Genomic DNA, 141917 nt, shown 5'->3' on the forward strand with positions numbered 1-141917 from the left:
TGAGCACCAGTTCTAGGGTGAATATAAATGCCTCTTTCATGACAGAGATCAGAAAAGAATAGCCAGACCGCTTCAAGCTGGTAGAAGGGCAATCAAAGTAAATGAGTTAAAGCAGCAGAAGGCCACAATGAGAAGGACGGCTAAAACGGGAAAAAACAAAACTGGGCAAGTAGTGTCCAATTTTGGCCAAAAAAGTTCCCTGGTCTGCTGGTCAGAATTTGGCATAAACATGAAAGCATGTATCCATCCTGCCTTATATCAATAGCTCAGCCGGTGGTGGTGCTGTAACGATGTGGCAGATATTTTCTTTGTAGCTCATAGTACCAATTAAGGATTGCTGAAACACCACCACAGCCTACCTATTGCTGCTGACCATGTCCATCTCTTTATGACCGCCATGTACTCATCTTCTGATGGCTGTTTCCAGCACGTCACAAAACCCATATCATCTTAAACTGATTTCTTTAAGGTGGCCTTAAAGTCACCAGATCTCAATCTCACAGAGTACCTTTTGGGAGACTTGCATCGTGATGTCCAGCCAACAACTCTACAGCAACTTTGTGATGCTATCATGCCAATATCGACCAAAAATCTCTCAGGAATGTTTCCTGTTGAATCTATGCCACGAAGAATTAAGGCATCTCTTAAATGAGACTAGCAAAGCGTAACTAATAAAGTGGCAGTGGGTGTATATTCTATAGAGACATGAGGTATTGTTATGGGCGTAATTATGGGTTTTTCTACAGTTGGGTCATAGGAAAAGTAGGATTTACATATATTTGAACAGAGCACAAGCACTGACACAGTTGGATGGATTTAAAGAATTTTCTTTCAGTAACTTGATATCCTGGCAGATAGAAAAAAAAACCAATAACATTCCAGAGCTATTACTCAGTTGATGCAAAGCGTGCGCTTCGCTCTTTCGGAGAAAGCACTGAGCTCTCACGAGAGCGGCGTGCACCTTATTGATTTTGAGGTCAAAATCGATACATTTCATCGTCTTGAGTGGATTAACTTCAACTTTTAATTGGATTTCTACTTTCTACAATGAAAGCTTATTTGAAAATCAATACGCCAATCAATACCTCCATGTTCAGAAAGTTCAGCTGTGGTGCTGGAAATGGAGGAACGTAGCAGACACCTGCTACTGGAGAGGCGCGCACATGAGTCAGTGAGGTCTAACAAATCTAATTAGCATGCATTTGCTACTGATCTGCACAAATAACTTCTTTCTTCATCAGACAGCAATTAGACAGGAAGTAAGAATTGTCATTTTAGGTCTCAAAAAGATGTTAAGTTTGCTTTGTGTCCACTTTTGTAGATAAAAAGACCCAAGAGACCCCAACAGGTAAGGAAGCATGTTGGAACCAGCAATCGAAGCAAAGTATATCTAATGATGGGGGTGATTCTGCTCATTATGCCATTTCAGATACGAGGCCCATATGGATAGAATTATGAAAATGATCGTGTGCCTCATAATTAGCGTTCCAGTAATAAATTTCGGTGTTCCTTAGCGTTGACTTAATCCGAGTTTAGCCTGGGCAACATAGCAGCAGAACACGCCAAGCCACTAACTCTAATCCTAGACAGGTAAACAGCCTTATATGATAACTGTTCCAAGCACAGTTTATTTTTATGAAGCATGTGGCTAATTATTTCTTTTGTTCAGCCAGATGTCATAGACCATGAGACTAGCAGGTGGTCCCATATCTAATTAGTCCAGCTGACCAACTAGTAGCAGAGATTAGGAGCACATTTGACCCTGGCTGCTGCAGACTGGTCCGCTTAAATTAACATCCCAAAGCCCAAACTCACCAATTAAATTTAAGGCTTACTGAAACCAATGCGGCATTCTTGCGATAGTGCCGTTTATATGAAATGTAAAATACCTCTTGGCTTGACTTTTTAGTTTCTGTTGCAGTTTTCACATCATTAAAACACACAGGATGCTTCTTTTATTTTGAAATCTATTCCAAAATACCATAAAAAGTTTATATGAAGATCCAAGCACACTCAGGAAGCTGGACATATCTGAAAATCCTGGTGGGTGCTTTCTTAGAATTGGGATGATTATAATAGGTGAGCAAAATAAAGCGTATTGAGAAAATATTGCAAACAAGTATGCATGCTCAATTTCTTTAAAACCCAAATGTCATTAAGAATAAAAAAAAAAGACACATGCACACACAGAGTCTCGATCTCATCTTTTAAATCCATCCACGATGACTAGTTGTTGGAGCTGTAGACAGCTGAAGGTCAAAACCATGATGGCTGTGTGTGTGTGTGTGGTTCAGAGTATGCTAAAAGCATGTAACCATTTTGGACGGCACACACAGATTATGTTCACGGATCGTGCACACATTAGGCACGCTTCACTGAGACTTAAGAACTTTTCAGAACAATGACCGTTTGGCTGGAAACAATCGCTCGTATGGTAATTGTACACAGAGACGCAAACAGCAATTAAAGCAGCCAGGCAGCCTGACTTTAGTGTCGCAGTTGTAGGACACTCACTGAAAAACTGTGAAATAATGTCAAAAAAACATTTATGCTCCTGTTTAAAGTGGATGTCAGTGTGCGCACGGCAGGGACCGTGCTGCTCTACTGTTCATTCAGACACCGAGATCCATTAAATTCAAGTAAAACTACATGCTCAGCAACTTAGTGGGATTAGTTTTGTGATGTTTTGTTGCTGGTCTACAAGTTTTAATATTATACAGACTGAGGTCTAAAGCAGATTTTTTTTATTTTATCCAAAACTCACAATAAACTCAATACATACAATATAATAACGGTTGCATATTCACTGGATTCACCATCTCATCATATTTCAGATGTCTATGAGTTATTCTTAACTCATATTCTTAACACATTTTGTTTTGTTTTTGGGTCAAAGAGAAAAAAAAAAGGGAAAAAACAGAAGGAATATCCACTAATCACCTCATGATTCTACAAATATAAACCTCAAAGCTGGCTTCGGGGTTCAAAAATCAGCTTAACAAAAACGATCAGAGTTTAACTTTATTCGCATCAGCTCCATCTCGATCAGTGGCAACGTCAGAGTGCTGCTAACCCATTAATGCTGTTGACATTAGCCGCTTAGCAGTTATATATAATAATACTCAAAGGACATTTTTCATAGTAAAAGTTACAAATAGAATCCTGAGAAAATGTATTTTATTTGTAATGGAGCATTTGTACAGTATGGTGTAGTGTAATCAATCTGACTGTTTATTCTAACACTTTCTATGTGTAGTTATTGCTCTTTCACTTGCACTGGGAAGTTATTGCAATGAATGCTGAATCACATCCATGATGTGAATCTCCTATTTGACCACATCTCACAGGTGCTCCATTGGATTGAGATATGGTGGCAGGGGATGCCATCTCACTATGGTACTGGTAGTACTAACCAATATCCAGGTTGACTGTGGTGCTAAATCTTCAATTCCCATTTGGTATAAATGGGCCTAAAGTAAAGCAAGCAAATATCCCCTTCACCATTACACCAACAACAAGAGCCTGAATGGTTGATGGATCCATGCTGTCAGGCTGTTTATGTCAAATTTGCATTATAAATTGAGACTCGTCAGACCGAGCAACATTTTCCAATCTTCTGTTGTCCAATTGTGTTGTGGATTGTGGGCTCAGTTCCTGCACTAGCCCATCTGCTAAAAGGTTCAGAGATGGTCTTCTGCATACCATGGTTGGAACAAGCGGTTATTTCAGTTACTCCTGCCTTCCTATCAGCTTGAAGTAATCTGGCCTCTTTGATCTCTGGTAAACAAAAAAATAAAAACCTCCTTTCCATCTCTTACAAGCAACGTTTTCCTTTGATAAATGCCATTTAGCCATCATGTGCTACACTAACTTCTCAACTAACTTTAATTCTAAAAAAAAAAAAGAGGCTTCAGATGAAGCAAAGATGTAGGTGAAAAAGCACAAAAAAACAAATTACACAAATTTGTTCAGAATCAAATTTATTTGAATATGAATACCTATATACCTTTTATAATCACAATAGTACTTTTGTAACATAATAAATTGGCAACTTGTCATAGGCTTCCTAAACATAAAGAAACATATTTATGGAGTAACAAATTAACTTACAAAACATAACAGTTCCACTGTTTGAGGTCAGAATTAAACAAAATAAGGCCTGTAAACTCATTTCAAAAAACTGAAAATGAACAAGATGCATGGATTTAGAGATCTGGGGGTGCCAGATGGCAGCTGAGAGGGGAAAAAAGTAAACATATTAGAAATATTTAAACCTACAGCTTGCTGCAGGTTACGACTCAAAGTAATTCATTTCAGCTATTCCAGTATAATCAACATGAGCTGTAGAGGCCAACATATTGTTAATCGATTACTTAACTAACTATTAGCTGACAATAAACACACACCAGTGTGTGCTGCAGAGGTTTACTGAAATAAGGACAGATGTTCAAGTCGTGTAATTACTGGTTCACGAGTGATGACTGAAACCCATCCACTAGTTCATAAATTTCACACTACATGTCGGAATTTCACTAAAAGATGGCTTTACTGATACACAATGCTTATTGCTTCAAAAATGATAACGAAAAACAAAAAAGTGCCAATCATGCAAATGTATCTCCTCATTAAACCGACCCCAAAATAATAATAAAAACACACACAGACACCCAGGAACCTGAATATGCATTATAAAAAAATCACAGAGTCATCAATAATACACATTCATGCAAATGCAAACAACCTGAACACATCATAAATATGAAAAAAGACTTCCTTTCATAAGTACCACGATTGCAATAAAACGAGACTGTGTGCGAATGTGAAATTCAGTGCATAATATTGAACCGCTACCTTCAGAAATTTGGTGAAACATGCACTTACTGTATGCTTGATGACTATTGCAACATTTCCCCAGGTCTTTGGCTTGTAGACAGCCATACAACGATGATTATGGACTGTGACAGTAAATAACAATGAAATAAAGTAGACAGGCACTTACAACTACTTGGATATTGTACTATTTCCCAACACGTGACAAGCTTTGTTTACATACAGGTTTAGCTAAGAGATTGCCAAGTATTGAAGACAACCACGCAATGCTAGTACTATCATTACCTTAAGTATCTCATTAATGAAGTCAATAAAATCTCTAAACAGTTCCACGCACTTACAGTAAAACCACCATAAATAAGTTGCCAATGTCTTGTCAAGGGTTAACTAGCTGTAAGTCACCACAAGTAGGCTAATCTGCCAGTTTTGCTGACAGCATTAACAAAGTTTGCGTGTTCAGATCCATTTAAGACCTACAGCAGCAGCAGCAAAAATATGGTAAATATCAATTAGAAATTATATTGTCAACAGTCTAAATTTTTAAAAAAAATTGGTCAAGTTGTTTTTGCTAACAGATTGTACTGTACATACATTTTAGCTAAACAGACTGACTTAAAGGAAAAGGCAAACATTTGGGGGAAAATCATGGTGTAAACAAAACTGATATCACTTCTACATCCTTCAGGTACTATGAGGCTATAAGCAAGCCATGTAACTTAGTTAAACTAGCCAGTAGCTACCTAGTTTAGCTTAGCATTACGCTAAACTAGCCAGTAGCTACCTGGTTTAGCTTAGCGTTAAGCAAAACTAGCCAGTAGCTGTGATCTTAAAGCTACCTAGCTTTAAGACCATAAACTAAAATTAGCTTGTTAGCTTGGTGTTATCCAAGAAAATCTCACCAACTGCTAGGATTTATCTTACTGACTTAAAATATTTTTTTTTAAGTATTTAAAAAAATGTTAGTTGTTTATGTTTACACAGTTTACATCATGCTAAGCTAAGCTAACTAGCTGCCAGCTATAGTTTCACATTTGCAAACATAAGTGGGGCATGAGGTTAAACTAGGCATTTAAGAAAGGCAGCTTGATTTAAGTTATCTTTGAAGGCAGAACATGACACCTAAATGCCTTCTAAAACAAAGTAATACAATGTTGTAATCAAGTCATTACATTAATTGGCCAAGGAATGTTATATTCTTGATTATGCAGCAATCTGACCACAACATACAACATTGATTGTATAAGCTCGTTTCTAATGTGGATTTTTGCCATAGGAAAGTGGGAATTAACTGCTCTCCATAACACAGGTTCATACCAGGCTGCCTATTTGTTATAAAAAGGACTACAAATTGTCATTCAAATTATCAACTTTGTTCTGCTTCATTCTTCGTAAATTAATGGTTCACAGAGTACTTCTTCATAGAACAATCCCAAATTAAAAAAAAACAACAACAAACCCCAAATGATTTACAAATCCTCAAATTATAAACAGGAAAAAAACATCGCTGATAATAGACAGATCCCTTTACAAAAAATTATAAATAAACAAACACAATACAAAAAAATAAAAAAAGCTTCCAAACTAGAAGTAGCTGGAAAACATCAAACAAACACACAAATTAAGAGGACCGCTAAAAGAAACAAGGCACAAACTTCTTACAAAAAAACGCCAGTCTAATAGACACACTAAAATAACCGTTGTTCTGTCTGTAGATGATTAAAGGTCAGTAGTCAAGGCTCTTTATTAAAGTAACCTGAGAGGGGGGGTTCCTTTGCCAGCTGCTTTCAGATGAAAACCTCCATCCTTCTTTTGCAATTAGCCAGAAAAAGTGGTTTCCAAATGCTTAAAGTAGCAGTCACAGTGAGTTAAAAACACAACATTTCCCATTACTCCCAAAGGTGTTTCTTGACCCTGTTTTCTGCCAGTCTGGGCCTTGTAGAGAAAGGCAAAGGGAAAAAAACAAAAAAAACTTGGCATATCCACTGAAAAACCAAGACTGCTGCCCAGCTCTCGTAGCACAAAAGAGGATGGTGAAGGCGAGCAGATGGATTCTTAGGTGTGTATACAGTGTTTCATCAGGGCAGCTCCTACCATCTGTGCAGGTGGGAGCGCTACCGGCCTACACGTGTGAGCGGAACTGGTGGCTGGCGTTAAGTGGCTGTCTGCTTCGGAGTGGGATGAGCCAAAGGAGTTTCCAGCGAGTGCCACAAACTTCAGCTAGCGCCCACTGCCAGGATCTCTTTGCGCCATATCTGATAAGAAAAAACAGGTAATTGTTCAAGTAAAAATCCTTTTTGTACCAAACTGTCTGCCAAAAAGTGAACGAGGATCATAGATTGCATATAAAAGAAGGAGAGTGACACTGCAAAAAATAAAAAATGAAAAATCCCCCACTGATCTGTCACTCCCGTTTTGAAACCACAAGTTCCCTTCTGCTTCGCCTTTGGTATGCTATGTAAATGGCTGGTCTCTACACATACGATAGATTTATCTCCCAAAAGATCGGCCTATTCCTCTGACGCAGCTATTCCTGCTATAAGAAGAAACGGAACTTACGTTTCATTTGAAAAGTGAGCCATTTTCTCGATGGTGGTCATATCCTGTAAGACAAGAAAAATGCAACATGAGTGACTCATTTTAAAACATTTCAGATAACATCTTTTCACAGACCTGCCAAACTATTTAATAAATGAAATGTTTATTCATGTCAGCAGAGGTATGGCAGATGAACATGTTGCTGTTGTGGTTTATAGTAATATGAACGCACTCATGTGCACACTTTCTCCCCTGATTCTTTCCTATCGATCGCTGCATTACTGGCATTGATCGTTTTATTTCTGTACACCATGTCATGTTGTTTTGTCTGAAGCTGCTACATCATTTTTCTTCTTTTTTGTCTTCAACTTGCTTTCAAGAGGACATGCAAGCTGAATAACGCTGTGAATGACGCATTTACTGATCCTACAAACTGATATTCAACACTTAGCTTGGAAATATTAGCCGCATTTAATTAGTTAAAGACATAATCGCATCAAGACGATGGCAGCAGGAAATGGGTGGAGAACTTAAACTGTCAGCTGAAACGAGAAAATAAGTCTTTACTCAGTACTCACTGAGAGGATGCCAGTCATCTGTGTGTAAAACAAAGAAGACATGCCTCCAAACATGACCACGCCCATTAGCGCAGAGATTCGCAGCAGAGCCAGTTCGTGACGTGTAGTGAACTTTTCCTGAGTGAAAGAGAACAGTGCCCTTTGTTGTGAAAACCTCTTATCATCTTAAAGTTCCATTTGCTGATTTTCCCACTGTCAAATATGAATGTTTATAGTTTTCCATTAGTGTAGCTAAATCTCATAATAAACATGGCCAAAGTTTCAAATAATGAGGTCAGAGTATGAACATCAATCGCTGTAGAAGAAAAGTCATTTTTTATACTCTTGGCTCTCTGTGATGTAGGTGTGGGCAGATATCCCTATGTTTAAAGTTACTCAGCAGAGAATAAAATTATGAAGCTGGAAATGAGTAGAGGCCAACTTTTAAAAACAATCCCATGGACCTACCTGGTCTAGTCCTGTCAGAGGCTGGAAGTAATAGTACTGACAGAAGTCCAGCACCAGCGTGAATAAGCTGAGGACCTGAGCATAGAAACACAGCTGCAGGAAGAGCCAGTGGTTGTCCTCTCCCACACAGTTATTAATCCTGCAAAGGAAATAAAGTGCATTTAGCAAGTGATCACATATTTCTTTATCACAGCAGTGGACACACATGGCATGCTATGATATGTTCAGTCATTAAATAAGCTTTCAAATCTCAGTAATTGAATAAACAAGAATGGATGGGAGCATGAGAGTAGGTGTTCGTGTATGATTACCAGGGACAGTGATGGTCCATCCTGCGCACACAGTGGCCACAGCGACTGCAGTGGTGCGACCGTTTAGGTCTCATTAAGTTGCACTTATTGCACAACTCCCAGTGCTCTCTCTCTGAAACACAAAGACAACAAACACTATGTAACAATCATCGATCTGAAGAGAGTTGATACTGCTAGTCGGTACCGGAGTAACAGACAAACTGGACATATACAAACAAGCGGTAAGCAGTGAGAAAAGCATTTACCAGCATGAGGTATGTGTGGGTCCGCAGGAAGACGGCCTGGATCTGCTGTGGAAGCTCTGAACAGTGCTGCTAGGCAGAGTCCTGATGCTATGTAGTAACCTAAAGAAATACAGTGTGTTTTAATTCCACTGATGAGGTGTGATCGGGCACATTCATTTCCAATTTCCAAAGAAACTCATTTTCAGTTTTTCACGTGTCAACACAAAAGGTAAGGAAACTCACAAACAACAATGGCCCAAGGAATGTGTCCCTCATTGTAGTGTGGAAACAGAACCAGTTTGGGAACAAAAAAGGTGTTGTAGAGCCAGATCCCAAATACCACACTGATGCACAGCCAGCCCATAGGGTCCACCACGAAGTGCAATCGAAGCTTCATGGCTGCTGGGAATTCTGGGAAACCTACAGTGTACCAAACCCGAACACACACACAAACTTAAGACACTGACAAACATGTTTTGCAGTTCTTTAGTTTGCAGATACTTGAAATGATATGTTTCAGGCAAAATACCCATCAGTGAGACCTGCATTTTGCCCTGCACATTATAATAGATCTATAACTTAACTACAGAAGGATTAAGGATACCTTTATAAGATTTGTACGTACAAGGACATATCAGATACTGTGTGGAAATGGTCGTGGAATGTGTCTTAAACAAAGGCCTAACCTCTGTGTAATACAAAGCAGATGCTTATCAACCAGGCACTTGATACCCTGAGCAATCTACCCCCCAAACCTTACACTGAATCTTATTATCAGCATTATCTAGTACAGTAACACTGCTAGAACACAGTACGAACAGCCCTCGTAACCACGTAACCACTACCAGAGCCTCGTTATTTGTAAAGCCTCGCCTGCTCCATCATTCATACTGCTGACAACATTCACAATCGTGATGGGCTGGGCTCTAAAACCCTGACTGTGTTAGCTAACATCTACGGGCCAACGCTGCTCTTTACTTCAGTCGCGTAAAAATGAACCAACGCGTTTATTGTCAAATATACATCTCGTGAGCTAAAATGAAAAGACACTTACTTTTTTGTCAGCGAACGAATCAGTGAGACTACTTCCTCATCGCCTCTGTGGGACCTGTTTTGCTACCTGCAATGAAAAAAAATCACATTTCCGATCTAAAAAAATAAAACCGGAACAAGCATTATTTGCATTTTTGTCCTGGGAAGCATCGAAATTGTTAATAAAGTTATTCTATTTCATATTACATAAAACGAAATAATGGAAAACTAAAAACAAACCAAGATACCGAAAATGTTAAATTACTCATTAAGGCAATGATTTGATTAAAGAAAATCACAAGTCATTTGCTAGCGAGACTTACGCGTTTATTAAGCTGTTCTAAGTCTACATAAAAGCTTGGTATTAGCATTAAACTCTCGTTTGACGCGATAGATAAAGCGAATATGATTTTTTTTTTAAACAGTGGCACTTTTTACGTTTGAGCTGTTATTTTTACGTCAACATTCCTAGTTTCCTGCTCGGTCCGCGTAGTCGGCAGCTTGATATTGCTGATGTAGCAGGATGGTGGCGGCCTCGCTCTGCTGCCGCCCTCTGGTCAACTGTGGTCAATACATTTTGATAAAATATAATCGAAAATACAAACCTAAAATACAGTTGGAAAAACACTACTCTAATGTTAATGTTATAAACGTAAGACAATTTATATTCAACGCAAATAATTAAACATTAGTTTGAAAGGTGCGCCACTCCTAGTAATGACGTAATTCAACTTCCGCTAGCAATAGCGGCTGGTGTTTGTTGACAGCGACGCCGCATAGCTTAACAGTGCCACAGTAGTTTCATTGTGCTGTTGGAGCAAAAATGGCATCATTCAATTCGTACAAACTCAGGTGTTCAATCCCGGGCCACGAGATGGACGTCAGGGGACTCGCCGCTACTGTTTTTCCAGAGGGAGCGTTCGTGTCTGTGTCCAGAGACCGGACCGGAAGAGTCTGGGTACCAAACTCAAGGTAGCTAGCGCTAGCTTGCTGCTCAGAAACTGCTGCCTGGCTACGATTAATTTCAGGGTACAAGTCACTCTGCGCAAAGAGATTGACTTGTCCGGACAAGAAAAGTGTCAAGCCAAATCACGCCTTACTGAATATTTTACTATTTCTGATTTCATATGTATAAAAATGGTTAGTAGCTAAGTTAGCCAAAAAGCACAGTGCTAACGTTTGCTCAAATTAGCTTTGTCATTCATTCAGCTGCAACTGTTCTTTTACGAAACACGAAAGTGAAACAGATTCGGAGTGCTTATTTTTGTTAATTTGCCTATCCTTCTTACAGATTAGAGCCAAAGGGACCTAACTTCTTCCCTCAGTAATCATTGTTAACTTTCGTCTTGTTCTCCCTCTGACAGCTCAGACAAAGGCTTCACAGAGATGCACTCTATGTCTGGACACTCAAATTTTGTATCCTGTGTATGCATCATCGCACCCAGTGAAACATACCCTCGGGGACTTGTTGCTACAGGCGGGAACGATAATAATATTTGTGTTTTCTCACTGGATCGACCGCAGCCCCTCTTCACTCTCAAGGGTCACAAAAATACAGGTGAGTTGTGCTGTCCTCGCTGTTTGGATTTTTGTAGTAGTGAGGATTAACTGGTTGCTGTGTTACTCGTCACAGTGTTTCTGGTTCCTGGCTTTCTAACTTTAAACCTCCACAGTTTGCACTCTGTCGTCTGGGAAGTTTGGGACACTTTTGAGTGGTTCCTGGGACACTACAGCCAAAGTCTGGCTCAATGAGAAGTGCATGATGACCTTGCAGGTACGTGGTCCTCTACGCTTTTCAGCTTGCTTGGATGGTGATTAGTGTCTCCATTGTTTTGAAAAAATTGACAGAACATGTTTTGTGCTTGTTAATTTTGTTTCAGGGCCACACTGCAGCGGTGTGGGCAGTGGCTATTTTACCTGAACAAGGCCTTATGCTGTCGGGATCAGCAGATAAGACCATAAAGCTTTGGAAAGCAGGACGATGTGAGAAGACGTTTACAGGTGAGGATATGCAGGTGTATATTGGACATGGTTTTTTTTTTTTTGTTTGTTTTTTAATCTTTTTTTTTGGGGGGGGGGGGGGGGTGCGTGTGTATACAAAAAGTAGACTGGCTGATGAGTAGCATGATTGGTTGTCTGTCTTTGATTACGTGGTTAATAATATAAACCAACAGTATTGTAGGATATGGGACAAAGCCATAACTTTGTCAAAGTAAAAATTTAAATTGGTAGCTGCATATTTTTTAGGGTTAAGTTATGGTTAAAAAAATATTCCCTTCCATTATAGGTCATGAGGACTGTGTGAGAGACCTGGCGGTGATCAGCAACACTGAGTTCTTCTCGTGTAGCAATGACACAAGTATCAGAAGGTGGCTGGTGACAGGCGAATGCGTACAGGTCTACTACAGCCACACCAACTTCATCTACAGCTTAGCTGTCTTCCCCAATAGCCAAGGTTTGTTGATTGTATCAATATTTAAAAACAAGGGATAGAACTGAGAGACTTGAAACCAGCAGTCAGTGATGCTCTTCTGTGGTTTATTCAGCCGGCTTCCATTTTCATACTCTGAGATGGTACCTACTTCCTACACCCTGCCCTCACCCTTTTTTTTTTTTCTCTTAGATTTTATAAGCACAGGGGAGGACCGGAGTCTGAGGATATGGAGGCAAGGAGAGTGCTCTCAGACCATCCGCCTGCCTGCTCAGTCTGTGTGGTGCTGCTGTATTTTACCTAATGGTGACATAGTAGTCGGAGCCAGGTAATAGAGCTGCTTTTGGCATGTTAATATGCAGTCAGGTCATAGTGATTTCCTTGATCATGTTACACCATAAATATTTAAAAGCCCATTAAAGACAGTGTTCGCTGTCCTCATTCGTCGCATCTCTCCTGCATTCAAACAAATGTTGAATGAAGCAGTAAGTAGTTCTGTGGCTAAACCAGAAGCTTCTCCTCTGCCCACAGCGATGGCATTATCCGCGTGTTTACGGAAGCTGAGGACCGCATGGCTAGTGCAGAAGACCTGCAGGCCTTTGAGGATGAACTTTCCAAAGCCACTATTGACCCCAAGACCGGGGATCTTGGTGACATCAAACTGGAGGATCTTCCTGGAAGAGAACACCTGAACGAGCCTGGTAATGCAGCAGTCTGCTATTTATTTTGTCATATAAAACGGTGAAGCTGTTCTCTGTGCATCAGGGTGGTTTTGTTTACAACAGGGAATCGCGATGGACAGACACGGTTGATCAAAGATGGACAGAAGGTGGAGGCATATCAGTGGAGCGTCAGTGATGGCCGCTGGATGAAAATTGGAGACGTGGTCGGAGGCTCAAACCAACAGACCTCCAAGAGTGTCATGTATGAAGGAAAGGTGAGGCTACAAGCTCAGAGTTAGTAAGCGGGACGTCGCATATGAGCTGTCATTAATGTCCCCCCCCCCCCCCCCCCCTCCCCCCATCTGCGTGCAGGAGTATGATTACGTGTTCAGCATTGATGTGAATGAGGGAGGGCCATCCATGAAGCTGCCTTACAATGTGACAGACGACCCGTGGCTGACAGCGCACAACTTTCTGCAGAAGAATGACCTCAGCCCCATGTTCCTTGACCAGGTTGCCAATTTTATCATTGAGAACACCAAAGGGCACGTGGTGGGACCAGCCCAGCCCGCTGGTGGTGACCCCTTCACTGGTGAGGTCCAAAAGATGGATACTGCTGCTGGCTTCTTTGCTTTCTTTGCTGTACATTTAGATTAATTTCACTGGAACGATTAAGGGATCTTAGATTGAATGTATAATGTGTTTCGCCTCTTTATTTGACAGGAGGAGCTCGCTATATCCCTGGTTCTTCCAGTGATACTGCAGGATTTGGAGCTGATCCTTTTACAGGTATAGTTTGTTTACTCAGAGGTGTTCATAGTCTGAACTTGACCTGTAAGTGCAGTTTCACAGCTGTGTTTTTTCTTCACAGGCACTGGTCGCTACATCCCAGGATCAGGCCCAAACCCAGGTGCTCCTGTTGGTGTAGCGGATCCCTTCACAGGTAACTTGGTATCGAAAGGAGCAATTGGGACTTGTGAGATACAAATCCCAGTGGTACCTTTCTATGGAGTTATGAGGCCTTTCTCTCTCTCTCTCTCTCTTTTTTTTTTTTTTGCCTTTAACCAAATGGCTCCAGGACTGCACTAAATTATCGTTTTTTAAGTGTCCAAAACAGCAGTGTTTGTTGTTATAGTCACAGTAAAAATCTTTACTGGGAAAAAGATGGTGGAAGTCCTGAATGAAACTAGCTTTTCAACAAGCTCTAGCGTAAAGAAAAGGGAACTTTGCAGCTGCTCCCATCCACCACTGTTTATCTTACACAGTGAAAAGCTACAGAAGTTAAAATAAAAGTGTGTTTAAGCAGATTAGCTGTTAACTTAATCTGATGTGATGTTTAAATCAAGCAGCTTACTGAAGGCTGTCATCAGCCGTCCTGCTTTCTGTCACAGCAGCTAGCACGCGGCAATCTAAAGTGTACCATTATTTCAAGGCTTTAGTAACATTATTTTGTACATTTAGATTCATATAAAAAGGTTGGCCATTGAATGAATATTGGCATTAATTATTAACATTTACACTAGGGCTGCTCAATTAACGAATTTTAATCACGATTACGATCTGGGCTTTCAACGATCATTAAAAATGACTGACTGATTATTAGCCCCTCCCTCGTGCTTTACTCTCGCGCTGCTCCGTGTGGCAAATCCAGCGCACCACTCTGCATTTCGAACACGCATCACAAAAATTAAGAGGACCCAAGGGAAGCTCGGAAAGCTAAGCAGAAGTTATTTGGAGAGGAGAGTGACTGCCGTTGGTTGAAAAGAGAGGTAAAAAAAACTTCAGTGGTGTGGAAACATTGTGGGTTTGCGGAGTCAGACGTGGATCAAGTAGACATAGTGTGTAAACTTTGCTACAGTGTCATAGCTGCACCACAGAGCTACACTGCCAAGTTCACTAAACATAGATGTTTACATTTTTCATTTATTTTTTATATTGCAAACATTTGCACTGTTATCAGTATTTGCACACTATTTTATATTATTTTTTAAAGTCATTATTCAATACATTGTTATTGTTAACCCTTTAAATCCCTGTAGAACCATAACCGCGTAAGCTAGCGCAATAATTTGTTTTGCATATGAAACCAGAGGAGTTGTACTTACATCTTATGCCATCAGCTTGTCCTAGGTCACAGTTTCCTTCCACATATAACTTTGCAAAAATTGCATAAAAAGCGCTTGCAGGAACAAAAACATAATATTCCAGCTGTTCGTAACACTTCCCACAATGATAAAGATGTCAATGCGAACTATCGCATGTCCGCCATTTCCTGTCCGAAAGCGGAAGTGACGTCATTTTTGCGGAAAATGTAGTTTTTTACTTTTACCTTAAAAGCCTATACTGGTGTTTTTATAAGTCATGTTTGACTCTATACTTTTCTGAATAGTTTCTGGGATGCTTAGAACTCGAATTGCACTGCTGGAAATAGTTTATTTTGATGCACCTGCTGTTTTCTTTGCAAATTTGCATCATAGGATTGTTTTTTGTTTTTCCTGCAGTATATAAAAATTGCTATATCTCCAAAATAAATCTATGAAGACACTCAAAATAAATTTTCTGTGGTGGGAAACTATTTTTTTGCAACTTTTTTGTATTTAAAGTTTTGAGGGATAAACCTCTTAAATTTCCCCAAATAGAAATAAATAAATAAAAAAAAAAAAAAATATATATATAAAAACAAAAACGATTGTCAATTTTTTTTGTAGTTTATTGCACTTTTTTGCAATTGATGTAATTACTATGGACTTAATGCATACATATTATTAAAATATGGGCTACAACAGTTGTATTGATGTATAGCAACTTGAAATGCTCCCAAAAATGGCACTACAGCATGTAAAAAAAATAAATAAATAAATAAAAATATAAGCTCTGGCGGACTTGGTTCTATGGTAGGTCTTAAAGGGTTAAATAAATATCGTCAAATAATCGAGATCTCAATTTCAGTGAAAATAATCGTGATTATCATTTTTGCCATAATCGAGCAGCCCTAATTTACACCATCATAGCATTTATTTTCTGCAGTAGGAAACGTTGCATCAAAGCACAGAGCAGACCTCTGAGAATGCTGACATGCTCGCTTTTCTTCTTTGCAGCTGGCACATTCTTCTTTAAAGACTCACACACACTCATTCATTCACAAGCAATTTAAACACATACACGGGAACACACAGCATGCTTGCCTTATTCATGAGATGAGGCAATAGTGTCAAACTTTTTTTGTTTGCCTCCTGCTGATGTTAGAAAGTCTTCTAAGAAGTTAATGCTCTCTCTCTTTTTGCCTGAGTTTAGGTTGCATGTATAACTTATTAATAGTATACTTGTCATTGTTTTCGTTTTTTTTTTTTTTTTTTGCATTTAATATTATTTTTCCTTTCTGTCTCCCTGCTTTGCAGGAGGTGGTGCATACTCCTCAGCAGCCTTGAGACAAACAACCAACATCTACTTTCCTAAGACTGATGGTGTGACCTTTGAGCAAGCCAACAGCTCTCAGATCATTGGTAAGCATTTCAGTGTGATTTGTTAACTCTCGCTGAATAACTTGTGCTTTAAAGTGGGTGATATTTGGAGCCTTCATATATTTTAAGAATGTTTATTTTATTCTTGTCCATAACGTAGTGTAAGAAAATGTGTTTTCCACCTGTCCTTAACAGCTAAGTTGAAGGAGCTAAATGGAGGTGCCCCTCAGGAGCACAAGCTCTCTGAAGAAGTTCTGGAAAGCCTTGAGAGGCTTTTGTTGTCTGTGTGTGGACTCAACTCCTCTGAGCCTGCTCCGACCATCCAACAGATCAACCTGCTTTGGAAGGCTTCTCACTGGCCTGAAGGTAATAAAAAAGTATCCCATCCCAATTCATGTGTGTTTTAATGCTTTTTAGCTAATTTCTCTTCACTAATAAGACCCTCCCCAATCTTTCTTCATGTTTTGTAGATATTGTGTTTCCTGTCCTGGACATTATGAGGCTGGCAGTGCGCCACCCGCAGGTTAATGAGAGCCTTTGTGGAGAGGCAGAGGGTGTACAACTGTGCAACCACCTCCTGAACCTAATGAGGCCCGAGGGGCGTCCTGCCAACCAGATGCTGGCACTGCGGACTCTGTGTAATTGCTTCAGTGGCAGGCATGGCCGAGCCCTCCTCATGGCCCAGCGTGAAACGGTGCTATCACGTGCTGCTGACCTGGCCACCGTCTGCAATAAGAACATCCATATTGCCCTGGCCACTCTGGTGCTTAACTACGCTGGCTGTCTCCATCTCCAGCCTGACCTTGAGGCCAAGGCCCAGTGCCTATCTGTGGCCAGTAGAGCCCTGGAGACAGTACAAGACAAGGAGGCTGTATTTAGGCTGCTGGTAGCCTTGGGAACCACAGTGGCCTCAGATCAAACAGCCCAGGATCTGGCTCGCTCGTTGGGAGTCAGCTCTCAGATTTCCAAGTACTCATCAGTGTCTGATCCATCGAAGGTGGGAGAGTGTTGCCAGCTGCTTTTAAAAGAACTACAATGATATGAATGATTTAGACAAAAAAAGAGCACTTGTTTCTATTACTCTGTTCTACTTAACCAGTTCTGGTGGAGATCTAAATAATTGTATGTTCCACAATAAAAGAAGGACAAGTGAAAATTTGCCATACGCTGACTCTGTTTTTATTACTGCAACACCTCTCCAAAGCCTTTTGACTGATTTATTTTTTAAAGTATGTGGTTAACAGTGTATGACTGATTTACACTGTAGAAAACAGTTTGCTGTGTAAAGTTACATCTCGATTGATCCATTTTCTGCTTCTTATCTGAGTCTAAGCAGACATATCCAGGCCTCCCTGTCTGCGGTGTCTCAACTGACTCAAAAGCTGTGACAGATAATGTGACGTGACGTCATTGTGTCCAATAAAAGAGCAAAAGCATTTATTTGAAGCTAACAGGACTGAATAAAGTTACGCAACAAAAAGCCATGAAATGTCAATAGTGTTGTCACGTTTGCACTCAGGAGCACTTAAATATCTTATTTAAAAAACAACAAAAGTTTTTTATATCAGGAAACACTGATGACCCAACCACATCCAGTGGGTGCCTTGCAACACACACAAAAGACCTGCCAGTCCTGCAACCAAATACTTCAGCTTTTTCCAGGATAACATCAAGCTCTTCAAGCTGGAGAAATATGCTGGGTTTGCTGCAAGACCTCATCCTGTTTGAACAAGACAAACAGAACTAAGGGCAGAGTTAGGTGAAGCACTTGTGGATGTTATGATTGCTGGACTTTGACCTGTGTACAATCCTAATAACCCAAGCAACTATGGGTAAAATACGGGATTTCTAGTATACTTAAGCTATAAGCTGCTTTTTAGGTGGAAGACTTAGCTGGTAATATCACACGTGGTTTTCTAGAAACACTGTCTTCCCAGTGAAATCTAAACCAGTAATAGCTTAGGAAATTTTTAGAGCATAGTACAGCTGCTCTGGCCAAAGTCCAATAAAACTTTGTATCTGTCAGGGCTACGCCTTTATATGTCAAATTTACCTTCGACAAAAACTGCAAAAAATATAGTTACTTATAGTGAAAAATACAATAAGAAGAAGCACGTTAAAATAGTGAGGTTTTTTTGTTTTTTAAATTTCCAATGGGAATCCCGTGCGTCGCTACCTTCGCTAACCGGAAGTAATTTAAAACATCCGGGTAATCTTTAGAAAAATTGGCGGTTTGTGTCCTTGCGTTACCTTTTTTTGTTTTCCAGTTCTCAGTGGACTATGAAATGTGTGAAATGTATATTAACAAACGTCAACGTGGATTTAACGTCAGCGGCAGCCTCTCTTATAATGTAACTGTTTCCTGGCAGTGTTTGTTATTGTGAATGGGCCTTGTTGGCGTAAGTTAGCGAAGAGTAAACGTCGTTGCTAGCAGGGAGGCTAGCGGACTAGCGGTTTTCTGTTTGCCAGTCTGGAGCTTTGAATTCGCCTCCGGACACAATCACGGTGCTTCTTACTCCTCTGAATAATGGCCAATCCGGCACTATTGCAGAAGAAGAATGGACAGTATTTGTGGTTCTCTCTTCTTGGGCTGGGATTTCAACCGGACGTTGCAGTGTCGTCAATCGCTGGCAAAACCAATATTAATGCTAAACACATCATCATGGGGCCGTGAGTTTGCTTTTCATGTCTTTATGAATAATACTAGCTATTTCTTACTGTGCGAAATGTCGCTACTTTAACTTTGCCTTGAATGTACGTTGCCATTCACTCTCCCTGGAGCGTAAGCGTTTCCTGCTAAGTTTAGTTTTATGTCCCACAGGAACATGTTTGACAAACCCAACAAAGATGCTTTTTACATAGTGACCCATTTCCTGCTGGAGAAACTCAACCGGACACGGTTTCATGAGGCATATAGGTAAAGACAATTATAACCAGTCTTGTATGCTCAGATAGATGATTCATTGTCTTCGCCAGTATTTGTTTTTAATCTCTTCTCATTTATCCTTGGGTTTTCAGGCACTGCTGGCCTGTTTTAAACCCAAAAGCAGACGCCGAGTTCCGCAAAGTTACCTGCGCTTGGCTGCGAGAAATCATGGTGAGAATCAAAAGAATAAAAGAAATTGTACGAAAGTTTAAGACTGAATTAAACAGACAGGGCACTTCTTTAAGATTTGCATTGTGCTACATTTATGTTAATCGTTGCAGACGAATAAGGCGTTTATTCAAGTGCATCTCCTTGAAGCAAAGTACAGTGTTTTATTTCATTCATTGTTCCTGCATGATGGATGGGAATAAAACTCAAAGTAAAGAGCTATGAGATCCCTCTCTTATTCCCCCCTGATTTTAGAGTAAGCACAGGTATTTTCACTTGAGAAAAATGACTGTGTGTGTGTGTGAATAATATATCATTTGATTAGTATGTTGACCCATTTTCTTGAAGCTTTCATTACTCACTATGTTTGCTAGACACCTATTTTTGGCCAAATGGAGTTGCCTTGGTGTTTACAGACTCTGTGTGTGCTGTATGGATACGCAGATGTGCGGGATAGGGTCGCTTTTATTGATGTTGAAGATTCACATTAGCATTGTGAAGTCTACAAACTTCACACTGTGCTGTGCGAGAACAGTTGCAATTGGCACTTGCAGACACATCATTGGATGCTAATTCTGGGAGCGCTTGATTTGCTTTGCGTTCTATTGACAGAACATGCATTTTGAAAATTTCTAATGGGGAATTTCTTGAAAAGCCAAAGTTTTGTTCAAGATTACAATTTGATTAATTTTGTGGGTCGTATAGTAATCTATAATGAAACCTTTTTATTAGCAAAAACAGTTTGTATTTAGGTCGCTGACAGCCATCTGTTTTTTTTTGTTTTTTTTTGACGATGTGCAGGAAGAAACTGCAAATACTGGATCCAGAGTGGTGGCATCATTGTTTCTCTCGCCTGGAGGCCCCAAGTTTGTCAGCTTGATGCTTCATTTGGCCAAGCATGTCATGCTGCAGGAAATGAAGACCTTTGCTACAGGTAGGTCTTGTGTAGCCTCTCGAATCTACAATCCCTAAAGTTTAAAGTGACAGAATTAAACATGACTTCTGTTCTCCTATTAATCTCATCTGCCATGGACCTGGCTTGCAAAGATGCCAACCAAATGATGACGTGATCTTGAACATTATTATTGTCAGATGGCAGCTGGGTACCTGAGGCGGCGGCAATGCCGGCTTCGACGTCGAACTTGGCAATTAAGAGGTTCAATCTGGTCCGTGCCAGATTTTTGAAAACTGCAGTGGAACAGGATCGTTTTCTCCATGAATACCAGAGACGGGCCCAGTAAGTGCACTTTTGGTTTAAGCAGCTTTACAGAGTTGTAAAGTATTTTTTTTTTTTGAAATGTCACCAAACTAAGAAGTTTTAGCTTTTTACCAAAATAAAATAATCAGGACTTGTATATAATTAAGAAAGGAAAAAAATAATGTGTGACTTAATTTACTCAAGTCTATGGGTTTGTTTTTCAAATGCCAAAAAATATACATGCTGCCATTTTTATGCCCCGGTGGGTATTGAAGTGAAAGGGGTCGTGGAAGACCTAAAATATAACCTTTAACATAATGGTAGAGCAGTAAAATAAACACAATATGACAGAACAAAATGACTACATCAGGGAATAATTGCTCAGAACGGAGTACAGTTAAAATAGTAACAAGTTAAAGAGTTCAATTACTAAAACTTGCTGTGAAATACAATAAAGTGCTTACTAAGTAAATGCCTAACAAATAAATTCAGGTATTGTGGTATGAGGATTCCTGTATCAGGCTTCGTCGAAGCAGAACAGAAGATGTTAGAGAAGTACAAGGTATCAAGAAAAATGTAATAAATGTTTACTTAGTATAATGATATAAATGTACAGAAAATAAACTTCCTGTCACTTTAAATTATTTAAATTAGTATTAAATTGCAAATTGTACTAAACTAGTAAAGTCAAATAAATCTTAGTACTCCGTTTCACTGCTCTATCCAAGGATGTTTTGTCAAGGTTCAAGGTTCAAGGTTCTTTATTATTTGTCACATGCATAGTTATACAAGTATAACACACAGTGAAATGTAGCCTGACACGCTCCTCGACATGTGCAAAAATTTTTGCACATGTCCTTATTCTATTCACTGCAGTACTAAAATACAGCTGACATTTTTCCCACACTAATTTCCAAACCTAACGAGCTTGGAAAGAAAAGCAACTGGATTTCTTAAAGTTTCTTGAAGACGTTGCACCTTTCACCCAAGAAGCTTCTTCAGCTCTAAGAACAAATGTTGGAGAGTAACAAAGCAAAAAATAAACACAGTGAGTGGATTGAAAGAGGAGTGAAAGAAGCGATCTATCCCCATTGTAAACGACCATCTTTGAACAGAGGTGGTGGCTTACGACACCAATTGTCTGCCATCTATAATCCAGTTTTGGGATCTCTTCTCGGATGCCTTAACGCCCACTCACATCCTGGGTAATTTGATCTCAGTAAATCACATGATAGGGTGGGGCAAGGTCTCACAATGGGAAACCCGAAACTTTGGCTGATTGTGACCCACACCCGTTTTCACACCTTTGCTCATATGATTAGGCAGATGATCAATACTGGCATCAACAACCCTCTTAAGGACACTGTGACTCTCAGGTGCTCTTAGAACAGAAGAAGCTTCTGGGATGAGAAGTCTTCAAGAACCTTAAAGAAGTCCAGACGCTTTTCTTTCCAAGCTCCTTAGATTACCATGACCTGTAAGACTGAGAACCTTCACAGACAAACCTGTAAGACACAGCATTTTACTTTTAGTCTTTGTTCATTGTGTTATTTCTATTATTTTACTTGCTTCCTCTATTCTTATGTGGGTATAAATTTATGGCTGATGCTATGTATTTGTTTGTGCTTCACTTCCCTTCTGTGTGAAAGATATTTTGTAAACGACAGGCTCACTTCCGCCGAGTGTCTCAGTAACCTGTGAATGGAGGCACAGTACATCACTTCAAATGATGTGTTTCAACTCTGCTTCCTGAGCTCTGATATAGCAATGTATCCGCTGTGACTACAGCTTTGTTATGCTGAAGGTTTGAATGTAGAAATGGAAGTTAGCTTCTGCTACTTTAAAGTTGTTTTAAGTCTCTTTTTGTTTCTCTCTTGTGAAGACTTTTGGTGAAGTCTATGAGGGACATCAAAGCAGAAGGTGTCAAGTATGATGAGCTGCTTAAGTATGTATAATTTCTCTCTCAATATGCCAGATTTAATTTAAGACCCATTGAAGTAATGGAGCTGTGTCCTTTCAGGCGCTACAGCAATGATTGCACTCAGGAGAAAGGAACTTCTACAGCTGAGAAGCTCAAAAAAGTACGTAATGTTAACTTTTCAAAACGCTGGAGAGTCTTTGTACTATTTATTTAAGGAGCAACTGTGATGTGACAGTCTGTTTTCTAAATGCATTCATGTTATTTTCAGATGAGTAAAGACTCGTGTGCCGAGGTGTCTGTTTTTCTAAGTGCTCACAGATGTTCTCTGTTATCCTAAGGTGCGCTCCCTGTGGTCGGCCATTGATGGAATGTTGTCGGCCATCAAAGAGGAGCAAAGTGCTGTGGAGAGTGTCCTGAAAGGAGACGTAGATCAATACACCCTTGATGGGACTGATCAAGTTCTTAAAATTCCCCGCTGTCTGCTGGAGAGAATTGAACAGCTCCCACATCAGGTGAGTGAGAAGAGATGGATGGACTCTGGTTATTGCTTAAATACAACAGGGAAACTTCTTTGAAATCTTGTCTGTGCTTTTTCTTTTTCCCTTAACTAAAACTATACACTGTATTTGTCCCTTATGATTGATGATGATTAGGCATTTCGTGAGCGCACACAAAGCTACTGTCTCGAAACACTCGAGACAGCAGCTACAGAAGATGTGGAACATCTTTCAGGGCTAATATTGGTAGATTTGTGTTTCATGTATACTTTTATTTATATAATTTTTTTACATTTATTTTTTATTTTAAATCCAGTTAAGTTCTGGGAATGTGTATGAAGCCAACCAGCTGAACCTCCTCTGTGTGATGGAGCTGATGACCCACGCGGCGCAGCTCTTAAAGGAGGAACGTTGTCGGGTCTCTCACGCCCCTGTGCCCCAGCTCAACCTGCAGGAGATGTCTCGCCAGATGGCCCGTACGCTGCAGGACCTCCACCTCATCAGGTACCCATTAAGCTGTACTCGCTTGATAGTGCACACTTCTACATGAGCTGATTTACCCTTTGTTCTTCTTCCTCCTGCTGTTCCCTTTAGGGGTCGTCATAGGGGGTCATCTACCTCCATGTCACCCTATCCCTAGCATCTTCTTCTGTCACACCAACCCTCTGCATGTCCTCCTTCACGACACCAATCTTCCCATTTTTCTCCTTCCTGGCAGCTCCATATTCAACCTGATATTTCCACTATTCCTCCTGTTGCACCCGCATTATCTGTAAATCCAAGTTTCTGGATGCTTGTCGTTTGGAAAATGCTGCGTTAATAGATTTGTGGTAATAACTGTTAACATTTCTTCTTTTAATAACTACAAATGTGTCCTTTAATCTCAACTCCCAGGCAGAAGATTTCTAAGGAAAAAATCCCTGAAGTCAGGAGTGCCATTCAGGATTTGGAGGCAGAGTGGGACAAGAAGTGGATGGACACTCTGAAAGAAACACCCCTAGTCTCTTTTCTGAATGAAGATCCTGTGAGTGGTTGCTTGATTTTTTTTGTTTTTTTTATTTTTATATATACATGCATCACACCACACAGGCACTTATTTTAAATTAAGTTATTGTACTGTGAAAAATGACACGAAGACATTCTATTGTTAATGTTGCTTGGAGCTTATGTGCCCGCCCACTTCCTCCTCAGGCTCTTGGCTTCCTCTCACCAATGGCTCCACTGTCTTTTGAGCCGGCGGCTGAAGCGAGTTATAAAAGCAGTGTGTTCTCCCAGTACCCTGCTAAACTTCTTGGTGAGCGGAATCGGATTATAATAAAGTTTTTATGAAGGTGTAACGTTTAAATTTTGTTTTTAATTAGCATTTATTTGTTTTCCCCCCTCAGAGGAGAAGCACTTGGAGAGAGGATCACAGGATGACGTCAAGATAAATTTTTCCAACCTTAAAAGGTAATATTATCAGGGATATTTGAACTTCATGACAGCATTATTCCTTTTGCTTTCTGCTGGGAGGCAGATACCTGGGCAGTCCTGAGCAGTGCTCTGCCTGTCACCAGTCCTCCCTAGAACATCCCTGCTCTCTGATGACCGCAGCGAATTGAGAGAAATCGCCACGGACAGATACGGAGCAGACACTTTATTTCTGTATAAATATGATGATAGAACAGCATGACGTGAATGAGCTTAACCTTGTTAACCTGGAGCATGTAGTGAAGTACCTACCTATACCACAAATTGATTACTTTTATATCAAAAGATGTGATGCGCAAATGTGTTTGGAATAATTAAGCACTTTCTTATCTAAACAGCACTTTACCGGTGACAGTCGAGAGGCCCGAAAGTCCTGTTGTCAAGACTGAAATGACACGAGCGAATACCTCTCTGGACTGGCTTTTTGACACGCCCCCATCTCCTCCTCCCCCTCAAGGAGCTGCACCACGATCATCACCTCAGGCAAGTGTCATATTTCACATTTTCTCTGTTTTCAAAGTTAGTTTCATATTTACTGAATTCTGTTCTTGAAACAATGGTACACTTGTTCCACTAATGTTTAAATAAATGAATACATAAAATCAATGTTTGTGCATCAGGTGAGTGTGAGGAAGATGACCCATACTGATTGGAAGGTGACTCCCTTGAGGACAAAGACTCAGATATTAAACATGGAATATGACAACCTTGCTGATCAGGTATTTTAAAGATTCTCAACTAAACTACTGAAATCTGTAGTAAATGCTGTATAACTGAGAATTTCATGAGGGTTCATACGTCTAAAAAGGGGCATAGCGATTGTTGAAAACAAGATTTTCTGATTCATTGTTGACATTTGTGTGCACGTGGTGTTAGTTTGCAGATGCTGTAACTACAGCCGCTCCTTCAGAGGGCAGGGTTAAAGGTTTGGAGCTGGAGGCTCTTCTCAGCAGTCTTCAAAGAGATCCCTTCTCTGCTCGTAAGCAGCTGCCACGTACCCCTGAAAGCTTGAGTAAGTGCTAAAATATAGGACCTGACATTCAAAAGCTTCCCTTAATGTGTTCCTTTACCTAATAAAATGGCTTTTGTTCTGGCTATTTCTTCCCAAAGTTATGGATGTCAAAAGCTCCTGGCGTAAGGCAGTCGAGGAAGACAAAGTGAAAAAAAATCAGCCTCCTGCTGAGTTTAATGACAGCATAATAGAGCAACTCACCCCGGTCAGTGAGCACCACGATGGGTCGCCAAGCTCAGAGTCCCCAGGTTCCGACACGACCACCCAGACTGTCCCATCGGCTGTCAGGAGCCACAGCAGCCCTCCAGTCTGCCAGCAGGGGGCCTTGCCCAAGTCCATTCTTGCATGGGACACCTTCATCACAGAGGCCCACGACAGCCCAGGTGGCACAGGCAGCAGTGTGGTCCACTTCAGCCTCGACCAAGAAACTCTGCCAGAAATTCCAGGGTGCGACAGTCTGCTCAGCCTCGATGACGAAGAGATGAAAAGCGAAGACGATGACGAGCAACTGATTCCCTTACTGAAGCTCGAAGTGAAGCAGCCACCGTTAAACTGCCATCAGCATGAAGCAAGAAATGACGGCTTTTTGATGGAGGGCACGAGGACGCCCGAGTGCCTTCTGTCAGATTACACGGTTTCTGGTTTGGACAGAGACTGGTCGGAGGAGCCAGCATCATCAAAGGAAGCCACAGATACGATTTTTTCACTCGATCTAGATGCACTGAAGACCCCTTCACCTCTAAAGAAGCAGGAGTACAGGCTTCCCGAGCTGATCACATTCTCCCCAATGGATGACATGAAGTGTTAGGAAGTGTCCAAGTGTCCAGTCTTCAGCCTCCTGTTTTGGGTTTTTTTTGTTTTTTTTAAGTAACAAATATGAGCATGTATATATTTTTTTGTTTGTTTGTTGTGTCTGTCTGTAAATCGAGATTTTTGACTAGAGTGTATTATGCCTCCCAGCAATTTACACTGCACCACTGGCTCAGTTTCCAACATGATGGAAATAAAGAATTCTCTCAAAGTGTTACTTCTCCAATAATCACTCGAAGAATTCCTTGTTTTAGTGATGTTTAAGTTTTTCCTGTTAATTGTGATGCATGGAAGGTATAAAATGAATTGATATGAAGCTACTAGTGTTTTGTTTTTCTTCGTTTTTGTTTTGTCTTTTTTTTTTTAATAGGTGTGACTTGCAGCAATTTAAGATGGGGGCGTCAAATTAAACGTGAAGCAAAGCACTGGTAAAACCGAGAAAAGGGAAGTCGGCGTGTTACTCCTTCACAATAAAAAGTTCAGCGTATGGGCACAAACATTTGACTTGAGTGGTGCTGTGTAAAATACATGAAATCCTGAATGAAACGAATTTGCCTTCATTTCCCACTAAGTTTTTTTCTCCCCTTCTATAAAGTGGGGAAGTCTATATAGAAATATGGGCATTTAGTCCCCTCCCATCCAGATGTGCTGTTTGCAGTGGGAAGCTTAAGACTGGTAACTGGATCGAAATTACTAGAGGAATGAAACTTTTTCTTTTTCCCCCAGATGGATTTGTTTAATTTAATGAAATGAAAACAATTTAGAGACAAACTATAATCTGGGATTTAAAAAATTCTTTAAAAAGATATGGGTGGGTCATTACTCAGACTTGTTTTGCACCGAAGGGACAAGTGAGGTGAAACCATACAAACACCTAGATCCTCCCATTTGTATATATTGATTTACATATTAGTGTTGCATGACAATATATTTCGGCTGCATCTGGAATTTTATAGAAGTGAAGCTGGTTGGACTATATAGCTGGAATTTCAGACTCACTTTATATTGTGGGCCTACTTTGATCTTAAGTGGATCTTAAACTGCCCTTTCAGTCAGTGTAAAGACATTTACCTAAACATTTGATCCCTGAGATGTCATAATGTTATAAAAGAAGTCCAGTAACAGTACATCTCAGTTTCTTTACATGATAAATGAGTAAAATTTAACTGCCCAGACAGTCATGTATTTATAAAAACAATGTTTTTGTTAATTTACAGGTTTAACAAACGGGTTGTTTTTAATGTGGACCTATCATAATAAAAAACAGAAATTTCTGTTGTAGCTAGTAGAAAAACTGGAGCTTTTCTGTTATTCAATTGTTGATCTATTACATAACTACGTTAATGCGATATCAGTGGCAAATAAGGTGGAGTCTTTATCGATAAGAAAAGCTGCAAAACCCACGACAATGCAGCTAGCAGTTCAAAATCTATCACATTTTCCAAAGTCTTCCAGGGGGCCGGTTGGATTCTTTGCCCTCCACCTTATGTCCCCCCCCCCCAATTGACAGAATATTAACTTATATAAAATACACACATGCAGCGTAAATTGCATCAAAAAGTTGAAAATCATTTCAAAGTCTTTTACTTTGAAAGGATTCACCAGAAGCGGCTCCTTGTTCGCGAGCGCGCTTGCTCGCGCTGTCAGTTGCAGCGGTGGTTTGTTAGCAGCGTTTCCTTTTCTCTGGGCGGTTCCAGTCTGAGAGAGAGAGAGCGAGAGAGAGCGAGAGGTTCAGAGGAAAGCTCTAACTCTATCAGCCCAGACACAAACATGGCGCCTGCCTCCGCCGACAACTTCAGATGAAAGTGTGGCGAAGAAGTAACTAGCAAAGTACAAAGGAGTATTTCCGAGTGGCGTTTTCACCCTTCTTTTTAACTTGCCGTTCTGGTTTGACCAGTTTTTTTGTTTTTGCTTTGCACAAATAAGTCTGCGGGGTACTTCGAGGAGGTAAAACAAGCAAGTTGCCTACATGTCAACATTGTCTCTGTTTCTCACTGCGGTGTAAACAGCTGGTAAGTACTCGTGTTTTGTTCCGTGGAGATAACCGTTAGGGATCGCGGCATGTTGTGGAAATGAGAGGGAGTGGATGAAGTGCATTAGGTTAACTTTCGCTGTGTGTGAGTGCGCTCAGCCGCTGTAAATGCATTTTCCTGGTGTTGCGCTGCTGCACTTTCAGCGTGTTATCCAACCACGGAAAGAGAGAGAGAGAGCCACGTATGAGCGCTCGGGGTGATCATGGGAGGAAATTTCTTTTGTTATACCCACGACGAGGTGTATTTCCTGCATCAAAGTTGACCTACTTAAGGTTGGGATGCAACAGTTGGGAACATAACACCCCTCTCCTCCGCCGCTGCTCCTGCTCGCCTCTCCTCCCCGGGCCCTCCCTGTCGCCAGATAATCAGACTCCGCTCTCCTGGAGTCTGTCTACCCTTGCAGGTGTCTGCTCCCAGAAACAAACCCAACTTCCTGCGTGGGATCAAAATGTGTGTTGGGGTTTAAAGCTCAATTTTAGCAGGACCTTCTTGTCATGCAGTCAGCGCCGTGTTCGTGTAGAGGATCAACTGGTCTGACTTCTTTGTGAGTTTGCTTTTCATCCTTTTCCTAGCCGTGTATGATGTGGCACTATGCAGCGCCAAGGTGCTCACATATCTATGCCTCAGCACTTGACTGCTTGCCAGTCAGCAGCAGTCTAACCCCTGAGGTTAGCAGAGTGCTCCCTCTGCTCCGTGCTCCCATCACAGCTGTGGTGAATCATGACTGGCATGTGATATTTCTGCTCCGATGGTACAAGTTCCAGCAGAGCTCAGCTTGGCACTTCCTCTTCTGTTGTGCTCAAAGTATTCATAATTTCAATTAGGTGTTTTACCAACTGAGCTGGCTGCAGGAATGCTGTGTAATGACAGGATAATCGAGGCACGCGGAGTGTGAAAAACATGGAAATTGCTCTGGCAGAATCCACTGAGCCGTTGCCACGTGGAAACAAAATAAAATAAACCCTCTTCCTTGACCTTGGCTTGCCCTGACAGGCGCTGGGAAAGAGGAGTGGAGCAAACGTTTCCTCCCACTATAACCTCTACAATACTGCAGGTATAAAGTGAGTCATGGCTGCGCGGTGGCTTTGTGTACATTGAACTTGCACTTTGTGGCCTTCCAAAGGCTCTGTCAGGTGACTGGGGGGAAGGAGGTGGATTGGCTCAAAGGAGCAGCAGCAACAGGCAGTATTTATTCAGTGGGAGAGTGATATGTTGAGATACGTTAGAGCGTACCCGTGTGATCTGCTTCATTCTTTCATTCACAGTTGTGTTCACTCTACCTCACCCGGCAAATAGCACGGTGGAGCTACCTTTATCCCCCCTTCAGCCTCCACTTGAGTTGACACTTTCAGGTTGATTTATCACCCACACTTTCACTGTCAGTTTTCTCAGAGTTTGAAGAGCTTATTGGAGTCCCAACATCAACTGACACTTTCATGTCAATGAATGATTCGTTCTATAAATGAAAGTTCAACTTGTTTGAGTCACATTGTTTTGACAGTGTTAACCACCCCTGCTTGCTTTAACTCCTTCCATCAAATTATACCACCCAGCATGGCATGCTCACTTTTTGAAGACAGACTAACGACTTAGAACCCTAGTTGTTGTTTTTTTAAATAAACTCAGTTAGCTAACATTTTCTTTTTAGTTTTCCTGTTATAGCAATACATAAATATGAAAAACAAAAAGTAGGCAGAATACACTAACATTTCCTGTTAAGTAGTGGGAATCACCAGACCCCCACAATACATTATCACAATATTTCACTCATGATCTGATGATAGCTTGATTTTTAACATTTTGTGATAAGCTAAAAACACGTAATACAATTTATCATCTTTTATTTCAACTGTAAGTTATGTCCTCAAAGTTGTTGTTGTTGTTGTTTTTCCAATCTGTTTTATCTAAGCAGATAAAGTTATCTCACTTCAGTGATTCTTTTTTGTCAAGCACACCAACACTGTCACTAAAACCTACTATAAATGCTGTCATAAGACATAATCAGCCTGCAGTCAAATGGGATCAAGCTGGCAGTTATGTACTATGTTAAGTGTCCAGTTTTCAGTTTAGCCAACTTATTGTAAGTACACATGGCTAATGTTATGTCAGTAGGGCGGTGCAAGAGATGAACCGTTTTCTTAGTAGAGTGTTTTCGTATAATTATTATTTATATATTTATTTTCAAATATCAATAAAGTGCCTATTTTTGGTGTCCCTGTATCGATACAATATCGCTATGCAAAATATCGCGATACTGTCCTGTATCGATGTTTTGTTAAATGCAGTCTGTGAGAAGAAATGATCCATGCAAATAAAAAAGCAAGAAAGAAAAGACCCGGCTCATCCTTCGGTTCAGCTAATATTGTTCTTGCGAGCCTGACCATCTAGCTTCTTTCGCTGTTTGCCGTTGGTGTGTACTGTTTTGTGGGGTTTGGCTGGCTGGAACTGAAATTTTCCGAGACATGGATTACTCTGTCTCACCTGTGTCTGCTGTCTTTTTCAGCCCTGCTTCTTTGCCTCTTTCACCAGGTGTCTCTACATCCTGATCAATACAGAATTTTTAAGACCGATGCCAATACTTGATGATTTAAAAATCTGATACATCGGCCGATATTTCATTTTCTGCCAGACGCACAGAACATAAACAGATTTCATTAACAGTTGTTGCGTGTCTTTATTTATGAGTCCTTACTAAGATAATGTGACAGTGCTGATTATGAATTGTCGTGTTTTACTGTCGAAACAACTCATGGATTATCAGTTAACTATCTGTCCAACTCAGATTGGATTAGCTAGTTGTTGTTGGTGAGTCCCTGGTGGAAAAACTACGTAACATCAACACTCATAACTTGATTAAAGGGTGTTTCTCTCATAGCTTCTGTACTCTTTAAATTTTCATGTATTGGCCGTTACAAATGCTGATACTGATATATCGCCAAATAGCCTACTGTAATATCATTCGAGCTTTAGTTGTCTGTATCTTCAGCTCATTCGGAGGTTGCAGAGAAACTCTTGTGTGTGTCTTTAATGGCATTTTCGTTTCTGTTTCCTTTCAGTATTCAGCGTTAAGCACATGTGGTCAGCCTTTCAACTATTTAAAATCTTTCAAAGTCAGATTTCGCAGTGTTTGTATAAACCATTCACTGTGTAATATTTGTGCTTGTGTAAAGAAAGTTTTCCTCCATGAAGAGCTCAGAGGTTAGTGCCAGCAATGCTGTAATATCTGAATCAAGGACGCTTTTGCAGGCTTACCATTTCATTTACAGTCACACTTTTTTTTTTTTTTTCTTTTCTCAAGGTGTTTCTACACAATTAGCGGACAGATCGTGGTTTCTTGTCTCTTTGGAGCCAATGTGTACCTGAAGAAGCACTGTGCGTTCTGTTAAGCCGCCTGTTTGCACCTCTTAAGTTAAACCAAACTCAACATAGTTGTTTGTAGCCAAAGAGCAGCAGGAAGGCACTTGTAATCCGCTCCTCTTCCCTCTCAGGTAACCTGCTTCCCTCCTCTGACCCTTGTACTCTGCTGTGGTGTGCCAGCATGTCTGTTGTTTTCTTTCAGTAGCTCTCCCTCTGAGTCGGTGTAGACCCAGCTAGTTAGTACGAGCAATGAGTTTGCCTTCTCTCTCCCGTCTCCTTACAGTGGAAAGAATGCTCTGTGTCCACCGGCTTGTCACGCTTCAGGAGGGAGGCAGTCTTGTGACGTTTCTGCTAAGCCTGCCTTCGCTCCTTGCATCTACCCAAGCGGATTTTAACTGTAAATAGTCATATTTTTGAGGGAATGTGTGGTCTAAATGCTGCTTTTGACAGGTTTCAGTAAAGTGCCTCGTTTTCTTAAAAAAGAAAAAAACAACCCCACCTGCTTCACACAGTGGAATTAGAGACCCACTGTGATCCAGGAAGAAAAGTGGAAAATTTTCTGCTCCGCTCATTAGAATTCATTCCACGTCACTCCTGACTGCCTTTAGCGTTAGCGCTGATGCTATCTCTGAAAGTGTTGGACTGCTTAGAGTTCAAGATTTAGAGTTAACATACTAGGAGGGAGCAGACAATATGGGTGTTTGTCATAGTGCTGAAACAGCAGGGATTCAGTTCATTTTTTAATATGTAAATATGTAATAATCTGTTACAAGTGGGAGACACACCTTGCTTAAAACCTGTAAAATTGTGAAATATAGAGGTGGGTTTTTTTGGGGTTTTTTTTAATAACTTAAGTTAGAGCTGAAGCTCAAATTCAAATAGCCTGAAGCAGCAGCAACAACAAGCAGCGTCATCCGTTCTGTCTGTCATCAGTGTGATTTGCCAACCAGATGCCTATTCTGAGAAGCTTGTTGACAACTGCTGTCTGTGCTTACATGAAATTGAACTTTATGTAGACATTTATGTGTAAAAAAAGCAGCGTTCACGGCAGGTCTTTGGCTTTATTCAAGCACTACAGAGAGAGGGAGGTGTTGTTAGCATATGGATTTGATAATGCCGAGCTATCACACAGACTCCACCTCTCTCACACACACACGCTGAACAGCAAATATTGAATGGTAAGAGGCATTTCTTGCAAGTGCACATGACCTTGTTGGAACATTTCTGAAAGACTTTCCTTACTGTCGTAATTACTTGAAGGCTGATGTGGATCACTTCTGTTAAGTCTGGCTTTTAGGTTCATCACAGCGTGCTGTTGAGATTAATGAGCAGAGTGAGGTATTTCTAGACCGCACTTTAACAGCCAACTATGTATGTGCGTGCATACTCCAGCTCACGCCGTATGAATGCAATCATACATCAGCTCTACCGGCTTTCCTTTATCTGCCCTAAAAGCAGCATTCCATGTTTTTTTTCTCTCCCCCTCCTGTGGTTGTCTCCTTGTAAAGTGGCGGTTTCATCACCTCACTGGCACCTTGTACTCAGTCTGGCCTAAGCCACTGACAGCACACTGTGATGACAGGTGGCAGAGAGGGCCACTTTGCTCTTCAGATCATCCAAAGCCCAGAACTACAGAGTGCCACTTGAAGCAGGCTCTGATGCTGCAGAGTGTGATACAGCGTGGCTCAGCAGCTGTTTCAGGCGAGCTGTGAGTGGATGTGCAAGGCAGGGCTCCTGCTGAAGTAACCGAGACGGACACAGCACTCGCTGTTGTCCAGCATCGCGCACAAACACACACAATCTTGTGCATGCGCGTAATCGCAGACAGGCTCTTTGGTTCCCCCCCCTGGGGAACGAGCCTCCAAGCTCTTTTGTGTAAAAGGGATGAGATCATCGTGGGGCATACCATGAGGGGATAGAGTAAGGGGTTCCACCTAAATAGAGAAATCTCTGTTTTTTTTCTGTCCCTTTCTCTGCATTTCTCTAGCCAACTTGAGTTTCCCTCTGCCCTCAGGGGTTGTTGAGGTCCCTTTGGCATGTTTGCAAGTGAGTTAAGACCAGTGTCCCCCACAAACTCCTTTGTAGTGCAGGAAAATCCAGTATTTTAATGAATGGCTTAGAGTACTGTTAGTGAGCTGATTTGAAATGTTGTATTACAAGATACGGATTCCTTTTTTTATTTTACATTTTGGGGTATTCACTGCACCTTGTCTGGTCCCATAATATCTGTATAGGTGCCCTCCCTGTCCCCTCCCTATTGATCACAGTTGCTTGAAAGTTCTGATTATATTACAAACAAGCCCTACTGAGGGATGACAATGCAGTTGTTGTCACTGCAAATCCAACTAAGACAGGAAGCTGTGCTCCAGGAGTTGTTGATTTGGCTTTTTCAGGGGTTATTGATTTAAAAAAAAATGGTGGTTATGAATGCTGAAAAGGCACAAATTGTCTTTCCATCAAAATAGTTTGCATCCTCCTTTTTTTTTTTTTTTTTTTTTTTTTAAATATTTGGTGGATATGATGGGATAATCAGTTTATCTAGATCTTTAACTCTCAGTGAGAGTATTGCTATAAATTGATCATTTTTGGTCGGAGGTTTTTTTGTCTTTGTCACGGTTCTCTGAGTGAAAACCAGACAAAGAGCGTGTCACACGATCATCAGGCCTCACGAGTAACAGAGGAACAGGTTTTCAAATGGAAAGGGAGGGGCAGGGCACTACCTTTTTAGAGGCATGGTCTCAAATTACAACACAAGACTTCAGTGTAGTGAAAATGTAATGGAACAGTTTGTCTGCCAGTTTGACCCTTGAACCATAAGCACTGTAAGATTTTCTTCAGATTAACAGGTATTTTTTTCGCCCCATCCCTCTCATGTTGCTTGCCATTAAAAGGGCAGACAACCCCGGATGCAGCTTTCACCTCTGTTTATGAATACTTTAAAGCTTTTAGCTCTAATTTCTTGTCAACACCGGCGTTTAAGACGAGTACATAGTTTTATTTGCTCGCCAGACGATAAAGGTAGCAATAAAATTTGCTTTGCTGCTATTGTCTTTCATGTATGTCTAAAACTAAAACTAGGCTTTTTTCAGAAGTCTCCGAGTCTGCCTTTACAGAGAGCATGGCAGCTAAGCTGAATGTACCCTTGAAAGATCAATTTCCTCAGCCAGAGTAACACTAGTCGCAGCTCAGGGTCGTGCAGCCTGGTATTGTTGGGCCTCGGTTGCTATGGCAGCGGCATGTATTATAAGCTGTCGAGAAGAGATATTTGTATGGTTGTGGGGCGTGTGGTGAATGCACGTGGGACTCTCTAGGGCTTCATGCTTTAAAGTATTGTGCCCGCCACTGTGGGCGCACCTGATGACATCAGGGGATGTTTGGCCCTGCGAGAAAAGAAGATAAGCAATGTCAGTGCCGTTGGTGGATGTGACCTGATTGTGCTCCACAGTGACAGATATCAGTAGCTGTATGAGCTATTCAGTGGCTAACCTACCCTCTTTAGTGCACACAATCAATGTAGTATAAACTATCACAGATTAATCCCAGTTCTAATAGCAACCTGGTAACAGCAAATAACGTGTTCCTTCAATGACCCATTTTCTGAAAACAGGAAATGATATGCGGTGGTTTCTCTGTGGTGGATGTCATTGATCATGGCTCAAAATGACAACAAGTATTTACGTCAACCTGCATTAACTTCTGTTAACTTATTAGAAATAATATTAATGCAGCACAACAGTGAAACCTAGGTAATATGATAACCGCAGTTCAGTTTTATTTACATAGTGCCAAATCACGGCAGCAGGTGCCTCAAGGTGCTTTATATTGTAAGGAAAGAGCCTACAAAAATACAAATATGACCTGAACATCCACTTGTTGACAGTAGGAAGGGAAAAACCCCGGTTTAACAGTAAGGACTCTCTAGAAGGGTTTAAAGAAGGGCGGACAAAAAACACTGAGTGGAAGAGAGCCAGAGATGAATAATAACTAATGATTAAATGCAGAGGGTTGTGTAAATACATAGAGAGTGCATCATGGGAAGCCTCATGCAGCCTAGGCTTATTGTAGTGTAACTAAGGGAGAGTTCAGGGTCACCTGATGCAGTCACAACTTTATGCTTTATCAAAAAGGAACGTTTTAAGCCCAGTCTTGAAAGTAGAGAGGGTGTCTGGCTCCTGGATCCAAACTGGGTGCTGGTTCCAGAGTAGAGGGGTGCTCATTTGGGATGATATGTTACTATGAGTTCTTTAAGATAAGATTACGCTTGATTATTCCTGATTAAGGATGTTGGATTTAACAGGGAGCCAATGAAGAGAAGCCAGTTTGGTCGAAACATGCTCTCCCTTTCTAGTCCCTGTCAGTGCTCTCGCTGCAGCATTTGTTTAATTCAGTACTGAATTTATTTTTTTTGAAAAAAGGGGGGCTAATTGCATGAAAGCAAAATGTCATACCAAGTGTCATGAATGGCACGCCAGCCTCGATGTTGTATTTTAGCATTTTTTGTGAAGTGCTTCACTGGTTTAGTGAAAATTCACAGGGAAGCAAAACCCCTAAGTGGTAATCTATGCCAATTATCTTAGGAAGCTGTATGACTCACAGCCTTGATATTTTTCATGCCAGCATGACTGTTTTACAGGAGATGGCATGCAGAGGTTAAACTGTGCATGATATCCAGCAAAGCCGACTCTTACAAGTCAAGAAAAGGAACCTAAAGTCCTTTCCTGCTGATCACTTTCTTCTAAATACAAGAAAACGAGGCACTGTTGAGTAGTTGCTGTTACATGACTGGTCCACAGCCTGAACTACTGTAACAATGAAGGCAGTCGATGAAAATTACATTTCATTTGCCTCACTGTATCTCATTAGGGATATATTCAGGTAGTCAAACCTACCCAACTCCCTCCTTGTATTGTATCCAGCTATAATCAATATTTTTATCTTATGGCTCAAATGATCATAACATAAAAGGTTTTGCTCAAAGTAACTGCAGTTCCCTTTAGCATAAGTACACGAGGGCTTACACTGTGTCTACACTGGGAGCTTTGAACTTTGCTTTTATTTCATTTTCACCGCTCACTCTTTTGGCCACTGCCACTCTTTGTTGCTTTCTTGCTGGCATAGCCCCTTTAATGGGAAATAAATGTGTATGCGTGTGTCCCTCTTGCTCCTACGCCACCACAGCTCAACTAAGTGTTTAGCCTAGCTTGACTCCTCTGGGAGCATTGACGTGTACTCTTATTTGAGCCAAGTTCTAACATAAAAAGAGCTGAAGTGAAACTGAGTATTGAAAATAACGAAAAGTGTCCGTGGAGCTGCTGTCTGTATTTTTGGTGCCGTGAACTCAGTTTTTCCGGTCAACTTGTCAACCAATCAGCATACGGCCGACACACTCGAACAATGTGCAGTTGAGATTTGGAGGCAGCACGTTTCCATTGGTTGAAAACCTCTCTTCGTAGGCAAATACGCACTTGCAGCACCATAAATTAAGTATAATGGCTTTTTCATGGTTTTATGGTTTTTTGAGGTTTCATATTTGTCTGCTGTCACCAGGGAGCCGTTGCTGGTCTATCAATCAGCCAGAGAAAAGAGCCAAGTTACAAGATACAAAGAGCTGAAATGACTCTGACTGTTCTTCATGTCTGTGCTTTTCATGCTGTCTTTGATGGTTTTTCACGCTTCTGCAGTTTGTTAACTCCACAGTCACTTCCTTTATTGTTTCAGCCAATCAGCGTTTGACCTGCACACGAGTATCTTCCACATTAAGCTGTGGTCTGTTGTGGTTTGTGTAGCATATACCCATGGAAACAGATACAAATGTGGTACTATAAAGCCAACATAACGTGTGGTGACAAAGAGAAATTTTGGGAGAAAGTAGTGTGAACTTAAATTAGGTGAATCATTTTTATACTTTTATTTTTTCCTTTTTATGTATTTTTTACACCTTTTTGCTTAATGATATTAGGAAACATTGGCACTGTACTGTCTGCACCTCACAATTACTGCCTTTGTCCTCTCCACCACTGCCACCACCACCATTATCACTACCACCACTACTATCTTGACTTTGTTTTTAGTATATTTTTCAATTAATTACTTACACAAATGTTTCTTTCAGTGTGGTTAAAATATTCTAGCAGACCACCTAAGAATGTATGTTTTTGCGAGTGTTTGTCCTGTCTTCCTCCCCTCACCCCCAACTGCTCGTGACAGATGGCTCTTCCTCCTGAGCGTAATTCTGCTGGAGGTTTCTTCCTGTTAAAAGGGAGTTTTTCTTTCCCACTGTCGCCAAAGCACTTGCTCTTGTTGGGGGTTTCTCTGTTTTCTTTGTATTAATGTAGGGTCTTTGTTTTGGAGGTAAGTTGGCATTAGCTGATAAATTGAAACTCATTTGTTTTCTGGCTCCACAATATCAGACTCCAAACTCCTAAGATGTATTTTATAAACTAATATGTGCACCGCTGACTATATCCATCTTTTACATACAGTCTATGGGTTTAGCATATTGTAATTGTAAATTAAAATAAACGTTAAATTTCAGTTACTGGCTTAGAAGCTGATGGTCAGTTCATGTTTGTGGACTAAACTTTTGAAACAACTGCTCATTTGTAACAGACTCCCTGGACCATTTTCCATGTCAAGTGTTTTGGCTGTAAAGAGGCACTTATTTACCCACAAACACAGAAAGCCCATCCAGTCAATGTTTAAACCACCAGAGAACATTTATTGGCCACTTTGGTGAGAGCACATTTAACAGTGTGGTTTGTTGCTGTGCAAATATGGAGAAAACGGCATTTTGCTTTTAAACAGGTTTTTGACAAGTGAGATGTAGCCATGGATACTGTGCAGTAAATCTTTTCAGAGCAATAAGTCTTAACTCTGCCTCTGCAATGATGTTGTCACATAATAGTAGTGATATGTAGACACAAAAATAAACAAGTATCGGGGACATGACTAAACGTAGAGCAAATAAACACACGGCCATGAGTACAGAGATAAATAGACGTTATTGACTGAAGTGAGTAAACCCGGTCAGATAGATCTCGATAGATCGCGGATCCCTCCTGCCTCTTACCTCCTGTCCTCATTAATGCACTTTTTTATTGCGTTTTCTGTTGGTGGTAAAAGTAGAAATCATTCCGCCACACGACATTAACCTTTACTGGTTTCGCTGCTTAAATGGCTGTGTTGACGCATTGCACTCGGCTCTTTTTACTGGAGCGTTTTCCCAGCATTGTAATGAAAAGGAGGCCATATCCTGGGAAGATGTCCAGTTTTAACTGTTGAAAGTTACCTGGACCGTAGAGCTGGCAGTCTTCTCGAAACAAATCAATTTTGGCACATTCTCATAGGCAGCAAGCCAAGTTTGAGCCCAGAAAGTGGCACTGCATGAATTCTTCGTTTCAATGAGTCATGTCCTGTGTGACAATAATGAAACATAACTTGAAATGTCTGTGACACAGATTATACCGTGGTTGTCCCAGAATGTATGCTGTCAGTGGTTGAGAATCTAGAAAGGATTTGAAACTGTGTGGAAAGTGTGTTTGGTGCGTTTGCCTCACTGTAGCTGAATATTTCCTCCCAGGTAGGCCGATCTACCACACCTTGAACTGCAGCCTCCTGCACACAAACGTAGCCTCACGTGTATTCTTTTTGATTTTTACCTCTCCCAACTTTCAGATTGCCTGCATTGTTGCTTCATGATAATACCGTGGCATTATTGCAGTGCGTTATCATGTCGACCGGTAAAAATAGAAACAAGAAGACTACAAAGAACTGCATTAAGCTGTGTCATAAAGTTCAGGGCTGTCTGTGGCTGTACAAAGTGGCTTCTTTTTCTGTCCTGCTGCAGATGCTGACTCACCAGTGGAAAAACCGAACTTCCTGAGTTGGTCCTAAAAGCTCTTTGAAGAGGGCATAGACGCGCTTGCCTTAAGACTCTAATGTGGAACCTTTTCCCTTTTTAAACACCCCAAAATGACTGGTTTTATATATTTCTTCACTTGCCTACTTACATTATGCTTCCAAAAATGTAAAGACCAGGAGAAATACATAATTATATTTAATGTACCGCTCTGTTTTATTTGTAGTTTCCTGCCGAGTATAACATTATGACAATAATCAACATGCTAGTAAAGAGAACAGTGGCAGGCTGCCCCACTATTGATTTTAACTCATAATGTTGTCTGTGGTGGCTTTATGGGTGGTCGTTGGCTTATATGATCTTCAGGAATTACTCAAACTAACGTCATTTGTGGCTCGCTCATTAGAATGAAATAGCAATAAATGACTGAGTGACTTCAGATAGATCATCACTGGCAGTGATGAAGACATCCCATGATCCCATGCTACTTAATTATGGCTTCAAGCTGCATCTTCAATAAGTGATTTGATTGTGAAAACCCTTGTGGGAGAAATTATAAAAAGTAACTAAGTCACCTTCTCCTTGTTCGCTCTGTTTCTTAACTGTTTAAGTGGCAGATTTGAGATGCATATTTACCTCACTATCTACTGAGGGACCACCTGTTATAAACTGAACAGGAAACAAACTCTTTAGTTTTAGCCGCAGAACCATCCTGCGGATGAACCATCGCTCTCTGCATTTTTAACCATACAGCAGTGTGTGACTGTGTTGCGTCTTGGTCTGTAACTGATTACTAAGTCCCTGACAGTGAACTTTATACTTGGCATTGTGACTCAAAGGTTTACTGGGAAAGCATAAACTTCTATTAGAAGTTCTCCTTGAAAACATGCAATACACGATGCCTAAAGGCGCATTATACCAGTGCCAGCCCAGTTTGAGACCATATTTCAGCAGTTTTGTAGACTTGGATGTCTGCTTGATTTACACTCTCAGTGGCATTTCTGAGCATTCCTCCAGCCTCGGCCGCTCTGCCTTGGCTCGTCGCAGCCACCAGAGCTTTAACTCTCTCGACTTGTTTGGAGCATTGCGGTGATATACAGTGACAAGGGTGTTTGGGAATGCCAGCAGATCCAGTCCCCTCGTTAAATCTTGCGTTTCCCTAGTGTGTGTGCGCTCCGGTGGGGTGCGACAGTCTTAAAGGATCCTTTCATTGCATTGACCACAGTATTTATTTTCTGGGGAATGCATGTGAAACCCATCCTACTGTGTCAAAGTCAAATGTTCTTCTGGCTAAGACGTACTTTCTGCTGCAGTTATAGTTGCAGACCTGCAGATCTTTGATGTACGTGACCCACATTAAGGATGTCATTTTACCTTGTGTGCCACATGCGGCCCACTTTGATCTTCAATCTGGCCTTTCTGTCAGTTTAAAGAAGTTTAACTACAGATTTAATCTCTGACATGTCTTTAATGTAAGATAACGAAGTGCAGTTTCAACAACACATCTCGCTTTTTCTAGGAAAATAAATAAATATGTTAGTGTAACATGGTAGACTAATGTGCCTGTGTTAATTCAGCTCCATATTATTGTGTGAAGTTGCACTGGGTTGGGAGTGGTTTTGTGTGTGTGTGTCACATTTTTGGTGAGCCAATGGCTGGAATGGGGTTGGACTAATTAGAGGCAGGTGTACTTGATTGCACTGATACACTGGTCTACTTATAGCCCACACTACAAACACTGCTGTGTCGTTTTGTCTCTCTGTGCAGGTATGTAATGTGATGAAATCAGATATGTTTGGGATGGATGGATTTTGTGCTATGAATTCTATAGTGAAAGTGTCGTTTTGTCTCTCTGTGCAGGCCAGGGCCTATTATACGCCACAGCCTAAAGGTAGCAGAGTTGCAGAGGCTGGAGTGACCACTGGCTATATGCTTGCAGGGTGGTGGGTCTCCAAGGACAACTTCTAACCCTGTTACAGGCAACACGTGGAGTGCAACTGGCCGTGTGGCATAGCTGGCTCTGGCCTTGGGACTGTGTGTTTTTTATATAATTCATAAATGGGACACTGGACTGTTTTATCTTTTATCTCTTGATATATTTTTTTTGTCAATAAATTATCTTTTAGAATTTTATTGACTGTCATCTTTTTGCCCACGACAGAGACGGTTGGTCAGACCTAGAATCTTTCTTTGGGTGTGTTACAACTGGCCTTGCCGACAGGATCTGGCTACCATAATCTGTAGTGGGCAAAAGCAAGATGACTGATCAGAGTGAATCACAGTCTGGCCCAAATAGAGAAGCACCAGTTTCTAGTGCAGGGTTTAGGCCCTTTGGTATGATCCCTATGTTTAATATGGTCACAACTAAATTTAGAGGGAAGGATTCAGATATTAGTCTAGGTGAATGGAAAAGTAATTTGCAGACAACATTTTCTTTGCAAGGAGTTCCTGTAGATTTTAGAGCAGAATTAACACTCTGTTGCTTGGAAGGCAAGGCTAAAAGAGAGATTTTAATTCTAGCACCAGAGAAGCGTAATTCACCTGAGCTAAATTTTAATGAGTTAGATAAGTTGTATGGGGATAAAACAACTGCTTCGGTCCTGCGCTCTCAGTTCTTCAACGCTCGCCAAGAAACACTTGAAGACATCAGTTCATTTGCACTGAGATTACTAGAACATTTTCTCAGGTTAAAGAGGAAGGACCCTAGAGGTATGAATGATGAAGATATTCTTCTCAGAGATCATCTGGTTGAAGGCTTGAGAGACACTGCCCTTAGAGGTGAATTCAGAACAAATTCTAATGAATGATCAGTTGACTTTTGCAGAAATTAAAGCAGAACTAATCCTGAGGGAACACGTTTATGGTGAAGTGGTTGATCCAGTCCAGTGTTTTGCTGCCAAAGGTGAAAGATACAAGACCTGTAATGCTAAGGATATGGAACAGATCAAATCAGAGTTGTGGGAGGACATGAACAAGCAAATGACCACACAATTCAATAATTTATCACAGACTTTGATCAAAGAAATCCGATCAGAACTTCATCAAGCTACACAAAAGACTTTGGACATTCATACTGTTTAATTTAAAAGATATGTATTCATGTAAAATATTTATGCACATATAGTTAAATAGCCCATACATAAGATATAAAATGTTAAATGGAATAAAAACAACACTATGGACAGTGTGTTCGCCACCATCTGAATGGCCCTGAACGAAGAAGCTCCCGTTGATCGACGCGCTCATCTTCTGCTTCATGATTGCTCTTTCTGTGTCCATCTTGTGTTTACGAGCAGTGAGGCAGTAAATACTGTGGATCCTATCCAAGACCTTGGGTAGCTTTTTGACCTCCTCAGTGCATTGCTTGTCCTGCAAGCATATAGCCAGTGGTCACTCCAGCCTCTGCAACTCTGCTACCTTTAGGCTGTGGCGTATAATAGGCCCTGGCCTGCACAGAGAGACAAAACGACACTTTCACTATAGAATTCATAGCACAAAATCCATCCATCCCAAACATATCTGATTTCATCACATTACATACCTGCACAGAGAGACAAAACGACACAGCAGTGTTTGTAGTGTGGGCTATAAGTAGACCAGTGTATCAGTGCAATCAAGTACACCTGCCTCTAATTAGTCCAACCCCATTCCAGCCATTGGCTCACCAAAAATGTGACACACACACACAAAACCACTCCCAACCCAGTGCAACTTCACACAATAATATGGAGCTGAATTAACACAGGCACATTAGTCTACCATGTTACATTAGCATGCCTCTTTGGGATAAATTGTAATAATTGTATGTGTAAAATTGTGAAAATGCTCTGTTAGCTCATTGCACAGACTCTCCTGTAATTGTAAAACTTTTTTTTTTTTTTGAAAGCTGACAGAATATGTCCCGTTTTACTTTGAACCTAAAATCATAAATCATACATTTCTACAGTAGATGGTGAAAAAACAGGAAATTTTCTGTCATTTATTTGTTTATCTGTTGCTTCACTACATAAATGGAGGTCTGTACCACTGGTTAAAAATCCAAAATGTATCCCCTCCTTCACATTTTCCAGAGCCACCCAGTTGGACTGGATTAGAGTCTTTTGCAGGCTAATTCTGTTTGACACCCATGTGCTTTGTAAGAACATTTAAATACAGTATAGCATAGAAGGCTACAAGAAGCTTTGCTGTATATGAGGTTGAAATCAAAAATGTAAATTTTTTGTTCTTTCTTCTCAGGTACATCCAGCCATGATTGAGGACAAGGGTCACCGCGTGACCGACTACTTTGTGGTGGCCGGGCTGACCGACAAGTCCACGCCCCTGGAGCAGGACCTGTCGGAGACTAAATCCACCGGGCCCAAAGCGCCCATCACTGAGTTGGCCGTCATTAACAAGTCAGCAGGGGAAACAGTGCCTGAAGGCTTCACTTGTATCGAGAGCACCCACAGCGGCCAGCCAGCCAACCTTAATCATGGCAGTCTCAAGAGCCCCGAGCTCTTCCTCTGCTACAAGAGAGGACGGGGTAAACCTCCGCTGATTGACATCGGGTGAGTCAGCCATTTATTTACAGTATGCTGGTGTTTGTAATCACAAATGCCCATTTGCCTGCAGGAGGAGGAGACCATTATAAGTGGGGTTATTTAGCAATTTTAGAACTAGGTTTAACTGATGAATAGCACGAGAGAAAAAAAATCCTACATCATTTTAAACTCATGTGTTTAAAATGATGTAATCGGTACACAAGTTCTCCTGTAAGCTGTAAATTCAGACAGATGAAATATGTATGGTTCATCCAGCCAAGTATATAAAAATGAAGAATGAGATTTATTTTTTTATCCACTTTGTTGTGAATCTTTAGGTTCATCCTACTGCTCTGATTTCTTGCTGTGTTATTGTGATTAAGGCAGGTTAGAGAAGTGAGCTTGTGTGGAAGAGAAACAAGCTGATCAATTACACCTGCTACAAATTGCTGTCATTGCTGTGCAGATTGCTAGCTGACATGCTGGCAGTTGATCATACGCAGAAAGCAGCCCTGTGGTGAAAAATCTGATCAATCAGCTAAGTGGATCGTTAGTGTGCCGGTGCTGTCACGTCATCATTCAGAATTTCACATGAAAAAACCTTTTCAGCAGCGTCATTTGATGACTGTCACTGTCAAAAACCCCTTTTTTGTTTTTTGGGGGGGGGTTCCCCCCTGCCAATCAAAACCTGCCACTGTTAGGTTTGTCAGTTTGTGTTTTATACCTGACAAAACATTACTGCAGACATTCAGGAAGTAGGCGAGTTAGCTGTTTATTCACTCTCCCCTATTTTGTGACAAAGTTCCCCCTCTCCGCCACGCCTCTTGGCTCGTATCTGACAATAGAAATTTCCCTGCTTCCTACTATTATGTTTTAAAAGGGAACTCCAATATATTTCACTTCACGCAGCGAGGTATGCCCTAAGCCTTACTAGCGTCACAGGAAGCCGAACTTTTAATCTACATCTCATCAGCAGCAGCATTTTATCCTGTTACCTGAGTGAAGGAGCAGTATCTCATGCAGTAATGCATCTTTCAGAACAGTGATGCAACCTCTTAAGGCATTCACGTTCTTCACACACCTGAGCTTTGTCTAAAGCCTGTTTTTTTTGGGGTTTTTTTTTTTGTTTTGTTTTTTTCCTCCTGCTAACAAACTGGAGATTCCAGTTACAACTGCCAGCATTCTCCTGCTCCCTCTCTGGAAGATTCCCCTCCTCTCTGCAAAATCAAGACTGGATTAAATAAAAAAACGTCGATCTGGTGCCTCAGACTTTATTTCCATTCTGTAAGGAATCTACTAATGTGATTTCCTCCTCCTAGGTATCGCTTTATAGCCGTGACTCCCTGCACACACAGAAGATTGTATGCAAAGTCATATTTCCTCCATGAGATTGTGCAATCCCCCTCAGCATGCAAATAGGAAAAAAAATAGAAGTAAACTTGTAAAGCTGCTTTGTACTTTGATCATCAGTTGAGACACTTATGCCTCTGATGAGGCTGAATAACAGCATGGTCTTCTTGCGGGTTACTGTTAACAAATATTTAGACTCCTAATGTAAAATTTGTGAATTTAATACAAAAGCTGTTTGAGAAGATGCTTGCTTTTACTCCACCTTCCGCTTGTCCAGTGAATAAATGTAAATCTAGTGAAGCGTAAATCATTTATCGCTCCTTCTGTTGTCCAACATTCCCAGCCCGGGGCTCCAGAGCATGACTGCTTACCGTGCCCATTAAGACCCTGTTTTTGTTGCCTAAATGAGAATTTTGCTGGCAACTGTCCTCCCGGCCTCTTTTGATTTGTCCTGCACTCTTTTCAGAATAAATGGAGTGTTTCAGGACTATTATATCTGCAACGGCTGGCTCTACCCGTGGATCAAAAAGTGTGTTTTTAGTCCTAGTTTGTAGAGGGTAGGAGTCAAAGCTTTTGGCCTCCCACATGGCATTGTCCAGATGGAAAGGGAGGACATGGAGCATGCTGCTACAGAAGCCCTGCAGTCATGCAAAAAATAAAAAAATCCAACACAGTGGGGCAGTGATTGCTTTCCAGACTGCAGCTCTTGGCTGTGTGAAATTCAACGTGGGAGCGAGCAGGTTGCAGAGACAGGTAGCGCACAGAACGTTTTAGCTGTAACATCTAAAGGGTTTAATCTGTTGTGAGCTGGATACGAAAACCACTTTACTGTCTGGGATGTGAATGAGTCAGCTACTAAGTCTGAATCACATCACTCACTGAAGACAGACTTACCGAGGCTTTAAAGAGAAACCAGAGCTTTCAGAATAAAGTAAGCAGTGCTGACCACACACTGATCCTCTCTGTAAAACAGGAGAACCAGAGATTATTCTTACCACAGAGCCACAGTTTAACCCCTTTATTTAGTGTCTCGCTGGCATACACTTTGTTTCCCATGGGAAGGATGCTTTCATATAGTAGCAGTGCGGTGCTTATGCTTTGTCAGATTTGTGCGCCTGAAGAAATTGTAGTTTCTTGCATTTTAACTACGTAATTGCACTGAAGCAAAGCTGCGTGGAGTTTACAGAAATCAGTCCTTCTGTGTTTTTCTGTAAGCATGTTTCTGACAGCTTACGAGACTCAAAGCTACAGTTACTAGTATAAAACCCTTAGATCAGATAACTCCGCCTGCAGTTCCTGCTCATTTTAGCACCTTTCTGATTATTATTTGGGGTTTACAGCTTGCACGGTTACTGTTTAGGTTGATCAGATTTTAAAAAGCAAACACCTGACTCAGTAGCTGCTCCACACAGCAGAGCATTTAGCAATTAAAGAGGCAGATATCGGTGTAGCCCTAAAGAGGAGGAAGGAAAATGACTCTTTGATTGCTAATGTTTGTTTTTCCATTGTGGAAATATGTTTCCCAAGACTGTGAGCATGTGATGTGTTAATATTTAGTGTGCAGTTTGTGGTGGTAACAGAGTGTCCAGATTAACCGTCTACGCAGTTTAGAGAATAATGTGATGTTGTAAGGTGACTTTATATCATGCAGATGGAGATTGAAATCAGGCATGTTGTTCTAGGTCTTCTTATGAGCAGCACAGGATTCAAGTAATAGTAAATGTGTTTGTTTTTTTTAAGATGTGGGTAACTTTTCTGTTAAATTGTAGGTTTCTGTCAACTTCAGTCTTCTCTTTTTTGGGTTTAGCTGCTGTTTATTTCTTATCTATGAAATAATTTAGTTGTTTATCTCTTTTATATCAAATATGTCCTCTTATCAGTTTCGGCGCTGCTCTGTTTGTCACTGTTTTCTATTGTCTGCGTCCAATCAGGAAATAAAAGTTGGTACACGGAAGATGGAAATAGCTAGTAGGCATAGACGTAAGACACCTGGGAATTTATCCTGTCAATAATTACTTTGGAGGATTCTGTGGAAACCTTCACTTCAGACTGTTAAGATCATTACTTGGAAAATTTACTGCTAGGAAAATATAACCAACCAGAGAGAGATGCTATTTTTTTTCCTTTGGTTTTGCAGGGGGGCAAAGCTGTATTAGCACCCATAGTGTCCCTGCATTCTCTTATTTATGATCTTCTTATCCTTCTGTGGTTGTGTAAGTTGTATTTATTTATCACATTGATTGGGAACAGTTCCCCGATTCTTTTCATTGAGTTCCATGTCTGTACCTCACATACCAGTGTGGTGGTGCTCTGCTACTTATGAGATGAAGTTGGTGGTGAGTTTAGCCTCTAACTGTGAATGTAAAACTATGTACTGGTCCTCAGTGAGGACAAAAAGTGAATATGCACGAAGACCAAACGTGGCTACAATATGTGTAAAGTGAACTTTAACAGATTAAAGTTGCAGTTTGATTTTGGCAATATTGGATTTGATGGAGAAAAAAAAAAGTAAATAAATAAATATTCAGATGTATTAAACAAAGTAACATTTTTACTTACTCTTTGTCTTTCAGGGTGCTCTATGAAGGTAAGGAGCGTCTCATCCAGGGGTGTGAGGTCATCCAGGCAACACCATACGGACGCTGCGCGAATGTCAACAACAGCTCTGCAACCTCGCAGCGCATCTTCATCACCTTCCGCCGAGCACCACCCGTCCAGCCGCAGAATTCGCTGGCCGTGACGGACATTTGCGTCATCGTCACCAGCAAAGGCGAGACGCCGCCGCACACCTTCTGCAAAGTGGACAAGAACCTCAACTGCGGCATGGTGCGTCTGAATTTAGTTTCTTAGCTCTCTTTCAGTAGCATCATTCATGAAAGTTCAAATGCATAATAAGAGTGTGATCGGTCTTTCAGTGGGGCTCCAGCGTGTTCCTGTGTTACAAGAAGTCTGTGTCCGCGTCAAATTCCATCAGTTACAAAGCCGGTGAGTAAAAGTGATCAGTTTCAAAATGCCATCTTCAGCTGCTATCTGTTTCCTGCAGCTGCTGAACAGTGGTTACTGCTGTCACGTTGTTGTGTCCGTCTTCGTGTAATTCAGTTTTTAGTCTTTGATTCATCTGATTTCACCTCACTATCTCTCTCTTTTTTTTTTTTTTTAAATGATTTGCTCATGTGGTGTTAAAGCTGTTTACAAGAGCAGGTAGTTAATATATATAACTGAAACAATGTTTTGCCTTAGTTAAAACTGTACTGTAATATTATGCAAAACGTAAAAGGTTGACAGTAATAGTAAATACAATATATCAGTAAATCACTTTGATCATTGTGTTATTGACACAATGATGTGTTATTATTGTGTTATAGTTAGATAATAGTGTTTTAAACAGTAGAAGCAAGCAGAGTGTGTGTGAATGAGAGAGGCACATGTAACCGTTGGTTACACGTGGACTAGTTTAAATACCTGGGTCAGCCATCCAAAGCAACAGACTGTGCACAGGTGAGGTGTGTGAGAGTGCAGGCAGGGTGGAGATGGGTGGTGATGCGTGTCAGAGGTGAACTGTGATGGAAGGATTGCAACAAGAGTGAAAGGGAATGTTTACAGGACAGTAGTGAGACCTGCTCTCGTGTATAGTTTAAGGACAGCGGCACTGACAAAAGGATAGGAGGCCGAGCTGGAGGTGGCAAAGCTGAAGATGCTTAGACTTTCATTGACCAGGATGGACAAGATTAGAAACGAGTGTATCGGAGGGACAGTTCAGGTTGAGCAGTCTGGAGACAAACTTGGAGAGCGAGGCTGAGATGGTTTGGACCTGTGCAGAGGAGGGACAGCAGGGACACTAGATATACTGGACAAACAGTGTCCAGGCAGGAGGAAAAGGGGAGGATGTTTTGCAGTCATGAGTCTTTCCAAAATGTGCATTTATGTTAAACACTGATAACAAAACTGCAGCAGCGAGACGTGTTGGGGCATTGTGTGTCGTCACAATGGCCACTGCTTACGTGTTTAGGTCACCTTCAGCGTGTATCGCTGATCTTTGGGTGACATTTTCACTGACTGAAAGCTTCCGCAGTAGTTTGGCCTTCTGAGCGCTGCGTTGCGTAACATCATCAGGGTTAACATGTGCACACACACACAAACATACACGCCCTGTGGAAACATGCAGGCTGGCTTTATCTTCTGGCCGGCCTTTTTCCTGTGAAGTGGCTGTTTATTCATCTCGGACAACTGCACTTCCTGCCACGCCCTTTGGTGCGTCTGCTGTGCACGCACGCACGTGTGTGCATCCATGCATGCTCAGAAGAATGTGTGTGTTTTTTCATAGTGACAGACATCAAGTTGAGCTTCTTATTTCCTCAAAATGAATTATACAGGCTGCTGACTGTAAGAGCATCAGAGTTGCAAAATATTGATCTCCCTTTTCTTAAAGGTCAGAGTTTAATCCCTGCAGGGAGACTGGGATTAAAGGCCTGCCTGGAAGTTTGAAGACCTATTCAAACTATTCAATAAACTTAAACGTTACCATGTGTCTTGCTTTGAACAACCACATTGTTTCATCATGTGATTTTTATTTATTTGTTTGTGTGTTATTCTGTGCTCCAGGTCTAATCTTTCGTTACCCAGAAGAGGACTATGAGTCTTTCCCTCTGTCAGAGTCTGTACCTCTGTTCTGTTTGCCCATGGGTGCCAACATCGAGTGCTGGGCACCGAACACTCGTGACCCTCTGCCTGTCTTTTCTACATTTGTCTTAACCATCTCCTCTGGTGAAAAGGTAAGACATAGCTACCAAAGGAAGATTTAAATTTAAGTGTTTAAAACTCTCCGCCGAGCCAAAATGTTCCAAACACTTTAACGTCCACCTCTTGTTGCCAGGTGTATGGCTCAGCCATCCAGTTTTACGAGCCATATCCAGCAGATCTGTTGAGCGAGAAGCAGAAGATCCAGCTGGGCCTTCTCACCACGGTGGAGAAGAAGATGATCCCCAACCGGCCTGTGAACACCAATAAATGCATCTGTCTGCTCTCCCGCTGGCCCTTCTTTGAGTGCTTCCGCAAGTTCCTGATGTTCATCTACAAGTTCTCCGTCTCAGGCCCGCACCCACTGCCTATTGAAAAGTAGGAAACTACTTGGCAGCTGTGGAAACTTTCAAAATCATTCATTGGCCACTTTAATGCCAACCTTTTAAAAGGAAACATCTAACATGAGTTTTATTATTTCCTTCAACAGGCACATCTCGCACTTCATGCACAATGTCTCATTTCCTTCCCCACAAAGACCCAGAATCTTGGTCCAGGTCAGAGTTTTTCTCTCTTGCTGTCGGTCAAAATAGATCAGAGTTTCCACATGTGCAGTACTCAGGGAACATTTGTTGTGATATTTTTGTATTTTTCTGTCACTGATGTTATTTAATGTCCTCTGCAGCTCTCTGTAAACGACACTTTGATCCTCTCCCAGCCTGTGTGTACACCCTTACCGCTCAGGTACCTTTGCCTACTCAATAAATGCATAACAAAGTCATTTCTCTACAAAAAAAACATGTTCAGCTAATTCCTGCATCGTTGTCTTTTTTTAAAGCCTTTTTCTGCTGCTACTTCTGCCATTTTCCAACTGATATGAGTAATTCAGCTACTTTATTTTCCTTTTTGTAGTTCTGGACGCTGCCTTATGCAACCTTGAAACCTCATAAAAATGGTGATTGACGGGCTTTTGTTAAAGCTAGCACCGGCTGCTATTGATATTCAAAGTAATGTGTGCGGCAGTCTCTACAATAGAGATTTAAAGGAGACAGAATTACTGCACAAAAGGCAGTCACTTTTAAGTTGTGGTTATGAAGGCTTTTAAAATGATTGGTTTGTTAGATTATGAAAAAAAGCATCTGAAAACAGAGCGCTTTAGCAAGCTGAAGCAGTAAAGCAGACAGCGAGATTGTTAAACAATACATTTTATGTTGATGGTGTTATTTTGACTCTGTGCCTGTATTTCTGCCTTTTCCTTGTTTCCCATTTGATTAATTCCGGTTACATTTGGTTACAGACCCAGCAATGAACTCTTCTGTTTCCAAATTCTTTTCCCTTTATTTTTCCCTCTCCTTTTCTTTCTGCTGTGCTTTCCGTTCCCTGTCCGAACTCATCACTTCATTCCTCTCCTCTCTTCTCTCCCTCCGTGCCAGCGGGGCAGACTATGGCACTCTGCTGATGAATCTGGGCTCGGAGAACTGCGCCACACTGCTGCACTTTGTCCTGCTGGAGAGCAAGATCCTGCTGCACTCGCTCCGACCCGCCGTGCTCACCGGAGTGGCCGAGGCTGTGGTGGCTGTGAGTAGGCTCCAACATGCACTCTCATATTGTCATACTCAAATGTATTCAAATATACTCAAATAGATATAATTTATTTGCTGGATTGGATTTTAGCAAAGCTTTTCCTGCTTAGTCTGATTACAGTTTTAGATTAGTTTTAATGTCTTTTATTTATGGCCAAAATTCGGATTTTGTTCATTTCTCAGTGTCGACAATTATAATGGCTGAAAACGGGGTGAGAGAAAACAAAAACAAACAAGAGACGAGAGAAACACCCTTCAGCTGTATTATCAGTATTGACGTCGCCTAGTTTGTCCACCAGAGGGCACTCTGAAACGTCCCTGTTTGCAGCACTTTTTTTAAATGTCACAAAACAAAAGAACCAGCTGATCCGAGCATAGTCAGGCAGAGTGTAAATGAGTAAATAAACATCCACAAAAAATGTCAATGAAATCTATTTATTTTCATTGTGTCTGAAAGAAAATAACATCATTGTTTTTGAGTCCATTTAGCTCATATTTGCCTGCAGTGTTTCATTGCCTTTGCTGTCGGTATGGAAAGAAATGAATCATCAGCTTGACCTAGTGCTGACATGCAAAGCGACCACACAGCCACTGTTTCTGCTCATAAATACAGAATATGTCCTGTAAGTGCCTGGGCTGTTTTGAAAATCAATCTAATATTAACCATGTGATTAAAATGAAAAACATACACATTAAAAGTCAAGAAAACAACATTATGACTGCAGGCTGTGGTGTCTCAGTTGTGCAGTTGTTTAACTTTTCAATCTGCACATGCGAAACATTGACACTTGCATTTCCTTGACTTATCTGAACTTTTTAGATAAGAAACATATGGTTAGCACTATAAAGTGTTGCACAATAACATCTCATTAAGGAACACGGCAACAAAAATATATTTGCAAAAGGATTAAATGAATAACACGCTGCAGATGCACTGTTTAACTCCACTGTGTTTGGATAACCCAACACTTTCCTTTAAAGTGACATAAGTAGTAGTCACTATTGTCGAGTCAACATTCATCAGAACTGCAGAGAAGAAAACTGTCTGCTTACTTAAATAAAAACACTAATTAAGAGCTTACAGAATGCACAGCTTGTTATTTAGGCACTCGATGCTCAGACAAGCCTTACATGTACAAGCAGATGGAGAGTGGAGAGAGAGATACAGCACAGTGACATAAGCTACATTTAGTAAATGATATATGCTGTATATGTAACAGTATCAGTAATTAGTCAAAGACAGCTCAAATGGTCCACATGGAGGAACTGTAACTATTAGTTTCATTTCCTTTCACTTATGTTTTATGGCTGTAATGAAAGAGCATTAAGATGAGTCAGGTAGAGCAGTTTAATCCAGAAAAGCAGCAGCAAGAAGAGGAACAAGTTTCTGAGCAGTGATGTGAGCAGCACTGCACGTCTTTTTTTATTTATGTAGACACAAAATCAGTAATGGAGCCCGAGTGACGCCTACACTGTAATCAATACTGTAAACATATTCAACTCTCAATAATGTAGCCCTATTGAGTATTGGTAATGGTGGTTTCCACTTATCCATTTATTGCCTAATAATGTTGCAACACAGTACCATGAAGTCCAGACAATGTTAAAGTAAAGCATCTTTCTTTTAGCTGAAAATGCCTGTCATGAATGACTAGAACCGCAAGCTAATGACTTCCTTTTTAAACTTGTGACAATTTTAAATTGCTTTTATAGCTGATCATTACTTTGTGTCTCACATGTCCCTGCCTGCAGGCAGCGTAGTATCCAAATAACTCTGGCACTACTCAGGCTTTTTGAACTTGAGTTTTTTTTTTTCACTAATGTAGTTGCTTATTCTCCAGTTCCAGAAAAGTAAGGATTTCACAATTCTCAAAATCAACCCAAATAGGTTTCAGCTGTTACAATAGATCAGTTATGCAAGTGTGACCCCCCCCCCCCCCCCCCCCTAAATTTGTCTTATTTACCTTCGGTGTTCAACTTATAGATGTTCTTGAGGGGTGGAGCAATATGAAAAAATGGGCTCGTGAGTAAGGAAAGAAATATGCTGCTGTTGTTTTTGGGGGTTTTTTACACATGGGAAACCCTTTAAAAACATCTGTTTGGGAGTAATAATCCTGATTCTGGCTTTTGTCTCCTTCCAGATGATTTTCCCCTTCCAGTGGCAGTGTCCCTACATCCCCCTGTGCCCGCTGTCTCTCGCAGGCGTCCTCAACGCGCCGTGTCCATTTATAGTGGGCGTGGACTCCCGCTACTTTGACCTTTATGACCCCCCACCAGATGTTGTTTGTGTGGATCTGGACACGAACACTATCTACCTGTATGTTGTGCTTTGTTGGAGAAAAACACACTTTGTCTTCTACATTAACAGCTCTCATTATGTTGAACAACTCTTTCAGCAGCAGATTTGTGAGCCCAGATTTTTGTTTTCAGCTGTCTTTTGGTTTTTTCCAGTCTACAAACTTTGTGGTTTTGTATGTTACAGGTCAGATGAGAAGAAACACAGCAACTGGAAGAACCTCCCAAAGAAGCCTTGCAAGAGTCTCATTAACTCACTAAGCAACTTGCACCACCAGCTGGCCACTGGTACAAACAGCATCTCATTTGTATAGCAAAACCTGGATCACTTACCTGTTATACCAAGTTACCACAATTAACGTGGACAGGATTCTTAATCTTTACCTGAACACTGTGAGCTTAAATTACAAAATGCATCATGGTATTCTTTTAGTAAATATGGTAGTCCAAAGCTGAAAATAAAACTATACCTTTAAAAAAAGCTAACAATGCATTACAAAACTTTACATAATGGGGAAAAAAGCATCTGAACTATATGCTATTTCCTTTTAAAAAACAAATACGCTTTCATATTTTCTTTTCTGGTTGCTCGGTTGATAAAATATCAGAATTATTTTACTATGTCAAATTTTTGATGCAATAAAAAGTACTTACAAGCTAGCTAGCTTAACTGTAAACACTTTTGTCAAAATCCACACTGAGCATGCTCAGTCTCCATTATAAAACAGCAACAGTTAATGCATTTGATTCTAATCATTCATACGCTGTGCTTATATAGACCTGTCTGAACTTTTTGACAGCACCTGAGGCGTTTTGGTCAGAAAGCTAATGCTAACAGCGTTAGTAACCTCATTGTTCTGTGACTCTCATAATTTTCTCTCTGCATCATTACATTATCTCCATCATCAAGCATTATTACAGAAAAGTAAATGTGGGGAGACCTAATTAATAAACGTATTATTAATTAAGAGTACATTTAATGACACTTTATAAAAGGAGAGAGCTGAGAAATTGATATAAATTATTTAAACTGACCACACTGGCTTGTTTTAGTTTCGCTACGCCCAGTGATGCCGGATGGCTTGGCTGTCGACATGACTCCCATGGACGCGGACTTCACCTGGCACAAGAAAAGGACGGCCCTGGAGATGGAAATCCAAGAGGCCTTCCTTCGTTTCATGGCCTCCATCCTGAAGGGCTACCGCTGCTACCTCAAACCCATCACCCAGGCGCCCTCTGAAAAAACCACGGCTGCAGACTCCCTCTATGACCAACAAGGTAAACACGTGATTCACCAAACACTATGGATTTGTTGATGGCTTCCTGGATCTGTAACCTTTGCATAATTTACAACTTTAATTCAGATGGGCTCAACTCATGCATACTTTTATTGGCATCTCTGTTTCAAGGAGTCAGGTTGACCGAATGGTTGAGAGGCTGAGCACATTCATATGCCCTTTAGTCCAATTCCCTGCCCTCCCTTCCATGTACTGTAATGGTTTAAAATAGACCATTAAAGGTGTTTTTAGAAATTAATCACCTTTCTCATCAGCCATAAGAGTGTTTGATGCTGGGAAATAGGCTCCTGGCTCCATTTAATTCCCCTCTCAAAGATCAATTTTAGATGATGTGAAAGAGACTCTTCTTCACGCCACATAGTTTAACACTTTTATAAATAGCTGCACATTGATTTGATGAGGGTCACTCAGGAATAATTAATATAATGAGGCCAAAAAGGACAAAACGTCTTATGTTTGTCCTTTTAAGATGCAGTAAAGACTCTAATTTTGTTCTTTGCTAAGTTACGAAATTAACGAGTGACACTGAATTCATAAATTCCGTAAACTGAGATGACCGTGAAGCTGACGCCGCACTCTCTCCTTCCCTTCCTGCAGGGTTCCTCAAAAGCAGAGACCGTGCCCACCAGAAGTTCTACTCCCAGCTCACCAAGACCCAGATATTCATCCGCTTCATCGAGGAGTGCACCTTCGTCAGCGACAAGGACACAGGCCTGGCCTTTTTTGACGATTGCGTCGAAAAGGTGATTACCATCCCGGCATCATGCTGCCTCCAGGCGTGTAAAAAACGCATGCTGGTCTTTGTTGTTTTGTTTTTCTCTTCCGTTGGAGCGTTGCTTCCAGGAACAGGCCTTTGTGTTACAGTGGTTCATTGGCAAAGTAACATTTGTACGCTGGGAGGCTAAGGAAGCCATAATTTCCTTTGATTCATTCTGTTCCCTTCGCTCTCTTCCCTCTACTTGCAGCTTTTTCCCTCTGATAAAATCACCGACAAGGGCACCAAGGTAATTGCTGATAATGTAATCAGATTTCCTTGCACCTTTTTTTTCCCCTCTTCATATATTTTAATTTCCCCCTATCTGATGAATGCATTCAGTCAAGAGGCATGGATTTTTCCTGCTTTTCCTCTAACTTAATCACAATCAAATAAGCATGCTTTACTGCTTAATTACAAAAGCTTTATAGAGTATCCTCGTAACCTAGTTTATTTACTGGTATCAGACAGGAAATGGTCTACAGCCTGTGTCGTTTTCTAAATCTCTGGATGTGATCCCCTCTGCAGGTTGAAGGAGAGTCATCTGAGGACACAAGACTGCTGGAGCTGGATGAGTCTCAAAAGAGTGAGCACACAGTCTTTGTAATGCCTCCTGAGCCTCCAGTAGATGATGGACCGGATCCTGCTCCTCAGTACACGTAAGACTTGTAGTGCTTTAAGCGTACACTCCACAAAATTATAGTAACACTTTAAAAACACATCAGAGCTCAATAGGGGAAAAATCATGCTGAATGTCAACACCGATATGGGCATGTGATCAGTCTACAGAGGGCTGAATTCCAAGACACCCCCAAAAATCACAGTGATAAAATGATGCGGCAGGAGAGTCCATTTTGTCACCGCGTGCTTACATGTGTGCCTGAGAATGTCAGGGGAGTGCTCATAATAAGAAAACGGATGGTGCATCGATGAGCTCCTGGACAGTCTGAGGTGCAACCTGGTGGTGTTGGATGGACTGAAACATAATGTCTCAGAGGTGAATTTAGGTCAGGCGAGTATGGGGGCCAGTCATACAGTTTCTTCATCCGCCAGGAGCTGCCTGCATACTCTCCCCACATGAGACTGTGCACCAGGAGGAACCCAGGACCACCTGCACCAGTGTAGGTTCAGACAATGGATCCAAGGATTTCATCTCAATACCTAATGGCACTCAGGGAGTTGTTGCCTAGCCTGCAGAGGTCTGTGTGTCCCTCCACTGATATGCCTCCCCAGATCATCGCTGACCCACCACCAAACTGGTCATGCTGGCAGCAAAATGTTCCCCACGGCTTCGTCAGACCCTTTCACATCTATCACGTGTGCTCAGGGTGAATCTGCTCTCATCTGTGAAAAGCACAGGGTGCCACTGGTGGACCTGCTATTCTGGTATTTTATGGCAAACGTAATCGGGCTCCAAGGTGCAGATACCGCTCCTGCTGATGGGTTAAGGACCTTCTGTGGCCCTGTCCAGCTCTCCTAGAGTTAACTGCCTGTCTCTTTCTGCCAGTGGTATTAATGTGTCAACCTGGAGGAGTTGAACTACCTGTGCAACCTCTATAGTGTCTATGCATTGCCCCATGCTAACAGCAGTGACACTGACCCTAGCTAAATGCAAAACTAGTGAAAAAACAATCAGAAAAGAAGAGAAGTGGCCTCCATCTGTAAAACCATTCCTGTTTTTAGGGTTTTCTCGTTGTTGTCCCTCTAGTTCACCTGTTGTTAATGTCATTAACACCAAAGCAGCTGAAACTGATTAACAACCCCCTCTGTTACTAAAACGATCAGATCAATATCCAACAAGTTAAACTGACTTGATGCTATACTCTGGTTTAAAAGTGTTCCTTGCTTTACATTCTGCAGGTATAAAGGGTTCCCCAAACTGCAGTTAAATCTATTTGACCGTCCAAGAGAGTTACGTCCTGCACTCAGCACCAGAGCAGCAGGGGCCAGTCTGTCCAGCAGCCCTGCACTACTAGCAAAGAGGACAAAGCAAGTACGTACTCACACTATCATCCTTAGCAGAAGTAGGAACGATACCTGCTTTGACCATGCTCTTCACCCTTTGTCTTTATCAACGTGTTCATCTGACGTGTGCCCGTACTGCTCCTATAGGAGGTCAAGCTCTCATACAAGATGGCAAAGCGTTTCTACTCCAACCCGCCTCTGTGGGCCCGCTGTCTGTTCAGTCACTGCTACAGTCTGTGGTTCATCTGCCTGCCAGCAGCTGTACGGATGGCCAAGTCAAAGACCCGGGCAATGCAGCAGGCGTACAACATCCTGTTGAAGATGAGAACCACTGAGGTGGAGATACTGGATGAGGTACGTTCACATTTTGTAGGAATATGTTTAGATTATCACTTCTCTTTAGATTTTTGGAATTTCATAGACAATGCAAAACATATAAAGTAATGATCATGTGTTTGTCTGCTGTCAGGTGTGTTACAGAGTGGTGATGCAGCTCTGCGGCGTGTGGGGTCTGCCTGTGATGGCTGTGCGAGTCCTGGTTGAGATGAAGAAAGCTGGAGTCCATCCCAACGCCATCACATATGGATACTACAATAAGGTTTACATATATGGCTTATCACTTTAACATATGAAATGTGTGTGTGTGTGTGTGTGTGTGTGGTCTTGCTGATATGCTGGTTTATGGGATTTATTAAGCAATCCCATCTCATCCTTCATCTGTTCTGCGCAGGCTGTCTTAGAGAGCCCGTGGCCCAGCCGGAACCAGAGCGGCCTGATCATGTGGACCAAGTTGCGCAACGTCCTTCGTGGAGTCACGCAGTTTAAATACGGTTTAAACCGCACATCTTCTGAGAAGGGATCAACACTGACTACCACAGGTGTGACTCAAATGTACAAGGCTGTGTTCCTCTTGTTCCCTTTTCTTGCTTTTTTTTACCTCTGCTAAGCAGGTTATATGATTGGTTTGTTTGTTTACCTGTTAGCAGGGTTACTTAAACTAGTGCTGTCAGCGTTAATCTTGTTAAAATGACGTTAACGCCATAACCACATTAACGCGGCAAATCTTGGTTAGCGAGTTATTGCGGATCGTCCCATGTGTGGGGCTGCACGGCGTTAGCTCGTTAGCGCCGTCCAGCCACACGCACAGGGCGATCGGCGTTAATGCGGTTATGGCGTTAACGTCATTTTAACAGCACTAGTTAAAACCTGAAACTTTATCAGACAAGAGGTTGACTCTACTTAGAAGTTATAGGACACTTCTTATCATAGCTTCATGATTACATATAAATTGGAATTTAAAAAAAAAAACGATGACATTAACTTGATGTTAACTAGAAAATATCAGAAGTCTGCTGCTATACCACATACAGTCTACTCATGTTTCTTCCTGCATCCTTCTTTAGGTGCTCCAGTAGCTGCCTCAGCAGTCACTGATGCCGACTGTTTGAGTCATGGAAGTGCAGACAGCTCGAGCGAGGTCAACGGTGAGGAGAACAGTGTATTTGCCCCCAGCCATGACATGGAAGACGTAGCAGATAACCACTGCAGCGCAGGTACTGATTCCCAAAGCATCGGTTCTCTGTAACACAAGGTTCAGCTGAGTCTCTGAGGAACAAAAACAAAAGCTTTCTTAAAAGCGTACATTTGTGATTACAGCTGTGTTTGTGGTTTTTTTAAATTCTGTGCTCTCCAGAGAGACAGTGTGATCAAGGATATGGCTCCAAGGATGAGCTGCACCAGGAGTTGGCTGAACCGTTGCACGCTGCACTTCCGCCGGCTGATGAGAGAAACGATACCAAAGCACAGCATAATGGTAAGAAAGGCCCAGCCTCAGGCCTTCACCTCCAGTATTGTAATGTATGCACCACAAACCACTACTTTTATTTTTGTTTCTTTTTAACCAGGAGGGGACATAGCTGGCTCAGTGGACAGTGCAGTAGCAGTGGGAGAGCCCCACAGTCCTGTCGATGGGTTGCCGCATGTCCACAGTATTGTTAGGCTGTCCACGGGAAGCTTTGACGGAGAAACGGGTAAGAAAGTACATTTAGCTCAAATACTTTAAAGGTTTTGTTGGAAATTCTGTGAAATTGGCATCACCTTTGAATTTGTAAAGATTATTTGTTCCTGTTTCAATTAAGCTACATAAATGTAATTGTTGCACTACAATAACTGTATCTGTGTGCAGGTAAAGGGAAGCTGTTCAGGAGACACAGCAAGAACGATAACGTGTCACTTACCGATGACGATCCCTCGCTGCCGTCCCCGGCCGTAGCTCACCAGTCTCAGCATCAGCGGCAGAAATCCTTCTCTGAACGCAGCTGCAGCTTCAGCGCTGAAACTCGTGCTGGAATGCTCTCTGAGGCAGGCATGGACCACATGGCCAGCCGAATGGGCGCTGATGCTCGTATCCTAGCTGGAGTCCTCTCAGGAGGTCAAAGCCCACCCCCTAATATTATGCCCAAACCACTTTTTAAAGACTTGGAGGAAGAGCCTGAGGAAAATCAGGGTTTGAGGCTTAAAAAGCTTCCAGAAGAAGAGGACCCAGAAACCGCAGAAGAAAGAAAGACAGACGACAAAGACCTGAAGGTTACCGAAGTAAATAGGGAGAAACAAGTAAGAAAAAACACTGAAACTAATGAAGATGATTCTGGAGTGCGAGGACCCATTTTGGAGAGGGCCGACGTGGAAGTGGGAGCTGACCCACTGTCACGTCTGGTGTCAGAGAGCGAAGAGTCGGCCTCTGTCAACAGTCAGGAACCGCCACGCTCCGTGCCTGCTGTGGTGTCCCGTAACCTGGCTGAGGAGATCGAGCTGTACATGAGCTTGAAAACCCCGCTGGGTACCAAATCCTCCAGCATGGAGCTCCAGCAGCCGCAGGTAGACTCCACGGATGCACCTCAGCCCAAACAGACTCTGGAGCGGAGGTCCAGCCTCCCAGTGCCTCCTGTGAAAACCCCAACTGGCTCACCGAGCAACACCCCCAAACGCAGCCCCAGCACTGTAACCCGCTCCAAGACTTTTGCAGTAAAGACAAAGACGCCTGCGAGCTCTACAGCGAGCCCGGGCCAGCGATCGTCCTCACTGACCGCACTGGTCAAGTCCTCTCAGGGGGGGTCGCTGGGCTCGGTCTTTAACACCATTTCAGGTATCAAGATGGACACGTTCTTAACAGGACCTAAAATCGATGTGCTCAAGTCAAGCATGAAGCAGGCAGCAAACGTGGCCAGCAAAGTGTGGGGGGCAGTGGCATCCGCTTACGCCGATTCAGATGATGAGGTGAGGGTCATTAAAAGGTCATTCCAGACATTGTCAGCCTGTTCTGCATAAAAGGGAAGATTTAAGGTAACTTTTCTCTACAGGATGAAGCTCAGGCTGGTGGCGGTGGCTTCCCAGCTCGTCTGGATGAAAATATGCTGGCTGCACATGACTTGGATGACAGTCCTGAGAGAAAAGGCATCCCAGGTTTGGTGGCTAATGGTCTGAACCAGAGCTGCACCAGCCTGGGCGGCAGCAGCAGCGGCAGCAGTGACACGGGCCGAGGGACCACACAGACACGTAAGCACTGACTCTCTGATGTAAATGAAGAAGCAAGGGAGGGGCAGTGAAGTACTTCTTAGGCCAGTGATGCCAGCTTTCAATATTGTTTTCATGTCGGCCTGCAGATCTGATTCCAGGGCGCCCGGGCAGAGGTCCTGACTCTGAGCAAAGCTCCTCGCATCACGCCTCCTCCTCGAGTATTTTCCAGAACTGTGCACTGGAGGTAGGACCTGCATGAACAGAGTCTGTTTGCGCTGCACTCTCACTGCTGATGTTTAAAATACAGCAGGGTTTGACGCGTTATCCCACTTACAGGTGCTGATGTCCAGTTGCTCCCAGTGTCGCTCCTGTGAAGCGCTGGTGTACGACGAGGAGATCATGGCAGGCTGGACAGCTGATGATTCCAACCTCAATACCAACTGTCCTTTCTGTCAGACGGTCTTTCTTCCCTTATTGCACATCGAGTTTCACGACCTGCGCACGATGACCGGGTAGGAAACTGTCAGATGAGATTTTTTATTTTTCCTGTGTTGTAACACACGAACATATTCTTTGTGGCAACTCAAATTTAAATATCCCTGTTCTTTTATTTTCTCTTTAAGGTTTTATGTGAATCCCAGTGCCTCAGGGGACAGCATCCACAGCACAAGCACCCACCCCACAGCTAGCAGCGCGGCTGACATTAAGACACCAGACCTTATCACTTTCGCTGAAGATGAACCGAGGGAGACCGCTGAAAATACTCCAGGAGCACAGAAGAGGTACAACTTCATCTGAGTACCCTGAATGCACCTCAGGTTGCATGCACGAGGAGATGCATTTGCATGTTTGTTTAAATCTTCAGCGCCGCCTTACTAGTGTTTTCATAGTAAATGCCATCTAGTGGTAGAAACTACCACTAGATGGCAGCATAGATCTTCTAATATGATCTTGGTGCCTTTTACTTGGTGACTGAGAACAAAAAGTTATTGGAATAAACTTTAATAACAAAAATAATAATTGTTGTTGTGGATCATTGCATTATTGTAAGGTCTTTACCTTATAATATAAAGTGCTATATAATGCTAATGTTTTGGTGCTATATAAATAAGTGAATGGTTGTTTCCAGTTTGATTCCAGGGCCGGTACAGTCAGATCCCCTGGGTCTCCTGGAGCACCAGGCAGCATGTAAGCAGCAGAAAGGCACCGGGACATCTTTGACACGTAGCAACAGTGTTGGAGGACCTCTGCAAAGCCTGGACTATTCTCAGAGACCTGGACATGGTGTTTCCACCACCAGCCTTCCCTGCAGTTTGCAGGAAGTGCAAGTCAGTGCCTCCTTTCTGTTCCAAGCCTTCACTGACAGTAGTGCTTTTACCCTCATGGAGTCAATGAGTGGAATTCTGTGTGTTTACAGGACGGCATGGGGACAAAGCGGCCAAATCCCAAACCAGTGTCTGTGCCGTACCTCAGCCCCTTGGTACTGCGCAAGGAGCTGGAAACCTTGCTGGAGAATGAGGGAGATCAGGTATAAATATAAAGACATTCTCTCATGGTTTGATGTGTATAGCAAGTGTCAGCCAGCAGATTCAAGATCCTTTGAGTTACACTTTGTGGTTTATCTGTCCAGGTGATCTACACCCACAAGTTCCTCAGCCAGCACCCAATCATTTTCTGGAACCTGGTGTGGTATTTCCGCCGCCTGGACCTGCCCTCTCACCTGCCCGGTCTCATCCTCACTTCTGAACACTGCAACAACGGAGTGCAGGTTAGACATAACATCTGGTTAAATGCAGTTTTCTCTTCTTCTTCTATGCTTTCCAATCTCAAGGTATGCACTATTGTCCACAGGAACTTGTACCAGGAACTAGGAACTTTTAGACCAGAGTGTAGATTAGCTTCAGAACATTGGGTCGTGGAATATTTTAGCTATTTCACAATAGCTGGTAAAAAGTATTCTTGCTCTGTGGTGTGCTGCTTTTTTACTGTTTTTAAAGATTAAAAAAAAATCTCCTCGATCGCTCTCATCTTTATATTCTTTGTTGTTGTAAGAAAACTGTGACATCATCCATCAGGTGGGCATACAGTAGAGGACTACGTCCAAATGAAGCTGTGAGGAATGTTTATATGAAACTGACCCACACATAAAAGATGAAATGCTGTGACTGTAATAGACTGAAGCCAGCAGTGATGTGCACACCACGTATAGTCATCTAGACCCAACACAGCAAACTCATTCCTTTACAGAGGATGTCCTGTAATTAGCGAGCACCATGTAAGCTGTGCTATAATGTCATGGTTTATTCTTGCAGCTGCCTCTGACGTCACTGCCACAGGACAGTAAGCAGGTGTACGTACAGCTCCTGTGGGACAACATCAACCTGCACCAAGAACCCGGAGAACCACTTTACCTGCTCTGGAGGACCTTTTGTAAGTGTGAAGACAGACATTATCAGTCATTGTCCATCAGTACAGTGTCAAGTGTAGAACCTGTATTTGCAGATTGAATTGTGAGCTTTCAAATTATTAGGATGCACTATACTGCATAATCACCACTGGGGGGCACCGGAGTTGGGCCTTTAAACCTCAAGCAAACACATTTTAGTTCACATTGAGAATGAAGTATTGATTTAAAAGGTAACCCCCCCCCCCCCCCCCCCAAATTAAGTCAAAGATGTTTTTTTAAATGTAAAGTAAATAACAAAAGGACTTAAGACCATACATGTATCTACTAAAAAACACTGAACCTCAGTGACCTTGACCTTGAGGTTAAAGGTCAAATTTTCTGAGAATCTTGTCAATCTAATAACTTTGGAATGAGACAAAAAGGGATTTTATAATTGATACCTTCGGTGCATGTATTAGGAGATTGAGGGGTATTTTTGTTAAAGTGTCACTGCTGAGCAGAACAGATCAGAGTGGAGGCTCTTTGCTAAAAGAATATTTCAGCAGACTCTCTGATGCTTTGGTGTTTGTGCTCCCAGTGGAGAAGAGGGGAACTCTGGGGCCAACAGACCACCAGGAGAGCCGCACTCTCCTCAACACCATTGTTCGCAACATCCAGACCAACGACGTCTACGGGCCGATCAACCTGCTGATCCGAGAGATCAAACGGCGTCCAGAAGGGCTCAAACGGCAGAGGTCAGTTCTCCTCCTTCATCTATACTCACTGTTTCATATTTAGTCTTCCTTTAAGCTCTTAGTTATGATTTTTGCTGCAGTGCATTAGAAAAGTGTCTGATGCCTCGTGTGTGTGAATGTCTCACAGGAGCGTCTATAGAGAAATACTGTTTCTGTCACTGGTGGCTTTGGGACGGGAGAACATCGACGTAGGTGAGTGAGATTAACTAGTGATGTCAGCTGTGACCTCTAGTGTGCTGTAAGAGTTTGAAGGTGATGAAAAGCGATGACGTGAAACGTTCCTAACTCATATCTGTGTCGTCATCATGCAGAGGCCTTCGACAGAGAGTACCACAGCGCATACAACCAGCTGAGCGCGGAGCAGCGCAAGTCTCTGCACTGCATCGATCGCCCGCCTACTCCCAGCGTCCAGTGGTGCCTTAAATGTTTTGGAGCGCCTTTCGTCTGAACTGATCCTCTCAGCAGCAGAGACACAAACTCTTACTGTTCCTGCTTCAACTTTGGGGAACAGGGAGACTTTCGGACATCTCCAGCTGGACGAACATGGTACTGCTTCTTCCGTTTGCCGTGGAAGATGACGTTGGCCGTTTCATGTTTCTTTGCTTTGCTTTAAAGAGGTTTTCCAAGCAGCTGCCTAAAAGTGGAACTGTTGTTGTAAACTTCCTGGAAAGCTGTATTGAATCTCTTCAGACTAGTTGAGTTGCTTTTCCTTACAGAAGCTGTATAAAGCGATTGATCACTGTACAGAATATCTGTGTGTGTGCATGTCAGCAGCTTTGCTCGTAGCCTTTTGCCTCCTTAAATCTGTCGTAGCTATACTCGTATCAGCTCTGTGTGAGACCGTGTACAGACTCTGACTCTAACTTTGTGCACTTTCTGAAGAAGAGTAAGTAAATCAAGTTCACCTGACTTTTTGTACAGTTTAAGGAAATCTCAGTCGAGGTTGCATTTTTGTCAACAACCCTGATTGTTGTGATCAGAGTCTTAATGAATGTTCACATGTACAGGCTCACACTGGGGCTCTGTGCAGCTTTGTGTTGGAGCATCACATTTAAATGGGAGAGGACTGAGGCTTTGGACAATCACTAATTATCAATCACTAAAATAGATTCATAACATTCCAGATGCCCTGTGCTCAAAGCAGGAGTATTGATCTCTGTGATAACACATGTGACAGCAGCTGTTTGGAAAGTAGAGATCATGAAAAACAAAGACATCAATCTGAAGCATGAAGGTGCCACACCACTGATTAAAAACATCAGAGGAACACAGACAGCAGAGGTGTGCTGGCTTCAGTCTATTTTTAAAGCTGCATTTTTAACAGTAACATACTGTGTTTGTTCAGCTAACATGTCTTATTCTGATCATAACTCAGAGCTGTGTCTCTCATTCTCTACTCTAGCACAAAGTGAACCGCGACGGTTCAGACAGGATCTCTTTTATGGTTTACATAAAAGTGCAGAGGGCTCTTGATGAGTGCTGAAACTGTGTCAGGACAGAAGGCCTTTGATATTTGACATTCCACTAAAAACAGTGAAACAGGCGGGAAAACAAAGTGCTGCGATGAATTGTCGGGTAAAGATGGACCTGTGTGTTGACTTGAGTGTGAGTGTGGCGCTGTACTTGTACAGATGAGAAAATGTGTTGTAAAATATTCCATTTGCACTGCATAGATTAGAACCTGCTCTTAACCCACATCAGAATATTAACAATTTACACCATTTTTCATCCAGAAAAAAATCTCAATTATTTATTTTTGTATTGTTGACATTTGGATTGCAGCTGCTGTGCTAACTTCGAGTTTTTATAACTAGCTGCCCCCGTTTTCCCCTTGAATCCGTGTTAGGGGACTCCAGCCGGTGTTGACTTAGTAAATCTCCTCTTGGAGGATGTACAGAAAAGTTTTTTAAAGGTTCTCTTACCGTCCTGTGGAAAGGAAATGAATGTCTACACATAAGTGCGCTGCAATAAATGAGTTTGTGAACTGATTGAAAGTGAAATTTGTCCTTTTTTTGTCTTTGTGTTAAGAAGAGTTTGTATTTATTGCCAGATTTAAACATCTGCCTTTGTAACACTGCTGTAGCTCATTTCTGTTTTCATGGAAGTAGATGTGATCTTAGTGGGGAAAAAAGTTATACTCATGTCAATTTATTTCAAAATCTGCCTTTGTAACACTGCTGTTGCTCATTTCTCTTCATTTCTGTTTTCATGGAAAAAGATGTAAACTTCCTGTCATCCACTGCCAGGAAATCCCATTTCTCCCAAAAGATCCATCCACCCATCCAGTTTTAGAGTTGTGTGGGGCTCGAGCTTATCCTATCAGAGGTATCCCCTGGATGATGATCGGCAGTCTTTCGAGCCTTTTGAGCTCACACAGAGACAGACAACCATTCATACTCACATTCACACCTATGGGAAATTCAGAATAACCTGAATTTTTTAGAAAAAAATGACTTTTTTAAATACAAACACTTGATGGTATGTGTGTGTTAGATCTTTTTTTCTAAAAGCCAATAAATAACAAAACACACATACACAAGTTTTCTTGCACTCATTTTCACTCTAGACCAGGGGTGTCACTCGAGGGGATGCACAGTACAGTAGTGCAATTCATCCTGATCGGTGATTGGTCAAAAGTCTTCTGTGTTTACGTTAAGTTACAGAGTCTGGATTTAGCGGAAATTACACGCTGAATAACGCGTTTTTCTTTGTGGTAAATGTTAGCCGCGCGCTATGACATCTAATGTATTACGCTCATTTCTAGTCTTTTCAGTGGCTACAGCTGCTTTCCGTGGCTCGTTACAAACGATCTGAGATATAGATCCACTTCTGTCTGGCGTAGGCTGCTCACTGGGGCTGGGTATCATCACTGATTTCTATAATCCATTTGATTCCGGTTCTCAAAGTCCTGATTCGATTCAATTTAGCCTCAGACAGTCAGAAATATTATAATTCTGATAATTTATCAGTACTGACTTCATCAGAATTGTGAACATCACAGCAGATCCCTTTGTTTTAAAGTAACTGAGAATAAAACACAGAAAAACATGAAGGAGATTTTCCTGGTCTGGCTTTTTAGAGCAGATAACCTTAAAAATATTCTGCAATATTCTGCAATTTTGCATAATTTAAAGAAGTTTAAATTTCTTCAGTATTGAACAGCAGAAATGAGGCTTTCTTGTCCGAGGTCATTTAAGTGAAAAAAAGAAAAAGACAGCGCTGTAAACAACGGTAGACTGGTGGGTAATAAGCGAATGAATAATGCAGAAAACAGATTTGAGACGGAAAACTGTTCTTGAAGTACACAGACAGAGAGAGAGCTGTGCAGGAAGTGTGATTTTTATCGTGGTGGAAGCAAAACAGCAAAAGTCAGAGGGAATTCATGACGACATTGATCAAATGTGAAGCGTAGTTTGCTGCTTCTTGGCTCGGCGAATTTTGTGTGATGACACAGCCCTCACTTCTAAAACTTGCGCACAGACACACCCCTCACAAGCTTGCCACAGACACACCGCTCACTTCTAAAAGGTGGGGGGATGCACAGTACAGTAGTGCAATTCATCCTGATCGGTGATTGGTCAAAAGTCTAGAGTGAAAGGAGAGGCTTGTGATTGGTGGAAAATGTGCAATGAAGAAGCCTTTTTTTATTCATTCAGTCTGTTGTCTGTTTTTTCTTTATCAAAAATATAAAATTATCGGATTGGATAACGAAGCACTGACAGTGTAAAGCGAAAGGGACCAACCGAGTTATGATCATATTTATGTGAATAGCGACAGGTTTATATTATTATTTCTTTAAACTCATATTCCTGCATCTTTATATTGAATTTGTCTGAAAGTTCTGTTAAAAAAACCCGAATAAGTTAAAAAAAAACAACTAAAAAAAACAAAACACCAAATTATTTAGGGGGGCTTAAGAATATTTTAGGGAGGCTTCAGCACCCCTAAAATAGGCCTAACGACGCCACTGCCGATCACCGAGGCGTGGGTACAAGCAACAATCCAGAATATAATAAAACCAGGCGCACCAGAAAAAGGTTAGCCCACTTAATAAAAACAATTCCACAAAAATAAAAGATGACACCAAAAAGACGAGACAAGACAATCTTTAATAGCTTTAATAAAAGAAATCACACATGCACACCAAACTGGAAGGCTTACATCCCACAAATCAAACTGCAACTCGTGCTAGTGGCAATAGTTCAGGCCTTGATCACAAGCCAGTCTGGCTCCGCACAGGCTGAGATCGGCAACTGAGGCGGTTTCAAGTTCCCAGCACGACACGCGGGCAGAGGATCGCTCCAGCCCGATCACCGAGGCGTGGGTACAAGCAACAATCCAGAATATAATAAAACCAGGCGCACCAGAAAAAGGTTAGCCCACTTAATAAAAACAATTCCACAAAAATAAAAGATGACACCAAAAAGACGAGACAAGACAATCTTTAATAGCTTTAATAAAAGAAATCACACATGCACACCAAACTGGAAGGCTTACATCCCACAAATCAAACTACAACTCGTGCTAGTGGCAATAGTTCAGGCCTTGATCACAAGCCAGTCTGGCTCCCCACAGGCTGAGATCGGCAACTGAGGCGGTTTCAAGTTCCCAGCCAACCCGTTCTCACTCCCAAAGCGTAACATTTTACGCTAGGTGACAAATCGTCACCATATTACGTTTTCGGCTACCCACCACGTTCCTAAATGACGACCTCGGAAAAAGAGGAAATATGAGAACCGTCTGGACTGAACCTACACATGTTCGCTCTTTTTCTTCAAATCGCTTAGAAACACGCTATTTAACATCATTAAAGTCCTGGTTACGGTCTGGAATAAGGTTATGGTTAGGGCTAGGGATACGGTTAGGTTTAGGGCTGGAATACAGGGCTGGAACGTCTATTACCGCGGGAGCGTCATTGCACTGGATTCCAGCCATAACCCACCGCGTACCATAAGAACGCTGAAGGTCTCCTTTCGCGTTCCTCAGGAACGCCGCGGGACGTGAAAAAAAGGTCGACATGTTACGCCTGGGGAGTGAGAACGCTCTGTTCCCAGCACGACACGCGGGCAGAGGATCGCTCCAGCCCGATCACCGAGGCGTGGGTACAAGCAACAATCCAGAATATAATAAAACCAGGCGCACCAGAAAAAGGTTAGCCCACTTAATAAAAACAATTCCACAAAAATAAAAGATGACACCAAAAAGACGAGACAAGACAATCTTTAATAGCTTTAATAAAAGAAATCACACATGCACACCAAACTGGAAGGCTTACATCCCACAAATCAAACTACAACTCGTGCTAGTGGCAATAGTTCAGGCCTTGATCACAAGCCAGTCTGGCTCCGCACAGGCTGAGATCGGCAACTGAGGCGGTTTCAAGTTCCCAGCACGACACGCGGGCAGAGGATCGCTCCAGCCCGATCACCGAGGCGTGGGTACAAGCAACAATCCAGAATATAATAAAACCAGGCGCACCAGAAAAAGGTTAGCCCACTTAATAAAAACAATTCCACAAAAATAAAAGATGACACCAAAAAGACGAGACAAGACAAGAGAGCAGCTCCACCGAGCAGGAGCCCTCAAACCGACTATAGGCAGGCGTCTTGATTCTCCAATTAAGGTTAGGCGATTTGCCACGGAGAGGTGAAGGCAGCAATCAAACCCTAAAACAAAGGATAAATGTAACCTTAGCCTCTTGTAGCTGTGAATGCTAATAAAAGCAGTTCTAACGGCTTACCCCGGAGGCGCTTTGGTGGAGATAACGAGCACCTCTCTCTGCAACGCTGGAATTAAACAGAAACGGCCGCGCTACAACAGGGCCGCAAAACTACACTAAACCAACTTATTGGCAGATAATATTAGTTTTGTTGTATCACATATCAATATTATTTTATTATCAAATTTGGTTATTTTGGTCATTCAAATCTGGCTTCCCCATCACTCACTCACTGATAGATACAGCTTTTGAAAATCTAAGAGCTCTGTTGAAGGACTCTGTGCAGGTTAAAAATCAATGTGTGGAATAATAACAAAGAAAGGTAACCTTTAATTATTTATTTTAATGAACTCATTATCAAACTTTAAACAACATCAACAATGTTTAATCTGTGAAGGCACTGCTGGATGCCGGTTCCCAGCTCTGCGTGGAGGCTGTGCGAACACAGGTCACCGATGGTCTTGGTCACTCAGGCCTGTGAATCCAGTTCCTGAAGAACTCCGTCACCATCCTCTGCAGGAATATCGCAGCAAGCTTCTCTCTGTCACCATAAAGTATCACAGCCAGTCCATCAGTCTCGTCGTAGACGAGGTGGTAACGAAACGACTAACCAACACGCAGGACATACAGCGGAGTGGCAACTTCACCGTGTCCATCCATTTCAGCTTCAAGTCTGTCAGAAGGAAGAACAAATGAGTCAGCTGCAGCAACTACTCGTTAAACGCTGTAACTTAGAGCTCTGTTTGATAGCTGCTGATTCACAACAATAACAGTCTTTATAAATCTGCACCGGTTATCGGGTTATCCAAGGCTTTTATGTGCGAATGTTTGCTTGTGAGAGCAGCTAGCCGGAGTTCAAAGGAGCTGGCCTCGCAGCCCGTCAAGGAATGCGCTGGAAGGAACCAGGTTTCGTAAGATTTGAGTTTCAAACTTTATATACATTTTGAAACTAAAATCCAGTCTTTACTGGTATTGAGCTGATTCTTTTAAAGATGATTTTTTTTTTTGAAATTTGGAAAAATCTGTTAACACAATCATTATGAACAAGCTTTGAAAACCAATGTTGAAACTGTGAGTCTACATGCTGTGAGTCAACTGCCTTAAAGATTCAAGATTCAAGATTCAAAGTGTTTATTGTCATGTAGAAGAAATGGCATTTCTCTGTGCAATGAAATTCTTCCTTTGCTGTCCATACACAAATGCCAAGTTAGGGGAAGGAACAAGATAAATAAGGATAAAAATAAGACAAGACATTAAGACAAGTATAGAGTAAGTAAATAAGTAAAAGTAAAGCGCACAGAGATTCACTGCAACGACTAAACATTGAAAGGAACTTAGAGGGAAAAAACAGCAAAAGTAGAAACAATGAGTCGAAACAAAGTCGCTTACCTTTATTAATAATGCAGATGAAGATAATGATCCTTTTCTTATTTTCTTCTGTTTCAGCTTTTAGAAGCGGGACCAAAGATTGTCTTCTTGTCCTTCTTCCCTGTCAACGTATAAACGGCATAATATTCTAATATGACTACTGGAACGACTTGACCGCAGTCTCAGGCACTAGGCGACTGAGCACAGCACTTCCGCATATGAGCGAGGGGAAACTCCTTGCACGCATTGTTCGATCTTTGCTCTCTCTTCTCCCCTTTTCTCAGGTAGATGTTATTTTAACAACTGAAAATATGAAATAAACACACATGTAAGCCAAGACTCTAAAGAAACAGCGTTGTTGTTGTTCGGTTTTTCATTTCGCCATTTGTTGATTCACTCGAAGAGCAATTAACGTAATATGGGTCAAGTGATCAGTTTGATATCTTCTGTGATACACCGTCATATTTACATTATTTGTACAGTACGAATGATTTGCTTTGGTACCTGGTCAAAATCAAGCTCTCCTCTGTCTGCCCGGCTGCACTTCTTCGCCCTCGCTCACACGCCTAATGCTCAGTCGCCAAGTGCCTGAGCTCAGATCATACCAAAATTAGGGGGAATTAAGGACTGTGCGCTATGTGCTTTGAATATTGTGTGTAGTTTTTGTCTTATACAGTTGTCAGTCGGGCATCCTACACTCCCAAAGACCCCGGGCTTCTGAAAAAACAACCCGGGTTTAAGCCCAGTAATACATCCCCACATTGCACAGTAAGAGGGGTCTGAGAGCTAAGAGGTAAGTAAGAGAGTGTGCAAGACTCGTCTCTCTCTAAGGGGAGAGACACTGACAGATCTCACATACTCATCCCCTTTCTTACGATGCACAATTGTGCACTAAGTGCGATAACTTACCGACGACTCATATCAGAATATTATGCCGTTTATACGTTGACAAGGAAGAAGGGCAAGAAGACAAACTTTGGCCCCGCTTCTAAAGGCTGAAACAGAAGAAAATAAGAAAAGGATCATTATCTTCAGCATTGTTAATAAAGGTAAGCGACTTAAGTTCATTGTTCCCACTTTTGGCAAACTTGAGCCCTTTTAGCTTTCCCAAGTTCCCTTTAACGTTTATTTGTTTCACTGAGTCAGCTGCCGTGTGCGCTTTTGAAGGTGGGAAGCTTTCTTTGAATTTTTTTCAGTGTTGTTAGTTCAACAGAGAGAACTGATCATTAGACTGGGACTAGGACAAACGTTACTCCTCGGGCTCTCAGTCTTTAATCACACTTGTGAACTTGTCAAAGGGGGTTGGGTTATTATAAAATCAGGAGCGTTCATTGTTTGGGATGAAGAAAGTTTTTATGTGATCCTTGACTCATCTGTGATTTGTTTTCTTTCTGCAGGGTTTGAAGCCGTAATGGATGGAGACGGTGAAGGAGCCGCTCGGGCACAGCTGTGTGTCCTGCAGCTGCGCTCCTTTCACCTGCATCTCTACTACGACCAGACTGACGGGCTGGTTGCCATGCTGTACAGAGGGACACAGAGGCTTGCTGTCGTATTCTTCAGAAGAGTCCTGACGGCGGTCATCCAGAATGGGGATCGCAAGCATAGCAGTGTGTGACCGAGACCGTCAGAGCCTGAGCTTACATGGAGAAACCAGCCGCCTTACCTCAATATGACATGGGCAGTTGGAGTTTGTATCTTTGTAGGCCTATTTGTATTTTTAATCCCATAAATAAATGAATATTATAAAAACACACATCAGTTATCTTTCATTTTATTAATCCATGCACCAATTTTTGTTCTAGAACCTGAAGAAGTCGCCAATAGGCTAATAAAATGTAATAAAATGTAATAAAATGTTCTTTGTCATCTTTTCCAGCTTTAATGCGCATCTGCGCCAAAAGTAGGCGATTAAAAAACACGTCAAAAATATGAAAGTTTACTTCTAATATAAATTTGGGAAAAACTAATGGATGTTAATGTGTAGTTCTCAGAATAATTAACCCTCTAGTGCAGAGCACTATTAAACCCATGTTCACGGTATAGTTTTTTAAAATTAAATACAAAGCACCAAAGATCAACAATTATTTGTGAATTGTGGACAAAGCTTCAGAGAAAGTGGCTTCTTTCTGAAGGGGGCTGGGCAGCCAGTCTCTCTCTCTCTGTCTGTGTGTGTGTGTCTGAAGAAGCAAAAGTCTGAGGAGTTTGGATAAAAGGCAAGAAGCAAACAAAACCAAACCACAGGTTGTGGTTTGGTTTTGTTTGCTTCTTGCCATTCCCCAAAAAATGGCAAGAAGCAAACAAGTGTGCAGGCAGAGTTTTTTCGCATTTGTTTTCCCCTCTTTCGTCAAAACCTGTGGGTTTGTAGGCAACCTGTGGGTTTGTAGGCAACCTGTGGGTTTGTAGGCAACCCTGAACACTGAAAACCTGTGGTTACAAACCACAGGTTGCCTACAAACCCACAGGTTTTGACGAAAGAGGGGAAAACAAATGCGAAAAAACTCTGCCTGCACACTTGTTTGCTTCTTGCCATTCCCCAAAAAACCTTAGACTTTTGCTTCTTCAGACACACACAGACAGACAGAGAGAGAGACTGGCTGCCCAGCCCCCTTCAGAAAGAAGCCACTTTCTCTGAAGCTTTGTCCACAATTCACAAATAATTGTTGATCTTTGGTGCTTTGTATTTAATTTTAAAAAACTATACCGTGAACATGGGTTTAATAGTGCTCTGCACTAGAGGGTTAATTATTCTGAGAACTACACATTAACATCCATTAGTTTTTCCCAAATTTATATTAGAAGTAAACTTTCATATTTTTGACGTTTTTTAATCGCCTACTTTTGGCGCAGATGCGCATTAAAGCTGGAAAAGATGACAAAGAACATTTTATTACATTTTATTACATTTTATTAGCCTATTGGCGACTTCTTCAGGTTCTAGAACAAAAATTGGTGCATGGATTAATAAAATGAAAGATAACTGATGTGTGTTTTTATAATATTCATTTATTTATGGGATTAAAAATACAAATAGGCCTACAAAGATACAAACTCCAACTGCCCATGTCATATTGAGGTAAGGCGGCTGGTTTCTCCATGTAAGCTCAGGCTCTGACGGTCTCGGTCACACACTGCTATGCTTGCGATCCCCATTCTGGATGACCGCCGTCAGGACTCTTCTGAAGAATACGACAGCAAGCCTCTGTGTCCCTCTGTACAGCATGGCAACAAGCCCGTCAGTCTGGTCGTAGTAGAGATGCAGGTGAAAGGAGCGCAGCTGCAGGACACACAGCTGTGCCCGAGCGGCTCCTTCACCGTCTCCATCCATTACGGCTTCAAACCCTGCAGAAAGAAAACAAATCACAGATGAGTCAAGGATCACATAAAAACTTTCTTTATCCCAAACAATGAACGCTCCTGATTTTATAATAACCCAACCCCCTTTGACAAGTTCGCAAGTGTGATTAAAGACTGAGAGCCCGAGGAGCAGAGGCGGAGCCAGACATTTGAAACACCCGGGGCTTAGCCCTAAAGGGTAGTATGCATGTGGGATTTTTTTTATTTTTTTTTTGGGGGGGGGGGGGGGGGGGGGGGGGGGGGTTAGAAATGACTGAAAGATTAATAGGCTCTGTTTTGAGTTTTGTTCAAAAAAGAATGACTTCATATAGGGAAAAATATATATCACATATCCAGGACACCTTAAACTAGTTTTTTAATTAAGCAGCAAGGCAGAACAAAGTCGGGCCTGTATCAAGACATGAGGACTAAACCCCAATTCAACCAGACCCAGAACTGATCCAGAGTTAAAACAGGACTACAACAGTTCAAAATCAGGACTACTGAGGATTTAACAAAGACAAAACCAGAATCAGAACTAGATGATAGTAGCACTAAAATCATCATAGACCTGCACTACACTTGTTTTTTAATTCTACCAAAGTACAATATTTAGATTTAGAAAAGTTTATATAATTATTTAGCCTTGTTGTGCAAACAAGCCTGCATAACTTAATAAATATAGAATTTGAAAAATAGCAAACCTAAAAAGAAACACTAGGTACGAGATACGTGAGTACCTATGATACCGTGATACTTTTGGTAAACAACCATTTGACTAACATGTGTGTCTCACCTGCTCTTGTTCATCTCTGTTCTGTCCTCATTCTCCTCTCTCTCTCCCTCTGTTCCTCTCTCTCCCTCTCTGCTCCTCTCTCTCCCTCTTTGTGCTGACAATCATCAAATATACAGTTGAAACCAGATATTTATGTACTCTTCAGATCAAAACACAAACACTTTTTTAATTGTAACATCAAATCAGACTAAATGTTTATTTTTTTAGATTGATCAATATAAAAACATATTTGTTAACTTTAAGAGTAAAGAGAGAAACTATCTGTATTTCTTAATTGCAAATGGCACCAAATTGTATTCAAAATTGAGCCACACTTATGGAGCTCCACAGTTCTTTTCCTGGTGTTTTGGTTGACATCTCTTGATGTTCCCATGTCAAAGAAGAAGGCTCTGTGTTTTGCCTTATATGCATCCACAGCTGTGCCACCAGTTTACTCACATGGACTCTACTAACCTATCAGAAGCTTCTTCTTAGATTTTCAAAAGCTGTATCCATCAGTGAGTGAGTGATGGGTGTTATGGATAGGCGTAGCTTTGGGTCACGTGGTGTCTGTAATATATCACCTGTTCACGGCCCGAGGGAAATTTTGTGAATGAGTGGGTGATGGGGGAAGTCGACTTTTGCTGACCGCTCAAGCTTGGAATGTTTTTGATCACTGTTTTTCTACGGATTTTAAGGATTTGATAACAAATAAAAGAGTTTTAACTTGGAACTTTGACTAACGTTTTAAACAGCGGGCGCGTCAACATTATTCCCCTATTCAGCTGCTCGGCGACTCAAAGGCTTGAAAGTCGCCAATATTTGTCAGCAAAAAGCGCGACGGCAATGGAGCGTCCCGCAATCAGCGCTGAATAAACGCCGACGCGAGCCCACACACCGCCACCACTACACCCATAAAATCGGCTAGTCTGACGGATAAGGAGAAGACGACGGTGGTATGTAAATTGTGTTTTTGTGCTGCGTATTGTTTGTTTGAACGCAGTTTGGATTCTGACCATACGAAGATGTTTTTGTGACACGCCCACCGCTACGTTTGCTATTCGGTTTGGTGTGTGTGTGTGCTGTGGCTCTGCAGGCGTTCACCTGAGTTTGAAGGAATTGCTGTTGCCTTTGTTTTGGATTTTGGCATGCTGCTTATGTTGAATGCTTAAAATGAGTGGATCACAGGCTGCATCTGTTGTTGGAAAAACTGAAAAGGATAAAAGAATAACTTCCCTCACTGAGAAAGCTCTTGCAAACAAAATTGAAACCATCCAAACAGATCGGAAAAGGCATGTAAACAAAATGAAAAGTGTTATTATGTCTCTTAAAGAGCTAATGAAAGATGATAAAAATCATTCACAAGTCAAAAAACAGTTTGATGAGTTAACACACCTGTTTAAGGATTCCAGTGCATTGCATGAATCTTTACTTTCTCTAATCTCATTTGATGAGAAAGATAAACAAAATACATGGTTCTCAAGCATCTCTAAATACAATAAAGGGTTTATGGAGGATGTTAACATATGGCTTTCTGAAACTGATAAACATTCAGGGAGGCCATCATCTGACAAGGCACAGTCACAGGAAACTTCCCTGGGAGGAGAAGTGGAGGTTCGAGAGCACACTGGAAAAGAACCACAATTATCTCTTAATCCTCAGAACGATGTTAATGATGACGTGTTGCCATCCGACAGTGTGTCAAATCAAGGCAGTAGGTCAAGCTCAAGAGTATCATCTACTTCATCTGCATGTCTCAGGGCAGAAGCTGAAATGGCCGCCTTGCTCGCACGTCAACATATGCTGAAAGAAAAACACTCTCTTGAAGAACAAGAGGAACAATTGAGGAGAAAGAAAGAACAACTTCAGCTTGAAGCAGATATAGCTGCAACTGTTGCAAAGGTGAACGTGCTGAGAACTGGATCCGCTATGCGGAGCGTCGCTTCACGGAAATCTAATGGAATGGAATCATATTTTAAAACAAAGGGAAACAGCCTTGAAATTCTTAATGCGGATGCAGAGACTTTTGTTCCTCAGACGCTTACAAAAGGAAATGCAATCACTGGGAATGCAGAGCTTCAAGTAAAAACAGTGCAACAGAATATCAAAAGGGAAAGGCCTGCACCAGCTTTTATGGGGCCTTCTGATGCTTTTGGATCAATTCCACCTTTGCCTAAGCCACAAGCTGCTTTTCCAGTAGCCAATGAAAATCTGTTGTCCATTATGGAAAAACAAAATGAATTAACTTGTATGTTGGTCCATCAGCAAGGTCTTTCTTCACTGCCCAAAAGGGAGATTCAAACCTTTGATGGTGACCCTTTACATTTTCAGGCCTTTATGCGCTCGTTTGAACAGGTCATAGAAGCAAAGACTGGCGATGCTGGTGACTGTCTGCATTATCTTGCACAGTACACCAAGGGGCAGCCCAATGAACTTGTTAAAAGCTGCCAACATATGTCTGGAAGTGCTGGATATGTAAAGGCAAAGACTCTGCTGTATGAGCACTTTGGGAATGGATTGCATCTGCCTATTTGAACAAAGTTCACTCATGGCCACTGATTAGATCGGAAGATGGAAAAGCTCTTCAGGCATATTGTTTGTTCTTACGTGGATGCTGCAATGCAATGGAAGAGATTAATGATCTCTCTGAATTAAATACACCTGCCAATATGCTTGCTGTGATTAGAAGACTGCCATATAAGTTAAAAGACAAATGGCGAACAGTAGCATATGACATTCAGGAGAGGCAACATCGCAGAGCCGCATTCATTGACATTGTTTCCTTCCTTGAGCGTCAAGTTAAAATTGTAACAGATCCCATCTTTGGAAATCTATGTGACGTTCCAGCAACACATCTAGCAGCCAAGGGCAGCAATGGAGGGAAATGTTCTCCACATCTAAAAGCTAAAGGACGTAGCTTCGCCACAACAGTCTCTGACGTCGAGAGACAGAATCAGATAGAGGCTCAAGATCGTCACAGCACTGTGAAGGCTTGTTTTTTCTGCAAAGGCGGACACACACTGGAGTCATGTGCTCTGCTTGATAAGAAACCTCATGATGAGAAGATTTCTTTTCTTAAAAAGAACCGCATTTGTTTTGGCTGTTTGTGTACTGGGCACATAAGCAAAGAATGCAGAAAACGCCTTTCATGTAAAATCTGTGGCCTCCGACATGCAAGTATACTCCATATCCACCACAAAGAGAAGAATGAAGTCAAACCTAATAATGAGGCAGATAACATTCCTGTTACGATCCAGACTAGTGGTCTTACTGGGGCCGGTGAACAGGACTGTAAGCTTGCCATTGTGCCAGTTAAAGTAAAATCAAAGAGATGTCAAAGAATAGTGGAAACGTATGCCTTTCTGGACCATGGGAGTTCAGCATCCTTTTGTACAGTGGGTCTTATGGACAAGCTGAATATTGCTGGGAGGAAGACAAAGATTCTCCTGCGCACCATGGGACAGGAGAAAGTGGTGGACAGTTTCATTGTACCTGAACTTGAAGTTGCTGGATTGGACAGTGACATGTACTGTGATATGCCTAACCTCTTCACTCAGCATAAAATGCCTGTAGATACTGGTAACATCCCAAATCAACAGGACCTGGATGACTGGCCACATTTGAAGCACGTTCATTTGCCAGAAATTAAGGCCAATGTTGAGCTTTTGATTGGCATGAATATTCCCAGAGCTCTAGAACCTTTGGAGGTCATCCGGAGTGTAGGTGATGGACCCTTTGCCATTAGGACTGTGCTCGGCTGGACTGTGGGCCACTTAATCGAGAATGCTGTGGAAGGCCAGGATGTTTGGCAACAGTTACCGCCAACAGAGTTTCTGCTGTCATACTGGACAAGCTATGGAAACAGCAGTTCAAGATGGATTTTCCTGAGAGCAGCAATGATGAACAGATGGGGCTGTCAAAGGAAGACTTGAAGTTCCTGGAATTGGCCAGCAAGACGGTGACTTTGGGGGATTGGCACTACAGCATTGCCCTGCCACTAAAAGACCGAGACATAAGAATGCCTGACAACCGTGCAATTGAGCAACGAGCCTTAGGTTTGAAGAAAAGGTTCATCAGAGATAAAGACTTTCACAAAGACTACACTGCCTTCATGACAGATCTTATATCTAGAGCATATGCAAAGAGAGTCCCAGTCACAGAATTAGAGCGCCAGAAATGGGGAAGGATTAAACGCAACTTCGTTCCCGGAGATGTGGTCCTTATAGTGGATGATTCTGCACCTCGTGGTTCCTGGATCATTGGGAGAGTCACCGGAGCTGCACCAGATGAAAAGGGGCTTGTGCGTCAGGTCTGGATTAAGACCCCAACCAGCCATGTGTGCAGACCCATCACAAAGATATGCCTTCTTCAGGAGGCTTCTGACCCATGACTATGACATTTTTGACACAGTGTGACATAACTAACTTTGAATTGACTTTAATGTTATGAGATGTACATTACAGACTGACTATATTTAGGCTAAGTGCTGGTAACCTCTGGCCTATGACTGACTGACCATGTGCAGACAGAAGAAAAGAAGAGAAGACATGAGAAAATAACTTTGGTGGACTTTTTGAGTATGTTATGTTGTCTCACTGGGTGTTTGTGATATGATGAAGTGTGTGTTGTGAGTTGTGTTGTTGGATGTGTAATTATTACTGTAAAAATGTAATAATTAGGAGCCGGAATGTTATGGATAGGCGTAGCTTTGGGTCACGTGGTGTCAGTAATAGTGATTGCTATATCACCTGTTCACGGCCCGAGGGAAATTTTGTGAATGAGTGGGTGATGGGGGAAGTCGACTTTTGCTGACCGCTCAAGCTTGGAATGTTTTTGATCACTGTTTTTCTACGGATTTTAAGGATTTGATAACAAATAAAAGAGTTTTAACTTGGAACTTTGACTAACGTTTTAAACAGCGGGCGCGTCAACATTATTCCCCTATTCAGCTGCTCGGCGACTCAAAGGCTTGAAAGTCGCCAATATTTATGGGGAAGCCAGATTTGAATGACCAAAATAACCAAATTTGATAATAAAATAATATTGATATGTGATAAAACAAAACTAATATTATCTGCCAATAAGTTGGTTTAGTGTAGTTTTGCGGCCCTGTTGTAGCGCGGCCGTTTCTGTTTAATTCCAGCGTTGCAGAGAGAGGTGCTCGTTATCTCCACCAAAGCGCCTCCGGTCCTGGGGTAAGCCGTTAGAACTGCTTTTATTAGCATTCACAGCTACAAGAGGCTAAGGTTACATTTATCCTTTGTTTTAGGGTTTGATTGCTGCCTTCACCTCTCCGTGGCAAATCGCCTAACCTTAATTGGAGAATCAAGACGCCTGCCTATAGTCGGTTTGAGGGCTCCTGCTCGGTGGAGCTGCTCTCTTGTCTTGTCTCGTCTTTTTGGTGTCATCTTTTATTTTTGTGGAATTGTTTTTATTAAGTGGGCTAACCTTTTTCTGGTGCGCCTGGTTTTATTATATTCTGGATTGTTGCTTGTACCCACGCCTCGGTGATCGGGCTGGAGCGATCCTCTGCCCGCGTGTCGTGCTGGGAACTTGAAACCGCCTCAGTTGCCGATCTCAGCCTGTGCGGAGCCAGACTGGCTTGTGATCAAGGCCTGAACTATTGCCACCAGCACGAGTTGTAGTTTGATTTGTGGGATGTAAGCCTTCCAGTTTGGTGTGCATGTGTGATTTCTTTTATTAAAGCTATTAAAGATTGAAGTTTTAGTTTTTATGATATGTAGCGAGCCTGACGCTCAGAGTCCTTTTACTCTTTTAACGTATTGCTCTGGTTTATTTCAGTGAACAGAGGCAAGTCTGGCAAGTCTGTCAGTCTGGCCTGGGACGCTACATTTTGTTTTCTAATATTTCATCTATTTTCACTATAAACAAAATTATTGATATTGGAGCCAACCTGCGTCGGTGTGCATCCTTGAATCTGTGCGGCCTCTCTTATTCCTTTAATCTATTTTCCTTAAATAGGAATTTCCTGGGGGTGAAATTCCCCTTGGTGGCGTTGTCATTTTATTACCATTTCTTTTATAACCCCGCCGACCACTTGGTCACACTAATGTAGTGGCAGCAGGGCTCTGAGTATGTTGTTCACTCAATAGCAGGAAAATTGAGAGAGACACACACCAAAAATGGGATTTACGAAAAATGATAATTAAAAACACGGAAATGTAAAATAATTAATGTAAAATAATGTAAAATAATTAATAATGTTTATAAAATGATAACAAATTAACAAGTTGTTTTTTCCATATATTTTTATTGAAATTTTTTATAGTATAATACAAACACATGTTGAACACCCTCACATTCACACCTCCATCCATACATCAGACCTGCCTACATCACATTCAAATGTAGAAATGAGCATAGTTCTCACAGTAATACAAAAATACAAGTTGTTGTCGATATTCATTTTTTATTCTACATGCATTTAATTGGATGAGAGCTTCTTTCCGTTGCTTCCTTATTTTCTTAAGTGTTTCATCTATCAGTTGGATTATAGGACTTGGACTTGCTATTTCCTGAGCCAAATTGGGCTAAGTTCACACTGCAGGTCTTGATGCTCAATTCCGATATTTTTTGATCAAATCTGATTTTTGTCTGCTTGTTCACGCTACAAATAAAATGCGACAGCAAACGCGCTCTAGTGTGAACGGCCCGCATGCGCTCTGTGTAGACCCACAGAGAGAGAGAGAGAGAGCCCAGAGAGCCAGGCGTGCCAGAGAGAGAGCCCGGCGTGCCAGGCGTGCCAGAGAGAGAGCCCAGAGAGCCGGAGAGCGAGAGAGCGAGAGAGCATGAGGTAGATCTCATCACCCTTCTCCGCGTATGAGGAGGTGTATGCAAACTCCGCGTGTATGGAGGCAGGGCCCGGGAAGAGGCCTCTTCTCGGCAGTTCCTGCCGGGCCCTGCCTCCATACACGCGGAGTTTGCATACACGCGCAGAAGACTCCGCCCTGGCAGGTATAAAAACAGGCACACTTCACTCCTTACACCGGCTCAGACAAACCTCGGCGACGCTTATAGAGGTCGAAAAAGAAGAAATAAGAAACGGATTATTATTGTAAGCATTGTGGATAAAGGTAAGATTGACTTTTGATTTCAAATACAAAACCTTGAAGGTAGTGTTTGTACGTTAAACAAAACTTGTCCGTAATGATAGTGTTAACAGATTTGTCCAAATTTAAACTTAAAAAAACAAATCAGCAAGTTGCAGTAAAGACTGCATTTTAAAAAAGGTTCTTTGAAAAACCATTAAAGGTGCCCCAAAGAACCATCAAGAAATGGTTCTTTAGTAGAGAGGGGGGGACACCGTGCGCCTACACACCCATACTTGTGTATAAAAACTGCTGAAAGCAGATATTTGAGACCACCTCAATTTCCCGTACATCTGCGCACTCTCTCCTTTTCCTGTATCCTCACAGAGTTTAATGTGACGGAAGCCACAATTTTTTTTCAACCGCAACGCTTAATCCCACTCTTTTACATGTTCACTTAAAAAAAATGCTGTCAATACCGACGATATTGATTTATAAATGATAAACTAATAATCTTGTCAACAAAGTTCTTTATTTGGAGCACATTTCTACGAGAAAGATAAGTTACTGAAAAGGTGCTTGCTCTGTGGCAATATCGTAGGCAACAATTCTGGTTTAGATTTATAATGCAGCCAGTTTCACTGCAGTGAACCCTTGAAACAGAAGGATCTCTAATAAAGGGAATTAACTTAAGGATTAAATGTACTGGTTTAACGTTGTTCCTAAGTTTGGTTGACTTTTGCCTGTTAGCTGCTCCAAGTTTCCTTCAGGTTTACTTGTTTAAAAGGTACTACAGTGTTTTCTTTGACGTGTCTGCAGCTATCGCTGACTGTGACTTATGGTTTGTTCTTCCCTCTAACAGACTTGAAGCTGCAATGGACGGACACGGTGAAGATGCCACTCCGCTCTTTGTCCTGCCTGTGGGTTCCTGGTTTCGTTTCCATCTCATCTACCACCAGACCGACGGACTGGCTGTGATACTTTACGGTGACAGAGAGAAGCTTGCTGCGATATTCGCGCAGAGGATGGTGACGGAGTTCTTCAGGAACTGGATTCGCAGGCCTGCGGGACTTTCAACACAGTCCTCTGGTGACGCCTGATGGCCAAAAGTATGAAGAGCAGCTTGAATATGGGGCGCCGTTTGTAAAGTGAAACATGCTTCATTGTGACGAGTTCACAATTCTCTCTGATATTGAGCTGCCGTTGCTTTGCTTTTTGGGAGGTGAAAAAAATGTTACGTCTATTTGTTTAGTAGATAAATTTGGTCAATAAACGTTGCTTATGCGCCATGGTGTGGTCTTTCTTTGCTTGTGACTTCTTGATGTTGGTAAATACAATACATGAAAAATACATATAATATACATATAATAATGTACAACAGATTATGGAGTACGCTTCTGCTGTGAGGTCCTGCCTCCATGAACTCATGCAATTAATCACTGGACAGAAAGACCGCTGTGTGTATAAATAATATGATACTGGGCCAATTTTCTTATACATATGTTTGACCAGGAGGTAGAACTGAAAAGGGAGAATGCTTATGAACTTGTAAAGTAAAAACGTGATGCATTTAAGGTTATCCGTTTGGTTTTTGTTTGAGAAGAGAATTTGTTCCACTGTGTGATGGTCGAGTTTCTTTTCTTGGAGATAATTTCTCCTGCATTAGAGGAAATGTGGAACAAAGAGGCTGGAGAGCCCAGAAACTGCAATGCAAGTTGGTAGAGATGCAGGTGTACGGTCTTCCTGGTGTCACAGACGATCAGCTAAAACTATTAAACAAATTAAATTGCTGCCATTTTTGTACAATAATATTTTAAGATTATTTTACATATAAAATATATATTTTTTATTATATTAAATTTAAAGCATCAAATTGAAGTCTTTCTAAAGTTATTTAATGATATTATTATTATGAAAAGTACATTTTTGTTATGTAATGTTCTCTATATTTTCAGAGAAAATAAAAACGCAAAAATGGTGTTACAGGGAGATTTATAACAATAACTAAATATGCAGTTTTTACAGTTTTCCCAAGCTGTAAAAATTACAAATGAAACAATAAATAAAAACTAACACCTGCTCCTTTTATGCTACTTTACACTGCCGTAGTACTCACACACACACACACACACACACACACACTGGGTTTTAAAGAAAACACATTAAGAACAGCTATATTAGAATTATATTTCAAATATGACAAAATGCTGATTTTACAGCAGCAAAAATATTGTATGTGTAAAATTTAAACATTTAACAAACTTTCTCCTTTGCACTGAATTGAAAGACAAACTGAATCATCATAAATACATTATTTTATATATAATGGAAATCTTTTAAAGTTGTTTAATGATATCTATCTATCTGTCTGTCTGTCTGTCTGTCTGTCTGTCTATCTTGCTAGACAGACAGACAGACAGGGAAGGACAAGGACTGGATCAGCACAATGATGTCATCTTGTGGCTATGGTATATACAGTATTCTGGAAAAGGTATAAAATGTCACTATATGTGCTTTATGTGTACAGATTTTCTTTTTAAATTATCACTCAAGTATAAAAACAATAATAAATAAAGTTGCAATGTTTTAGTTCAATAAAAATATTTCTATCATTACTTTTTTATGGATTAGGTTCAAGAGTTATTAAGTGTGGATAATTAAATCATAGTTTAATGCAACAGCAGATTGTGCCTTGTTCTCAGATGGACAGAAAGTGGAGAATGATAGATGAGATGAGGAGATGAAGGAAGAAGAGTGAGTCACAGACAGAGCCGAGTTTATTTCCCACAGTTTTATTAATCTCTTGCCTCATGATTCCAAGTGCTGTCATTTTATAATTATTATCTCATAACACTTGTTTAATCAGATACAGTGTCTCCTATGGACTTTTGAATGTCTACTTTCTCAGATCAGCACAGCCCTGCCCTGCAGCACTATCAGCAGCAGGAGCAGCAGCAACATTGTAACCATCAGGTAAAACATAGGCTACATTTGCTTTGCATTGTTCCGTTGACAGTGATATAGTATGATATGATTTTATATTAGATTCTTGATTAATGTGGGTTGTTTTTGTTCAGCCTGGTCCTATGTGCTCCTTTAAGCACCTTCCTCATCGGACATCTCTGCACAGCCCTGATTACGTGTATATTGTACAGTCTAGCTGCTGCAGTTTAGTCCTCTGTCCTGTAACAGAGCTGCTCAGGGCCTCTGCAGGCTCATAATAGACAACCTGGTAGCCAAGCTGTTGTTCATAATAGATGTCAGCTTGGCTAACATCCTCCTCTCACCCACCATCTCTTTGCAGTCTATGGGACTGTCCAGGACAGAGCTGGTCCTCTTTATCGGTGTGTTATCAATGGTCATGAGTACCATTCACACAGAGTTGGGGAATGGCTGCAATCACAGCATTGTAAGATGGTGACAGATATACCCTTAGGCCTCCTCCTCGATTCAGAGATGGTCTTTCCCTTTTCACGTAAATGGCCTCCTTGACTCTGCGCTCAAACCAGCGTTCCTCCCTGTCCAGGATGTTACATCCTCATCACTGAAAGAGTGTCCACTGGCCTGTAGGTGTGAATAGACTGCAGAGTCCTGGCCTGACCAGGTAGCTCTCCTGTGTTGTGCCATCCGCTTCGCCAGAGGTTGTTTGGTTTTCCCGATGTATAAATCATGGCAATCCTCCTGGCGCTTAACAGTGTACACTATATTACTCTGCTTGGGTTGGGGACCTGCCAATCTTTGACATAGTGTTTGGGGTTTAAAAGCCACAGAGACGCGTTGTTTAGAAAAAATATGTCTCAGCTGTTCCGATACTCCTGACACGTACAGGATAAGGCAGCAGTTGTCCTTCTCTCCTGGATCACCTGGAGCTTTCTTTAGGTGCCTTCCCAGCTTTGACAAATATCCAGCTGGGATAACCACATTTACTCAAAGCATTAATATAAAAATTAACGATCATAAAACTGACCTCATAGCCTGCTGTTTGTCAGTGGTGCTAGTTTAAGTCATTATGCAAATGTACTGTTTACAGGGTCAAGGAAACCTGCAGTCAGCTGAGACTGAAGAAGTCACTTAGTAGAATTTCTTCGACTGAAAACGCCACGTCCAGATGAACAGAATAATTTTTAGGGATTTCCTTACCTGGATGACTGAGCATGAATCAAGACAATAAAAAGTGATGTTTTTTTTGTTATGTTGTCCTAATTTTTTTTCTTAAAAACCTTTCAAGATACACATTTTGAAGTTGATAGAATAGAATAGAGCCTTTATTATCCAATTGAGGAGAAATTTCGGTGTTACCGAGCTCTTACAGCAAGGGAAAATAAAATATAAAAGGAAGACACAAGGTGGTCCTATAAACATAAGCAACTGAAGATGCTCCATTTGGATTTACACACCGGGAAAAACATTATATTCTATTTTTTTATGTATTTATTAATTTTGTGATGGCATCTCAAGGTCACCAGTCGTAATCATCCACTGGCTGAATCTGATGCTAACCCTGGATGAAGAGAAGTTGATGAACACACACTCACAAAAACACAACTCAATGTCATGTTCAGAAACCAGTTTGAGATGATTTGAGTTTGTAGCATGTTGTGTTATCCTGCTGGAAGCTGTCATCAGGAGATGAATACACCGTAGGATGGAGATGGTCAGCAAGAATACTCGGGTGAGCTGTGGTGTTTAAATTGTGCTTATTTGGTACTAAGGTGTCCAAAGTGTGGCAAGAACTTATCCCCCAACGCGTTACACCAGCAGCCTGAACAAGGCAGGATGGATTCATGCTTTCAAGCTGTTTACTGCAGACTCTACCATCTGAACGTTGCAGCAGAAACTGAGACTCATTCAAACAGGCAGTATTTGTGCATTTTTCTCCCATTTTGGTCAGCCTGGGTGAACTGTAGCCTCAGTTTTTTTGGGCTGACAGGAGTGGCGCCTGGTGTGTTCTTATGCTGCTGCAACCAGGTTTGATGTACTGTGATTTAAGAGATGCTCTTGTGCAAACCTAGGCTGTAATGGCTGATTAGTTTAGTTGCTGTTGCCTTCTTATTAGCTTGAATCAGCATTTGTGTAGCAACAAAGCATTTTCACGCAGAGAACCACGGCTTGTTGAATATGTTCTCTTTTTGCTATTTCCCCTCTCTTTCAGTCTATCCTGTATGAACAGCTGCTGAAAAACAAAACCTGCCACCTGGAACCAACGACGACGCCCTAAACTCACTTAAATCACCTTTTTTTAACCACTAACCACTTTTTACATTCAAGGTATGCAGAAGAGCATCTCTGAATGCACAGCACGTTAAACCTTCACGCTGATGTGCCATGTTAATGAGCTCAGATGGTCTCAAAGTGGTTTCTTCAACATGACAGTGAGTTTGTACCCCAATGGCCTCCACAGTCACCAGAGTCAGTCTCAATCCAGTAGAGCACCTTTGGGATGTGGTGATACAGGAGATTCATATTGTGGGTGCACAGCTAACAAATCTGCAGCAACTGTGTGATGCTGTCATGTCAATGTGGAGCAAAGTGTCTCATTAATGTTTTCAACAGCTTGTTGAATCTGTGCCATGGAGAATTAAAACAGTTCTAAAGCCAAAAAAAGATCCAACTCAGCACTGATGTAGCCGGGTGGGCTACTCGCGCCTCCCCCCCCCCCCCCCCTCTCTCTCTCTCTTTCTCTCTCTCTCTCTCGCTTGCTTTACCGCCCTCGCTCTCTCCTGCGCTCGCTCTCTTGGCTGCGCAACTCGGTTAATTGGGAACCCACATGCATATTGATTGCAGGGTGGCGTCAGTCCGTATAAAGTTAAGCCGGTGTTCTCCTGGATTATTCCTCCCATGCGTTTGGCGCAAAGCTGCAGTAAATGCTGGCGGACCGCGACGGATTGATCAGCAAGCGAGTAGATCCTATGACGGCTATAGGTAGGCTCTCGCTTAACCTCCGAGTACCGAAATTTGTATTAATGTAGTTTTGCGGCCCTGTTGTAGCGCGGCCGTTTCTGTTTGAGGGTGTAAGCCTTCCAGTTTGGTGTGCGTGTGTGATTTCTTTTATTAAAGATTGAAGGTTTAGTTTTTATGATATGTAGCGAGCCTGACGCTCAGAGTCCTTTTACTCTTTTAACGTATTGCTCTGGTTTATTTCAGTGAACAGAGGACATGCCAGTGTCCCTGGGACCTCAGGTGGTGGGTCGTTTTCACACTTTCCTTTGTACAGCACTGGGTGGGCTGTAGTGATTTTCTTGTGTGATTTTTCTTTTGGGTCCACGGCTGCTGGTAAGTCCAAGTTCCATGATTGTTTTTAACTTCCGGACACTGTCAACAACGACGCTACATTTTGTTTTCTAATATTTCATCTATTTTCACTATAAACAAAATTATTGATATTGGAGCCAACCTGCGTCGGTGTGCATCCTTGAATCTGTGCGGCCTCTCTTATTCATTTAATCGATTTTTCTTAAAAAGGAATTTCCTGGGGGTGAAATTCCCCTTGGTGGCGTTGTCATTTTATTACCATTTCTTTTATAACCCCGGCGACCACTTGGTCACACTAATGAAGTGGCAGCAGGGCTCTGAGTATGTTGTTCACTCAATAGCAGGAAAATTGAGAGAGAGAGAGAGAGAGAGAGAGAGAGAGAGAGAGAGAGAGACCAAAAATGGGATTTACGAAAAATGATAATTAAAAACACGGAAATGTAAAATGATTAATCATACATGTTTATAAAATGATAACAAAGTAACAAGTTGTTGCCGATAATTATTTTTTTTATTCTATATGCATTTAATTGAGAGCTTCTTTCCGTTGCTTCCTTATTTTCTTAAGTGATTTCGGATAAGTTGAACAACGATGAAGTGTTTCATCTATCAGTTGGATTATAGGACTTGGACTTGGTATTTCCTGAGCCAAATTGGAGTCGAGAAGAGGAAGGGCCCTGCCTCCATGCGACAGCGGAGAACGTGAACTTGCGCGCCTGAAGGCCCTGCCTCCATGGGCAGGGCCTCCACTCCGCCCTGGCAGGTATAAAACGCACAGGCACACACAGAAACACTTCACTTCTTACACCGGCTCAGGCAAACGCTTATAAGGTAAGATTTACAGACTTTTGATTTCAAATACAAACACTTGAAGGTAGTGTGAGTGCGCCGCGCCGCGCTCTGAACAGTGCGGAACAGTGCCCCGCGGAACAGTGCGCCGCGGCGCCGCGTGGCGGAACAGTGCCCCTCGGAGGCGCGGTGCCCCCTCGGAGGCGCGGTTCCCCCGCGGAGGCGCGGTGCCCCGCGGAGCCCCCTCGGAGGCGCGGTGCCCCCTCGGAGGCACGGTGCCCCGCGGAGCCCCCTCGGAGGCGCGGTGCCCCCTCGGAGGCACAGTGCCCCTCGGAGGCACGGTGCCCCCTCGGAGGCGCGGTGCCCCCTCGGAGGCACGGTGCCCCGCGGAGGCGCTGACGCGCCGTGCCCCTCGGAGGCGCGGCACAGTGCCCCGCGGAGGCACAGTGCTCCGCGGCGCCGCGGAGGCACAGTGTGCCTCGGAGGCGCGGTGCCCCCTCGGAGGCGCGGTACCCCCTCGGAGGCAAAGTGCCCCTCGGAGGCGCGGACGCGCAGTGCCCCGCGGAGGCGCGGACGCGCCGTGCCCCTCTGAGGCACAGTGCCCCGCGGAGGCACAGTGCGCCTCGGAGGCGCGGTGCCCCCTCGGAGGCGCAGTAACCCCTCGGAGGCAAAGTGCCCCGCGGAGGCGCGGGGCGCCGTGCCCCTCGGAGGCGCGGACGCGCAGTGTCCCTCGGAGGCGCAGTGCCCCTTGGAGGCACAGTGCCCCTCGGAGGCACAGTGCGCCGCGGCGCCGCGGAGGCACAGTGCGCCGCGGAGCCTCGGAGGCGCGGTGCCCTCGCGGAGGCGCGGTGAGGCGCGGTGCCTCGCGGAGGCGCGGTGAGGCGCGGTGCCCCGCGGAGGCGCGGTGAGGCGCGGTGCCCCGCGGAGGCGCGGAGGCACAGTGCGCCGCGGAGGCACAGTGCGACACTAAATTGAGTACTTCTTACACCGGCTCAGGCAAACGCTTATAAGGTAAGATTTACAGACTTTTGATTTCAAATACAAACACTTGAAGGTAGTGTGAGTGCGCCGCGCCGCTCTCTGAACAGTGCGGAACAGTGCCCAGCGGAACAGTGCCCCTCGGAGGCGCGGTGCCCCCTCGGAGGCACGGTGCCCCGCGGAGGCAAGGTGCCCCCTCGGAGGCGCGGTGCCCCGCGGAGGCGCGGAGGCACGGAGGCACGGTGCCCCGCGGAGGTGCGGAGCCCCCTCGTAGGCGCGGTGCCCCCTCGGAGGCGCGGTGCCCCGCGGAGCCCCCTCGGAGGCGCGGTGCCCCCTCGGAGGCACGGTGCCCCTCGGAGGCACGGTGCCCCCTCGGAGGCGCGGTGCCCCTCGGAGTCGCGGTGCCCCCTCGGAGGCACAGTGCCCCGCGGAGCTGCTGACGCGCCGTGCCCCTCGGAGGCGCGGACGCGCAGTGCCCCTCGGAGGCGAGGACGCGCAGTGCCCATCGGAGGCGCGGACGCGAAGTGCCCCTCTGAGGCACAGTGCCCCGCGGAGGCACAGTGCGCCTCGGAGGCGCGGTGCCCCCTCGGAGGCGCGGTACCCCCTCGGAGGCGCGGTACCCCCTCGGAGGCAAAGTGCCCCTCTGAGGCGCGGACGCGAAGTGCCCCTCGGAGGCGCGGACGCGCCGTGCCCCTCGGAGGCGAGGACGCGCAGTGCCCATCGGAGGCGCGGACGCGAAGTGCCCCTCTGAGGCACAGTGCCCCGCGGAGGCACGGTGCCCCCTCGTAGGCGCGGTGCCCCCTCGGAGGCACGGTGCCCCGCGGAGCCCCCTCGGAGGCGCGGTGCCCCCTCGGAGGCACGGTGCCCCTCGGAGGCACGGTGCCCCCTCGGAGGCGCGGTGCCCCTCGGAGTCGCGGTGCCCCCTCGGAGGCACAGTGCCCCGCGGAGCTGCTGACGCGCCGTGCCCCTCGGAGGCGCGGACGCGCAGTGCCCATCGGAGGCGCGGACGCGAAGTGCCCCTCTGAGGCACAGTGCCCCGCGGAGGCGCGGTGCCCCCTCGGAGGCGCGGTACCCCCTCGGAGGCGCGGAGGCGCAGTGCCCCTCGGAGGCACAGTGCGCCGCGGAGCCTCGGAAGCGCGGTGCCCCCTCGGAGGTGCGGAGGCGCGGTGCCCTCGCGCAGGCGCGGTGAGGCGCGGTGCCCCGCGGAGGCGCGGAGGCACAGTGCGCCGCGGAGGCACAGTGCGACACTAAATTGAGTACAATTAACACTGAAAAGTTAACACTGGCCATAGAGTAAATTTAACTCTAATTCTGAGTGGTCCGGGACATCATAATGTCTAACTCGCGTGATGATTGTGATAGAGAAGCAGCCTATTTTTTTTTTTAATCAATATCTGAACGTATGAACAATAGACTGTCAAATCAATGAAAATACAAGTTCATTTCAACAAAATTTATTGTTAACACTGAAACACACAGTAGGCCTACATTAGATATAGGGCTGCATTTTAAAATGAATTAGAGAAAATAAAATGGCTAAATTGTGCATCTTAAAACAAAGTGCTTAATTTCAGGAAAAAAATAGCAGCAGCTTGAGTTTCCCTTTTTCTTTACCTTTTACATCTCGTCTCAATACATTTTGAACAGATAACATCAAAACATCTTAACAATTTTGCAGTTTCTTTCTTTCCCCCTTGTATTCCACTTCCCCACTTTCTGTTGTTCAGTGAGAGAACTGAGCTTCAGTTTGCCCTTCCAGGATTTTAAATCTGGGCTGGAATGGTGTCAGGGCCATTCTCACACACATGTGTAGGTGCTCGTTGGTGAGCCTGGAACGATATTTAGTTTTTATTATGTTCATTGTGGAGAAAGCTGCCTCACAGCTGTATGTGGAGCCAAACATGGTCAAGATGTACAGGGCTACTTTTCTCAAATTTGGGAAAGCTGTCTCAGACCATTTGGAGCCAGAAAGTGGCAGGTTCAGTTCTTCCAAACTGCTTTCAGGGCCACATCTGCTTAGAGCCCAACCAGTTGCATTTGAAGAGGCCCAGCATTTGCCCTCTTGAAGTGCTGTGTGACTTCCTTTGAGAATCGTCTGACATCAGTGATGAGAAATGGGTTCTTTATGAACTGCTGTCCAAAGCTGAAGCTATCAAAACGTTTGCTGAAGTTTTCAATCAGCTTGTCAACAAAGTCAACAAAAGAGGACACATCTCTCTGTCCCTGAACCTGTTCCTGAACCTGCGCTTTGTGCGCCGAGCTTCATTTACATTAGTCCTTCATCAGTCCTTCGTGCTCATGTTTAGATTAAATGTCAATCTTAGGAATTTCAGAATTAGGAAAAAAACGTTTTGATCAGGGGCGGATAGTAAAACTTTGTAACATCTCTGGGAGCTGCCAAGATCTAGAAAAAGCTCCTGAGACAAACCCGGTGTGTCTGATTACAGCAGTGGAAAATAGAGCAAAAGGGGCAGGTGCTAATTTTTATTTATTAGTATTTTATTTATTTATATTTTAAACATTCAGGGACAGGTGTCTGCGAGGCAATGACATCCGATGGGTCCAAAGCAACTTGTTTCATTCAAAAACCTTTTACTGTGTAGGTGCGTTTAGTTGATGCTCACATGTCAGTCGCTGGCTAACCAGCCAATTTGTCTGAGTGAAAAATATGTAAGAACCAGTGAGAGGCAAGCCAACAAGACAAGAATATGAAGATGAGTACTCAGAGAGAGGGTAGTCTGTGGTTCTATATTCATTCTTCTTTTACATTCTGGTTTAGATTTATAATCCAACCTGTTTCACTGCAGTTGATACTTGAAATGAAGGATCAGGACATAATTATCTTCTTCAGTTTACAAAGCTAAGTAACTTAAAGATAAAATGTACCAGTTCTTAATTTTGGTTTATCCATTAGCTGCTCCAAGTTTCAGTTTTACTCGTTTAAAAGTACTACAGTGTTTTGTTTTGGGTTTTTTTTTTGGACACGTCTGCAGTTGTCGTGTTTGTGACTTATGATTTGCTCTTGTTTCTGACAGACTTGAAGCTACAATGGATGGAGACGGTGAACAAGCCGCTCGGGCAGAGCTGTGTGCCCTGCACCTGAGATCCTTTCAGTTGCATCTCATTTACGACCAGGCTGACGGACTGGCTGCGATCCTTTACTATGACAGAGAGAAACTTTGCGAAATATTCCTCCAGACAATCACGATGGTGTTCTTCAGGAGCTGGATTCACAGGCCCGAGTGACCAAGACCATCAGTGACTTGCCCTTATACAGAGAGGAGCTGGGAACCTCTGAAGGGCCTCCAGCATCCAACAGTGCCTGCACAGATTGAACATTGTTGATGTTGTGTAAACTTCAATAATGAATTAATCAGAATCAGAATACTTTATTGATCCCTGGGGGAAATTAATTAAAATAAATAATTAAAATGTACTTTCCTTGTTATTATTCCATACATTCATTTAACCAACACATTTGTTATATTGATGACTGCTTTTCAAGGGCTGATCACCGCTACTAACGTCCCTGGATGGACTGACAACATCCGAACAATGACAGCAGGTCTCATGACTGAGGGCTTGGATGAACTGCAATATATATTCATTTTTAGAATTTATATTTTGTGTTAACTGCAGTTTGGCTCAAAGTGTTACTGCTATCTTATTTTAATAAACAACACTGCCATATGCAAAACTAGGGGTGGCAAGAGATTATGTTAGAGACAGTGGCATCGTTAGGCCTATTTTGGGGGTGCTGAAGCCTCCCTAAAATATTCTTAAGCCCCCCTAAATAATTTGCTGTTTGGGTTTGTTTTTTTTGTTTTGTTTTTTCTTTTTTTTACAGAACTTGCAGACAAATTCAATATAAAGATGCAGGAATATGAGTTTAAAGAAATAATAATATAAACCTGTCGCTATTCACATAAATATGATCATAACTCGGTTGGTCCCTTTCACTTTACACTGTTAAGGTAGCGTCAGTGCTTCGTTATCCAATCCGTTCCAGTTGTTCACAGGGGACATCCACATGACTGAAAATCCAGTCCTCGTTTCACTGCTACTTTACACTCCGCTCGTATACACCTGCGGACACACTAGCGTACATGCGGCAAACAGCAAGAAATCGTGGATATACGCAAGTTTTTCAAGAAAGTAAGTCTTCATCACTGGCTGGTAGTAACAATTAGTTAGCTCCAGCTAACAGCAGAGAGTCCCATGTAAATAATGAACCAGGTGCTCCCCATTTTGATAAATAAAAACCTGGCTAGCGCACTAAGTTAAATTGTTAGCATAATGTTAATTTCTGTCACTCGTTTTAGCTCTGAAAAATCGAGCTGAGCTCATTCAGGTATGGTCATCATCAGTGGAAATAATAATAATCACTCCATCCCCATTAACCTGTAGGAGTCAGGGCAGAGGAGCACAGAGAGGCAGAGGGGAGAGACGTCTGCTGGAGAGGTGAGTCAAAGGATGGAGTCATTTGTGATGCAGACAGTCTGATTAGAATTTTATGGGACTCAATATGGATATGAAATATGAAACATTTCAGTCACGGTACAACATGTAAGACCTGTTTAACTTGAGCTTTTATTTAGGAGAGTCAAGGTTAGAAAGTGGAGAGAGCAAAGAGATATATATATATATATAAGTCAAATTAGCCTGACTCACATATTTTTGAGGGTTCTATTTTAATTTTACTTCAATTCAAGTAATTTAGTAATATTTTTCAGGGCTTTAAATTGCAACCATTTTAGTCACATGCGTGCTCAAAATATAATGTTTGTAACTTCAAAATATTTGGGAGCAACAAATTACTGTGGAGCGTGAGCAGAAGTCATGATATTAGCAATTTACATTACAATTCAGTATGTTTTAATGTATCTTGAAGGGTGAGGCAGAAGGGGAGGCTGAGGGAGAAAAAGGTCAACAGGCAAGTTCAAGTCAGAGAGAGCAAGGAGAGACAGAGGAGCTGCAGCAAATGGATGGAGAGGCAGAGGAAGATCAAGTTATTACAGAGAGAGGAGAGCAAACAGGCCAAGAGAGGGAAAATGATGAAGCAGCTGCAGCAACTCATTCTACTCCAGGGTTTGATTTAGGTGACAAAGACACAGGGCCCAGACAGGTGAAGCTGAAGAGCTATCCACATGATACTTTTGGTACACAGAAGCGAGCATTTAACCACAGCTGGTTTGAAAAGCACAACTGGTTAGAATATTCAGTCAACCAGAGTGCAGCTTTCTGCTTCCCATGTAGAGTGTTTGGCAAAAACATCAAACATGATAGTTTGGTCAGTAGCGGTTGCAAGAACTGGAAGAAAGCTTTAGTCATCTTTGGCAAGCATGAGATGGCTCAAACACATAAGGACAGTGTTGTTACATGGAAAAGCTACCAGGGAACTAGCAAACAGGGAAACGTTGCACAGGTGATAGCAACTGCAAATGTGAGTGAGATAGTCGAAAGAAGAGAGTATCTCAGACGAATTGTTGCAGTCACCTCTGTGTTAGGGAGACAGGGACTCCCTTTTCGTGGCCATGATGAAGGTGAAGACAGCCCAAACAGAGGGGATTTTCTTGCGTGCATGGAGCTTTTGAAGGAGTTTGATGCTTTTCTTCAAAAACATAATCCCCCATCAAATGCACAGTATATCTCGCCAACATCCCAGAATGACCTGATTGACTGTTGTGCCCAGGAAGTTACTAGTGTCATTGTATCTGAAATGACAAAGTCTAAAGTCTATGCCATCATGGCAGATGAGGCAAGGGATAAAAAGGCAGAGCAGTTAGCTGTTTGTGTCAGGTACGTGTCAGAGGGGGCAGTGAAGGAGCGTTTCCTTGCACTAGCAGAGATAAAATCATTTGATGCCCAGTCCATTGCAAATGCTATTCAGCAGCAGATCCAAAACTATGGTCTTGCAGAGCTTAAGTGTGTAGCACAAACATATGATGGTGCAGCCGTTATGAGTGGCTCCACTGGAGGTGTACAAGCACATTTTAGAAGGCTCCATCCTGAGGCTATATATGTGCATTGTTATGCTCATCAACTCAACCTGGTTTTGTGCAATACTTGCAAGGCTGTCCCAGAGGCTGTGGAGCTTTTCAGCTTGTTGGAGTGTGTGTATTCTTTCTTCAGCACCTCCCTAGTCAATCATCATAAGTTCATGGAGACTCAGGCAAAGCTTGGATTGACAAAAACTGAGCTTGTGCAACTTTCAAACACTCGCTGGGCATGTCAGTTGCGATCAATCAGTGCAGTTCTTGAGACATTGCCTGCCATTTTGGAGTGCCTATCTGCAATTAGATCCCCCATAGCTGTTGGTCTCAGAGCAAAGCTCTACAAGTTCTCAGCAGTCTATGCACTACTGATGTTTTAGTCTATTCTGTCGGTAACAAAAGGACTCCACAAATTCCTGCAGAAAGAGACTTTAGACCTGGCAGAAGCTTTCATCTGCAAACAAGCTGTGTGTGACACACTTGAGGGCAAACACTCAGATGCATTTGCTACAGAGCTGTATGAGAAAACCAAGGCCCTGTGTAACACCCACAGTATCCCTGAACCAGGTGCCAAGACAAGGCACAAACAGAGGGAAATGGAGGGTTTTGTCCTGGAGGCAACTGTGGGTTCACGCACTGAATTGAACAACTCAGACACATTGAAAAGAGAGTTACTTTTCCCTTGTGTGGCTCGGATGGTTGGCGAGCTTGATCAAAGATTTTGCAGTGTAGATGCAGGGCTGCTAAAAGGCGTCCAGGCATGCAGTCCTAAATCTGAGAACTTCTTGAGTGAACCACACTTGAATGAACTTGCAAAGCACTACAGACTTGACCTGAAAAAAGAGGAGGTTCTGGTGGCCAGAAACTTTCTTACCAAAACACAGAGGCTGGATGTCCACCCAAAAATATGTTGTCTGTGTACAACCTCCTTGATTCAGACATGTTTCCCTCTCTGAGGGCAACCATCCAAGTTGCCCTAACAGTGCCTGTCAGCAGCTGCTCGTGCGAAAGGTCCTTTAGTGCACTGCGTCGGCTGCACTGCGTCGGCTGCACTCCTGGCTGCGTCAAACAATGGGTCAGAAAAGACTTCACAGTCTTGCAGTCATGTCTATTGAAAAAGACACGCTTCAGCATCTGAGTCACAACAGAGTGATTGACCGATTTGCCACTCTTAAAAACAGACGTCATTCTTTGATGCTTCCATCCACCAAGTAACTGGTGATTGCAGCCAGAAAAATGTACTTTTTTATTTTCAGTTTTTTTCTTGTTATTGACGCGGCAAACACATTTCCTCTGTTTTCTTGTTGTACTGTATTATAAAGCAGACTGAAATAAAACAATAGATCTATTGGTGGCCTAGGATGTTTAATCTGTCCAAAAAAGTAGGAAAACAATTTCTCAGTCTTTGTTTTCTGTTTGTGAAATTTTGTGCTCATTCACTACGTTCGTTCATATCGCGTGTGTATCTCTTGGGGGTTAAGCCCCCCCCCCCCCCCCCCCCCCCCCGTCCTTAAAACCTAGTGACGCCCCTGCTATCAACTTCAAAATGTGTGTTTTGAAAGGTTTTTTAAGAAAAAAAATTAGGACAACATAGCAAAAAAATCCATCACTTTTTATTGTCTTCATTCATGCTCAGTCATCCAGGTAAGGAAATCCCTAAAACTGATTCTGTTCATCTGGACGTGGCGTTTTCAGTCGAAGAAATTCTACTACCGGTAAGTGACTTCTTCAGTCTCAGCTGACTGCAGGTTTCCTGAGCCTTTTAACAGTACATTTGCATAATGACTTAAACTAGCTTCACTGACAAACAGCGGGCTATGAGGTCAGTTTTATGATCGTTAATTTTTATATTAATGCTTTGAGTAAATGTGGTTATCCCAGCTGGATATTTGTCAAAGCTGGGAAGGCACCTAAAGAAACCTCCAGGTGATCCAGGAGAGAAGGACAACTGCTGCCTTATCCTGTACGTGTCAGGAGTATCGGAACAGCTGAGACATATTTTTTCTAAACAACGCGTCTCTGTGGCTTTTAAACCCCAAACACTATGTCAAAGATTGGCAGGTCCCCAACCCAAGCAGAGTAATATAGTGTACACTGTTAAGTGCCAGGAGGATTGCCATGATTTATACATCAGAGAAACCAAACAACCTCTGGCGAAGCGGATGGCACAACACAGGAGAGCTACCTGGTCAGGCCAGGACTCTGCAGTCTATTCACACCTACAGGCCAGTGGACACTCTTTCAGTGATGAGGATGTAACATCCTGCACAGGGAGGAACGCTGGTTTGAGCGCAGAGTCAAGGAGGCCATTTACGTGAAAAGGGAAAGACCATCTCTGAATCGAGGAGGAGGCCTAAGGGTATATCTGTCACCATCTTACAATGCTGTGATTGCAGCCATTCCCCAACTCTGTGTGAATGGTACTCATGACCATTGATAGCACACCGATAAAGAGGACCAGCTCTGTCCTGGACAGTCCCATAGACTGCAAAGAGATGGTGGGTGAGAGGAGGATGTTAGCCAAGCTGACATCTATTATGAACAACAGCTTGGCTACCAGGTTGTCTATTATGAGCCTGCAGAGGCCCTGAGCAGCTCTGTTACAGGACAGAGGACTAAACTGCAGCAGCTAGACTGTACAATATACACGTAATCAGGGCTGTGCAGAGATGTCCGATGAGGAAGGTGCTTAAAGGAGCACACAGGACCAGGCTGAACAAAAACAACCCACATTAATCAAGAATCTAATATAAAATCGTATCATACTATATCACTGTCATCAGGTGGGAACAATGCAAAGCAAATGTAGCCTATGTTTTACCTGATGGTTACAATGTTGCTGCTGCTCCTGCTGCTGATTGTGCTGCAGGGCAGGGCTGTGCTGATCTGAGAAAGTAGACATTCAAAAGTCCATAGGAGACACTGTATCTGATTAAACAAGTGTTATGAGATAATAATTATAAAATGACAGCACTTGGAATCATGAGGCAAGAGATTAATAAAACTGTGGGAAATAAACTACGGTCTGTCTGTGACTCACTCTTCTTCCTCCATCTCCTCATCTCATCTACACACTGGGTTTGTCTCAGTAGAGGAGCTTTTTCTAGATCCTGGCAGCTCCCAGAGATGGTACAAAGTTTTTGTCACGGTTCTGGGTCCGCTGGACCCAGTATTTTGAGTTTATTATATTTCGGTTTAATTCTGCTTCATGGATTGTTTTCTTATTCTCGTAGTGATGATGATTATTATTAGTTTCTTGTTTCTGTTTATCCGTGCTTAAGGATTTGTTCTCGGTTATATCTCACGTTTAGTTTAGTTCAGGTTCCATGTGTCGTTCTCTGTCTGTCTGTCTCTCAGTGTCAAGTATGCGTGCTTGTTTAGTAATTCATGTTTCCTGTTTTATTGTGAAAGTCTTTGTCTTATGTTAGTGTGTGCAGCTTGGTTCCCCCCGTCTCGTTAACCCCGATCTCTCCCAGCTGTGTCTCCCTCCTGTTCCCCATTCCCTGATTCCCACCCTGTGTATATTAGCCCTGTGTTTTCCTGTGCTCAGTGTCCTGTCGTACCGTCAGATTATGCCTGTGTGTTTTTTGGTTTCTGTAGTCACGGCACTTCACGTTTGGTTTTCATGTCAGCAATAAAGCTGAGGTTTTGATTTACAATTCTGTGTTCCAGTCCTGCGCTTGGATCCTCCTCTCTGCCTGCCCACACACAGAGCCCTGACAGAACGACGCGACCAGTAATGGATCCAGCGGACTCACGCTTCGCCTTTTGAGGGAGAGAATCTCGCGCTCCTTTGGGATTACTGTTGGAGGGTAGTCCACGCCGCGAGCCCCTACAAGAGGCAGCTGGAGGTAGTATTTTTTTGATAATTTTTTGTCGTCCACTGCCTCCACTGTCAGTTTTCTAAAAATAAATGGTGGACTCAAACAAATAATAACAGCTCTAAGAGCGAGGTTAAGTTTTGAACTGTTTGGCATGGGTGGCCCAGGGAAAGAGGATTCAATTGTTCTCCTGGAGGCCCTCGCCACTTGGTACTCTCAACGACAGCAGCATTTTTTTTACCAAGGTTTATCGCTAAATCGTTTGATCCATCCTTGAAAAAGAAATGCAACCCTCGCCATCATCACCCAACCACACTTCCATTCTCTCCTGTAGTACGGACTGGTGCAGTTTTCATTTCCATACCCTCAGCTCAGTTAGCTGATCAGCAGCCACCCTCGGCTCAGTTAGTTGATATAGCTGTTTCTTTAAAACCGTGTGTGTGGCTGGCTGTGTCTTTGAAACCTTACATAAAAGGAGCAGGTGCTAATTTTTATTTATTGATTCATTTGTAATTTTTACAGCTTGGGAAAACTAAAAACTGCATATTTAGTTATTGTTATAAATCTCCCTGTAACACCATTTTTGCATTTTAATTTCTCTGAAAATATAGAAAACATTACATAACACAAGTACTTTTCATAATATGAATATTATGAAATAACTTTAAAAGGTGTGTGTGTGTGTGTGTGTGTGTGTCTGTCGAGTGAAAAAAAAGAGTAAGCTGTGTGTGTCTCTCGAGTGAAAAAAAGAGTAAGCTGTGTGTGTCTCTCGAGTGAAAAAAAGAGTAAGCTGTGTGTGTCTCTCGAGTGAAAAAAAGAGTAAGCTGTGTGTGTCTCTCGAGTGAAAAAAAGAGTAAGCTGTGTGTGTCTGTCGAGTGAAAAAAAGAGTAAGCTGTGTGTGTCTGTCGAGTGAAAAAAAGAGTAAGCTGTGTGTGTCTGTCGAGTGAAAAAAAGAGTAAGCTGTGTGTGTCTGTCGAGTGAAAAAAAGAGTAAGCTGTGTGTCTGTCGAGTGAAAAAAAGAGTAAGCTGTGTGTCTGTCGAGTGAAAAAAAGAGTAAGCTGTGTGTGTCTGTCGAGTGAAAAAAAGAGTAAGCTGTGTGTGTCTGTCGAGTGAAAAAAAGAGTAAGCTGTGTGTGTCTCTCGAGTGAAAAAAAGAGTAAGCTGTGTGTGTCTCTCGAGTGAAAAAAAGAGTAAGCTGTGTGTCTGGCAGGAGATATAAATTTTTACTGCAAGAATTTTCACAATAGACATAATGTCTGAATATGCTAATATTCTCCTAATTATTACTGTTGATTTCTTGGTAGGCCAAAACTCATAAAACATTTCAAAATAATTTAATAATAAATTATAATCATAAGTAATACAAAAAATAAATAAACACCAACCTATGCAAATGTATTCTGTCAAGGAAAGACGATCGTCTATATAAATATGTGTCTGAGAACAGGAAAACTGTCTCACAGCTTCATGTCATCATCCAGGAATGGGGAAAAAGCTTAGCAGACTGATAAAGAGGACCAGCTCTGTTAGCAGCACTGTTACAGCCATGGTGTAGGACGGAGGTCTATTCCATGTCTTTGATCATCAGCCAGACTGTACAATACGGACACATACGAAATTATATGCGTGTGGTTATAGCTGTTTTATCCCTACACCATTTATTTTCTGTTTCCATTTTTTCTAATATATTTCTAATTCACTTTTCCTCAATGACCCTTGTGCAGCTGCGACATTTCAGCTTCCACAGTGGGGGGATATTAAGTCTACGACTGTGATATAAACACGTTTGTGCTCCTTTGTACTTGAATCAGGTATTTAAGTAGGCCACCTGACTACGGAGGATATCTCCTTCCCATCTCCTATCTTTCCCGGTCGAAAAAAAATGTGGAAATGTGGAAGCCACTTCCTGCGAAAAAAGGGGAGGAGATACCGTAAGTGCACCATTTAAGAGCTTGCAGCTCCTCCCCTCCTTCACTTTCAGGTGTTCTCCTCCAGCCACTGTGCCCTTTTTGCATATCACCTGCTGAGACAAACCTCGGTGGCGCTTATAAAGGCTGAAACAGACGAAATAAGAAAAGGATCAATATCTTAAGCTTTGTTAATAAAGGTAAGCGACTTTAGTTCATTGTTCCTACAAAAATGGCGAACTTCTGCCATTTTTATTTTTTCCCTTTAATGTTTATTTGTTGCACTGAATCTGTGGTCGCTGTTGAAGATGTTTTCTTGGAAGTTATTTCAGTGTTGATAGTTCAGCAGAGAGACTTGATCATTAGACTGGGACTAGGACACGGACAAACGTTCTCCTCTGGCTCTCAGTCTCTTCATACTTGTGAACTTGAAATTGTATAATGTGCCAAGATTAATTAACTTATTTTTCTGGCACTTTTCAACTTGGGGCCTTTATTACTGCAGTTTTCACTTTTCAAGCCATGACTCTTTTAAAAAAAAATTAAAACTTTGAATGTCCATTTTTCTCAATGGAAATGGTGCCTTGCACCAATTTCACCAGTCTGCAATTTTTTCCCCAAGGTGCACCACTACAAACAGATTGCATTGTCTAGTATTAGTGATTGTGATGTTTAGTGATAGAAGCAAGCCAATACTAATCAGTTTAGGTCTCTTGGTTGTGTGCCTGTGGGTTATAATGTTATTTTAAGTCTCTTCTTTGTGTCATTTTAATATTTACACCCCTGTTGCCATATTACCTTATGGCTCTTACATTTAAAAAACTATTTTTTACATAAGCGCGATGTCATAAGGCCCCACAATGTTGAATTCAGGTTACAGCAGATAACTTTGAGGAATGTTGTGGAATGTTTTTCAAGAGATGCATTGTACAAATATGACTCATGTATATTTTGGAAGCCTGAATTGAAAGTCCATTGTTACAACTGTGTAGTACACTGAAAAAAATATGTTGTTGGATTTACTTAATTCAATGGTGGACATTTGTTGCACACAGATGTTTTGCTTTGGCAGCAACTTAAACAATTGAGTTAAATTAACACAATTTATTCATGTTCAATAAACCTGTGCAATTTGTGTTGATAAAATGTGACTTAAACATGTTTTGATGAAGTAATTTGAGCTCTTGAAATATTTTAATCCTTCACAATTTTCTCACTTTATCCCAACACCATTCAATAACTTTTACCCAATACTACTTGGTCACTTAAATGCTACATGTTATCTTCAAATTACATTTTGCTATTATATTCTAGCATCAAATACACAATTTTCAAATGGAGGCCTTATAACAGATTGTATTGTTCTCTTCCAAGATGGTTGCTGGCATCCACCAGTAACCTTTCAAAACAAAATGTCTAATTTCACTGCAGTAGGTAAAGAATTAAACTGACATTACTCCTCCACTGAATCTACATAAATCAACAGTTAAATAATGTCAGTTCTTCCGTGTTCTCTGGAATCAATCACAGCAAAGAAATTAGACTGTTTCTTTTGAAAAATGTTGGGAAAGAACAAATCAAAACATTCTATTTAAGGCCTCTAACGTCAAGATTCAGTTAAACAAAAATTATAACTAAACAATTTGAGGTAATGTTAGTTTCCATTAACATTAAATTAGGTTACTGAATTGGCAAACACCTTCCTATTAACACTACCCATTTTACCCCAATAACTAAAGAAATTAGCACCTGCAGGTCAAAACCTTTATTCAAGAGATGCAAAAATAACATTGATACAGTGACTGTCAAAAATTACAGCACTGATCATACTGTGACATCTTGGTTCAAAACAGCACACTTAGAAATATTCAACGTTCTTTACTTCAAATGAATGAAACTGAAAATACCATTTCACACGACCCATATGGGATATTTAGACTGTATAACTGTTCACGCTACATCTCTTCACTAGTAAAAGAAAGAAAAAATACAAACAGAAATTTAAAAATGCTGCCAAACAGACAGAGAACTTGTACAGAGCAAAAGGAAAAACAAACAACAACAACAAAAACGGCTTGTCCTCATGGCAGTTGCAGAGTTTATAAAAATGAACCCTGCGATCCGTTTCTGGAATTGAGCTTCAAAATGCAGCAGAACAAGTGTGAGATTTAAATGTCCTCTCACCTAGAGCTGATCAGCTTGCATGCATAACAGTGAGCTTCGTTACAGGAGCAGTTTTGTCTTAGTTGTGAGCTTTTCTTGAGAGCTGAGTTGCATCCAACTCCATTACCACCCTTTGAATCACCTCAAAAGTGTAGCAGAGTTGTGATGGGTAACTCATATTGAAGGAATAAAAAAGGTCCAAACAGCATGGCTACTGCAAAGGTCACGTTATCCAGATCTTGAAGAACTACTATACCCTCGATGATGATGCCAACATCAGAAAAGTCATTGCCTGGTGCATCCTCTGGAGACAGATGTTCATTGTGGTTTTCTCAATCTGTGCAGTGGCCTCAGTCAAGTCCTGGTTAAACACAAAACATTTCTTTAAGATTCCTTTTTAAACTCATCTCTTTTGAATCTACCAGTTCTAATGTTAGAGTAATTTAAACCAATGCAAGCAACATAGTAAATAGCTATAGCCAAAGAGTTGCCTGCCATGCTGCCATTCATGGTCTAACAGAGTTTCTAAGAGAGGGTGAAAAACATAATAATTTCAAATGCTTTACATTAGTTTTTGTTAGAAAGACACCGGCCCATCAGAAATCCAGGTTATGTCACTCAGAAGATGTTAGAATTTAGACTTTCAGCCCCACAATTTGGTTAGCTGTTGGTCTTTTTTTTTTTTCAAACAAAAGCTAATGTAAATACTGGTGGGATTTTCCTTTGTTCACTAGAATGACAAATTTAAAGTTTTTTCACACTGATGTGACCCCTAATATAGGGGGGTGGGGCCTCAAGGGGGGGTGGCCGAGTTCACTACCAGGCCTCATGTGAACTTCAAATTATTAAAGAGGACTACTGGTCCTAACTGGTCCAATGAGGATCAAGTGGATAACTAAATGCATTTTAAAATGTTGCAAAGCCACAATCTACTCATAAAACACTCACCATGAACTCCTGCACCAAGATGTTGCAATTGTCTTTCACACGGATGCGGAGCACTTTGATGAGACTCCCTTCGAGCATTAACGTCATCCTAAAGTATTATAACAAAGAAAACAGAGATTTGTGAACTTTTCAGTAGCACAGAAGAAAATGATCCCAGACAAAAACTTAAACCAGTCAACATGCAACACCAGCATCTACAAAGAAATATCAAAAGTTTCTGTTTGACATCAACTTTATGGATATATAGTTTCCAGAACATTTATTTTTTTAAAAAGATAAATTTTTCTCAGTGGGCCAGTAAATGCATAACGAAAATTATGGCATCCTTTCGGTGGAATCAGTACTCACAGGTAATAGTTGACTGTTTCAATGGATGCAGCATAAAAATCTTTTACTGACCTAATGCAATACATATACACTTTGTAGTTAAAGAATTTTAAAGTTCTTACTGTCATAATGGCAGCTACATCCTTTAGCTTTGTGCCCTGTTCCCCCGATCACTTTGCAAACACTTTCAGCAGACTGTCAGAGAGAAACTCAGCTCCGTCAGAAACCTTGACTGTAAAGGCATGGTTGGGATGCACTGGAATGCTGCATTTCATCTAAAATGACATAAAATTATTTTGAAATAACAGCAGGCACTGTGCTTGGTTAATCAGTAATGCTTTGTTGAATAAAAACTGTGTTTCCAGATCTTATGGGATTAAAAAAATCCAAAGATGTTTGTTTCTGATTTGCAACCCAAGAACCCACAAGTTACAACCTCATTTTAGTTCAAGTGTGCATTAATGTGAGTCCAGTAATCACCTTTCTGACAATACATACAGGTTAAACCTATGGCAGATTTTGGATTTCTCAGTTGTATTAATAGGGTGGTCTATTTGAGTATGCATGCACCTAATAATTATAAAAAACCTATTATAATTAAGTTACAGAAACCTTAAGCGAAAATAGAATATACTTTCTTACCATAACACCTTGAACCCACAATCCATCAGCTGACTCCTGGTGAAATGCAGAATAGAGGTCGTCTCTCAATGTGTAGCAAAAAAAAAACAAAAACAAAAGGACAGGTGAGGGCAGGAGGGGTAGGGATGTAAGCTAGCATAATGCCGCCGATGATATTAGCTAAAGCTGTTCAATGTCCAAAATCTCACTAACACCACGGTGCAGTAAATACACAATGTAACTGAAGAGTCAGTTGGCAAATCTATTCACACAGAAAACCAAATTATGTTATGAGTGCCTCGTAATTAGGTTTAATGTGATATTACGGCTCAAGACATACCAAAAAACGTAGAGTTGGCTGCTCGACTTGACTGAGATGGATGCATTTTTTAAACCACGATCCAAAGCCCGCGAGATGAAATCACGCGTGGTTTCACGAGATTTAACGTTGCTATCTTATTGACTTACTTCACCTGAACATGATATGAACAATTTAATACACCCTTTCTGCATATCATGTAGTTTTTACACTATATAGTTACATTTATCTTTAAAACATGAGGCAATTGCGTTAAATACATGCAAGATGCTTACATATATCCAAGAGATGGCCAGTCCCTTTTTTTCAGTGTATTTTCAAAAATACAGGTCATTGTTCAAAAATGTTTTGCTTATTTCTTTGATTGAAGAGAAAGTGTACAGTACATACAGTAAGATCAGCCTTAATTTAGTTTTATTTATTGAACACTCAATTATATATATAATATATTATATTATATATTATATATTAGAAATTTGTTATAAAATAAGCTTACCATAAAATAATCTTGTCAATATAACACATAGTAGTCCAATACAATTAACACAAAAAGTTCATGTCTGATAAACAAGTGGTTTCTATAAATATTTGACCGGAATGAAAAACATAACAACAACATAAAAAAGTCATGTTTGTGTTACCAGAAAAATGTGTGCAGGTATAACATAAAAAACTAAGGTTAACCAAACATAACTTAATTTCGTGCAACCGATTACAATAATTTTTTTACGTTTATACCACTGATTATTTTTTTCAGTGCAGATGTACTTACACTTAATTTGAACAACAAATTTTATCATACATTTTGTATTTCACTAACCCAGTTATGTGGAACCGGTTGACATAACTCGGTTGACATAACTGGGTGGAGTAAAGTGCAGTCGGAAAAGTGACAAAGAAGAGGAGACAAAGCTCCTCCCCTCCTTCAGTTTCAGGTGTTCTCCTCCAGCCACTGTCCCCTTTTTGCATATATCACCTGCTGAGACAAACCTCGGTGGCGCTTATAAAGGCTGAAACAGACGAAATAAGAAAAGGATCAATATCTTATTAAGCTTTGTTAATAAAGGTAGGCGACTTTAGTTCATTGTTCCTACAAAAATGGCGAACTTCTGCTATTTTTACTTTTTCCCTTTAATGTTTATTTGTTGCACTGAATCTGTGGTCGCTGTTGAAGATGTTTTCTTGGAAGTTATTTCAGTGTTGATAGTTCAGCAGAGAGAGTTAATCATTAGACTGGGACTATAGGACACGGACAAACGTTCTCCTCTGGCTCTCAGTCTCTTCATATTTGAAATTGTATAATGTGCCAAGATTAATTAACTTCTAAAAAGCTGAAAAGCCTTGCTTACTCCATACCTGTTGACGTTTGAGATTCAGAAGTCGAAAAGTTATTCAGTCACAGACGACTAAAGTCGGAAAAAGCCTGGTGAGGAAAAAGGGGAGTATTGGTATATTCAGACAAAGTCTATCATGAAAATTCCAACCCGTTCTGACAAAACGTCGACATGTTACGCCTCGGGAGTGAGAACGCTCTAGAAAATTCCCTTCCCTCCTCTGTGTTAAATACCTTGATGTGTATATGCTTTTTCGTTGATCGCTCAAAGATGAGCGATAGAAATAGGTGCACAGCAAAATCTCCAGTGTTAAATTAACACTGGAGAGGGTATATATGGGTCCACACCTCTGAGTGTTAAATACAACACTGTTGAGTGTTAAATTAACACTTTTGACAGTGTTATATGTTTAAAAGTAACCTAGTCAGTTTTGAAGATTAACAATGGCTAACACTGAGCAGTGCTGATTTTCTAACACTGGAAAATAACTCAAAATGTTAGAAATATTCCAGTGTTAGAAAATCAGCACTGCTCAGTGTTAGTCAGGTTTGAAGATTAACAATGGCTAAGTTACTTTTAAACATATAACACTGTCAAAAGTGTTAATTTAACACTCAACAGTGTTGTATTTAATACTCAGAGGTGTGGACTCATAGGCTACGTTCACACTGCTGGCAAAAGCGCATCAAATCGGATTTTTTTTGACCCTATGCGACCCATATCCGATCATGGTATGACAGTGTGAACGGCACAAATCCGATATTTTCAAATCCGATCTGGGTCACTTTCGTATGTGGTCCTGAATCCGATACATATCCGATGTTTCAGAAAGCGACTGCTGTGTGAACGGTCAAGTCGCATTAAATCCGTCTTTTACGTCACTGACACAAGACAGACGCCAATTATCAGCACCGGAGAAGCGCCCGATAAGACATCGCGAACGCTTCCTGGCCACCCGGTGAAACTGCTGGGAAGACAACGTTGGAGAAACGTGAACATTTTATTTGTACTGTATAATCTGCAGATTCTGACAGAAATCTGCAGCTATCCTTTAAAGCACCGCTCCTCTCTAAAACAGCAATAAGGATCATTATTAGGTTATTTACATTATTATGTAAATAACTTAAAGCAAAAATTGGGAAACGTGAAGTCCGAAGTCTTTATATTAAGGGCCATCAGTCAAACAATATTGTTTGCTCTGTGTCTAAACAGAGCGCGTTGTGTGACATCTTCTTTTGCACATGCGGGCCGCTTTGAGCGTTCACACTAGAGCTCGTTTGCTGTCGCATTTTATTTGTAGTGTGAACGAGCAGACAAAAAATTCGGATTTGATCAAAAAATCGGAATTGAGCATTAAGACCTGCAGTGTGAACGTAGCCATATAGACACTCTCCAGTGTTAATTTAACACTGGAGATTTTGCTGTGTGGACAGAGAGAAGCGTTTTCGTACATCAGCTGCAGATAGTTCTACTTCTTTCACATTCTGGCGCAGATTTATAAAGACTGTTATGAATCACCGTTTAACGAGGAATTGCTGCAGCAGTTGATGGTTGTTACTTATGATTTGTTGTTCCTTGCTTGAAGCTGAAATGGATCGACATGCAGGTTCCACTCCGCTGGCTGTCCTGCGTCTGAGTTCCTGGTTTCGTTTCCATCTCATCTATGAACAAACTGACGGACTAGCTATGGTCCTTTATGGCGGGAGAGATAAGCTTGTTCAAATATTCCTCAAGAGAATAATGACGACGTTCTTCATGAAGCCAAGGTGAAAAAACAAAACAACAAAAAACAAAACTTGGATGCATTTGCAGAAATGTAAATATGTTTTTCGCGTCTTGCCCGAATCCGCTAAGGATCTTTATGAATATTACATTTCTCTTTGATGTAGCTAGGTTTTGAAATATTTGCATCGTTATTGAACGTTTGATATAAACAATGAACAATAAAACAAACATTTAACGAATATACAATATTTTATTACAAATCTGAGCTTCGTGTTTAAAGTCATATTATGCAGTATATAGGGTTAAATCACTTTAACAGAATTTAAACTTAGTTTAAGTTTTTAAATTAAATGAATCGAACACAAGTTTGTTCAGTTAGCCTGACTTTAATAAAACTTTCAGTTAAATGTACTGGAGCAAAATAATGATTTGTGAATAAGGTGTCGGCAAAGCTTCACAGAAACAGACTTCTTTCTATTTCTGTGCCGATGTCTGACAGAACCAGCAGTCAGCGCACAGCGGACTATCTGTCGCAGTGTGCCCAAGGTTCCCTACAACGTGATTCTGTTCATCCTGACGCAGCGTAGCGGGCAGATTCCAACACTGGGTGAAACGGGAGAAAAGCGAAAAGAAATTTCCAGCGATATTAATTTGGGTTTCACCCAGGACTGTATAGGCGTTGGTTGAATAGCAGTGGTGTTCACCTTGGGGTGTCGGTCAGAACACACAGGACACAAATAAGGTTATTGCTTCATTACTGTCACTCGTTGACACAACAACCCAGTAATGCAACCGGGGTGGTGTACAAGAACCCGTAGGTGAGGGTGTGGGTGTGTGGTCTGCGAACAAAACATGTACAAAAATGCTGAATATAATAAACATACACTCCTCACCAGACCTAACAATGACTAATATTAATTGCCGATACAACCAATAATTTTACCTCACAGAACAGCGAATCATTTAGCTTACAGCTAACTGATTATTTTATTTGTTTACAGGCGCAATCAAAGTCTTTTAGATCATTATGTTAAATAAAGGTCTTTTTTTATTCTGCGTGCGGGGCGGGTCACAAAAGGAGTTTCAGTCTGAGTGGAATATTTAGCGGTAAAAATAAATAGGCAACGCGAAAAACCGCGTGAGGGTCAGTGAAGAGTGAAAAGAAAAGACTTGAGGGAAAAGGTGGAGGGTCAAAGATGAGCGATAGAAATAGGTGGACAGAGAGAAGCGTGTTCGTACATCAGCTGCAGATAGTTCTACTTTCACATTCTGGTGCAAATTTATAAAGACTGTTGTTGGTTATTGTTATGAATCGCCGTTTAACGAGGAATTGCTGTTCCTGTTGATTTGTTGTTTCTTGTGACAGGCTCGACGCTGAAATGAATGGACACACAGGTTCCACTCCGCTGTATGTCCTGCCTCTGGGTTCCTGGTTTCGTTTCCATGTCATCTACGACCAGACTGACGGACTGGCTGTGATCCTTTATGGTGGCAGAGAGACGCTTGTTCAAGTATTCCCAGAGAGAATAATGACGACGTTCTTCATGAACCCAAGGTGAAAAAACAAGACAAAAAAACCCAAAAAACTTGGATGCTACATTTGCAGAAATCCGCTAAGGATTCGCTAAGGATCTTTATGAATATTACATTTCTCTTTGATGTAGCTATGTTTTGAAATATTTGCATCGTTATTGAACGTTTGATACCTTAAAAATAAACAATGAACAATAAAACAAACATTTAACGAATATACAATATTTTATTACAAATCTGAGCTTCGTGTTTAAAGTCATATTATGCTGTATAACTAAGGTTAAATCACTTTAACAGAATTTAAACTTATTCAGTTTAAGTTTGTAAATTAAATAAATCGAACACAAGTTTGTTCAGTTAACCTGACTTGAATAAAACTTTCAGGTAAAAGTATTGAAGCACAACAGTGATTTGTGAATAAGGTGTCGGCAAAGCTTCACAGAAATGCAAAGCAAACAGTCCATGTTTTACCTGATGGATACAATGTTGCTCTTAAGTGGTTGCTGCTGCTCCTGATACTGCTGGAGGGCAGGGCTGTGTTGATTTGAGACTGCAGACACAGTCCATATAGGAGAGATGGTATATCATTAAACCAGTGTTATGAGATAATAATAAAATGCAAAGATTAGTGACAGCACTTGGAACCATATATGGTATATTGCCTTATAAGGCAACAGATTTAAAAAACTGTAGGAAATAAACTGGGCTCTGCCTGTGAATCACTCTTTGCCTCTCTTCCTCCTTCCATCTCCTCATCTCATCTATCACTCTCCACTCGCTGTCCATCTGAGAACAAGGCACAGTTTGCTGTTGCATTAATCTATTATTTAATTATCCACACTTAACAAGCGCCTATAATCCATAATAAAGTAATGATAGAAAATGATATAGAACCATCCTTAAGAGGCATGTCTGCACAGTGCCATATCATGAGTAGTAATTAAAAAAAAAAAATCATACATACACACATATACAAAAATGCTCAGTATAATATTTGCTGCAGCAGTTGATGGTTGTTACTTATGATTTGTTCTTCCTTGTGACAGGCTTGAAGCTGAAATAAATGGACAGGGTGAAGTTGTCACTCCGCTGTATGTCCTGCCTGTGGGTTCCTGGTTTCGTCTCCATCTCATCTACGACCACACATACGCACCGGCTGTGATCCTTTACGGTGGCAGACAGATGCGTGCTGAAGTATTCCTCCAGAGGATAATGAGGATGTTCTTCATGAATTGGCTTCACACGCCTGAATAATGAAGACATCAGTGGGGGCGGTCCAAGCCTGATTGGTGCCCTGGGCGAACACTACCCCTTGTAGTTTAGTCTGTTACTATTACTATTTTTTTTTTTTTTTTTTTTTACCATTTCTTCTTTGAGCAACTGTAACCCACATAATTTCCTTAGAAATAGAATACTTTATTAATCCCTGATTGTTTCAGGATGACCTGCCATTATCCAATGACACATCTGCTTACCTGTATCTTTTGCTCATTTCTCCTCCTCTTCTTTTCTCTTTTTTTCTAAACTGAGCACCTGATGGCTTTGAACTTTTCTTGTCCATCTTCCATTGGTTTAAATTTTGCACTCCAGTATGAACACAAATCCCCCACCTCAGGGATCACCACAACATGACCTAACACACCTACACCTTAGTTCATTCACTTTGTCTAGGGTTTATTTCTGGCATTTCGCACAACCCAGGATTCAAATCATGAATACATAATGGGCTTGGATTGACAACATGATGAATGAAATGTGCTCTATTTGGAAGCAGCAGGTTTCCCTCCCCTTTCGACGGGTTGTGTGTGAGACTTTAAATCATCAAACTGTAAATTATAAAATTTTAATTGTTATTGATCCCTTTACCCCGAGTCCTAAAGTGTATATTTATTTTCTTACTCTTCTTATATTTATTGTTTGTTTACTTGCACTGCTGTAAATTATGGACAATGCCAGGCATCCTCTGCACATGGCCATTAACAACCAGAAGAGTCTGTTCAGTGACAGGTTGCTTCTCCCAAAGACAAGAACTAACAGACTTAAAAACTCCTTTGTCCCACACGCCATCAGACTGTTTAACTCCTCTCTGGAGGGGAGAGGGAGGGGAAACAGGAGGACAAAGGAGGGAACAACTAAGCTGTAGTGCCTCTTCACCTCACTGTGCAATACCTTTTGTGCAATACTTTTGTAAATAGTCAACGGTGCAATAGACTCAATACTTGAAATGTGCAATTCACTTGTATTTTTATTTTTATTCCTATTTATTCTATTTATCCCCTTCGTATATTTTATTTATATTGTCTCTGTATTTATATGTGTGTGTGTGTATAACTCTGTAACTTCTGTCGGTGCTGTGCTTTTTTGGAAATCGAATTTCCCAGAGGAACCCACCCGAGGGATTAATAAAGTTCTATCTTATCTTAACTGAAGCTTCGCCGTCTCGTCTCTCTATACTGGACTGTATGTAGCGGGGATGACAATAAAGTTTACTTTGACTTCAGCAGCAAGCTCTTTTCACTTTTAGGGTATAGAATTTCGAAAAAAACATAGGTACAAATAATAAGTCTGTATTATAATGTCTCGTGTTTGTCGGTTTGCTTTTATATTCTTTTTAGTTTATTAGATGCCGCTCCACACTGTAAAACCTAATAAGTTCACAGAACTCAAATTGTTTAACAGATTACACAACAATTTTTTTTAGTGATGTTTTTAAAAGTTTTAAGTTTAACTAAAATAAATTATAGTTGCAGTTGCCTTAAATTACCTCAATGTTAACTCATAAATGTTGATATTCCTCAACTTATAATTAGGGAGTAATAAACTCAAAATGTTCAATTTTTTCAACTTAATTAAGGTGGGAAATGCACTCAAAATATTTTACATATTGCAACTCATACGATGTGGGAAATAAACTCAAACTTTTTCATATTTTCTAACTTATAATATGGGAAATAACACTTAAAATCTTCAATATTTTTTAAAATACTGTGGGAAATACACTTACAAATAATTCTAAACTGTTTACCCAGTAAATTATAATCAGCTAAAAGTGTTAGAAAACATGAAAGTAACAACACTAACAATTTAACAACTTTTTATTAAACACAATGTGCTTTTAAAAAGGCACAAACAACAGAGCTCACTCATAAAAAAGTGCTTCATAAATAAAACAAGAGAAAAAGACTCCAAGGGTCTCCATCTCAATTCTAAAATTCAATAACATTTTCAGTATTAACAGCAATTGCAGCTATTAGAACATTGATGCATTTAACACTTACTGTACCTTGACAGCTGCAGCTCACTTTCTTTTTTAAAAATACATAAAAAAAACAGTACTGGTTTCCACTGCTGTACTTATAGGGAACAAACATCAAGGCAGTGCATTTACGTATTAGGCAACAGAACATTAAACATGAATAGTGAACTGAACAGTCATTCATCTTAAATGTGAGGTAGAAGAGGCAAATGATTAGGAAAAAAACAAACAAAAAAGCTTCCTCAATACTCAGCTTAACAAGTAGTCCATTCTGAATGATTCACTCATTGAACAAATCATTCTTCAGCATCAGTAGACGCCCTTTCAGTGGTTTGTTGTCCTCAAGGCACATCACAACCTTCTGGATAAATGTGAATGTAAGCTCAAGTTTCTTTGGGTATTGTAGGTCTAATGCATAGATGTACCCAAAGAGCAGGAGAAATGACTCAGCCAGATTTGTGGGACCATTCACAAGTATTTCATCCTCAACGACAATGCAGATGCTTTCGGGACTGAAGAGGGCCGAATCAGTAGTGTCATCCGTGACAACTGTCAGCAGAGCCACAGGAGTGTCAGTGAGGTCTGGACCATCTGCTGACTGCAAAACAAAAATAATACAAGAATGAGTTCAGCCCCACAAGGACACAAATCATGCTATTGATTAGAGGTGTGAATCTTCATAAGTCGCACGTTTCTTTTAGGATTATAATGTCAACGATTTAATTTGATATTGCGATACATCATGATGCATTACAATAATCTTAATTTGGGTTTGGTTTCAAAACATATGTGTAAATAAATGTTTTCAATAATAAATATATGCCAAGATATTTGTTTTTGTTATTTACCAAACATTTCTCTGACCACAACATGGCACCTCCAAAAAAATAGAACACTTGAATTTTAAAAAGGGAGATAGTTTTTATCTGCAGATTTTTTTTGTATAATAATCTTTCAACTATTTTCATGTTTTCTGGTTTATGCGTAACAATCTTCTTGCAATCTTATTCAACAATAGTTGATATATGGGAGAAAACAAGTCAGATGAGGACTGTGTTGAACATCCTTCCTGATATACACCCTGGTTCTCCTTGAGTTCTGAGCGATGTCATATGGTTGATGCTGAGGCCAGTACACTTACATCACAAGTCCTGAATAACGTGGAGGCATCTTCACGCAGGTACACAGGAAGTGCACGAAGGACGAGGGCCCGTCTTGTATTTACATCATGCTGTTCCTAGATGAACACACAATATCTATTAGAATAGTATTTACACAAATGCAGAGTAAAAACAAAGTGTTGGATAGCCATGTTCTGATTGTCATTGTTATAGATCAGGGGTGTCCAAACTTTTTGTGTAACGGGCTAAACCTGTCAATCTAGAAGGGTAACCCAAAAAAAATCTAAAAATTTTGAATAATTCAAGGCAAAATTCTCTAGTTTCTTTGTATTTATTTTTTATTTAAATTGGGACACAAATTATAAAACTCACCCACTGACAACTGGTGAAATGTTGACTCTCTGTAGCGCTCTTTGCAGTCTGATATCTGTAAACAATATGTGCACAAAGACGACTTATTAATGTTCAAAAACATTTTTTGCACAGCACACACACACACAAGTAGTCAGCTGATCTCATCTGATGCAGATCTGCTCCTTGATCAAGTGACATTTGTCCGGATTTTTGGCACGAGTGACGTCGAATCAGCACCGCAGCTGGATGGCCCGATTTACATACCCAGCGCAGCTGATACTCACCACAATAATTTACTAAGATTATATGCACTCCTGTTATTAAGTCCAGTTCAGTCTGTTAATGTTAACCGTTTCAAACTAATGTTGATAGGTGTGTTGCTAAGCTTAATAACTTAAATAACAAACTTGAAATTTACCCGTCCTATTTTCCCTTTTATTGTTTTTTCTCTGTGCTGTAAATCTTCTGTCTAAGAAGAAATCTGAGGCTGCTGTTCTGAAAATAAGCTACCAAAGCTTTTTCTGAATGAATCAATAAAGATCCATTTATGGAAAGCTGTGATGAAAGCAGTTTTGTCTTTAATTATATTCAACAATATAACATATTCGACCACTTTTAAGTGATTTTGTGATCTTTAATACACTTTAATACACTAAAGTTAAGGTTATTTACCTAATTTCTAGTAAGTAGCCCTCAGTGAAAAAAGTTTGGACACCCCAGCCTTACAGGTTAGGGAGTATTTGTGATCCGCACAGTCTGCATCAATGATTCTTTCTTAGCCTGGGAGCAGAACGCGGCTCTTTATTTTAATTTCATTTCAATTTATCTAGCAAAGATCGATAGGGTCTGGCTTAAAGGTGTCAAGGAGGCGCCTCAGTCTGGCTGGTTGAGCCTTGTCGAATTAGCGCGAACAATTTAGCTGAACTTCGTTCGTAGCACCGAGTTCGACCAGTGTATAATGTTAGGCTGAATCAGGCGATGCATTTTTCCGCAAGCCTTGACTTGTAGAGCTCGCTTAGTGGAATACCCCTCTAAACTGTTAAAAGGATTTCGAGATTATCTCACAACCACACATTTGAGACTACGAAAAAATACAAACGTGTCTAATTACCATCATGATAACACACTCATGTTGTTTATTATTGTTCGCTTCATGCTAGCACACACACACAGCTCAACAGCGTAAACTACTGACTGTGTAACACGGACACTTATTGAAATAAGTATACTCACAATACGCACGTACATTACCGGCGAATACGACAACCAGTGGAAAGTTTTAGTAGAAAGTTCAAATGCATGGAGCTAGAACTGCCACCGTCAACTTCCCGGGCAAGAATACAATGCATTATGGGAAATGTTGTCCCCCACGGAAAACCGCCAAAACGTTACATCATTCTAATTTGAAATAACATTACGTATTTGTCACATTAGAAAACTTCTAAAATTACAATTACTTGGATTCGAATTCATTTATAACAAACATTCACTGTGCACAAAGTACGAATATATTTCCAGTAAAAAATAAAAAAAGAATGTTTATCGAAATTAAATTTAAACAAAACAAAAACACGTTAGACTTACCAAATTTAGGGCAGTTGATGAAAAAAAATAAGGTGGTGGTCGTGGTGGGTTGAAGTTGGGGACTCTTAATCCACACGGGCTGGCCAAAACTTCCCCGTATCAAGGTAAATTCAAGATGGCTGACTAAGCTTTCCTGAGGGAGCGACAAGACTCCACCCACCAGAACGTCACTAATATATGCTTCTTAAACTTTTTGAGCGTTCCAAAAAATTTAGCTAAAAAATATTTAGCCCTATTCAATTAAAGCTGCATAAAAGCCAACAGAGCTCAATACTTTATAGTTTGCTCAACTACAAAACGACATTTGAGTGTTATGAGCTTATTAGTTATGAGCTAGAACAACTGTTAGGGATTACAGTGCAGCCAGCGAGAGAATCCCCCGCACTCTCCTCCCTGTGCAGCAAGCAGCAGGCTCACCTCGCAAACGGAGGGCGCCCTTACTCCCAGGAAATGGGCGGCAGAAAACCGATCGGTGCCTCTGCCATTACCAAAATGCGCTGGCATGACGTCGGGACAGCATACGATAAACGTTTTCAAAACGTGTTCATAACGCTTGTGTTAACAGATTTGTCCAAATTCAAAACTAACATTTTAACTAATTAAATAAATAATTCAGCTCCGGTCGCCTCTCTTCGGAGTCAAACTTTGTACTGTCTCTGGGAGCCGCCAGGATCCACCCTCCCGAGGTACAGCTAGAGCCCCGAGGGTATGAATGTACGCGACTGTGAGACAGAAAGCACCTACATAGAAAAAGTGCATTTGAATGAGGCAAGTTGTATAAAGCACTTTGAGCCAAAGACGTAGATTTGGCATGGACAGAAGGGACATGCCCCCACCAATATCCACCGATTATTGAATTGTCCCCACCAATACTCTCTTCGAGTAAAGAAATATAAACCCGATCGAAAGAAAGAAAAAGATCTGTCAACGTCTCATGCAGCGAGCGGTGCAGAAAGAGTTAAATTACATTCTATACTGGAGTCCTACCTCATGTGACAAATATGGCCAATGTGATTGGCTGAGCCTTTCAGGGAGCTCTGTTTAGTTTCAGCAGCGGCAAACCTGCGCTGCCAGGAGGAGAGGAGGATGGCAGCAACAAGGAAGAACCTGGATATAAGAAATTGTTTCAAAGAAACCTGTAAGTTACTTAAAGTCAAATTCACTCATATAATGTGTCTGTCATAATAACGTTACAGGCTATGCTAGGCCATACATGCCAACCCTCCCGATTTTTCCGGGAGAATCCCGAATTTCAGTGCCCCTCCCGAAAATCTCCCCGAGCCACCATTCTCCCCAATTTCTCCCGATTTTCCACCCGGACAACAAAATTGAAAAACAATATCCCAGATTGGCCCTGCCAATTCCAGTTTCCAACAATGGCTACTGCAGCTACTTAGTTTTAATATTACTCTTATTACTCTTTCTGGGTCGCAAAATAAGATGTTTGGCATTTTCTGTGTTTTATTTGTTCGTGAGTAAATCTGTTTGGCTGCGATTAAAGTGATTAGATTAGATTAAATAAAACTTTATTAATCCCTCGGTGGGGTTCCTCCGGGGTTTTCACACAGCTGAATAAACGTCAAACAGAAAACTGATTAAACAGAAGTGTGAGATGGTCGAGAATCTACGCCAGGTCCGGTTATATTTTAGACAGCAAGGAGCAGACGGTAGAGGTGATGTAATTCTGAAGGCTAGACCGTCCAATTTCACCGTCGCTCGTTTCCGGTCTACCCGGCTTTCGGAGGTGGAAGCAGCCTCTGAATTTGGACACCCCCGGCCTTTTCCCGGCCGGCAATAATAACGGTGACATTCAACTTATTTCATCCGATAAGTAAACACTGTAAAATTCAAGTTTTTTGTATACATATGTATACCCCCCACAGCCCTTTTGAATGTCTCCCTAATAAGATAAGATAAGATAAGATAGAACTTTATTAATCCCTCGGGTGGGTTCCTCTGGGAAATTCGACTTCCAAAAAAAGCACAGCAACGACCAAAGTTACAGTTACAGAACTGTTATATACACACACACACACACACACACACACACACACACACACACACACACACACACACACACACACACACACACACACACTTAAAGAGTAAAAATTGGGCTGGGCTCGCATGAGCCAAGTGAGGAAACACTATAACAGGGAGCCGTCTGCACCGGGAGCCGGTCACAGACCGCAGCCTCCAGGCTGGGCACACAGCAGGAGGGAGGCAAAGGAGCCCCCCAGCCAGGCTGAGAGGACCCCCAGAGACCCAGCAGCCACGGTCAATCACAGCCCCGGTGCAGAGAGCGCCCTCCGAGGAAACACTGGAGATATGACACAATACGATATATACAGGGTAAAATGATAAAATAAATAAGAACAGGATACAATATAAATATAAATAGAGTAAGAAGATTAAAAAATGAATAAGAATAAAATCAAAAAATATTAGGTAAATCCTAAATTAATAATAGAATAACAGGATAGAATAAATAAGCATAAAATAAATAAACGCTAAGTAAAAGCTAAATTAAAAAGGTGGGTCTTGAGCCTGTTCTTAAAAACATGTACGTTCTCTGCGGCCCTGAGCTCCTCCGGCAGGCTGTTCCACAGACGAGGACCATACCACTGAAAAGCTGCCTCTCCGTGAGTATGTGTCCTGACTTTAGGGACAATCAAAAGGCCAGTACCAGAGGACCTCAGGGTCCGCGAGGGTTCGTATGGTAAAAGCAGATCTGAGAGATAAGAAGGCCCAAGACCATTAAGACATTTAAAAACCAATAAAAGAACTTTAAAATCGATCCTGAAACACACGGGGAGCCAGTGCAGCGATTCTAAAACCGGTGTAATGTGGGCCCGCCCTCTGGTCTTCGTCAGCACACGAGCTCACGAGCTGCCGAGTTTTGCAAAAGTTGTAAAGTTGAAATATTCTTCTTAGGAAGACCAGAGAGCAGGGCATTACTACGGAAGCATAGAGCTGCCACCCAGGCAAAAGAAAAATACAAGTGTATCACGTTATAAGGTGAAAGGTTTATTGTTCTAACAAGATACTTTTCCTGTTTGTACAATATACTATCATGTTTGTACAATATACTTTTCACGTTTGAACAACATAATATCACGTTATTACAATATACATAATTATCACGTTCGTACAATAGGATCACGTTCGTACAATATAAATATTATATTGTACGAACGTGATAATTATGTATATTGTAATAACGTGATATTATGTTGTTCAAACGTGAAAAGTATATTGTACAAACATGATAGTATATTGTACAAACAGGAAAAGTATCTTGTTAGAACAATAAACCTTTCACCTTATAACGTGATACACTTGTATTTTTCTTTTGCCTGGGTGGCAGCTCTATGCTTCCGTAAGGGTCGGTTCTAGGCCCTGTACTTTTTAATTTGTATATGCTGCCTCTCGGCGGTGTCATCAGGAGGCATGGAGTGAACTTCCACAGTTACGCTGATGACACGCAGCTGTACATCTCCGTGTCTCCTGATGACACCAGACCAATGGATGCCCTTTTTAACTGTATCTTAGATATACGATCTTGGATGGCAGAAAACTTTTTACAGCTTAACCAGGACAAAACTGAAGTTTTAATCGTCGGTCCTGAGGCTCAGAGAGAGAAACTCTTGTCTAAATTAGAGGCATTTTCGCCATGTCCTTCGCTACAAGTGAAAAACCTGGGTGTTATTTACGACTCTGAGCTTGGTTTTATCCCACATGTTAAACATGTAACCAAAATTGGATTTTATCATCTAAAGAATATAGCCAGAGTCCGCCCTATTCTCTCTCGGGCCAACACGGAGATGTTGATGCATGCTTTTATTACCAGTCGCATTGATTACTGTAATGTACGGAAGCATAGAGCTGCCACCCAGGCAAAAGAAAAATACAAGTGTATCACGTTATAAGGTGAAAGGTTTATTGTTCTAACAAGATACTTTTCCTGTTTGTACAATATACTATCATGTTTGTACAATATACTTTTCACGTTTGAACAACATAATATCACGTTATTACAATATACATAATTATCACGTTCGTACAATATAATATTTATATTGTACGAACGTGATCCTATTGTACGAACGTGATAATTATGTATATTGTAATAACGTGATATTATGTTGTTCAAACGTGAAAAGTATATTGTACAAACATGATAGTATATTGTACAAACAGGAAAAGTATCTTGTTAGAACAATAAACCTTTCACCTTATAACGTGATACACTTGTATTTTTCTTTTGCCTGGGTGGCAGCTCTATGCTTCCGTAGAGAAAGAGAGAGAGAAAAAAAAAAACACACACGGACAGAGAGAAAGAGAGAGAGAGAAAAAAAAACACACACGGACAGAGAGAAAGAGAGAGAGAAAAAAAACACACACGGACAGAGAGAAAGAGAGAGAGAAAAAAAAAGTGTCCTCCTCGAACACACACACCGACTTGGTGAAGTCTGCCTCTCTTGTGGATAAAGGTAAGATTTACAGACTTTTGATTTCAAATACAAACACTTGAAGGTAGTGTTTGTACGTTAAACAAAACTTGTCCGTAATGGTAGTGTTAACAGATTTGTCCAAATTTAAACTAAAAAAAGAACAAATCAGCTCAGTTGCAGTAAAGACTGCATTTTAGTTTGAAACTTTATATAAAGTCTTCATTCAATGTTTATGCTGGATTGAGCAAATATGACAAGTTATACAACAACTACAAAACTGTGTGAGTGCGCTCTCTCTGTGCTGCTGCTGCTCTCTCTGTGCGCTGAATATTTTTACACATTTTGTTGTTAATTTTGACACTAAATTGAGTACAATTAAAACTGTCCATAGAGTAAATTTAACTCTAATTCTGAGTGGTCCGGGACATCATAATGTCTAACTCGTGTTATGATTGTGATAGAGAAGCAGCCTATTTTGTTTTTTTTAATCAATATCTGAACGTATGAACAATAGACTGTCAAATCAATGAAAATACAAGTTAAAAACATTTCAACAAAATTTGTTGTTAACACTGAAACACACAGTAGGCCTACATTATATATAGGGCTGCATTTTAAAATGAATTAGAGAAAATAAATAACATGGCTAAATTTTGCAGTTTCTTTCTTTCCCCCTTGTATTCCACTTCCCCACTTTCTGTTGTTCAGTGAGAGAACTGAGCTTCAGTTTGCCCTTCCAGGATTTTAAATCTGGGCTGGAATGGTGTCAGGGCCATTCTCACACACATGTGTAGGTGCTCGTTGGTGAGCCTGGAACGATATTTAGTTTTTATTATGTTCATTGTGGAGAAAGCTGCCTCACAGCTGTATGTGGAGCCAAACATGGTCAAGATGTACAGGGCTACTTTTCTCAAATTTGGGAAAGCTGTCTCAGACCATTTGGAGCCAGAAAGTGGCAGGTTCAGTTCTTCCAAACTGCTTTCAGGGCCACATCTGCTTAGAGCCCAACCAGTTGCATTTGAAGAGGCCCAGCATTTGCCCTCTTGAAGTGCTGTGTGACTTCCTTTGAGAATCCTCTGACATCAGTGATGAGAAATGGGTTCTTTATGAACTGCTGTCCAAAGCTGAAGCTATCAAAACGTTTGCTGAAGTTTTCAATCAGCTTGTCAACAAAGTCAACAAAAGAGGACACATCTCTCTGTCCCTGAACCTGTTCCTGAACCTGCGCTTTGTGCGCCGAGCTTCATTTACATTAGTCCTTCATCAGTCCTTCGTGCTCATGTCTAGATTAAATGTCAATCTTAGGAATTTCAGAATTAGGAAAAAAATGTTTTGATCAGGGGCGGATAGTAAAACTTTGTACCATCTCTGGGAGCTGCCAAGATCTAGAAAAAGCTCCTGAGACAAACCCGGTGTGTCTGATTACAGCAGTGGAAAATAGAGCAAAAGGGGCAGGTGCTAATTTTTATTTATTAGTATTTTATTTATTTATATTTTAAACATTCAGGGACAGGTGTCTGCGAGGCAATGACATCCGATGGGTCCAAAGCAACTTGTTTCATTCAAAAACCTTTTTTCTGTGTAGGTGCGTTTAATTGATGCTCACATGTCAGTCGCTGGCTAACCAGCCAATTTGTCTGAGTGAAAAATATGTAAGAACCAGTGAGAGGCAAGCCAACAAGACAAGAATATGAAGATGCGTACTCAGAGAGAGGGTAGTCTGTGGTTCTATATTCATTCTTCTTTTACATTCTGGTTTAGATTTATAATCCAACCTGTTTCACTGCAGTTGATACTTGAAATGAAGGATCAGGACATAATTATCTTCTTCAGTTTACAAAGCTAAGTAACTTAAAGATAAAATGTACCAGTTCTTAATTTTGGTTTATCCATTAGCTGCTCCAAGTTTCAGTTTTACTCGTTTAAAAGTACTACAGTGTTTTGTTTTGGGGTTTTTTTGGACGCGTCTGCAGTTGTCGTGTTTGTGACTTATGATTTGCTCTTGTTTCTGACAGACTTGAAGCTACAATGGATGGAGACGGTGAACAAGCCGCTCGGGCAGAGCTGTGTGCCCTGCACCTGAGATCCTTTCAGTTGCATCTCATTTACGACCAGGCTGACGGACTGGCTGCGATCCTTTACTATGACAGAGAGAAACTTTGCGAAATATTCCTCCAGACAATCACGATGGTGTTCTTCAGGAGCTGGATTCACAGGCCCGAGTGACCAAGACCATCAGTGACTTGCCCTTATACAGAGAGGAGCTGGGAACCTCTGAAGGGCCTCCAGCATCCAACAGTGCCTGCACAGATTGAACATTGTTGATGTTGTGTAAACTTCAATAATGAATTAATCAGAATCAGAATACTTTATTGATCCCTGGGGGAAATTAATTAAAATAAATAATTAAAATGTACTTTCCTTGTTATTATTCCATACATTCATTTAACCAACACATTTGTTATATTGATGACTGCTTTTCAAGGGCTGATCACCGCTACTAACGTCCCTGGATGGACTGACAACATCCGAACAATGACAGCAGGTCTCATGACTGAGGGCTTGGATGAACTGCAATATATATTCATTTTTAGAATTGATATTTTGTGTTAACTGCAGTTTGGCTCAAAGTGTTACTGCTATCTTATTTTAATAAACAACACTGCCATATGCAAAACTAGGGGTGGCAAGAGATTATGTTAGAGTCAGTGGCATCGTTAGGCCTATTTTAGGGGTGCTGAAGCCTCCCTAAAATATTCTTAAGCCCCCCTAAATAATTTGCTGTTTGGGTTTGTTTTTTTTGTTTTCTTTTTTCTTTTTTTTACAGAACTTGCAGACAAATTCAATATAAAGATGCAGGAATATGAGTTTAAAGAAATAATAATATAAACCTGTCGCTATTCACATAAATATGATCATAACTCGGTTGGTCCCTTTCACTTTACACTGTTAAGGTAGCGTCAGTGCTTCGTTATCCAATCCGTTCCAGTTGTTCACAGGGGACATCCACATGACTGAAAATCCAGTCCTCGTTTCACTGCTACTTTACACTCCGCTCGTATACACCTGCGGACACACTAGCGTACATGCGGCAAACAGCAAGAAATCGTGGATATACGCAAGTTTTTCAAGAAAGTAAGTCTTCATCACTGGCTGGTAGTAACAATTAGTTAGCTCCAGCTAACAGCAGAGAGTCCCATGTAAATAATGAACCAGGTGCTCCCCAATTTGATAAATAAAAACCTGGCTAGCGCACTAAGTTAAATTGTTAGCACAATGTTAATTTCTGTCACTCGTTTTAGCTCTGAAAAATCGAGCTGAGCTCATTCAGGTATGGTCATCATCAGTGGAAATAATAATAATCACTCCATCCCCATTAACCTGTAGGAGTCAGGGCAGAGGAGCACAGAGAGGCAGAGGGGAGAGACGTCTGCTGGAGAGGTGAGTCAAAGGATGGAGTCATTTGTGATGCAGACAGTCTGATTAGAATTTTATGGGACTCAATATGGATATGAAATATGAAACATTTCAGTCACAGTACAACATATAAGACCTGTTTAACTTGAGCTTTTATTTAGGAGAGTCAAGGTTAGAAAGTGGAGAGAGCAAAGAGAGAGATATGTATATAAGTCAAATTAGCCTGACTCACATATTTTTGAGGGTTCTATTTTAATTTTACTTCAATTCAAGTAATTTAGTAATTTTTTCAGGGCTTTAAATTGCAACCATTTTAGTCACATGCGTGCTCAAAATATAATGTTTGTAACTTCAAAATATTTGGGAGCAACAAATTACTGTGGAGCGTGAGCAGAAGTCATGATATTAGCAATTTACATTACAATTCAGTATGTTTTAATGTATCTTGAAGGGTGAGGCAGAAGGGGAGGCTGAGGGAGAAAAAGGTCAACAGGCAAGTTCAAGTCAGAGAGAGCAAGGAGAGACAGAGGAGCTGCAGCAAATGGATGGAGAGGCAGAGGAAGATCAAGTTATTACAGAGAGAGGAGAGCAAACAGGCCAAGAGAGGGAAAATGATGAAGCAGCTGCAGCAACTCATTCTACTCCAGGGTTTGATTTAGGTGACAAAGACACAGGGCCCAGACAGGTGAAGCTGAAGAGCTATCCACATGATACTTTTGGTACACAGAAGCGAGCATTTAACCACAGCTGGTTTGAAAAGCACAACTGGTTAGAATATTCAGTCAACCAGAGTGCAGCTTTCTGCTTCCCATGTAGAGTGTTTGGCAAAAACATCAAACATGATAGTTTGGTCAGTAACGGTTGCAAGAACTGGAAGAAAGCTTTAGTCATCTTTGGCAAGCATGAGATGGCTCAAACACATAAGGACAGTGTTGTTACATGGAAAAGCTACCAGGGAACTAGCAAACAGGGAAACGTTGCACAGGTGATAGCAACTGCAAATGTGAGTGAGATAGTCGAAAGAAGAGAGTATCTCAGACGAATTGTTGCAGTCACCTCTATGTTAGGGAGACAGGGACTCCCTTTTCGTGGCCATGATGAAGGTGAAGACAGCCCAAACAGAGGGGATTTTCTTGCGTGCATGGAGCTTTTGAAGGAGTTTGATGCTTTTCTTCAAAAACATAATCCCCCATCAAATGCACAGTATATCTCGCCAACATCCCAGAATGACCTGATTGACTGTTGTGCCCAGGAAGTTACTAGTGTCATTGTATCTGAAATGACAAAGTCTAAAGTCTATTCCATCCATAAAAGATGAAATGCTGTGACTGTAATAGACTGAAGCCGGCAGTGACGTGCACACCACCTATAAGAAGGCTTCAGTCATCTAGACCCAACACAGCAAACTCATTCCTTTACAGAGGATGTCCTGTAATTAGCGAGCACCATGTAAGCTGTGCTATAATGTCATGGTTTATTCTTGCAGCTGCCTCTGATGTCACTGCCACAGGACAGTAAGCAGGTGTACGTACAGCTCCTGTTGGACAACATCAACCTGCACCAAGAACCCGGAGAACCACTTTACCTGCTCTGGAGGACCTTTTGTGAGTGTGAAGACAGACATTATCAGTCATTGTCCATCAGTACAGTGTCAAGTGTAGAACCTGTATTTGCAGATTGAATTGTGAGCTTTAGGATGCACTATACTGCATAATGACCACTAGGGGGGCGCAAGTGTTCAGCCTTTAAACCTCAAGCAAACATATTTTAGTTCACACTAAGAAAGAAGGTATGTACTGATTTCCAAACCCCCCAAAACCAGTCAGATATGGTTTTGTGAACGGAACGTAAAAGAGCGAAAGGACGTAGAAATATACGTGTATCTACTGAACATCTCAAGTTTGAACCTCAGTGACCTTGAAGTGAAATTTTCCGAAAATCTTGTGAATGCAATAACTTGGCAATGAGACAATATGGGATTTTGAAATTGATACCTTCGGTGCATGTATTAGGAGATTGAGGGGTATTTTTGTTAAAGTGTCACTGCTGAGCAGAACAGATCAGAGTGGAGGCTCTTTGCTAAAAGAATATTTCAGCAGACTCTCTGATGCTTTGGTGTTTGTGCTCCCAGTGGAGAAGAGGGGAACTCTGGGGCCAACAGACCACCAGGAGAGCCGCACTCTCCTCAACACCATTGTTCGCAACATCCAGACCAACGACGTCTACGGGCCGATCAACCTGCTGATCCGAGAGATCAAACGGCGTCCAGAAGGGCTCAAACGACAGAGGTCAGTTCTGCTCCTTCATCTATACTCACTGTTTCATATTTAGTCTTCCTTTAAGCTCTTAGTTATGATTTTTGCTGCAGTGCATTAGAAAAGTGTCTGATGCCTGGTGTGTGTGAATGTCTCACAGGAGCGTCTATAGAGAAATACTGTTTCTGTCACTGGTGGCTTTGGGACGGGAGAACATCGACGTAGGTGAGTGAGATTAACTAGTGATGTCAGCTGTGACCTCTAGTGTGCTGTAAGAGTTTGAAGGTGATGAAAAGCGATGATGTGAAACGTTCCTAACTCATATCTGTGTCGTCATCATGCAGAGGCCTTCGACAGAGAGTACCACAGCGCATACAACCAGCTGAGCGCGGAGCAGCGCAAGTCTCTGCACTGCATCGATCGCCCGCCTACTCCCAGCGTCCAGTGGTGCCTTAAATGTTTTGGAGCACCTTTCGTCTGAACTGATCCTCTCAGCAGCAGAGACACAAACTCTTACTGTTCCTGCTTCAACTTTGGGGAACAGGGAGACTTTCGGACATCTCCAGCTGGACGAACATGGTACTGCTTCTTCCGTTTGCCTTGGAAGATGACGTTGGCCGTTTCACGTTTCTTTGCTTTGCTTTAAAGAGGTTTTCCAAGCAGCTGCCTAAAAGTGGAACTGTTGTTGTAAACTTCCTGGAAAGCTGTATTGAATCTCTTCAGACTAGTTGAGTTGCTTTTCCTTACAGAAGCTGTATAAAGCGATTGATCACTGTACAGAATATCTGTGTGTGTGCATGTCAGCAGCTTTGCTCGTAGCCTTTTGCCTCCTTAAATCTGTCGTAGCTATACTCGTATCAGCTCTGTGTGAGACCGTGTACAGACTCTGACTCTAACTTTGTGCACTTTCTGAAGAAGAGTAAGTAAATCAAGTTCACCTGACTTTTTGTACAGTTTAAGGAAATCTCAGTCGAGGTTGCATTTTTGTCAACAACCCTGATTGTTGTGATCAGTCTTAATGAATGTTCACATGTACAGGCTCACACTGGGGCTCTGTGCAGCTCTGTGTTGGAGCATCACATTTAAATGGGAGAGGACTGAGGCTTTGGACAATCACTAATTATCAATCACTAAAATAGATTCATAACATTCCAGATGTCCTGTGCTCAAAGCAGGAGTATTGATCTCTGTGATAACACATGTGACAGCAGCTGTTTGGAAAGTAGAGATCATGAAAAACAAAGACATCAATCTGAAGCATGAAGGTGCCACACCACTGATTAAAAACATCAGAGGAACACAGACAGCAGAGGTGTGCTGGCTTCAGTCTATTTTTAAAGCTGCATTTTTAACAGTAACATACTGTGTTTGTTCAGCTAACATGTCTTATTCTGATCATAACTCAGAGCTGTGACTCTCATTCTCTACTCTAGCACAGAGTGAACCACGACGGTTCAGACAGGATCTCTTTTATGGTTTACATAAAAGTGCAGAGGGCTCTTGATGAGTGCTGAAACTGTGTCAGGACAGACGGCCTTTGATATTTGACATTCCACTAAAAACAGTGAAACAGGCGGGAAAACAAAGTGCTGCGATGAATTGTCGGGTAAAGATGGACCTGTGTGTTGACTTGAGTGTGAGTGTGGCGCTGTACTTGTACAGATGAGAAAATGTGCTGTAAAATATTCCATTTGCACTGCATAGATTAGAACCTGCTCTTAACCCACATCAGAATATTAACAATTTACACCATTTTTCATCCAGAAAAAAAAATCTCAATTATTTATTTTTGTATTGTTGACATTTGGATTGCAGCTGCTGTGCTAACTTCGAGTTTTTATAACTAGCTGCCCCCGTTTTCCCCTTGAATCCGTGTTAGGGGACTCCAGCCGGTGTTGACTTAGTAAATCTCCTCTTGGAGGATGTACAGAAAAGTTTTTTAAAGGTTCTCTTACCGTCCTGTGGAAAGGAAATGAATGTCTACACATAAGTGCGCTGCAATAAATGAGTTTGTGAACTGATTGAAAGTGAAATTTGTCCTTTTTTTGTCTTTGTGTTAAGAAGAGTTTGTATTTATTGCCAGATTTAAACATCTGCCTTTGTAACACTGCTGTAGCTCATTTCTGTTTTCATGGAAGTAGATGTGATCTTAGTGGGAAAAAAGTTATACTCATGTCAATTTATTTCAAAATCTGCCTTTGTAACACTGCTGTTGCTCATTTCTCTTCATTTCTGTTTTCATGGAAAAAGATGTAATCTTCCTGTCATCCACTGCCAGGAAATCCCATTTCTCCCAAAAGATCCATCCACCCAGCCAGTTTTAGAGTTGTGTGGGGCTCGAGCTTATCCTATCAGAGGTATCCCCTGGATGATGATCGGCAGTCTTTCGAGCCTTTTGAGCTCACACAGAGACAGACAACCATTCATACTCACATTCACACCTATGGGAAATTCAGAATAACCTGAATTTTTTAGAAAAAACTGACTTTTTTTTTAAAATACAAACACTTGATGGTATGTGTGTGTTAGATCCTTTTTTTTCTAAAAGCCAATAAATAACAAAACACACATACACAAGTTTTCTTGCACTCATTTTCACTCTAGACCAGGGGTGTCACTCGAGGGGATGCACAGTACAGTAGTGCAATTCATCCTGATCGGTGATTGGTCAAACGTCTTCTGTGTTTACGTTAAGTTACAGAGTCTGGATTTAGCGGAAATTACACGCTGAATAACGCGTTTTTCTTTGTGGTAAATGTTAGCCGCGCGCTATGACATCTAATGTATTACGCTCATTTCTAGTCTTTTCAGTGGCTACAGCTGCTTTCCGTGGCTCGTTACAAACGATCTGAGATATAGATCCACTTCTGTCTGGCGTAGGCTGCTCACTAGGGCTGGGTATCATCACTGATTTCTATAATCCATTCGATTCCGGTCCTGATTCGATTCAACTTAGCCTCAGACAGTCAGAAATATTATAATTCTGATAATTTATCAGTACTGATACACATGACATTTCATCAGAACTGTGAACATCACAGCAGATCCCTTTGTTTTAAAGTAACTGAGAATAAAACACAGAAAAACATGAAGGAGATTTTCCTGGTCTGGCTTTTTAGAGCAGATAACCTTAAAAATATTCTGCAATATTCTGCAATTTTGCATAATTTAAAGAAGTTTAAATTTCTTCAGTATTGAACAGCAGAAATTAGGCTTTCTTGTCCGAGGTCATTTAAGTGAAAAAAAGAAAAAGACAGCGCTGTAAACAACGGTAGACTGGTGGGTAATAAGCGAATGAATACTATATACTATATATAGTAGGAGACAAAGGCAAAGGCTTTAATCTCACCGAGTCAGTTTGCCTGAGTGAATAAAAGCAGTAAAACATGACAGGATACTGTCAGGAGATACCTTTGTGATATGGACAATGTCCAGAAATATGTCAACGGATAAAATTTTGAGATATCCCCTAAACAGACAAGATTGGACCCCGAAAAATGTCAATTCCTGATACCAATCCATAAAATATAGGTGTCATGTCCGAAAATTTTATATGCAAAATTTCAATTACAAATCTGAAATTTGTGTTTAAGGTCATATTGTTGTGCAGTCCGTTCATGTATATTACGGTTTCCGTCACAAACATACTTGAAAACATACTTGACAGAAACGCAAATAAGGACCGCCCTCAGCGGACACGTCAAAACTTCGTGCAGATGTGTCCCTCTTTTCTGTTCTGTATGTTGACAGACCGGAGGGACATCCGAGTGACTACACCGGCAGCAGAAAAGCGGCGCACTTACCTCTTACACCAGCTGTGACAAACCCCATTATAACGGCTGAAACAGAAGAAATAAGAAAAGGATCATTATCTTCAGCATTGTTAATAAAGGTAAGATGTACAGACTTGCATTTAAAATACAAACACTTGAAGGCAGCTGACTGAAGAGACGGGTGATAATTTTTATTTATTAGTATTTTATTGACTGATTTTTTTTAAACATTCGGTGACTGATGACTGCGAGTCAGTGACATTCAGTAACTCCAAAGCAATTTCCCTCTTTCAAAATAACTTTTTAGGCGCTTTCAGGTGACGCTCACACGTTAAACATTCGCACATGCAAGTCTTAGGTAACCAGCCAATTTCACTGCGTGAAAAATATGTAAGAACCAGTGAGAGGCAAGTGAACAAGACAAAAATATGAAGATGCGTACTCAGAGTGAGGGTAGTCTGTGGTTCTATATTCATTCTTCTTTCACATTCTGGTTTAGATTTATAATCACTGTTTCACTGCAGTTGATACTTGAAATGAAGGATCAGGACATAATTATCTTCTTCAGTTTACAAAGCTAAGTAACTTAAAGATAAAATGTACCAGTTCTTAATTTTGGTTTATCCATTAGCTGCTCCAAGTTGATTCAGTTTTACTCGTTTAAAAGTACTACAGTGTTTCTTTGGACGCGTCTGCAGTTGTCGTGTTTGTGACTTATGATTTGCTCTTCTTTCTGACAGACTTGAAGCTACAATGGATGGAGACGGTGAACAAGCCGCTCGGGCAGAGCTGTGTGTCCTGCACCTGAGATCCTTTCAGTTGCACCTCATCTATGACCAGACTGACCGACTGGCTGCGATCCTTTACTATGACAGAGAGAAGCTTTGTGAAATATTCCTCCAGACAATCACGATGGTGTTCTTCAGGAACTGGATTCACAGGCCTGAGTGACCAAGACCATCAGTTACTTGCCTATATGCAGAGAGCAGCTGGGAACCTCCAGCATCCAACAGTGCCTGCACAGATTGAACATTGTTGATGTTGTGTAAACTTCAATAATGAATTAATTAAAATAAATAATTAAAATGTACTTTCCTTGTTATTATTCCATACATTCATTTAACCAACACATTTGTTATATTGATGACTGCTATTCAAGGGCTGATCACCGCTACTAACGTCCCTGGATGGACTGACAACATCCGAACAGTGACAGCAGTTCTCATGACTGAGGGCTTGGATGAACTGCAATATATAGTTTTAGAATTGATATTTTGTGTTAACTGTAGTTTGGCTCAAAGTGTTACTGCTATCTTATTTTAATAAACAACACTGCCATATGCAAAACTAGGGGTGGCAAGAGATTATGTTAGAGACAGTGGCATCGTTAGGCCTATTTTAGGGGTGCTGAAGCCTCCCTAAAATATTCTTAAGCCCCCCTAAATAATTTGGTGTTTTGTTTTTTAGTTGTTGTTTTTTTTTAACTTATTCGATTTTTTTTAACAGAACTTGCAGTCAAATTCAATATAAAGATGCAGGAATATGAGTTTAAAGAAATAATAATATAAACCTGTCGCTACTCACATAAATATGATCATAACTCGGTTGGTCCCTTTCACTTTACACTGTTAAGGTAGCGTCAGTGCTTCGTTATCCAATCCGTTCCAGTTGTTCACAGGGGACATCCACATGACTGACTCACATATTTTTGAGGGTTCTATTTTAATTTTACTTCAATTCAAGTGATTTAGTAATATTTTTCAGGGCTTTAAATTGCAACCATTTTAGTCACATGCGTGCTCAAAATATAATGTTTGTAACTTCAAAATATTTGGGAGCAACAAATTACTGTGGAGCGGGAGCAGAAGTCATGATGTTAGCAATTTACATTACAATTCAGTATGTTTTAATGTATCTTGAAGGGTGAGGCAGAAGGAGTGGCTGAGGGAGAAAAAGGTCAACAGGCAAGTTCAAGTCAGAGAGAGCAAGGAGAGACAGAGGAGCTGCAGCAAATGGATGGAGAGGCAGAGGAAGATCAAGTTATTACAGAGAGAGGAGAGCAAACAGGCCAAGAGAGGGAAAATGATGAAGCAGCTGCAGCAACTCATTCTACTCCAGGGTTTGATTTAGGTGACAAAGACACAGGGCCCAGACAGGTGAAGCTGAAGAGCTATCCACATGATACTTTTGGTACACAGAAGCGAGCATTTAACCACAGCTGGTTTGAAAAGCACAACTGGTTAGAATATTCAGTCAACCAGAGTGCAGCTTTCTGCTTCCCATGTAGAGTGTTTGGCAAAAACATCAAACATGATAGTTTGGTCAGTAGCGGTTGCAAGAACTGGAAGAAAGCTTTAGTCATCTTTGGCAAGCATGAGATGGCTGAAACACATAAGGACAGTGTTGTTACATGGAAAAGCTACCAGGGAACTAGCAAACAGGGAAACGTTGCACAGGTGATAGCAACTGCAAATGTGAGTGAGATAGTCGAAAGAAGAGAGTATCTCAGACGAATTGTTGCAGTCACCTCTGTGTTAGGGAGACAGGGACTCCCTTTTCGTGGCCATGATGAAGGTGAAGACAGCCCAAACAGAGGGGATTTTCTTGCGTGCATGGAGCTTTTGAAGGAGTTTGATGCTTTTCTTCAAAAACATAATCCCCCATCAAATGCACAGTATATCTCGCCAACATCCCAGAATGACCTGATTGACTGTTGTGCCCAGGAAGTTACTAGTGTCATTGTATCTGAAATGACAAAGTCTAAAGTCTACGCCATCATGGCAGATGAGGCAAGGGATGAAAAGGCAGAGCAGTTAGCTGTTTGTGTCAGGTACGTGTCAGAGGGGGCAGTGAAGGAGCGTTTCCTTGCACTAGCAGAGATAAAATCATTTGATGCCCAGTCCATTGCAAATGAGATTCAGCAGCAGATCCAAAACTATGGTCTTGCAGAGCTTAAGTGTGTAGCACAAACATATGATGGTGCAGCCGTTATGAGTGGCTCCACCGGAGGTGTACAAGCACATTTTAGAAGGCTCCATCCTGAGGCTATATATGTGCATTGTTATGCTCATCAACTCAACCTGGTTTTGTGCAATACTTGCAAGGCTGTCCCAGAGGCTGTGGAGCTTTTCAGCTTGTTGGAGTGTGTGTATTCTTTCTTCAGCACCTCCCTAGTCAATCATCATAAGTTCATGGAGACTCAGGCAAAGCTTGGATTGACAAAAACTGAGCTTGTGCTACTTTCAAACACTCGCTGGGCATGTCAGTTGCGATCAATCAGTGCAGAGACATTGCCTGCCATTTTGGAGTGCCTATCTGCAATTGGATCCCCCATAGCTGTTGGTCTCAGAGCAAAGCTCTACAAGTTCTCAGCAGTCTATGCACTACTGATGTTTTAGTCTATTCTGTCGGTAACCAAAGGACTCCACAAATTCCTGCAGAAAGAGACTTTAGACCTGGCAGAAGCTTTTATCTGCAAACAAGCTGTGTGTGACACACTTGAGGGCAAACACTCAGATGCATTTGCTACAGAGCTGTATGAGAAAACCAAGGCCCTGTGTAACACCATCAGTATCCCTGAACCAGGTGCCAAGACAAGGCACAAACAGAGGGAAATGGAGGATTTTGTCCTGGAGGCAACTGTGGGTTCACGCACTGAATTGAACAACTCAGACACATTGAAAAGAGAGTTACTTTTCCCTTGTGTGGCTCGGATGGTTGGCGAGCTTGATCAAAGATTTTGCAGTGTAGATGCAGGGCTGCTAAAAGGCGTCCAGGCATGCAGTCCTAAATCTGAGAACTTCTTGAGTGAACCACACTTGAATGAACTTGCAAAGCACTACAGACTTGACCTGAAAAAAGAGGTTCTGGTGGCCAGAAACTTTCTTACCCGGAAAACAGAGGCTGGATGTCCACCCAAAAATATGTTGTCTGTGTACAACCTCCTTGATTCAGACATGTTTCCCTCTCTGAGGGCAACCATCCAAGTTGCCCTAACAGTGCCTGTCAGCAGCTGCTCGTGCGAAAGGTCCTTTAGTGCACTGCGTCGGCTGCACTCCTGGCTGCGTCAAACAATGGGTCAGAAAAGACTTCACAGTCTTGCAGTCATGTCTATTGAAAAAGACACGCTTCAGCATCTGAGTCACAACAGAGTGATTGACCGATTTGCCACTCTTAAAAACAGACGTCATTCTTTGATGCTTCCATCCACCAAGTAACTGGTGATTGCAGCCAGAAAAATGTACTTTTTTATTTTCAGTTTTTTTCTTGTTATTGACGCAGCAAACACATTTCCTCTGTTTTCTTGTTGTACTGTATTATAAAGCAGACTGAAATAAAACAATAGATCTATTGGTGGCCTAGGATGTTTAATCTGTCCAAAAAAGTAGGAAAACAATTTCTCAGTCTTTGTTTTCTGTTTGTGAAATTTTGTGCTCATTCACTACGTTCGTTCATATCGTGTGTGTATCTCTTGGGGGTTAAGCCCCCCCCCCCCCCCTGTCCTTAAAACCTAGTGACGCCCCTGCTATCAACTTCAAAATGTGTGTTTTGAAAGGTTTTTTAAGAAAAAAAATTAGGACAACATAGCAAAAAAACCCATCACTTTTTATTGTCTTCATTCATGCTCAGTCATCCAGGTAAGGAAATCCCTAAAACTGATTCTGTTCATCTGGACGTGGCGTTTTCAGTCGAAGAAATTCTACTACCGGTAAGTGACTTCTTCAGTCTCAGCTGACTGCAGGTTTCCTGAGCCTTTTAACAGTACATTTGCATAATGACTTAAACTAGCTTCACTGACAAACAGCGGGCTATGAGGTCAGTTTTATGATCATTAATTTACAAATTGTCATATTAATGCTTTGAGTAAATGTGGTTATCCCAGCTGGATATTTGTCAAAGCTGGGAAGGCACCTAAAGAAAGCTCCAGGTGATCCAGGAGAGAAGGACAACTGCTGCCTTATCCTGTACGTGTCAGGAGTATCGGAACAGCTGAGACATATTTTTTCTAAACAACGCGTCTCTGTGGCTTTTAAACCCCAAACACTATGTCAAAGATTGGCAGGTCCCCAACCCAAGCAGAGTAATATAGTGTGCACTGTTAAGCGCCAGGAGGATTGCCATGATTTATACATCAGAGAAACCAAACAACCTCTGGCGAAGCGGATGGCACAACACAGGAGAGCTACCTGGTCAGGCCAGGACTCTGCAGTCTATTCACACCTACAGGCCAGTGGACACTCTTTCAGTGATGAGGATGTAACATCCTGGACAGGGAGGAACGCTGGTTTGAGCGCAGAGTCAAGGAGGCCATTTACGTGAAAAGGGAAAGACCATCTCTGAATCGAGGAGGAGGCCTAAGGGTATATCTGTCACCATCTTACAATGCTGTGATTGCAGCCATTCCCCAACTCTGTGTGAATGGTACTCATGACCATTGATAGCACACCGATAAAGAGGACCAGCTCTGTCCTGGACAGTCCCATAGACTGCAAAGAGATGGTGGGTGAGAGGAGGATGTTAGCCAAGCTGACATCTATTATGAACAACAGCTTGGCTACCAGGTTGTCTATTATGAGCCTGCAGAGGCCCTGAGCAGCTCTGTTACAGGACAGAGGACTAAACTGCAGCAGCTAGACTGTACAATATACACGTAATCAGGGCTGTGCAGAGATGTCCGATGAGGAAGGTGCTTAAAGGAGCACATAGGACCAGGCTGAACAAAAACAACCCACATTAATCAAGAATCTAATATAAAATCGTATCATACTATATCACTGTCATCAGGTGGGAACAATGCAAAGCAAATGTAGCCTATGTTTCACCTGATGGTTACAATGTTGCTGCTGCTCCTGCTGCTGATAGTGCTGCAGGGCAGGGCTGTGCTGATCTGAGAAAGTAGACATTCAAAAGTCCATAGGAGACACTGTATCTGATTAAACAAGTGTTATGAGATAATAATTATAAAATGACAGCACTTGGAATCATGAGGCAAGAGATTAATAAAACTGTGGGAAATAAACTACGGTCTGTCTGTGACTCACTCTTCTTCCTCCATCTCCTCATCTCATCTACACACTGGGTTTGTCTCAGTAGAGGAGCTTTTTCTAGATCCTGGCAGCTCCCAGAGATGGTACAAAGTTTTTGTCACGGTTCTGGGTCCGTTGGACCCAGTATTTTGAGTTTATTATATTTCGGTTTAATTCTGCTTCATGGATTGTTTTCTTATTCTCGTAGTGATGATGATTATTATTAGTTTCTTGTTTCTGTTTATCCGTGCTTAAGGATTTGTTCTCGGTTATATCTCACGTTTAGTTTAGTTCAGGTTCCATGTGTCGTTCTCTGTCTGTCTGTCTCTCAGTGTCAAGTCTGCGTGCTTGTTTAGTAATTCATGTTTCCTGTTTTATTGTGAAAGTCTTTGTCTTATGTTAGTGTGTGCAGCTTGGTTCCCCCCGTCTCGTTAACCCCGATCTCTCCCAGCTGTGTCTCCCTCCTGTTCCCCATTCCCTGATTCCCACCCTGTGTATATTAGCCCTGTGTTTTCCTGTGCTCAGTGTCGTACCGTCAGATTATGCCTGTGTGTTTTTTGGTTTCTGTATTCACGGCACTTCACGTTTGGTTTTCATGTCAGCAATAAAGCTGAGGTTTTGATTTACAATTCTGTGTTCCAGTCCTGCGCTTGGATCCTCCTCTCTGCCTGCCCACACAGAGCCCTGACAGAACGACGCGACCAGTAATGGATCCAGCGGACTCACGCTTCGCCTTTGAGGGAGAGAATCTCGCGCTCCTTTGGGATTACTGTTGGAGGGTAGTCCACGCCGTGAGCCCCTACAAGAGGCAGCTGGCGGTAGTATTTTTTTTGATAATTTTTTGTCGTCCACTGCCTCCACTGTCAGTTTTCTAAAAATAAATGGACTCAAACAAATAATAACAGCTCTAAGAGCGAGGTTAAGTTTTGAACTGTTTGGCATGGGTGGCCCAGGGAAAGAGGATTCAATTGTTCTCCTGGAGGCCCTCGCCACTTGGTACTCTCAACGACAGCAGCATTTTTTTACCAAGGTTTATCGCTAAATCGTTTGATCCATCCTTGAAAAAGAAATGCAACCCTCGCCATCATCACCCAACCACACTTCCATTCTCTCCTGTAGTACGGACTGGTGCAGTTTTCATTTCCATACCCTCAGCTCAGTTAGCTGATCAGCAGCCACCCTCGGCTCAGTTAGTTGATATAGCTGTTTCTTTAAAACCGTGTGTGTGGCTGGCTGTGTCTTTGAAACCTTACATAAAAGGAGCAGGTGCTAATTTTTATTTATTGATTCATTTGTAATTTTTACAGCTTGGGAAAACTAAAAACTGCATATTTAGTTATTGTTATAAATCTCCCTGTAACACCATTTTTGCATTTTAATTTCTCTGAAAATATAGAAAACATTACATAACACAAGTACTTTTCATAATATGAATATTATGAAATAACTTTAAAAGATTTCTGTGTGTGTGTGTGTGTTGAAAAAGTTGTGGATGAGCGTGTGTGTGCAAGTTAACAAAAAAAGTTGTGGATGAGCGTGTGTGTGCAAGTTAACAAAAAAATTAACGGATGAGCGTGTGTGTGCAAGTTAACAAAAAAAGTTGTGGATGAGCGTGTGTGTGCAAGTTAACAAAAAAAGTTGTGGATGAGCGTGTGTGTGCAAGTTAACAAAAAAATTAACGGATGAGCGTGTGTGTGCAAGTTAACAAAAAAAGTTGTGGATGAGCGTGTGTGTGCAAGTTAACAAAAAAATTAACGGATGAGCGTGTGTGTGCAAGTTAACAAAAAAAGTTGTGGATGAGCGTGTGTGTGCAAGTTAACAAAAAAAGTTGTGGATGAGCGTGTGTGTGCAAGTTAACAAAAAAATTAACGGATGAGCGTGTGTGTGCAAGTTAACAAAAAAAGTTGTGGATGAGCGTGTGTGTGCAAGTTAACAAAAAAATTAACGCGACAGTTTCCATTACTCTTTTTGAGTTACGATAACTTATGTTGAAATTAGATTGAACCAACAAACTATATTGAGTTAGGGGAATTAACTTTTCCTCCATAATCAAAGGTGATTTTAATTACCATTTATGTAATATTTGGTAGCTTAAAAACATATTTTTAAGTTGTTTACTCATAAAAATTATCTTCCTCCAATTACTTTTTCCACATTATTTAAAATGATTTTTAAGTGTTATGTAATTAATTACAGCAATTACAAAAACAATTTTTTAAAGTTCATTATTTAAAATATTAAGTTGCTGATTTTCATCATTATTAACATCATTTTAGCTTTCTCTTATTTTTTTATTGTAATAGCTTTTAAGAAAGGAATTCATTCAACATTTTTTTTATCAAAAAACTTTATTTTTTAACTGTAGGCATTTCAACACTTTGTATTTAAAAAGTGAAAATAAACCAGAAATTTAGATTTATACCATCTCAGCCAAGTTATAGTATATGCCTTTATGTATTTAACACCACAGAAACAAATGTGTTCAATTAAAAAAAAACTTAGAAAACATTTTGTTACAGTAATACTTCCATGCAAGTGTTCAGTAAATGTTAACTTTCAATGCCTACCAAACTTTACAAGATCTTGCATCTTTCTATGACACAATGCAGCAAACACCTTTAAGATCAATGTTACACATACAGGATTCAAAACAGTTAACAATTTTTGAAACAGAGTCAACATCTTTAACATAATGATGGTTCCATCAAGGTCAAGGAACAGCTTCTGAACAACTTCAAAAGTATATTTCAGATCCTTGCATTAGCTCAGATTGAGAGCATATATTATGCCCATGAGCAAAACACAGCGCCTTGGGAAATTCTGGCCCTCCATGATTTTTGTTTCCTCCACCACAATGGTTGCAGTCTTATGGTTAGATCCAGGGGTGTACCGGTCACTGATGATGGCAGTTTTCATCACCTGCCTTTCAAGGTTGGCCTTAAGTTCTTCGGTGTTAACTTAAGGCCAACCTTAAGTTAAGGAATTAATAGGTTAGTGAATTATAGATTAGACTTTTATACTTACTGAAACTTAATGAATTCAGATGATCAATGGAACACACACACACACACACACACACACACACACACACACAATGCTGAATTACTTAAACCGAACTCCATGAAAAGGTCCTCTTCCTTCTCTCCAAGGAAAGTGATAAGGCAGCAGATGGCTACTTCTCTGCGTGTTTCAATTGTATTGTGCTATTTAAGAAAAAATAAAGTGAGTATAAAATACATGGGTGACTGCCAACAAAGTGCATTTCAAAGCTACCCAAAGTCTAAATAGTTGTCCTACCTCAAGAAGCATGTCCTTGATCTGCCTGATTCTCACTCCCTTAGCTCCTCCCCTTGATAAAATGACATCCATCAGTTTTGGGGTGCAATGGTCAAGTGTAGCTATTCAAGGCTTACAGTGGTTATTCTCTTGAACTCCTCTATCTGTAGACCACAGAAAGAGAAGAATTAAACCTTGCAGACTATTAGCTATACTGCATTAATGAATGCTCTAATACATTATTTAAAGAGGATAGATGTGATCTAAGGCTACCCCAAGTTTTGAGGGAACAAAAACAATCTTGGTGAAGACAAGGGAGACTTCGCCACCATAACCGTGGTGTAATCTCTAATGCTTTAGCAACCCTGTTTTTGCAGAGGTTTCGAATTTGCACATTGTTCACTCCCAGCCCATTTTGTAAAAAATGTGTCCCAACTTAACAAAGCACTAATGACCCTAGATTATCACACTATACTAACTGCTTACATAAAGTCTTAATGTTAAGTAGATTCACATAGCCCATGCCAG

General features: G+C 41.5%; 7 protein-coding genes and 3 long non-coding RNA genes across 20 annotated transcripts in view; 6 read left to right on the forward strand and 4 right to left on the reverse strand.

Moving 5' to 3' along the window:
* Positions 1 to 3972: 3972 nt before the first annotated feature.
* zdhhc21 (zDHHC palmitoyltransferase 21) lies at positions 3973 to 15669 on the reverse strand. 5 transcript variants are annotated; one of them, XM_082511661.1, is made up of 9 exons: positions 15156 to 15669; positions 9980 to 10045; positions 9169 to 9345; positions 8947 to 9045; positions 8702 to 8813; positions 8391 to 8529; positions 7944 to 8060; positions 7387 to 7430; positions 3973 to 7082 (listed from the first exon to the last, which is right to left on the reverse strand). In XM_082511661.1, exons 3-9 carry the CDS (start codon positions 9320 to 9322, stop codon positions 6950 to 6952), a joined length of 798 nt encoding a protein of 265 aa, XP_082367787.1. In that variant the 5' UTR covers positions 9323 to 9345; positions 9980 to 10045; positions 15156 to 15669; the 3' UTR covers positions 3973 to 6949. The 5 variants fall into 5 exon arrangements, with proteins under 5 accessions (XP_082367787.1, XP_082367788.1, XP_082367789.1 ...); XM_082511662.1 differs by lacking the exon at positions 15156 to 15669 and adding an exon at positions 11247 to 11265; XM_082511663.1 differs by lacking the exon at positions 15156 to 15669 and adding an exon at positions 10563 to 10583.
* plaa (phospholipase A2-activating protein) lies at positions 10677 to 17670 on the forward strand. Its single transcript, XM_082511655.1, has 14 exons — positions 10677 to 10929; positions 11322 to 11515; positions 11631 to 11731; positions 11838 to 11958; positions 12245 to 12412; positions 12581 to 12716; positions 12920 to 13089; positions 13174 to 13325; positions 13423 to 13642; positions 13774 to 13839; positions 13922 to 13993; positions 16449 to 16553; positions 16707 to 16877; positions 16982 to 17670. Exons 1-14 carry the CDS (start codon positions 10781 to 10783, stop codon positions 17548 to 17550), a joined length of 2394 nt encoding a protein of 797 aa, XP_082367781.1. The 5' UTR covers positions 10677 to 10780; the 3' UTR covers positions 17551 to 17670.
* A 1042-nt stretch (positions 17671 to 18712) lies between these two features.
* haus6 (HAUS augmin-like complex, subunit 6) lies at positions 18713 to 26829 on the forward strand. The gene is made up of 16 exons (XM_082511955.1): positions 18713 to 19181; positions 19333 to 19428; positions 19530 to 19608; positions 20407 to 20539; positions 20698 to 20842; positions 22686 to 22748; positions 22824 to 22884; positions 23063 to 23236; positions 23538 to 23725; positions 24116 to 24245; positions 24413 to 24515; positions 24607 to 24670; positions 25030 to 25174; positions 25312 to 25410; positions 25568 to 25703; positions 25802 to 26829. Exons 1-16 carry the CDS (start codon positions 19039 to 19041, stop codon positions 26509 to 26511), a joined length of 2469 nt encoding a protein of 822 aa, XP_082368081.1. The 5' UTR covers positions 18713 to 19038; the 3' UTR covers positions 26512 to 26829.
* Positions 26830 to 28170: 1341 nt separating this feature from the next.
* LOC309702945 (DENN domain-containing protein 4C-like) lies at positions 28171 to 66908 on the forward strand. Of its 4 annotated transcripts, none has more exons than XM_082527592.1 (34): positions 28171 to 28525; positions 43998 to 44308; positions 48205 to 48457; positions 48547 to 48616; positions 50234 to 50403; positions 50505 to 50746; positions 50859 to 50925; positions 51054 to 51112; positions 51802 to 51946; positions 54093 to 54268; positions 54434 to 54534; positions 55300 to 55524; positions 56142 to 56287; positions 56510 to 56548; positions 56827 to 56957; positions 58159 to 58291; positions 58411 to 58617; positions 58733 to 58861; positions 58994 to 59141; positions 59667 to 59816; positions 59957 to 60076; positions 60168 to 60293; positions 60449 to 61539; positions 61623 to 61818; positions 61926 to 62023; positions 62116 to 62291; positions 62403 to 62561; positions 62909 to 63107; positions 63197 to 63307; positions 63410 to 63547; positions 64092 to 64209; positions 64764 to 64920; positions 65048 to 65112; positions 65232 to 66908. In XM_082527592.1, the coding sequence occupies exons 2-34, from the start codon at positions 44010 to 44012 to the stop codon at positions 65366 to 65368; spliced, it is 5781 nt and encodes a 1926-aa protein (XP_082383718.1). In that variant the 5' UTR covers positions 28171 to 28525; positions 43998 to 44009; the 3' UTR covers positions 65369 to 66908. The 4 variants fall into 4 exon arrangements, with proteins under 4 accessions (XP_082383718.1, XP_082383721.1, XP_082383720.1 ...); XM_082527594.1 differs by lacking the exon at positions 28171 to 28525 and adding an exon at positions 28881 to 29090; XM_082527593.1 differs by lacking the exon at positions 28171 to 28525 and adding an exon at positions 41480 to 41528.
* Positions 66909 to 70967: 4059 nt separating this feature from the next.
* On the reverse strand, positions 70968 to 72810 carry LOC309702960. Of its 2 annotated transcripts, XR_014275800.1 has the most exons (3): positions 72512 to 72810; positions 72029 to 72310; positions 70968 to 71312 (listed from the first exon to the last, which is right to left on the reverse strand). It is a non-coding gene; the product is annotated as an uncharacterized lncRNA (long non-coding RNA). The 2 variants fall into 2 exon arrangements; XR_014275801.1 differs by having other exon boundaries at positions 72029 to 72810.
* Positions 72811 to 100691: 27881 nt separating this feature from the next.
* On the forward strand, positions 100692 to 113580 carry LOC309702958 (uncharacterized protein). Of its 2 annotated transcripts, XM_082527632.1 has the most exons (5): positions 100696 to 100754; positions 100849 to 101027; positions 110201 to 110381; positions 111707 to 111895; positions 112920 to 113580. In XM_082527632.1, exons 3-5 carry the CDS (start codon positions 110206 to 110208, stop codon positions 113125 to 113127), a joined length of 573 nt encoding a protein of 190 aa, XP_082383758.1. In that variant the 5' UTR covers positions 100696 to 100754; positions 100849 to 101027; positions 110201 to 110205; the 3' UTR covers positions 113128 to 113580. The 2 variants fall into 2 exon arrangements, with proteins under 2 accessions (XP_082383757.1, XP_082383758.1); XM_082527631.1 differs by having other exon boundaries at positions 100692 to 101027.
* LOC309703875 lies at positions 104575 to 107585 on the reverse strand. Its single transcript, XR_014276061.1, has 5 exons — positions 107303 to 107585; positions 106984 to 107019; positions 106464 to 106616; positions 106015 to 106102; positions 104575 to 105427 (listed from the first exon to the last, which is right to left on the reverse strand). It is a non-coding gene; the product is annotated as an uncharacterized lncRNA (long non-coding RNA).
* A 1370-nt stretch (positions 113581 to 114950) lies between the features above and the next one.
* On the reverse strand, positions 114951 to 118345 carry LOC309703925. Of its 2 annotated transcripts, none has more exons than XR_014276084.1 (4): positions 118189 to 118345; positions 116623 to 116677; positions 116271 to 116366; positions 114951 to 115727 (listed from the first exon to the last, which is right to left on the reverse strand). It is a non-coding gene; the product is annotated as an uncharacterized lncRNA (long non-coding RNA). The 2 variants fall into 2 exon arrangements; XR_014276085.1 differs by lacking the exon at positions 118189 to 118345 and adding an exon at positions 117838 to 118144.
* A 7383-nt stretch (positions 118346 to 125728) lies between these two features.
* On the forward strand, positions 125729 to 130335 carry LOC309703046 (DENN domain-containing protein 4C-like; the record flags this gene model as incomplete). Its single annotated transcript, XM_082527750.1, has 7 exons — positions 125729 to 125777; positions 125945 to 125973; positions 126030 to 126083; positions 127546 to 127663; positions 128191 to 128347; positions 128475 to 128539; positions 128659 to 130335. 7 exons carry the CDS (start codon positions 125729 to 125731, stop codon positions 128793 to 128795), a joined length of 609 nt encoding a protein of 202 aa, XP_082383876.1. The 3' UTR covers positions 128796 to 130335.
* Positions 130336 to 138624: 8289 nt separating this feature from the next.
* LOC309702959 (uncharacterized protein) overlaps positions 138625 to 141917 on the forward strand; it is a 6730-nt gene continuing 3437 nt past the window's right edge. The window contains exon 1 of the mRNA XM_082527633.1: positions 138625 to 138931. Within this exon, the coding sequence (XP_082383759.1) occupies positions 138821 to 138931 (111 nt within the window). The 5' untranslated portion in view covers positions 138625 to 138820. The remainder of the gene's footprint in view (positions 138932 to 141917) is intronic.

This window comes from Aulonocara stuartgranti (assembly GCF_965226115.1).
Source record: "Aulonocara stuartgranti genome assembly, chromosome: 3".
NCBI lineage: Eukaryota > Metazoa > Chordata > Actinopteri > Cichliformes > Cichlidae > Aulonocara > Aulonocara stuartgranti.

Coding starts and splice junctions, on each gene's coding strand:
- zdhhc21 (XM_082511661.1), bottom strand. CDS start 9,322: ATGAAGCTTCGATTGCACTTCGTGGTGGACCCTATGGGCTGGCTGTGC. Junction 8,061..8,390: donor CTCTGACAGGACTAGACCAG/GTAGGTCCATGG, acceptor TCTTTCACTCAG/GAAAAGTTCACTACACGTCA. Junction 7,431..7,943: donor AGATGACTGGCATCCTCTCA/GTGAGTACTGAG, acceptor CTTGTCTTACAG/GATATGACCACCATCGAGAA.
- plaa (XM_082511655.1), top strand. CDS start 10,781: ATGGCATCATTCAATTCGTACAAACTCAGGTGTTCAATCCCGGGCCAC. Junction 11,732..11,837: donor AGTGCATGATGACCTTGCAG/GTACGTGGTCCT, acceptor ATTTTGTTTCAG/GGCCACACTGCAGCGGTGTG. Junction 11,959..12,244: donor ATGTGAGAAGACGTTTACAG/GTGAGGATATGC, acceptor CTTCCATTATAG/GTCATGAGGACTGTGTGAGA.
- haus6 (XM_082511955.1), top strand. CDS start 19,039: ATGGCCAATCCGGCACTATTGCAGAAGAAGAATGGACAGTATTTGTGG. Junction 22,885..23,062: donor CAGCTGAGAAGCTCAAAAAA/GTACGTAATGTT, acceptor TGTTATCCTAAG/GTGCGCTCCCTGTGGTCGGC. Junction 23,726..24,115: donor CAGGACCTCCACCTCATCAG/GTACCCATTAAG, acceptor CTCAACTCCCAG/GCAGAAGATTTCTAAGGAAA.
- LOC309702945 (XM_082527592.1), top strand. CDS start 44,010: ATGATTGAGGACAAGGGTCACCGCGTGACCGACTACTTTGTGGTGGCC. Junction 54,269..54,433: donor GACACGAACACTATCTACCT/GTATGTTGTGCT, acceptor TGTATGTTACAG/GTCAGATGAGAAGAAACACA. Junction 59,142..59,666: donor ATCAACACTGACTACCACAG/GTGTGACTCAAA, acceptor ATCCTTCTTTAG/GTGCTCCAGTAGCTGCCTCA.
- LOC309702958 (XM_082527631.1), top strand. CDS start 110,206: ATGGATCGACATGCAGGTTCCACTCCGCTGGCTGTCCTGCGTCTGAGT. Junction 110,382..111,706: donor ACGTTCTTCATGAAGCCAAG/GTGAAAAAACAA, acceptor TTCTTGTGACAG/GCTCGACGCTGAAATGAATG. Junction 111,896..112,919: donor ACGTTCTTCATGAACCCAAG/GTGAAAAAACAA, acceptor TCCTTGTGACAG/GCTTGAAGCTGAAATAAATG.